Raw genomic sequence first — 144,179 nt, forward strand, 5'->3', positions numbered from 1 at the left:
TTGCTTGGAGCACACAAACATGATATGGAATCTGAGCCAAGCCGCCAAAAAGGATGGAACAGATCTCCAAGTTGTGTTCCTGGACCTTGGGAATGCCTTTTGGTCAGTTACGCACAATCTCCTCAGGACAACATTCCTCTATTTCAGCATCAATCACCTGCCTCGTGAGAACCTTCTTCCAAGACCTACAGCTATGCGTAACAACTGGCAAGTATACCACAGCATGGCAACGACTGGACAAAGGAATAATGGCAGCATGCACAATGCACAAATTCTGAATATTGCCATATTAGGAATAAGGGATAGAATGTCAGAAATAAATCTGATAACATTTTATTGATTTTATTTGACATTCAAAACACCTTATGTATTTTTGACAAGGGTTCCTTCAGTTTGGTTATTAAAGATGAAATCAACACTGCATTGGCTATTTAGAGTTAGTAAATTATGTGAACAAGTCCCTTTATTAGGCCACACTGTTAATCAACCTTAAACTTCAGACTTAAGTGCATACATAAACTGTCATCAGTGTGGACAGTAGGGAGATGACATTTAGAAAAAGCTGTTCTAGTCAAAGAGCACTGATGAGGGACAATTTAAAGTCAGGAGGTGGTTATAAACGAACCTAACTCCCTCCCAGTAAAAGCAGAAGATGTCAAATAACAGTTCAGGATCTTTTTACGTAGAGCATTCAATAGTATTCATCGGATCGCTTAGTTCGTATGTGCTTTTCACGCCCAAACTTCATGCTAGGTTCTGTTTGCTGATCCTGTATTAAATTGACAGGATGTTGGCATTCAATATTCTCCTCCTTCTATTACTCAATGAGTAATACCCACTTGCACTCTGAGTGACAGTTTGCTTCCCCAGCTGCAGCACTGTTGCCAGCATGCTCCCTTGTGGCTGATTGGATTTAAGATGGGATGTTATCTGCGATCAGGAGGCTTTTCTGCATATTTATAGCCTGGCACCTTCTATGATGAAACTGAAGTATGTACACATAAGACATATTTTAATAAAAGCATGAGATTATTGAACAATTACTACAATGAAGGAGACAATATGTTTCAGGACGTTGGGGCTCTGAGCCATGAGAATGTGCTGTCAGGTTGATGTCTTTATGTGGCCCTGTGTCATGCTGAATGTTGCATTTACCATGGTTGCCCCCCCTGAGAAAAGGAAAAAAACAAAAACCTTAATTACATCTCACAAGGCTGCTGAAGTTAATTTCTGTAGTCACATGCTCAACCAATTACTCAGAGTGTAATGAAGTGGAACATGGCTCACCAGAGTTCATAGGATACCCTCCACCTCCCTCTTTTCTCAGCCTAGTTTGGCTATTCCGGAGTGGAAAGCTCATCATCACTAAACATTAAACCAGGTAATACTTCACTCTTGATACATGCATTTATCTGTGTCAATATCCAGTCCGCCTTTAATCATTTCTCCACAGTTATCTCAATATCATGGGCTAGTGAGAGCGGCGGGGGAAGCACATTATCTATGCCAGGGTGTTACAGTATTAGGTATTATCCCTTACAGATATTTTCCCTTCTAGGCACCATTAGCTTGGCCTCATCCCATTTGGTATTTCCAACACCTGCGACCACCATCCACTGGGCACAAGAATTATTACCATTGTATTTTTTCTAGGGTATATAAATTAATCATGGGTATCACAAGCAACTACTTTAAATTTCTGGACTGTGACCAAGAAACACATCCTCCCTAAGGATGCCAAGGGCCTATGCATCATTAAAACAGAGCTGTGCTATCTGATAGAGGAACAGTGCCAGCTTACTCACTTATATACCTTACGGGATTGTGGCCTCTGCATTTCCACACTTTGCATAATAGCTACTGTCTGTGGCTAAACGCAATCAGGGTCCTTGAGTCTGACTTTGAATGCTAAATGAACAAGGGACACGTGATTGTGAGTAGACGAAATAAAGTTGATCAGCTTGAAAGTGAAAGTGGACAGCTGACTACAGTGAACACAAATTAACATCGATCACTGGGCGGAGCACGTACGCTAATGACTCAGGGCTGCAGGGGCTTGTTAGACAACCCCTGCTGTAATGGTTCCCATATCCTCACAATTCACTAAATACCAATGGCTGTAATTCCTCATTGAGCGACCTTGTATTGGCAAATCATCTGTCTCGGATTCACAGGCATGAATGAATTATGTGTGTATAAATGTAGATATTACCTAGAAGTTAAATAGTGCAATTAGGTCCACCTTGTGTTGTGAAGGCGTAAGTTATTATCATTACATGCTTCTAAATCACTCAAATTCAGGCTCAAAATGCAGAGACATGATTATCAAATCAGTCTGATCAATATGAATAACCCCATACTCTTTCATATGTACAGTTAATTGTAGCCTTTATTCAAAACCAGGTTTTGTAGTATTTTCATTTGAGTCTAAGTTGACTTGATCCTCTGCTCACATGGTGCTTGACAAGCATGTCTGAATTTTAAAACATATTGATTTGGAAATACTTACAGACGCTGGTCTATAACAGTATTGAATGCAGATATGAGTTTGACAAAATGTCTGGTAAACATTTTGCATCAATTTAAAGTTTCTCAGAGCCCAAAATAAAAGCTTCACATCAAACTGTACTAATTTACAACTCTGCCATTCACCTATGCATCCAGCACTTTAATCAAACATTTTCTTCTCTTAAGTAGACCGGGAACAGCGAGAGACAGAGCAGTTTATTAAAAGAGCATTTCATAGCTCAAAATCCCAAGTAGGTCAGAAATAATGCAGTCTCTTCTTGTTACATGAATAAAGTTTCTTTATCATTTTTTTCCAGAACAGGCGAATATATCAACCCCATGAGTCTCATAAGGAAAGACAAACCCAACCAAACCCCTCAATATTGATCCATCCCTCCATATTTGATTGAGACTTATGACAAGGATGTGGGCAGAATGACAAACAAAAAGGCAGAAGGTTAAAAAAAGTTGAAACCAAATCAATAATGATGACTGACAAGATGGAGCTTAGATGATCAGTATTGTGCAGCTTTCAAATAAATAATGGAGAACAGAATAAATCTACTTCACTCTGTATAAGGCGAATGCTTTTTCTCATCTCTTCCATTCCATTCTTCCTATTTTGTTGCATCCACCTGTCGGAAACAGTTTACTGCATGCCCAAGACAGAAAAGGACAAAGACAAGCTGTAGGAATTATATTTTGTCAGTACACACTGTGTGTGTTTTTCTTCATGACGGATAATGTTTGCACACAAAACAAGTTGTTCCATTTTTTTTTTCTTTTGAGAGTAGGGGGTATTTGTCTACGGGTCCAAAGTGTCAGAGGTAGAAAACCTTTTGTTTATCTAACAAACAACAACTGCCCCAGTACCATTTTTTTCCACTGTAACTAGCATGTGACCATTGTTAACATGAATTCATATTCTGCACCACATACACTACAGACGACACCCCTTAGTGATTGGCTGCAGTATAGGTCATAAACCCTGCCCACTCCATGTTAATGGGTGGAACAAGCTAAAACATCAAAATCAAATAAATGTGTCCAAAAATATTTTATGTTAGACTGGCAGATGTATATAAGTCTAGGCCCTCTCGATTGATTTTCTATTTCCAGGGGGTGTTATTAACAGTCCAGAGGACACAATGGACACAACTGGATAGACCTACAACTATCACAGCAACAAAATGGCTGAGCTTGGTCAGTGGAAAACAAAAGTGTCACAAAAGTTCAAGTACAGCAAAACAGTACACTAAAATGTTTTTCTAAAAACATTATAAGTGAGAATTAGGCAATAAAGTGGCATAATATCGAGTCATATTTGATTCAGTTCGGCAGTTTGAACTGAGTTTCTTGGGCCACAGTTCTTATTACTGATGATATAAAAATAGGGTGTAATGTTATGATTGATAGCTGTGATTGACTCGCAAATGAGTCCGCTGGATTAACCTCGATACTGTGGCCCCAGCCCCAATCATAAATGCACATATTCTGGCTTTAAATAGCATCACCCGTGCAAGATGGCAGTGCCTGAACCCTGGATAGTTTGAAAGTGGAAAGTGGAGAGGCTTTGTTCATCTATACAGTCTATGTTCTGCACATACTAAGATGTAAACCTAATAGTAGTTTATTTGGTCAATGTAATAAAGTAATAATTTGCTTCACAGGTTGTATCAAACCAAAGAAAATCATGTAACAGAACATCTTGTACTGACAAATTTGGGATGAATACACTTGCAGTCAAAACATATGACATGTTACATGTCGAACCTGTACTTTTTAGCCACTGGGGGGCAACAAAATCAAGCTGTAAATGCAAAAATGACAAAGCATTAACTTTTATGTTGACATGGCTAACTTGTTAGTAAATAGTTCCTCATGTATGCAACCCTCAGACATGAAGCAACATAAGCACTCATTTGAAGTCATGTTAGGGCCGCCCGATGAATACTGTATGTCTGATATTCACTTTCGTCAGAACTGAGGGGAGCTGCAAAGTCAGGTTACAAGTAACATGGCTGTTATTTGTGATGTTACCTGACAAGTGGCCAAATTATAAAAGCTTAATTTTGTTATCTAAATCACGGCAGTAGCTCCTGGCAAAACCATGTCTCTTAAATAATATGTTCACACACAACAAAACTACATTTTCAATTATTTTTCAAGGGAAACATATTTTCTAGAGACTGGTAGACGTTGTGAAATGGTTGGTTTTAAGAAATGATGATGGTTTTGGTTATGATATGTATATATGTTAAGTAAGTTAAGTGCATTACGTAAACAAGTCATTGATCTTTGGTTTCTCATGTGACAAGAACAGCGGTCTCTCCTTGGTGAAAGTCCTGCGTTTGTTGGACCCATCCATCTACCCACCCCGACCAATTTTTTTTATTATTATTTTTATGATACTTCAATGACAATTGTAATCCAGGACAAAATATATAATGGGAACGAAGTATTTGGGTGACAGGGAAGGTGTGCTGATTCAATGTTTTAAAGTGGTTTGAAAGATTTGCCCAAGTATATGTTTTTTTCTCCAGTCCAGTTTCTCCATTCCCTGTGATAATTACAGTATATTGTACATTATAAATCACATATTTTGCTAGAGTAAATATGTTGAACCAACAGTTTTTAGGGAACTTGGCAATACCTTTGGCAGGCTGTACTGCTCATCTGTTGCTGCCAGCATTTTTTTTTTCTTTTTATTTTTTTATGCTTGACTTGCTCCTGGGAGATGGTGTAGCAGGGGTATGTATACACTAAATATAAGCTCCCCAGTATCAGCTGCTAGCTGGCCCTTTGGCATAGGATCTTGGTTTGGCTTATTTAGTTGAATGAATTATTAATGGCTCACTGATTTTCCACAAGTGGCATCATTTTTTTTTTGTTTCCAACAAAGCTCGTTGAATACTGCATCTCCGTCATGCTCATTTGCCTACTTTTTTTTTATAGAGCCAAACAGAGGAGCGTTTGCCCAGGAAATAGTCTCGACTCTCTGGACTGGATGGGAAGAAGGACAATCTTTGACCTTGGAAAATGAAGATGCTGTTGCCATGGGAACTGTTAATCCTTCTGTCATTCAAAGAGTGCCTGTCTGGTGAGACACTAAGTCAAGCCGCCTTTCATGACACACCTGATATGCATACATCTCTCACAGGGAGGGTTTGCCTCTTTCTCATACATGTTTACACTATTATTTCAGTTGAAAGGGAACGATTGCAGTCTCAAAAGGAATCATACTTTGAGCCGCTTTTGTATCTGGGAAGATCTACTTCCAGTTTATGAAAAAAAAGAATGTGTAATGCAATCTTTTTATTTTACTTTAGTCTCTCTTTAGACCTTAGCAAAGCATTTCAGGGCAAATAAGAATCACAAAGGCATACATTTAGTGGTGGAGTTTTTGTTATTAAGGTTTATTTAAGTCGTCACAGAGTAGACTCAACTGCTAATCTCATTCTTAAGAGTGACTGTTATATTTACATTTACAAAAGTTTAAATGTTCTCTTCAGATGACCTCTGATGAACATAACTCACTGTTAGGTATTTGACTACACAAGTATTAACTCTGGTCTTTTTCCGTATCCCTATTTTATTATGCAATCTTCTTGCTTCATGTCCAAATGCTGCCTCTTACATAAAATGTGGTCCTATACTCCACTGCGGGGTGATGCTTAGAGAAAAGCAGAGTAATATTAGCCCTTAGCTCTATAATACCTATATGAGTTCAAATCTTCCTAAGAGCTCTCACTTTATGTTTTGATATGGAAACCTGCGCAATCTAGACTACAGAGTGAGATTTAATGACAGTCACATTGGACGGATAATGTATCCGGTTGTTAAGCCTGATGTAATACCCTTTCAAAATACCTTTTCCGGGTCCAAATGCTCCGTTGAAATGAAACAGAGATAACGGCCAAACATGTGAACAATTACGATCGCCTCTTTCATCAGTTAGACATTTTTTTCATCGATATGAAAGAGGTAAAATGACAGTTACGTTGTTTTTTAAAAAAACCAACTCCTTTCTGTTAACAACGGTGAACACGGGATTGTGGCGTTGTAGAAGTACAACACTTGGACAGGCTTGGACCTGGAAATCATGTTTTGAAAGGGCGTAACGTCACGACTTAACAGCAGGAATCTGAACTGAAGCCAACTGTTTACAAGTCATCAAAAAATACATAAATGCATACAGCATATGGAGTGAGATCTGTTTTATTGTTATTTATGCTCCCATTTCCATTGATGTAGCATCTCATCTCAAGTCAGCCGTTTCACTAGGGTATCTATGCAGCCTGCACACAGAGAAAGAATGAAAGGTTATGCAAATAGCAGCACATACATATATCCACTGTTAAGCTTGCATTTGCATGCATTCCCATGAAAACTAATTAAGTGTAATTGGTATGTGTGTGTGTGTGTGTGTGTGTGTTTATATGTGCTAGTGGTCAGTCCAGTTGATGTGTTTACAGGATAGGCCTGTTCTCAAGCATATACACAAACCACCCGATCATTTCCCAAGTGTAATAGCCCAGCTGTTGAAGGTTCATTAATTTGTTTAATTTAAAGGACATCACAACCAAGGTAAAAGTGAAGCACTTCCTCAGAGGCTGGGGAACTAAGGCCCTTACCTGAAGCAAAGACTCCCACTCTCATTAGGATGATGATGGTAGTGATGATGATGATACGGGAGGGAGCACTCCTTGTCCTAGTCAAGGTTACAGACAAAAAGAATAAACAGGCAATTATTCAAGAGCAACACAGGCGTGCAGCCCGGTGTATGACACACTGTGTAAGAGGAATGGGAGGATGGACACCAGTGTTTGAGTGTGCATTCACTGAAGAAATTTCACAGGAGTAATTAGTGCAACATTTGTTAATAACTCCTGTGTATTGATTGTTTGGCTGCAGCTAACCAAGACAACAAGCTCGCCTGAGCAGACACACATGCACAAAATACATGTATATAGACGACAGCTTTGTGGGCTCTCTAATAATTAGATAATATCCAGAGCAAGGCAATACTATGATATAGCAACTCTCATATAAACATCTTAACTAATCCTACTTATATTAAGATCATAATGGAACAAAGCTTAGCACAATTAGCCAGAGCATGGTTACTTGTCAGTCTTTTTAATTAGTTTTGACATGTAATATAATTTAGTCTTGATTTTTCACAAAGTGAAACAGATGCATAGTGTGAGTTTAAATGAAGAGCGCATTACATTACATTCATTTAGTTGGTAATTTTATCCAAAGTGACTTACAATAAGTGCAGTCAACCATGCAGATACCATCCAAGAATTGCAAGAATCATGCGAGTACATACAATTCATCAAATAAGTTAAACTACTTCAAGTGCTACATTTTAGAAACAAGAGACAGATAAAGTTTGTGTAAGGTGTGTAGGGTTTCTGATGTCCTAGTGTCAGAAGGGAGCTTGTTTTGGAGCCAGGACAGCAAAGCCATTGCTTTGTTGAGCTGGTTTTACTTCATAGTCAGTCAGTAAGTCAGTCTCTCTCTCTCTCTCTCTCTCTCTCTCTCTCTCTCTCTCTCTCTCTCTCTCTCTCTCTCTCTCTCTCTCTCTCTCTCTCTCTCTCTCTCTCTCTCGATGGCACCCACCTGTAAATCAAAGTGGCTAGCTCTTAATTATGCAGAGATATAAGCCTAAATATTTAAACAGGGGAGTTGTATTACAATTCAATCCCTGTACAGTTGGCATAAAAAGAAAAATTGGATATAAAGACTAAAACTGTTTTTACTGCTGTAAAGTTGGGCAGTTTAACAGAGGGGTCAATGGGGATTGACTCACTTTTGGAGCCAGCCTCAAGTGGCCTTTCAAGGGACTGCAGGTTTCTGGCACTTCTGGCTTCACTTTTCAGCAGGTTGTCACTTGGTTATAGTGGGCTGTGAAGGTACGCTTTGCTAAACCCTTTACCCAAACATGAATTATCCAATCATAGCTTAGCCACCATAAATTGATACAACTGTCCTGTCAAGCGTTTGGATATCTCCACATGCCAAAGTGCTTTACATGGGGCTGTTGTAAATCAGAGTTCCGAGGGTGGTGACAAGGAATAGGTTAAACAGTGTGTTTATGTGCTCTAAAATAATATCCAATATTAGCATTTCTGACCAATTAGTTTACTAACTGCAGTGGTAATCTCACTCAGTATTACCTCCAAGGCCTAGGAGGGATCAAATCATTAAATAACTGCAATTATTACTGCATGATATGATGATAATATGCAGTATGGGATACAGTTGTTCATATAGTTTATATATAACTTACTATATATATTTATATACACAGTATATTAACCTTTATGAACTACAAATATCTGTAAATCATAAAGGGACTTTGCATAGGTGCCGACTTGGGTTAAACAGTGTAGATATATGGTCTGATGGAAACATATTGTGAAGAGACACATGGCTACTTAACATTCACGTCCATGGATGAAGTGATCATGATTCCTGTAGGAAGCATAAGCCTACCTAATCTGTATATGATGCATCTAGATGCAAGAAATGCAATAAGTAAAATAAATACAACAACAAATAGCAAGTTAAGTTCACACCTGGACATTATTTGTACATCACAGCTAATGCGTCTGGACATGGCTGTTTCACAGGAGGTCTGTGAGATTTAACTGTAGCAGACTGCTGTTGCTTTCAGGTGATTTAAGAAGATAAACACGAGATATACAGAACCAGCCTAATTAAGCCTCAAAGTTTATCCTATACGTGTGAGATAGTATCTTCTACGTAGATACCAACAATGGTCAACAATGCCTGATTCACCTTGCCTTTCAGGGCTTCTGTAGTGTAATCAGTTTTTCTGCTTTCACTGCTACATTACAACACTTTGCTTTAATAAAAAAGTTGAAAGGCAATGATTTCCAACATTATTTTAAGGAACAAATTGAACCAAACACTAAAGGCACCATTAAAAAACAATGATAGTTCCATTTTAAAGTGCAGTTTTCTACTGATAAATTGTGTCTTGTGACATGTATTGCCTTTTTTGCGCAAGTTGATATTATGGTTGTGTTAAGCAGCCCTAGACCTCAGCAGAAACTTTGTTACATTCACCCTTTCGACATCCCCAGGATGAAACCTGTGTTGATTTTGGTAATTAAGTAAGTAAGCATTTGGTGGTCAGCTCCTGTGAAGGTCTTAGGATGGGGGTCAGTCATTTGGGAGGCCAGTTATTGTATAAACACAGTTCCAGGCATCCCTGGCTTTGCCCTCCTGGAAGAGCTTCCCTACATTATCCTTACACACATTTTTGGTTTTCCTTTGTTTCTTTATTCAACCCTGCTTGAATGAGTTTGGCTTGTTGCCAGCTTTCTTATTCATTCACTCAAACTTTTGGACCTTTCTGCAGCGTTTGACACGGTTAACCACCAGATCCTTGCTTCCACTGTTCAGCAATTAGGTATCTCAGGCTCTGCACTCTCCCTGCTCACATCCTACCTAAAAAAAACACACATACCCGGTAATTTGGAGATGCTCTGTGTCGGAACCCTGTTATTTTACTATTGGGGTCCCTCAAGGTTCAGTACTGGGACCCCTCTTCTTCTCTCTGTACACCAACTCCCTTGGTACTGTTATTCACTCACATGGCTTGTCCTATCACAGCTATGTTGATGACACCCAACTTACTCTCTCTTTTCCTCAGTCTGACACACTCGCAGCAAAACGGATCTCTGCCTGCCTGACTGACATTTCTCAATGGATGTCCGCATAACACCTGAAACTCAACCTAGACAAGACAGAGTTGCTTTTTCTTCCTGGAAAAGACTCTCCCACTCCAGACCTTACTATCACCCTTGACAACTCTGTGGTAGCCCCCACCCAGAATGCAAGGAACCTGGGTGTGACACTTGACAACCAATTCTCCCTTACCACCAACATTGCTGCAACAACCCAATCATGCAGATACATGTTGCACAACATCAGTAGGATACGGTCTCGCCTAACCCAGAAGGCAGCACAGGTTCTCGTCCAGGCTCTTGTCATCTCACGTCTTGACTACTGTAACTCCTTCCTGGCTGGTCTGCCGACCTGTGCCATCCGACCCCTTCAGCTCATCCAGAATGCAGCGGCTCGACTGGTCTTCAACCTACCTATGTTCTTATACATGTACAGAGCTCCTCTGTTCCCTTCACTGGCTTCCTGAAGCTGCTCACACCTGTTTTAAGACACTAGCACTTGCTTATCATGCTACTAACGGATCAGGCCCAGCTTACATCCAGTACACGATTAAACCATATACCCCAGCCGCCTCTTCCGCTCTGCATCAGCATATCAGCTTGTAGCTCCCTCACAGAGAGGAACACTGATCGACATTGGGAAGGCAGAAAATCTACATTTAAAAAAAAAAACGTATATGTAGCACTCTATAGATCGGCTTATTTGAAGCTACCGCACTCACTTAATAACTTGCTCTTCTGGTTTGTACCCTAATTGTTAAATGCACTAATTGGAAGTTGCAATACAATCCGGGGTTTGTATTTGAAAATACTTTTTTAACAGTATTTGTTGGGACGATCATGTCTTCACAGAAAAGGATATAGTTTGTGATGATGACAGTTGCCCTTTAGACTGGCAATGAAAGAAAAGAGAGAAAATAAAAGACAACTTAATAACTTGTGTTGAATGCTGCATGGAATATGTCAGTTAGCCAGTATGATACAGGGTTACCTGTAGTTAATTTCTCTTTTATCGCTGTGCATTATCTTTATCTTTATTGTGACATGTGTGTGTGTGTTTGTGTGTGTGTGTGTGTGTGTGTGTGTGTGTGTTAATAACTTGTGTTGAATGCTGCATGGAATATGTCAGTTAGCCAGTATGATACAGGGTTACCTGTAGTTAATTTCTCTTTTATCGCTGTGCATTATCTTTATCTTTATTGTGACATGTGTGTGTGTGTGTGTGTGTGTGTGTGTGTGTGGGGGGGGGGGGGGGGGCTTATTGAATACAGAATCCACTCAAAGAACCATGTTGGCAGCTAATTATATGGGTGTAGAGTTTATACATAGTTTCTGAGCACTGACTGATTCATTTTTGCATTAATTCAGTGTCACTTGCTCAGCACCGTTGTACAGCTAATGTGTTTTTTTTCCATACAGAAAATACGCGCCATGGTCCTGTCCTCACCCAGGAGCCTAGTGACAGTATTTTCCCCCTGAGCACTGATGATAAGGAGGTGTTTATTAATTGCAAAGCAAAGGGAAATCCACCTCCGCATTATAGGTGAGTGTTTTGTTGCCCTTTGATTGTCTATAAGATGCTCTGCTGAGCAGTTCATGATACCATAATGTTACTGTGTTGGTTACATTTGCATGTCAGTGCAGGTATGCAGCAAAAGTAGAAGGGTAATTACATGTTAACCACGTGTGTCCTTGTGTGATGTTTTCTGGATTTTTGGATGTTTTTTTCCAAATATTCAATCAAAAGATGAAAACAAAGTTTCCATCATATCATTAGCAGACTTGGAAACTTGAGATGGCCCTTCACAAAAAACACTAAGTCTTGAGTTTGATTATGTTTTTTTAGTCTTTTTTCATTTTCTTCTACAGGTGGAAAATGGATGGGAGAGATATAAACACAGAGTCAGATCCAAACTACAGCCTTGTGGAGGGGAACCTGTTGATCAATAATCCTGATGTTATCGATCATGGAGGAGTGTATCAATGCATCACCACCAACACCTTTGGGACCGTTGTCAGCAGAGAGGCAAAAGTCCAGTTTGCATGTAAGTAAAGTCTTGACATGTCACTGACATGAAATTGTGTTTTCATTTGTTATGCCATTATGCACAAATAAGGAGAGCTTGTATTTGTTTTGAAGAAAGGATTAAGTAACAAAACCATTACCCTTAAAGTAACATCCATACCAACAGAGTATTTCAAGCAAAACCATAAAAAATTGTTTTTTTTTTTTCTAGATCTGGGTTGAAAAAAAACATTATTCTCCTATGTTTTATCTAGAATCTCCGATGCAATTATTTTTCCTGTTGGAATAGAATATAATTTTCCACTTCAACTATAATTTTCCCAAACTATGTCCGTTTATGCAGTATGTTGAGCTTACATAGTACGTAAACCGCTAACGGTACAGGATATAAAGAAGTAACCGTTTTGACGTTTAAGTATTATCTTGCAGACATCTTGTTTATGTATTATCTTGCAGCCTCTGGGGACCTGTCCATAACAAAATATTAAAAACATAATTTCAATTTTTGAAGACATTGCAATTTTTATCATGTGTCTATCTGTACACAATCTTGAACAGTGTCACAATCATTCCATTCTTGCATAAAAAGCAAAAAGCGGTCAAAAGCGCCCTCCTAACATTGTTTTTATGCTCCTAACATTGTTTTTATGCTCGCCGGATTACAAATGTAAAGTCTTGTTTGCACTTATTTTAGAAACATTTTCCTAAACAACAGATGTTAGCAGTAGGTAACATTCTAAGGGCTCCATTTTTAAAATGCAGTGTCACACCAACAAACTAGTATTTTCCTTGGGCACACTGAGGTTTGATTGACTGTGCCGGTTTGGTATCTTGGTCCCTCATCCACAAGAATGGGATTCAACTAAAAAGAGTCATCAGCTGCTCTTGGCAGTGTATTTCGACTGCTGTAATGATATCTGAAGCTCTGCAGGTCCCAGACAACAATAAGCTTCCTCTGAGGAAAAACTCTCCACAGGATTCCTAAACTGTCATTGTGAAAATTCTGTGGTTTAAGGGCATGACAGTAGTTTGGCCATGATGGTCACATATCAAAATTGTCATAACATATTATTTCTGATCCCACCTGGAATCCAAGTGTGGATTGAATGCCAATTGCCATGTCTGAAATGACTGTGTTCCCTCTTCTTGCTTGTCTGAAGCACCAGTGAAATACATGAAGAAATGAGGACTGGATGTCTTTATTTGGAGGATTGGAGGAATTTCAGTTGATTTAGGTGTAGTTCTGATTTGACCACTTCTGATATTTGCTTGATCCCTCCTGGCACTTGGTTGGTATTTTCTAAGACTTAAGGATTGATATGTCCTCCCATTATTCATTCTCCCCCATCGCACAGCAGCATTTAATATAAGGTGAAAGTAATCTTGATTGGCAAGGGGCACTTTGGTGCACACTCTGCCAGACCTCCTGTGAATTCTGTGATATTAACAGGGAACAGGCTTAGGCTTGATTCGTAAGCGTGAACAGACAGGAAAGTATTCTGCAGAATGAAATGACCTTCACCTTTATATGAAGTTATTTCAGCTGGCACTGACAAGTTGTCCTTTTATTTACATTTCGTATTCAACAGTTCTGCAGAACTTCAGCAGGAAGTTAAGGAACACAGTGTCGGTGAGAGAGGGTCAGGCCGTGGTCCTGCTCTGTGGCCCTCCGCCCAATTATGGAGGTACAGTGCTCTGTCTTGACTGTTCTGCATTGTATGTTTTAGTCTGACACTCCTGCTTGCCTCAGCAGTCTTTTTTGTTGCTCCCTCTGCTGCTCATCATCTATCTGTAACGCTGCTGGGTCTCTTTTGTTTTTATACCTTCTCACCTTTTCTTTTCGCTGCTCTTTCTTTTCAAACTCCAACACAGTTTCCCACTCACTTCTCCTTATCTGTCAGAAGGGGGGGCATTTTATGATCAGCTACCGCTCTACCCTGCCCAGACCCATGTCTTCACATCTATAGTTCTTAACCTCACACTGCTTAACCTTGAGCTCACTTTTCTCGCCTATATGATCCGTGACCATGCTGTCATCTATAAAGTCTCCGGTGCTCTACTTCCCCAAGTGTCATTTTTTCTCTTGATGTGGGCAGGTTATCTGTGAGTAATAAAGTCTACTTGTAGCTTCTGTAGCCAGAGGAGCGTTTATCCCGTGGCACAGCTGTGAGTCGGCTCATGTGTCTGTATGCTACTGATTAGCAGACCCTCAAAGTGGTCCACACTGTTGCCATTCGGTCCCCACCAGCACAATTTCACGCCAGCGTACCAGCCTTTCTCCGCTCTGTGTTGCCAGCTGAATCCTATGGCCACGTGGGAATCCACACTTTAGCAATTTGGCCTCCAGCCTCCCCTACTTCCGCCTTTAAAAGCCATCTCTCTATTTTTCCTCTTAAACAAAGCATAGTCACATTTGATGGGATTTGCACAAGACGATAATGCCAGCTTGAGGTGTTTTTAAATTGAAAAATTGTGCATGTTTTTGTTGCCACAAGGTTTGAATTATGTCGAAGCTTATTTAATGCTTGTTGATGCACCACTTGAAGAGTACGGTGAATCATCTCAAGCGTCTTTGAACAATCAATAGGTAAGTGGTCTAAAAGGAGCCATGCTGAGAGTTAAACTCTGTCAGAGGACATGATATTATGTGCCTGCAAGTCCTCTGTTGCTGTGGGACTGAAGCTTTTAAACAGACCCAATCTCTGATAGTTCCTAATCATGAAAGGTCTGTCAGTTTTTGCCCTGACTTTTCCCCTGTTATGTTTTGAATTCATCTGTTTTCTCTCAAGGAAGAAAGTGAGAATTTTTAACATCTGCCCAGTCAAAGGGGCTGACTGCAGAATGTCATTTGTCTGATACAGAAGGGCTGCACTAATAACCAAGTTCACTCTGTGGTCCCTGCAGACCTCCCTCTTTTCTCTCTCTCTCTCTCTCTCTCTCTCTCTCTCTCTCTCTCTCTCTCTTTCTCTCTCTCTCTCTCTCTCTCTCTCTCTCTCTCTCTCTCTCTCTCTCTCTCTCTCTCTCTCTCTCTCTCTCTCTCTTGCTGTGTATGTGTTGTACACTGCTACATTGACATTCTCATCATTCCTTTCCATTCTTTATTTTGACATGAATCCTCATCGTTAATCTGTGTCAAAAGTTGGTGATTGACTAGAATAAATATTCCCTGCACAATCTATAATAGAAACTATACTAACGTTTACATCTTATAGGAACTAATAATCACACATGTGACCTTGAGACCTGTTACAATTCCCTCATTGCTTGGTTTTACTGTGATACCGGCTTGGTTTCGAGTCAAAAGATAGGCCAGAGCTATTCTATGTTTTCAAATCCTATAAAGAAACCACCATATCATATCATTTCAAACTGCATTAAGATTGAAAACAGCCCTGTGTTGAAAAAAAAAGTACCAGTGAGACAATGAAATGCAATCCAAGCAGTGTAATAGTTTTTAAGGTTAAATATGGCAAAGCACTGTACAGTAGTGTATTAATTGATTCCATATTTTTATTAATAGTACAAGACAGATTTAAAAACTAAAGTTGTCACAGTAACAATAATTGTATTCTCTGCTGCAATAATTGTGAGGTAAACAGCAGAATTACTTTGTTTGCATGCCAAAGTATTTCTCTACATTTGCACATATTTCATTATGGCATTGAGCCAGTTTCTACTTTTATACAGGATGACCCTGCCTTATTTTTCTGTGTCAACAACCGTGCTGGGCAACACAGCAGTCCAATTCAAAAGAATGAGGGGGCTGTATTATTTCACACAGTCTGTCTGAACTCAACCTTCTGCCTGGCCACAAAGCCCGCATGAGCAGTGTGTGATGGCTACCTTGTTGAAACTACTGCGTCTCGCACGTGTTTGGTTTCCACAGAGACAGCAGTTTATGCTACAGCGCTGCTTTCCTTTCGACATTGAGTTTGCTAATGATAATGGCCATAAATAATAAAATGATTCATTAAATAATAAATGTAATATTTATTTTAGACAGAAAAGGTTGAGATTCTGTCTGTAGAAACTCCAGTAGGTTGTTAATTTGAAACAGAAAGTGTTGAGTTATATATAAAAATAACCTTTTTATGTCTGTGACATATTCCACTTATATACTCATTGAAACTGAAGTGAGACGCTGTTTATCTGTAATATCATCTCTTCCCATTTCTGCACTGCATGTCTTACTGTCATTTTGAGAATGTCACTGGAAGGTGTATTATTTTTGTAAAAGCTATTCCTAAATTACCTTCTTTTTATTTTTATTGTCAGAAATAAAATATTCATGGGCTTTCAATGGACAGCGGAGCTTCCTGCAACAGGACACCCGCCGTTTTATCTCTCAGAGAACGGGCAACTTGTACATAGCCAAAGTTGAAGCCTCAGATGCAGGGAACTACACATGTGTGGTGAGAAACATGATGACCAATGCCACAGTGTTCAGCTCTCCAACCCCCGTGGTGGTGCGGAGAGACGGTAAGCATGCTTGGTTTGCCTCTGCTGCCTGCTGGTTATCTTGCGCACTGAACTGACACATGCTGCCAGTAGGAGGGCGAGCCTGGGAGATAAATCGCTTGTCTTGAGCGTGACACTGTTTTTGCTTTTGCTTACGAGCATGGTTTTTGCACCATCACAAAGCTTATGAACTATACAGGGTTATGTATTCAAGAAACCTTCTCTATTTGCATGAAGGCACATATTTACATAAAAGGCAATGTAGTCTGCTCTGACAAAAATGCATGCAGGCACACTCACAGCAAGGAACCTGCCACACATACTAAACCCCATCAGGACCATTTATGTGTACCACTTCAGATTTGAGCTGAGGCAGATATGTTATCCAAACTCATCCATCCGCTAAACAAAACACTCGCTCTCGCTCTCAGCCAGTGTCATCTACGCCACGGCTCTTACATCCAATATGAATTACATTGTAGTGCACGTACATGTTTTGTGTTTTGACTGATGTGATTTGCTGTTATCCTTCATGCAGTAGTGATGGGTGAATATGAGCCAAAGATTGAGGTGCACTTTCCCGACATCCTTCATGTCTCTAAAGGATCATCAGTAAAGCTGGAATGCTTTGCCTTAGGAAAGTAAGTGACAGAAACATAAGCACAATGCAGCTCCTCCCCTCATATTGCATGAAGTGGCTAGGCATCCCCTCTTACAACAAACAGACCAACATGTCCACAGTCCTTCTGGTCAGTGTGAGCAGGAAAATGTGGCCAGCGTAACCTTTTGTGCGTGACTTCTGCAGCCCTGTGCCTTCCATCTCATGGCGAAGAGCTGATGGAAATCCACTCCCTGGCAAGATTAAAATCAACCACTCCAGTGGGGTTCTGGAAATTCCATATTTTTGCCCGGAGGATGCCGGTGTGTACGAGTGTGTAGCCGAAAACAGCAGAGGACGAAACGCTGCCAGAGGGCAACTCCTGTTCCACAGTAAGAGCCTTCTATTCTATTGCTTCCTGTTTCATGGAGATGACTGCTAATGTTTTCTTTATCTTTAACCAGTACTATGTAATATCCTGCAGTATTGTATTTGTTGGAAAATTACATAGGAATGTTGAAAATGAAAGTGCTTTATTTGTTCTATCTTAAGTAATTGAGATAATGTCTCAGTATAAAATAACCTTAAATATCTGGATAATCTGGACTTAATTTGTGCTCATTGCCCTCTTTTTTTTTGATTGTCACATTAATGAGAAGCAGCTCATTACAACCCACATTTACTTTTTTAGTGGCAGCAAGCAGTAGGGGCAGTAGTAAGACTTATTTTAGCTTATGTACGTAAGTTTGTAACTTGTACGATAAGTTACATTAATAACATATGCGTCACATTCTACCACATGCGTAACTAAGTTAAGTTAGTTAAACAAACTTACTTTTTTTGACACAACCACTTACTTACATAAGCCCGTTGCTCCTCTAGGGAGCACAGGTCATTGACACATGTCCTCCACCTCAGTCAGTTGTTGGAGGTCCTTTCGAGAACGCATTTTTACCTGGACACTTCTTCTTCAGCTTGTTCCTGGGGCGGCCTCTCTTCCTTTTTCCTTAGTGGTTCCATTTCAGGGCTTGTGTTTGTGGCAGGTTTTCTGAGGGTGTGTCAAATCCAACTCCAATTTTCTCCTTTAAATGTATACTTCAATGGGATCCTGGCTTGTTTTTTTTCACAGGTCCATGTTGCATACCCTGCCCCTTCATCAGATGTTTAGCATCGGAGTGGACATTTATGCTTTCTTTATGCAAATGTGTGTTATTATTATTACAACAAAACAAAACAAACTGACAAATACCATCTAGAATATTCTCCAGAATGACCTCAAAGGTACTACTTAATCCAGATATTTGCATGTTATTCGCATCCTGATTTCCTAAAATTCGGGGCAGGCTGAGGGTCAAAATCACAGAACTTGCATGCGTTAATCTTGCGCCAACAAAATTTGTGGTGTTAAGAGGAAATGTTTTGACGCAATATTTTCGCACTAACTTGGACAGCCCTAGTTATCTGTCAAATCTCTGATTCATACAACATCATCTGCTTCACAATGGAGTTAAAATTGGAGCATAAAGATGCACATTTTGGTGGGGATTTAGATGTGTTTTTAGCTAGAGATCTTCCTGAGCATGTTATCTAATTTGTTTTAATCATGTGTTTTCATTGGGTCATATTAAAAGGAAAAATGCCCATGGTATGTGGTTTTTATAATGTTCAGGATCTCCCCTGGTATACTGGACATTTCTTTTAACCAGTGGCTTGAGGTAGAAAATGAGAAATCACTCATATTTCAGGATAGGTCTACCACCACAATAGAATCAAAAGGAACCGCCACCGTCAGGCTGCAAGCTTTGAAATTAGTCACCGTTTACATCAGTGAAAGTTCACAGTACTACTTCTTTTCTCCGCCATCACCAGTGAGTCCAGTTTCATGCCAACCACAGAGCCGGCCTGCCTGACCAGTTCATCCAGTCTGGAGGTGTCCTTCTTGGATACCCCCCCCCCCCCCCCCCAGCACACCCCAGTGTATAAGAGGACACTGGTGACCAGGGACTGGTAAAACATCCACAGCAGTTTGCTGCAGATGTTGAAGGATCGCAGTCTCCTGCAGAAGTAAAACCAGCTTTGTGTCTTTCTGTACAGGTGGCTGGTGTGTGTTGTCCAGTCCAGTTTATTGTCCAGCCACAGCCCAAGGCATTTGTCCACAGCCTCCACCTCAACTCCCTCTAGCAGGACTGGTCGCGGTCTTGGTCTGGATCTCCCAAAATCAATGACCAGCTCCTTCGTCTTGGAGATGTTGAGCTGTTGGTGGTTAGTGTGGCACCAGAGAGCAAAGTCCCCCACCAGACACCGATACTCCTCCTCCACCCCTGATACATCCCACAATGGCTGTGTCATCGGCGTACATCTGTATGTGACACAGCTCAGAGTTGTAGCAGAAGTCCGAGGTGTACAGGGTGAAGAGAAGAGGGGCCAGCACTGTGCCCTGAGGGGCTTCAGTGCTGCTGACCACAGTGTCAGACGTGGTTTCCTTCACCTGACGTACTGTGGCCTATCAGTAAGGTAGTCTTCGACCCATTCCACCAGATAGGGGTCCACTCCCATCCTGTCCTGTTTGTCCTGAAGTATAGGGGGCTGGATGGTATTAAAGGCACTGAAGAAGTCCAAGAAGAGAATCCTTGCTGTGCCGATTCCCTTATACAGATAGGAGTGGACTCGGTGCAGCATGTAGAGGATGGCATCCTCCACACCAACATCTGGCTGGTACACAAACTGCAGGCGTTGAAGAGTTCATTCAGCTCGTTCGCCCTCTCCATTGTCCCCCATGTAGCTCTGGTCTTTGTGTTGTGACCTGTGATGGTCCTCACACCTTCCCTGACCTCCCTCATGTTGTTCTCCCTTAGCTTCTGCTCCACCTTTCTCCTGTAGCTGTCCTTAGCTTCCCTCACATAGTGTTTCACCTCCTGCTGTACTGCCTTCATGGCCTCCCTGTCCCTGCTCCTGTAGTGAAGACACACACACACAAATACACACACACACACACACACACACACACACACACACACACACACACACGCTATTTGCTGTAAGGACTAAGCAGTTGCTCTCTGAATGAACTGAAGTTGTCTGAGAATTGTTCTTTTAGGAGAAGAGACCATGACAATAGTCCCACTGGCAGGAGATAAGATAAGATGGATCCTGCATGAAAATCTTACTATTTTGATTTGTTTTGGCTGTCAAATGTTGTCCATGATTATACCAAGACTGAAGTGTATTTATTTGGATACTCATTAGCTGTTACCAGGCAACAGCTCTTCCTGGGGTCCATACATTACGATGACAATTCCATGAAATTATGTTCATCAAAATAAACTAAAAGTAAATGGCATTAGTAATAGTAATACTTAGTAAAATGACAAACTGTACATAAACTTACACATAAGTCAGTTAATGAAATAAAACAAGATACAGTCGAATATCTATAACTACCCAGTCTACCACCACTTACTCCTATATTATTCTCATAAAATATAAAACCCTGTATCAGTTAGAATATATTTAAATCTCTCTCAGGGTGCACTCACACTGTCCATCCGTACCGTGCCCAAACAGGTTCCACGGGTAAAGCCTAGGTCGTTTGACCAGTGTGAGTGCAACTGCACCGCGCCTAGCTGTGGCCAGCTTGCCGGCCACGGACCGTTTGGGAGAGGTGTGCTTTTGCTTTTCGCGTTACCCACATGTACGAGCATGAGTGTCATGAACGGTTCAGGTATAACACGAAGGTGGACCCAATGCAGACACAGACAAAAATAAAGTTACAAAATAAACGTTTAATATAACAAACGGACAAACGCAAAAACACTACAGGTATACAAACACAAGACTAACTAAACGAACACGGGAATACAGGAACGGGGAGACGACGGGAGATCGGGAGACGGACGGGAAACGGGAACACGGGATCTACGGAGAAAAACAGAAAACAAACACGATTAATAAACTTACTGCGGGGAGCGTGATAATCACAACAAGAAAGGGGATGCCAGTCCAGGGGGAATAGTTTTACCAAGGTTGGGTCGACGACGGTCCGGCGCCGCATGCCTGCCAGCTTCAGGCTTTTAAGGTGGTGGTGTAATCAGCTAACAGGCTGCAGCTTTGGGGAACGCCTACCGGACCTACAGACAGAAGGGGGGAAGCACATGCAGGGAAACGCAGACAGAGGGAGACAAACGCACACAAGACGAAGGAGAGGAGGGCACTGACAGAGCCAGATCTTGACAACGAGTGTGGGCACGTGTACGAGCACGAGGCCTACGGCGGCTCTGACCTAATTTTATGTGTGCCTGTTCGGACATAGATGACGTCAATCAATGCGTGTGACGTGTTACGGCGTGATGACGTATAGACAGGCAAGACGCATTTGCGCGATGCCCAGGCAGTGTGAGTACAAACGGGCTTGACCAGTGGGGGGAGAGGGAAGTACAAGTACCCTAAAGCACGGGGCATGGTACGGACGGACAGTGTGAGTGCGAACTTAGAGTTTTTGTTTGTTTGTTTGTTTTTAACCCCAGTTGTCAAGGTGGGGAGAACACTGCTTTTATAGGGGATAGAAGGATTGGCCTTGATTGTGACTCAGTCATTTTTTTCATTCTTCATAAGCCCAACCTGTTTTGAGCTCCATTTGACTACATTTTTGTGCCCTGTGTCTTTATTTACACAGTAGGAGGCCACAGTGTTGGTACTCTATATCTAGATGATGCATTCATGGTTAGATCATGTGAAGGGCAGAGGGAGTTTAGTTATTTGTTGATTGTGCAATCAGATTGGGAAATTCAGCATTTCTGTAAGACATAAATTAAAGTGGATAACACAAATTCATTAAAATTAGGTTGTTGTGGGAGAGAGAAACTTGAAGACAAAATAATGAGCACACCAAAAAAGAACATATTGAATGCTGCAATAATTTAGTTGGCAAAACAAACAAAATAATAATAATATACATAACTAAAACAGATTCTTAGAAGGTACAGGGCAGTATAAAATGAGGAAATTAGCAATATCTTAAGAACATCCAATAAGAAGGGTAAAGCATTTATGGTTTTGTAATTATTAAACTTGAACTTGACGATCAATTAAGTGTGAAATCCTGGCATACTGCAACTGTGTTTAAAGACCCCTACAGTTTGGCTTCATTTACCTCAGTGTTGTATTAAGACAACAGTATCCACATCATCTCCAACCTCATCCCTTCTGCCTAACTCTGACATTCACTATACAATACCTGCCAACATTAGATTAAGATGTTAAGAAGTACTGGCAAATTGCCTACACTCAACGCCCTGATCCCATGCAACCCTACGATACAAAAAATACAAAGGTGCGAAAGTAAAATTACTTTTAATTGGTCTTAATTTATAGCTCACATTAGAACACCGATGGGCGTACTTTATGGGCCTCCAATAGCCTACATCCTAAACGTTACTAAGTGTTTTGTTGTAACTGTTTAGTTTCATCCAGTGTAGCAGCAGAGGTTAGAGACTGAGTGACTGAAGTCCTTATAACCCCAATTTGGAATGTTGGCAGGAAAACTAAGGTGGATTAGCCTGTAAATCCAGTCCCACATCTATCCAGATGTAGGGTCTGGCAACAAAAAAGAGACCTGCCCAACTCAAGGGGCGGCACCAACGCATTTCAAAATACCGCTGAACGCAATTTGATAGCACTTCGACCGGCTGCTGCTACATGAAACAGACAGAATTTCAATTCTACTCCTGGTCCTGACTAGGCTTAAAGAGCCCCTCTACTCAAAAAAGTGCGTTTCGTCTGTTTGTGTCCTCTAAAATGTCTGACATTGGCTATAGTGACATGTATCTGAGCAAAGTTTGTCACTCGAGGTGTTTTCGCATTCCTCCCCTGAAGGAGGAGATGTCTATGCACTTCTCTGCCCTTTGAAATTAAAAAGTTTCCTGGGCCAGGACAACTTCAACATATTATATAGGGACCTGTAACCTCCAGCTCAGAGCGGACTGTCAGTACAGAGAGAAAACACACGACCATAATAGCTGTGAACCAGTTACAAGCTAACAAACAAACAAACATCTGCTAGTCATCAATTTTTATCCACAAGGTATTTTTCCATGGACATCTGGCTGCAGCCTCCACTCTCAGGCAGTTCCGTTTGCAGCCGCCAGTCTAAGGCAGCACCAATCTCCGGCAGGAAATGCACACAAAAATGCAAAATAAAATCTTACTGACACTTTCGGTGCAGCGATCTTTTTCCGTACACAGACATATATTAAATGAATAAGTCATGCACTATATATATTGATTTCACATTCCTCTATGTAGCACATAATATTGGTATTCCAGTTATTTCAATGTGTGTATTTATTCTGTCAAAATGAAACATGAACCTTCTCCATAGCACCCACTTTGAACGTTATCACTCTATTAAATGGCTGTAATCAGTGGTTATCAGCCTCATCATTATGGGTTAGAAGATTCCTGCTACACCTACCAGCAGCTTCAGAAGGCTGTTATCATCTATTCACGGGATTATATATAATTACATCTTATTTACATATTTTTTCCTTTCCTATTTTTTATGATATTTTGCCTATTTATGATTTATTTTCTACTATTACTGTAAAATGATCAACCTATTCATGTGATTTTATTGATTTATTTTCTATTATTACTGTAAAATGATCAAGGGTCGGTAATGACAGCACAAACATCTAATCAAACTGGCATAAGTAAAGCAGTAGGCTACTGGCTTCAACTCTTCTTCGTGGAGCTGAAGCAGCACAATTCTTAGTCTGTAACTACTGGCGTCTGCAGATACAGGTGTAGGCCTTGTGATGTCATTAAAGGAAAGAACTGGTGCTCTAGTCAGCATTATTTTAATGTCCTCAAAAGCTGACTGCTGCGAGTGTCCCCAGGTCCAGATATTCTTGCTCTTTAGCAGCTCATACAATGGCTGTCCCACCGCTGCAAGGGTTGGGACGAACCTCCCCAGGTAATTTACCATGCTGAGAAACTCCTTTTAGCTGCTGCAGGTCAACGCAGATTTGGGCTGTGCCTGTGTTCTTCTTTAGGTCTGGTACCATGGGAGCGTACCATTCAGTAGGTTGTGTCACCTGCTCGATGACACCATCCTTCTCCATCCTCTGTATTTCTGCTTCCACCTTCTGTAACATGGGAAAGGGCACATGGCGTGCATTGTGCACAGCATATGGTACGCCATCATCTCTTAACTGGATTTTGTCTGGTTCAGTTTTAAGAGTACCATGCTCACTGTGGGTTAGATGGCTGGTGATGCATTTTAGCTCATCTACTCGCCTCACCAGGTTCATTCTTACTGACAGGGCCCGACTGAGGAGACTGCTGACTCTACGTCCATATAGGCTGTGAATGGATACTCTTTTTCTTTGTAACTGACTGTTGCATGAAAGCGACCAGACATAGCAGCTCATTCTCCAGAGCTGTCCAGAGGAATGTCAGGTGGGTCCGAGTGTGTGAAACGTGTCCTCACTGATGACAGTGATATCAGCTGCCGTGTCAATCTTAAATTCTACTGGAGAGGATTCAACTTGTAGTTGCACAGTCAACTGTTCACTTTTCTCAATAGCATCACACACTGAACCCAGGAAACCAGAAAAGGTCTGCTCAGCCCTCACAGTCTCTGTGACCTCATTCACTGACCTGCTGCAACATACTCTGGCCCAGTGTCCCATTCTGTGACAGATGTGGCAGGTAGCTCTTTCTGCAGGGCAATTTTCTGCTTCACTCATACATCTGGGATCACTCCATAAGAAAGTGATTTCAGGAGGCTGTGCCTTATCAAAAATCATCTTTATTGAGGTGCTACTTCAGCCACTCACATCGAAACCAACCCGTGATGCTGATGAGAGCGACGCAGGGTAAAGCCAAACCCGGTCGGGAGAAGGGCGAAAACATTGTTTCCACCAACAAAAGCCTACAGAGCCGTTCTCTGGTATTTGCTAGATTGGACAACATGGATGAAATAGCAGCATCGATGTTGACGCCTGCTCCCTCAATGTGAGCCGCCATTGTTGTCTGGATCACAACAGTCGCTTCTCCGCTAAAACCCCCACCCGGCGTTCCTGAATGGCTCTACCACCTGAAATAACTTTCCTATGGAGTGATCCCAGATGGTTGAGTGGAGCTAGGCGAAGTCAAGGCGGAAGCAAGGCGGAACGAAATTCCTCTTGCGAGAGTCAGGTTATATTCACACAGTGCATTGTATTGTACAAATGTTCCATTATCAGTCTCATTAAACTCATCAGTTCTCACTCTTTACAAGGCAGTGAATGTGATTTTGACCTTTTTGTAAGTAAATATTCATATTCTTTGGTATTTTTTCACAGATGTTGAAAATCTGCACTGGGTCCAGACACTGAAAGATGCTCATATGGCAATTGATTCTTATCTGCAGTGGGAATGTAAAGCCAGCGGTAAGCCTAGGCCTACATACAGATGGTTGAAGAACGGTCAGCTGATAACATCAGAGGTAAGACATCACAAGCAACACAGAGATTTGATATTCATAAGAACATGTTAGAACATCATTATGATTTTACACAGGATAAAATTGTTTTAAACAATACTGCAAAGTTTCCCTTTAAAACAAATGCAGTAACATTTTAGGCAGGCTTAGCTAATGCTGAATTTAAAACATATAAGGCAACGAATGATCCAAAAGCTTTTTTTTTTAAATCAGTGAAAGATGTTGTCAAACATTAATCAGCTGGCCTAATTTGCAGGGGAGGGTCCATGTGGAAGCTGATAGACTGACCATATCTAAGATTAGTCTGCAGGACTCTGGAATGTATCAGTGTGTGGCAGAGAGTGAACATGGAGCTGTCTATGCCAGTGCGGAGCTCAAGGTTGTAGGTAAGATGTTTCTTTGCCTTTTATTATTTACAATGAATTCAACCAGAGACAAGGTAGATGTATACTTTACTGAGTGTACATTGTGTTGTCAGTGCAATCAAAATGATTTGTATCAGAAAGTTAATAAATAAATAATATGATGCTAAATAAGGTCCTCACTGAGCCTCTGCCTCATTCTTTAATTTCCATAATTCTTTCATACCTCATTTCCAAAAGAGTTAAGACGCTGTGTAAAATGTAAATAGAAACAGAAGGTGATGATTTGCAAAACATTGAAACCCCAAATTTAATTGAAAATAGTACAAACACAACATATCAAATAGTGAAACTGAGAAATTGCATTGTTTTTTGAAAATGATGTGCCAATTTTGAATTTGATGCCATCGACACATTTCAAAAATGTTGAGACAGTTGCAACAAAAGTCTTCAAAAGTTGTGAAATGCTTAATGAATACAGCTGGTGGAACATCTCACAATAAATGAGGCTAAGTGGCAACAGTTTAGTAATTACTGGGTATAAAAAGAGCATCCCAGAGAGGCTGAGTCTTTCTGAAGTATTTCTGGAGAATAATGCAACAATTTAACAATCATTGTCCTCAGTGTAAAATTGCATAGAAGGGGGGTGAGGCCAAAAAACAATATTGGATGTTAGTGATCTTCAGGCCCTCAGACGACACTGCATTAAAAACAGACACGATGCTGTAGCGGACATCACTGCATCGGCTCAGGAATATTTCCATATAACATTGTCTGTGAACACAGTTCATCGCTGCATCCACAAATGCAACTTGAAACTCGACCATGCAAAGAGGACACCGTATATAAACCACATCTAGAAACGCCACTTCCTTCTTTGGGCCCGAGCTCATTTAAGATGCCAAGTGGAAAACTGTCTTGTGGTCTGAGTCAAATTTTAAAATTATTTTTGCTTACTTCAGCAAGACATTGCCAAACCGCATTCTGCACATGTTACAGCAGCATGTATCCATAGTAAAAGAGTCCAGGCGCTAAACTGGGCTGCCTGCAGTCTATTGAGAAGTTGTAATCCTTCATCAAGCAAGAATGGGAAAACATTCCACTTTCAAAATGATAGAAATTGGTCTCCTCAGTGTGCCAGTGTCTCCGAGTGTTGTTACAAGAGGAGGTGATGCAACAGAGTTGTAAACATGACCCTGTCCCAACTGTTTTTAAACGTGTTGCCGGCATCAAATTCAAAATGGTCATATCATTTGAAAAAAGTTTTAAAATTTGATGTGTTGTCTTTATGCTATTTCAATTAAATATGGTGTTTCAATGTTTTGCAAATCATCACATTCTGTTTCTAGTTACAGGGTTGTACAACATAAGCGGTTTGGTGATGAAATATAATTTCTGTAATTGCTGGTGATGCACTTGACATTTTTGCTGTTGCACGGCTGTAGCCCCAAAACCAGACAAATAGCCTTAACACGTATCTGTTCCTCAGCCTCCCCCCCAGACTTCACCCGGCAGCCAGTGAAGAAGTCAACAGTGATCCAGAGGGGGGGTGAAGTGGTATTGGAGTGTCGCCCCCATGCTTCCCCCAGGGCTGCAATCTCCTGGTGGAAAGGAGGTGAACTCCAGAAGGACAGCAAGAGGTAGGGTATTGTATGCCCTGCTGCTCATGCTACCGATGTGTTAAAGGGTTTGCTCAGGTGGTGAATTTTATTTCTAGGACTCAATGTGATTTATATGTCTGATCAAGGGGACATTTTTTAAGTCAGTGTTGTATAACACAGCCTTGTTTGGTCCACAAAAGCGTTTTACACTCATTATTTACATTTAAAAAAATAGTGAGTTTTCTGTTGACATATAGTAGTTTAAAAGTTCTGAAACCTTTTTACTGGATGTAAGCACAAGATAAAGAGTGCAATATGATTTAGCTGTTTGTAACTTCAAAATGTCTCACAGTTTCACAGCTCTCCGAGGCAGTCAAAGTGCTGGTTGTAGAACAGAAAAACTCTATTGACGCTCTGTGAAACTCTACCCCAGGCTACATGACTGGCCCATTTGTTTCCCGAGTTTCTTGCACCCACAGCTAATTTAATGGACATTCTGGTCAAGGGTGCGCTCACCTTTGTGGCCTCACGCTGACGCAGGGGAAAACAAGCCGGTCCGCTCGTGCGCACGTACGAGGAAGACGCACGCCACTACCCGGAATATTTCTCTCAAACGTTCGCTCAAAAACGTTCGGGCAATAAAAGGGACAATCTCCAGCTTCTGTTGAGGAGAAATAATAAATTATGTGCTTCACGGAGACATGGCTGTGTGGGAACATCCCAGACTCCACGCTGCAGCTGGATGCATTCCAGCTTAACCGCACTGACCGTGACACGTGGCTCTCCGGCAAAACAAAGGGTGGAGGTATTTGTTTCTACATCAACAATGGCTGGTGCAATGATGTAACTGTTATGAAGCGACACTGTTCTCCCTTCCTGGAAACATTTATTGTTAACTGCAAGCCATTCTAACAGTAGAATTCATTCATTCATTCATTCATCTTCAACCGCTTATTCCGGGGTCGGGGTCGGGGGGGGTGCTAGAGCCGATCCCAGCTGACATCGGGCGTGAGGCAGGGTACACCCTGGACAGGACGCCAGTCAATCGCAGGGCAAGAGGTAGAATGAACCTGTGATTTACACCCTGGGTTTACACCCAGACTCCGGCAGTTGAGGCAGGATGAGGAAAAGGCTTTTAAGGGCGCACTCACACTGTCCTTCCGCACCGCGACCCGGGCTTTAGGGTACTTGTCCCCCCTCCCTCTCCCCCCACGCCCCAGCCCCGTTTGTACTCACACTGCCTGGGCCTCGGCCAATACTTCTTGCTGTCCATACGCCATCACGCCGTAACATGTCACTCGCATTGATCGCGTGTGTGTGGCTTTGTTTACAAATCTTTCCACAGACCTCAGAGTTTTTGTGCGTCTTGTCGACTGTTTTTGAATATTTTCATCCGACCAAATCTGCAGTAAACACTTCACCTCCGCATCATATCAACGTGAACCTTTCACCGCCATTGTCGTTGTTGTTAAATGTCCGCGCATGGTCCGTCCTTCTATTTTCTATGTCCGAACAGGCGCACATAACACTACCGCCGTAGGGCTCGTGCTCGTACACGTGCGCACGCTCGTGCTCGTACATGTGCAAACGGCTCCGCTAAAGCCCACCTCTTTCAAGTTAAATGTACTTCTTCAACACTGTGGCATCTGCTGGCTCAAATTTTTGGTCTTATATGCATGTAGGTTATGCATGCTGCTTATGTCCCAGATTAAGTGTAAAGTGTTTGCTCTCTGGCTGTTTTTTCCTTTTTCATTCTGTTTGGGCTGTGGCTCGGATCAATATGTACAGCCATATTTCCATAGATTATTTGTAACACACCGGAGCTGCCTCTACATGGTGACCATTGGGATTGATTAGTTATCAAGTTTCCCATGGGTTGATCATGAGGAAAGGGAGAAAAATTACCCAGGCATGACCCAGTCAGCACATTTGGACAAGAATAGAAATTCACAGCATAACTGAGTTTGTCTACAAAGTGGATAGTTTTTTACATTTCTATTTGTTTTGCAGCTCATTGCCCCTCAGGTCATGTTCTCAGTGCGCCTCCATCACTCACCGTTTGATATTTTTGTCAATAAATCAGTGCAAAGCACCCTGTGTCGGACATGCTCTCTGGGTCTCAGCTCGGCCCGAATGAATACATATTTATTCCAACGTGGAGCCAATGTGAAATTGTTTGATTTTTGTGCTGGCTGCTCGCAGCCTTTCTGTTTGATTTACTCAATCCAAAGGTCACAACAGGAGAGCATTATCTGCCTCATGTATGGATATGTTTACATGCTGTCCAACTTGTCAGTGTAGAACCAAGGCACCAAAATAATTGTTCCAGCCGAGAATTTTAAGTATTTCATACTTAATATAAGCAAAAATGTAGAGTGAGTGGGTTGGTATTGTGAATTTAACCGTGGCATGGTGATGCAAGCTTATTACACGGGTACTTACTAAAAAAATCAATCTTTTGATTTGATATAGGGGTGTGTGTGTGTGTGTGTGTGTGCATCCTCAGTTTATATCTTTAGGCTACCCACAGGCTGCTCTACTACCAAAGATTGGTGAGGTCGTAAGGAAAAAGAATACTCCCACTACTAACACTTCTCAGGGCAGCAAAAAGTCGTGCCAGAAATATATTTTTATCTATTTACAATTAATATTCTCCTTAAAAAAACATAGAACTGAACATCATTCAAAGACAAGAGAGTAAAGAAAAGGCTTTTTCTCTCAAAGAGTTTTTACCTAGAGAATCATACAACAAATTAATATGTAGATCAAAATTTTCAGGTGCTGTCATTAGACCTCCACTTTACTTCTCCCATGAGACCAGCATGCCCTTTTTCCAAGTGCTTCTATATGTCCCCATGTTGTTACTATTCAGAAATTTCTCATAACATCTTGGTTCCTCTTTTTAATAAGGGGGACCAGAGGGTGTGTGCCAATTACAGGGGTATCACACTACTCAGCCTCCCTGGTAAAGTCTACTCCAAGTTGCTGGAAAAGAGGGTTCGTCCTGAAGTCGAACCTCAGATTGAAGAGGAACAATGTGGATTCCGTCCTGGACGTGGAACAACGGACCAGCTCTTCATTCTTGCAAGGATCCTTGAGGTGGCCTGGGAGTATGCCCATCCAGTCTACATGTGTTTTGTGGATCTGGAGAAGGCATATGACCGGGTCCCTTGAGAGATACTGTGGGAGGTGCTGCGGGAGTATGGGGTGAGGGGGTCACTTCTGTGGGCCATCCAATCTCTGTACACCCAAAGCGAGAGCTGTGTCCGGATCCTCGGCAGTAAGTCAGATTCATTCCCGGTGGGGGCTGGCCAATCCTGTTCGTGATTTTCATGGACAGGATATCGAGCCGTAGTCGTGGTGGGGAGGGGTTGCCGTTCGGTGGGCTGAGGATCTCATCCCTGCTTTTCGCAGATGATGTGGTCCTGATGGCATTGTCGGTCAGTGACCTTCAGCACTCACTGGATCGGTTCGCAGCCGAGTGTGAAACAGCTGGGATGAGTATCAGCACCTCTAAATCTTAGGCCATGGCTCTCAGCAGGAAACCGGTGGATTGCTTACTCCAGGTAGGGAATGAGTCCTTACAGTGAAGGAGTTCAAGTACCTCGGGATCATGTTCACGAGTGAGGGGACGATAGAGCGTGAGTTTGGCCGGAGAATCGGAGCAGCGGGGGCGGTGTTGCAGTCGCTCTACCGCACCGTTGTGACGAAAAGAGAGCTGAGCCGGAAGGTAAAGCTCTTGATCAACCAGTCAATCTTTGTTCTTACCCTCACCTATGGTCATGAAAGCGGGGTCATGACCGAAAGAACGAGGTAGCGGGTAAAAACGGCCGAAATGGGTTTTCTCAGGAGGGTGGCTGGAGTCTCCCTTAGAGATAGGGTGAGAAGTTCAGCATCCATGAGGAACTCGGAGTAGAGCCGCTGCTCCTCTGCGTTGAAAGGAGCCAGTTGAGGTGGTTCGGGCATCTAGTAAGGATGCCCCCTGGGCGCCTCCCTAGGGAGGTGTTCCAGGCATGTCCAGCTGGGAGGAGGCCTCGGGGAAGACCCAGGACTAGGTGGAGAGATTATATCTCCACACTGGCCTGGGAACGCCTCGGGATCCCCCAGTTAGAGCTGGTTAATGTGGCCTGGGAAAGGGAGGTTTAGGGTCCCCTGCCTAAGCTGCTTCCCCCGTGACCTGACCCCGGATAAGCGGATGAAGATGAGATGAGAGATGAGATGAGATCTTGATGCCATTTGCACGTGTTGTCGAGCAATAAGGCTGCAGGTAGAATATCCCATTCAAATTGCCTCTCTCCATTGCAGCTCTTGTTCTCCTATCGCCATCCTACCCTGCCCTGGTAGCCTGTTGTGTATCCAGTTAATATGTGCATTTAAGCTATGGTGCTGTCAATAGTTTGCTGACCCTACAGCAAATCTGTTGTGCTTCAGCTGAGATAATTGTTATCTTTTGAGGTGTGCAAATAGACTTTTGGAACAGATTCTGAAGCCTTCATTGAGAAAAAAACAAACAGTTGAAATGGCTTCAGAAATGACGCCCTATCTCAGCAAGTTGATTATAATTTGATTCTTATCATCACTTTTCATTCCATTAACATCTAAGAAATTGATAACCAAATGAGAAGAGTCATGATGGGTTGTTTCAATTGTATCCCTCTACTCAGACAGACTATCATGGAGGATGGGACTCTACGTATCACCAACATCTCCAAATCTGATGGAGGGAGGTACACGTGTCTGGCCAGAAACCATTTTGGAGCATCCAGCAGCACAGGGACACTGGTGGTGAAAGGTAATTATTTTTCTTTCTACACAGGTTTTCACTACTGTACCTTTTGAGCCAATGGTTTAAACTTTTGTTAAGGGAAAAAAATACTAGCTCAAGCATGAAATTGATAATGAAATATATAGCCATTTCATGCTCCTGCCAGTTTGACAGACGTATAAGTCATCCATGGTTTTGTCAGCTGTGAGTTATTGTTCATGTAGTGGAGTGGGGCAAACCATCACCATCTATAGCTGTGAGTAAGGAAATATTTTGTCACTAACATTAAATTTCAAAAGAACTGCCGTAGCATTTTAAGATTTGGGTTTGTAAATAAGGATGATTATAGAGAGGGAGTTATTTTTCCCTTTTTAGTTGACATTGTGATTGCAATGTGTTTAATTATTCATTACTGAGTTATGAGAGGCATTCACTTCCTAAGTGAAGTTATTTAACGTCTCTTAATTACTTGATAGAGCTGAATCTGTCTCACTATTCTGGGGAAATTAAGCTTTATAACCCTCTTCATTTTGCAGGATTTTATAGAGACACTGCTACATACAGTAACAAAAAATTCAATTTTTTCCTCCTATAATGCTGTAGAGCCTACCAAGATTATAGTCCCACCCTTGAGTTTGGATGCCACCATGGGACAGAGTCTTGTGCTGCCATGTGAGGTGTCCAGTGACTCATCCCTGAGTCCCATCTTCAAGTGGTTTTTCAATGGGAAAGCCATTGATTTCAGCAAGCAGGAGCACTTTGAGATGATTGGAGGGGTATGTATAATACGAGTGAACACTTGTTCTTCAGCACCAAGCATTTGACCTACATCATTTTTTTAAAAGCTAAAGCTGATATCGCAGCTCCTGAGATCTGTGCTTTACTGCAACATTATGTCTATAATATTCGCATCAACTGTCAGTGTACCTTGAACTTTCCTGAATGCTTCTCAGCCATCCAATTCTTCATCAAGACCTAGATTAAAATATATATGTATTTAATGGCAACAGGTTTAGCAATACCAGGAGACCCACTGCAGCTGTTATGACCTTTAGTTATTGTCTAGGCCGGGGGGTCTCCAACAAGTAGTTTGAAAGCTGCTATGAGTTTGACATCCATTTCTGATAAATCCATAAATCACTTGGTAAACCTGTTAATAATAACTCACTGATATCCCGTGCCCTTCTGACACAAAAAAGATTATTTGCCAATCCGCTGTCAATAATGTGACGTTACGCTACTGTGAGATTTTACTACATCAGTCCTGTCGCATATCATTAGGCGATGTTAGCGGGCCAGCCAGCACACATAAGATTTGACTATGATCACGGAAAATAACCAGGCATATAAAAAGCAAAACAATATCCTATTTGCAATTACTGTGTCAATCCAGGATATAAACCTCCAAATTGATGTCAAGGTAAAATCTCATTCACAAAATTTCAAGGATCTGGAGCCTGTCACACTATATAGATGATCTGCTGAATAACTTGAATCAAAAAATTGTAAATTTTATGGATGACATTACTCCAGCAAAAGTTAAGACTGTCACTGACAAGCAGAAAAGCAGAAAGTACTATGGAAATAAAATCCAACTGTCAATCTCCTGAAAACAGTGTAGGACTGAATGAAATTGGCCCAAACACAAACTTCAGATCCCCCTTAAAAACACATAAAGAGATGCTTTGCACATATACAGTAATACTGAATACTACTGCTGCTTGTTTGTTTTGACATACACTCGAGCAAATAACCAACGAAGACTTCCTTTGTGTTTGAAATAATAATCGTTATTTAATTTCTTCATGAAGCCACATAATTATCATTTGTTCACATATTAAACAGACAGAACGCTCAAGCACAGTTAAAAACTGTTTGCTCCTCCATTCATCAGCAACACCCGGGCAACACACTGAGTAAACTCAAGTAACCTGCCTGCCCTCGCATCCATCCGGTTCAGGTCAGCAGCAAAAGGAAATACTTCCCCCTAGCGGTTTGGAGGTATAAGGGGGTTTATAAATAAAACATTGTTCCTACACTTAGGGCCCATCCACACGAGAACTCGTTTTATAAACGCACATTTAATACCGGTTAGGCCACCCATCCACACGCAGACGGCGTTATCGGAGCCTGAAAACTGTCTTTTCTGTAACCAGTTCCCAGAGTGGGACTATTTGAGAATGCCCCCCGTGGCGTTGTCGTCTGGATGACGAAAACTGCATACTTTGTTAACGATGCCGTCATCTCTACACCTCTGATCTCTAACCCCCGCGGCTTCACATAACAACAACAGCACTGCTGCATGGAGAGAGACATGGACCCACAGACTGAACTGTACTCTGAGCCACATGCATGGGAATGAATTAGGCCGACCACATATTTGTCCTTTTTCCCTGATGGTCTAAATAAGACGCTAAATTGGTCGCTAGTAGCTTTTTATAAATAAAGTTTCCAAGAAGGTCGCATAAAGTAGCGACTTTGCCCGTCTGTGAGTGCTTTGGGACGAGGAAGGGCTCACAGCAGCACCCGCTGCTCGTTGAGATCAGTTACTATAGAGTGATACGTGCATTAGAGTCCAAAACGCCACAAAAGTCTCCAATAACACCAGAAACAGTCTACAGATTTCTCTCTAGGATGGATGAGGATTTGGGAAGTCACCAGATTTGGCAACAAACTCTCTGGTGTTTGTATTATGATTCTACACAACAGCGGAGCTCCGTCTCTGTGTTGGTGTATTTCTGCGGCAGTTACAGCTCCACACCCAGGCATGGCATGTGTATTAGAGCGTTTACAGCTGGTTTCACGTGGACGCAGATACTTCTTGGACGGAAAACTTATTAAGAATGTTGGGGGAAAAAAAGGTTGTTTTCGATCGTGTGGACGTACCATTAGTATTACTGGACCTTAATGCGGCCTTTGATACTGTGGATATTAATGTATTACTACATTAGAACATTGGGTTGTACTTTCAGGTATGGTTATCAAGTGGCCCAGGACATATTTACAAAACAGGAGCTTTTATGTTTCCATTAGTAACTATACCTCAACATCAACATCCTTGACCTGTGGTGGCCTTCATTTTTCAACCTTTATAGGCTCCCGCTTGGACAAATCTTGGACTTCGGTCCCCTAGAATCTCATTGTCAGTACATTGATTAAATTAACAGCTGACTGTCTCAAAATTATCCCCAGCTGAATAATGACAAAACTGAAATAATTGTATTTGGGGAAAATGAGGAGAGACTTAATGTCTGTGTAAAGTAAATTTGTTTCAAAACACATTATACATGCCCGGAAATGATTGCCGTCAACATGTGAAAAGACAGTCACTCATATTATACTGAATTATGGACTAAGAGCATTCTTTGGTGGGCCTTAAATCATGGCTCAATGACGCACTGAACCACATAGAAAAAAATCCACACTGGAGGGAAAACAATTCACTGCTCTCCATTGACTTTTTTGTGTGTGCCTCCTTGTAAATTCTGTCTGCTAGCAAAAAAAAACCAAAAAACTGAAATGTTGCTGTGTGGTGGGATGTACAGTACCAAGAGGGTGAACATTTTACAAGCTGCCACGCTAAAAAAACAAGGCTTTTGAAGCCAAAAGTGAATAGAGGTTTTAGCTTAATGCTAACACATAATTGGAATTAGTAAATACATTTGCTTTGCGATTGCAATATCAACCTAAATCTTATAGCTCCTATAGCTAGCAAAACTGCTGCAACCATTAGGCAAATAATTAGTGCATAATTAATAAAATAATAATGACATAATAATTTGTCCATTAGATGTTACTGTCCATTTGTATCCTTGCAATGTTAACTGATTTGCAAAAATGATTAAAAAAAATATGTCTAAGTGCTTATAATACAACATGCTCATAGTGGCATATGCTTACTGTGAAAATGCTTTAGTGCCACTTACAGAACAATAGTAAGCCTAAAACAGTCAGTTTCTCTTCCTTCAGCTAGATGAAGCATCCATTTTTCAGGTTAAAACTGATGGTTAGGGGTTAGTGTTAAGGACACGTAGAAAACAGAGTACTGCTTTGTTTTTATGATCCTGAAACCGTGTTTCTTCTTACTTGAAAAACAACAAAATTTCACCAATTGGGACTTATCTATGCCATCAAATTAAAAAAATGTCGACCCTCCCTCAGCCTCCAAACTGTCCCACTCTGAGCCTCTTACACATTTACACATTTGCATTTTTCAAAATGATGCAGTGGGTGGAGTAAGGCTCAGACCTTGGGGGTGACGTTACACTTCAACAGACACATTTAAATATGGAACTATTTCTTTAGTCAGAGAGCTATAGAAGGTCCTGGTAAGTGCATTTTTGACATGAGATGGGCATCAATCTTCTCATATAATTCTTTGCAAGCAAGTGAATTTGTGTGTTTCTAACATCTCAAACAATTCCTGTAAGTATAGGTCGGACTGAATGAATGATAACATGAAAGCACAAAAGGAAATAGTTGTTTTATGGTGGATTTCACCTTTTAGTCCATGTGTCACAAACAGTGTACACTTAATTCACAGATGTCAGCAGATGTTACTGTGTGTTGTGTCTGAGGGGAAAACCTGTAAACAGAAATCTCCATCCCGGAGGTGATCTCACATATGAGCAATCAAGTTATCCCGAAATAAATAGAGCCTGAATGTCTGTAATTACAAGATTTATGTTCCTTCTGATCAAGCACACCAGGTTGCTTTGCAACCACCGAAGTTGCTGCACGGCACTGACATTTCGACAACAGGTGTTTAACTTGTCTTTGCTTTTAACACAAAGGGACTGAATTTAGATAGTTGTATTTTACTGGAAAAAAGTTTTGAAAAACGTGTGTGTGCTAGTGTGTGTGTGTGCGCATGCGTGCGTGCGTGCATGTGTGTGAGTGCACTCACAAAGCAGTATAAGTGCAAAAAGCTAGACTTACAATTTTTGCTATTGCCATTCATTTGGGCTGTAAGGGTATAAACACAACAAACACTGATCCAAAGGAAAAAGACAGTTTGAACATCATTTTTGTGTAGCCTTCCTTGCAATGTAAAGCGGAATTAATTTGTTTTGCTAGCCTGTCATGTCATCTTTTCTTTTTTCCAGTAGAGCTGTGGTGAATCCAAAATTATTTTATGGAGGATTTACTGCTGTGCGTATGACTGAGAAAGAAATCGAATGTGTTCTGAGGATTTTCCATGCTTCTTTTTCTTTTTACTTTGACTTTGCTGTTTTCCTACCTCTGTAAGACTTTTCTAAGAACATGTCTTTGTCATTAGGGATTTGCTGGTGACCTGATGGTGAGGAACATTCAGCTAAAGCATTCTGGGAAGTATGTGTGTATGGTACACACCGAAGTTGACACTGTCTCAGCAGCAGCAGACTTAATTGTCAGAGGTATGCCTCTTCCTTCTTTCTTACAGTGCTTGTCATTTTGTAGGACTCTATGGAGGTTTTCAATGTCTTGTTTTTTTGTGGAGTGTGTGTTTCTGTTATGACACACACACATCTCACTGCTGTCGGATATGAGCTATATCACCCAGTTGTCAGTTTTCAGATATTTTGAGAAATATAGCTTTGATAGATTTTCAGATTGACAACCATGCATGTTTTTGAAATGACGCTGGTGTGAATGTTTTGAAATTAATTTTTTTTTTTAACCAGATGGACTCAATGATTATCACACTTAACTTAAAGAGATACTTAAATGTATATTTAAAGGTTACTGTGAGTCTAGATGCTTATCTGGAAGTTTCAGTGGAGTGCTGTAATTTTTCAACAAATTCAACACCATATATTCTGTGGAGGATATCTGTTGATGTTGAATCATGAGTCTATAATAGCTTTACATATATTTGAGCTTGATGTGCTAAACATCTGTGATTCATTGAATTCAAGGCTCCCATATGACCTTTGATGCATTATTTTAAATAAACAGTGGAAATACCACAAAGCACACTTACGCTGAGTAGCGATAAAAGCAGCAAACCAAACAGACTTCGTAAAAAAATCCTGACATACAATTATTCCACGCTGCCTCATAAAGTGCATTCAAAATGTTAAGTGGCTACCCTCAAAGTGCACGGCATAAAGTGCATAAGTGCATTCATCATCATCATCATGTCATTGTCATCATTAACATCATCAACAACAACAACAACACCACCACAACCATCGTCAACTTGTTCTCATTCAGATGTCTGATGGCTCCAGGGACAAAACTAGACCTGTGCCTTTTAGTTTTGGTCCTGGGTACGGTGAACCTGTGGCCAGATGGATGGAACAGGAAATCTCTGTACAGGGGGTGAGACCTATCCCCTAAGATGGAACCAGTGAGCCGCTGCAGCTGTCTTATATACAGGGCTTCTTGGCTAGACTGGGTCTCACCGCTAGTCCTGCTAGCCTATTTGACAGCCTAGCTCAGTGAGTTCCTGCTCTTTAAAGACAGGTTGCCAAACCATGCCACCATACAAAAGGAAAGGACAGACTCAATAAAAGCACAGTAGAACAGCTTCATCAGTGATCGGTCAACATAAAAGCGAGACAGTTTCCACAAACAGAAATGACGCTGGTGTCCCTTCTTACACACAGCTTCACAATTTTCTATGTCTATGTGTCATATGTCTATGATTGTACCCAGATACTTGTAATATTGTAAAAGTTCTACTGTCTGACCTTTGATGTATGTGACTTCATGTGGAGGGGCTTGTTTTCTAAAATTGATAATCATGTCCTTGGTCTTTTTCGTGTTTATCTCTAGATAGGACTCCTCACACCACTATTAAATGGTTGACAACCGGACCAAAACCTATCTCACTTGCCTGTAACAGGCTGATGATGATCGTGTTGTCTGCATATTTCATAATGGTTCTCCTATCAAACCCATTCTGACACATACATAAATACATAAAAAATACAAGTGACAAAACACAACCCTGTAGGGAACCTGTGGAGGAGAAGACTTTATCAGATAACGATCCATTAACCTTCACCTTCTGTATTCTATTAGTCAGGAAGTGAAGGGACCAATCCAAAATATTCTTACTAAGGCCAAACTGTTCTAGGAGTCTCTTTGCTAAGATGTGGGGCTGTGTTGAAGGCCGATTGATAAAATCAATAAATAAAAGTCTGGCTAGTGACCGACTTGCTCAACATGTTCGAATATCTGGTTATTTAGGGCAATTGTAGCATCTTCTACCCCTCTCTTTGGTCTGTATGCAAACTGCATTGGATCTGGTGCCTGCCCTGCTACTTTCAGGATCTCGGTCTTGACAAGTCTCTCAAAGGATTTCATAACTACTGATGAGAAGGCCACTGGTCTTAGATAATTTAGAACCTTGGGGCAGCTGACCCTTGAGACAGGGACCGCTACTATATCCTTCTAGATTGCAGGGACATGTTGTGACTGTAAAGACTTGTTGTAAATAAAATGAAAGATAGGGCTCAGTTCTCTGGCACAAGATTTAAGTAAGTGTCCCCATATGTCATCTAGACAATGACTCGTATGTACTTTAACTGAGAAAAGGGCCTTTTCCACATCTCTGAGGTCTATATCAAAATGCTGGTCATCCATCAGTTCATGCCTCAGCTCCTGTACCTCTCTATTAAAATCATGCTTGTCGTCAAAACGATTGTAAAACCAATTTGCAAAGCTCAGTGTCTGAGTTAAAACCATCCATACTAATATGGCTACTCTTTGAGATTTGGAGGCTTGCTATGGTTTTCATACTAGACCAAGCAGAGCCAAGGTTATTTGCAACCATCTTATCCTCTAGCTCAGGATTGTTCTGTTTGGCCGTTGAGATTTCTGTCCTCAGCTCTCTATTAATTGTGTGCAAGTCAGAGGAGGATGCACAATCTTTAAAAGCAGCTCTTTTTTCCTGTAGACTGGCCATCACAGATTTATTTACCCATGGTATATTTTTCGGATAGGTTTTCTCCCGCCTATGAGGAATAACCATGTCTCTACAGAGAACAATGTAAGAGCATACAACATGAACCAAGACATCCAGGTTATCAACACTCGACTGTTTAAACATGTTCCAGTCCATGGAGTCGAAGCACGTTTGCAGGCGTTCCTAAGCTTCCCCTGCCCAGACCCTAATGTCCTTTGTCTGGACCTTCTTTCTTTTTAAAAATAGTTTTATATATGGGCAGCAGGTGCACGCAGTCATGGTCCGTTCTGCCCAGCGAGGGCAAAGGGAGAGATTTGTAGGCGTTCTTAACGGACCCATAGCAAAGGCAGAGTGTCCTGTCCTGCCTGGTTGGGCAGGGCACATATTGAAAAAAGTTCCTAATTGTCTTTTTGAGAGAAATATGGTTATAATAACCCAAAACAAAATTAGGAGCTTCGGGCGAGATTGACAGCCGTTTTTGCACCACATCGAAAATAGAACTACAGGCAGAATCAGCTTTTGCTTTAGGGTGTATATACACCGTTGTGATGAAAAGTTGTGGAAACTTCCAGGGGAAGTGAAAAGGATGATACAGAAAGGATTTAGTACAAATATGTCACAGAGCTGCTGCTGCAGTATTGTTTGTTGACATAAAGACATCTCCCCCCTGACATTTCCCAGTCACCTGAGCGGATGAGCCTGTCTGTCCATCGAGAATGCTGCTCCAAAGCCGTCCAGGGCCAGGTCGTTGTCTCAGTCCTTCTCAGTAAGCCACAATTCAGTAAATGCCAGGACCCCGCAGTCTTTGAAGTCTTTTTTATAGCGCATGTTTCCCTGGAGTTTGTCCAGTTTTCCCTTTAGAGACTGAACGTTCGCCCGCATCATGGAGGGCAGTGAAATCCAGTCGAGCCGTTGTTTCTGTAGCCGGAGCCTGATGCTTCACTCATTTGCTTCCTCAGAATAGTTTCTCTTGTGTTATAATCACAAAGACAAGTCCTGAAAGTGGATGCAAGGAGTCATTCATCAAGGTCCAACACACAACAATATGCATCGAAATGGTCAGTAACACTATTGGCCTGTTCCCATTTTTACCATGAACAGCTGTGCTACAGCTAGTCACCCCTGGTTGAAATGGGTGACCAAATGGAGAGGAAAGTAATGCTGTGTCTGGGAGGTTCAGATTGGCAAAGTGACATCAAATGTCAGTAGCCAAAGTCAGACGGTGCAGCTTTTACAAACATACGTTTAGGGATGTCCGATAATATCGGCCCACCGATATTATCGGCCGATTTTGAGTTAAAAATGTAATATCGGGAATTATCGGTATCGGGTTTTTACAACCGATGTTAGTTCTGTAGGTTTCAGCATTTCTGAGTGTACCTGAATGCAACACGGGCCGTTTACAGGCGCGTGCTTGATGACGTATAACAACAACAACACGCTAGACTCGTAGGTTGCTAACCGTGGCTAACAAGCTTCAGCTCGCCCGGTACATGAGATGTCCGTGGTTTGGAAGTATTTCCAAGTGTCACCTACTAACAGTAAATGTGCGCTTTGCAATGACTGCAAGGCGTCTTTCTTTACTACATCAAATTTGATCACCCACCTCAAGAAGAATCATGCGGAGTTAAACGCTACATCTGTGCAGCAAAGTGATGAGAAGAAGCAACAGCAGACACCGAGAAACAAACTGTTTCTATCGTTCAAGATGCCGGATTCACCAAACTTGTGGAGTTCCTCGAGCCCCGTTATGTCTGTATAACGCCCAGTCGCAAGTATTTCTCAGACCAGTGCTTTCCCGAATTGTACAGCTTTGTTTACAGTCACGTCGAGAAGCTAATTTCTGGCTCTGTATCCATTAGATCCAATACAGGTTAGCATGTTGAGCTTAACTGCTAATTTATTGCTTGTATTATTTGCCAAGTTATGGCTCGGTCGTTACTCAGTCTGGAAAAAGAGAACTATGTTTGTTTACTACTCTGGACTGAAGATATGCATTTTCCTTGTTGTGATGTTGTCTGTAGTGTTGTTTGAGGCAAAATATTCTCTCTAAAAACACAATCAAATAAATGAATGGCACTTTTTTCAATAACTTATTTTGTACAGACTGTGTTTAAATTTGAAAAGCCGTGTTGCATTTATGTATGCATCCAGTGGGGCATCACAATAAAATTAGGCATAATGTGTTAATTCCATAATAGGTGATATGTGATGAATTTTGGTGTAAAAAGGCTGCATATATCGGTATCGGGTGATATCGGTATCGGAAATTAAGGGTTGGACAATATCGGAATATCGGATATCGGCAGAAAAGCCAATATCGAGCATCCCTAGCCAAAACGTGTGCTGAAGTGTCCTCTAGGAGCCAAAACGTGTGCTGAAGTGTCCTCTAGGAGCCAAAACGTGTGCTAAAGTGTCCTCTAGGAGCCAAAACGTGTGCTAAAGTGTCCTCTAGGAGCCAAAACGTGTGCTAAAGTGCCCTCTAGGAGCCAAAACGTGTGCTAAAGTGCCCTCTAGGATCCAAAACATGTGCTAAAGTGGCCTCTAGGATCCAAAACGTGTGCTGAAGTGCCCTCTAGGAGCCAAAACGCATACTAAATTGTCCTCGAGGAACCAAAACGTGTGCTAAAGTGCCCTCTATTAGCTAAAACGTGTGCTAAAATGCCCTCTAGGAGCCAAAACATGTGCTAAAGTGCCCTCTAGGATCCAAAACATGTGCTAAAGTGGCCTCTAGGAGCCAAAACGTATTAATAGACTAAAAATAGACTAATATATATATATTTGGCTGGTAAATCTCAAATTCCTCACAGAAAACACAAAAACACACATCGACTTTGCTTCAGTTTGTATTTATTTGCTTTAACTACAACAATAACTTCAAATCCAAACAAAGACAAACCAGTGAAGGGTTTTTGGCAGATGTGGTGATGATAGTTGTGTTAAGAAACCGCCCTTCTCTTCACGAGTCGACCCTGAAAGAGCAACGCAGATATTAAAGTTATTTCCACGCAGCAGAAGCAGAAATATCTTTGGGTGGACACTTAAACTTAAACGCCAGAACCCTCATTAATAAGCTCAAGAATTATCTCCCCCACTCATGTGAACGGGTCAGATGGGTAGTGATTGGTATAATCATTGGGATGGCTGCTACTTTACATAATTCAAGTGTAATACATACGTACGTACATGCATGCATGTCAGGTCCACACTGCTATTTCACTCCAGTTGATCTGTGAAAACAGGATTTACACCGTGAAACGTGGTGAAATGTGCATAAATTATAACTAATTAATTAATTATGTGGGGTTCATAGAGCACAATTCAAGCACTTTCCAGGTGCATTTCAAGCTTTTTCCAGCACCTTTACAGTTGTGTTAAATTACATATTCTTCTATAAACACATATGTTGAAAATTATTATTTCACCTTATTTTTTCCCCGTTAAAATCTATTTTATGACGCTATAAACACCCAAAACTGTTTAATACCAGAAGGATAACATATTAAATTATATTTCTTTTCTACAGCTGTTTGTTGTGAAGGAAATGCAGACAATATCAAGGATGTTCAAGCACTTTATCATAAAAATAAATACAAATAAGGCCCTTTTAAAAACCTTGAAAACATTAAAATTCAAGCACTTTCAAGGTGCATTTCCAAGCTTTTTCCAGCACCTTTACAGTTTTGTTAAATTACATTTTCTTCTACGAACAAATATATTAAAAATTATTATTTCATACATAGAAAATGATTTTTTCACCTTATTTTTTCCCCATTAAAATCAAGTTAAAAGATATTTTATTACACTATAAACACTAACTACTTAATACCAGAAGGATAACATTAAATTATATTTCTTTTTTATTGCTGTTGGTTTAAGGATGTTCAAGCACTTTATCAAAACAATAAATAAAATAAAGCCTTTTAAAAACCTTGAAAACATTAAAATTCAAACATTTTCAAGGATTTCCAAGCACCTGTGTGATTTTTGGATTATAGAAAAGTAACTTTATCCCCAAGGGGAAATTAGGTCATCGTAGCAATACAATCACAGATACCAAATATAAAATACAATATAAAAACTACAATAAGAGAACAGTATGGTGAATTTAAAACACTATATAACAATAAACTATGTGGATTTTAAGGTGCAAGATAACGAGAGAAAGGTGCATTCAGAGATAAGTCACTTTGAATGCTGCATGCCGAATTAAAGAGGTGCTATTTTGACTTAATAACATGTTTGACATGTGTTAAACTAGCTAATAAATCTAGGTGAATAATGGATTTAATCGGAAATAATGATATTTTTAAATGGAGTTTGGTGAGAGACGGATTCAGCTCTGGGACACGCGGTCCTCTCTCCACCACGTGCTCGAACAAGGACGGTTAGCTACGTCAGACAGCTTATTTGTGCTGTTTACGACACTTAAATACATTAAAACAATAATAATAATTATAATTAGGGATTACATTTAAAACTGACTTACCTCAGTGGTGCAAACTAAACCTGTTTAAAAACCATTGTAAAACTGGTAGCTTGTGCTAGCTAGCTACTCACAAAGATACGTTTATTTAATATTCATTAAAAATTAAATATAACAATTCATATCTCGACTAATAACGTTTTTTAGACGAGGAGCAACGGATCCACAAGACTACGACAACTACTCTTCTTCTTCTTCTTCTTCTTCGTCTTCTTCTTCGTCTTCTTCTTCGTCTTCTTCGTCTTCTTCTTCTGCTGTGTGCGTTACCTCCACCTGCTGGAGACACACTTGCCTTTTAAATTCACACACATTTAAAGGTTGAATATGTAGAATCTTTATTTAAATATATATATATATATATATATATATATATATATATATATATATATTATCTATACATACATATATATAATTTCAGGGGTACAGAATGAAAGTATTCCTTTTCCATAAAGAAATATATTTAGTCTGAATTAATATTTAAAATTGTTTTTGATGGGTTTATTAATGACTTTGATTTTCTGGAGGGGACGGGTTCAAACAGGCTCAAACAGACTCTGGTCTCCTGTAGGCTACTGGGCCGGGTCTGACCAACCTGGCAACCTGACTGCTGGAGTTATTTTTTGTTGTTGCGACTACGATCTTGAGACACTAGATGGCTGTGTTTACACTGCTCATTCTCCGTATTCAACCTTAATATTTTACAGTTTTTTGGACGGGTTTGACACTGACTCAGTTTACCCGTGCTCATCCTCACCACATCACTGCCGGACAGGTGTCTCTGTGCAAACCTCCGTCTCCGCCTTCAGCCTTACTCTCACTGCTGCTCTGCTCACGCTGCACCAGGCTACAGAAACAAGGAATCCTTCTGTGTTGAGAGCGAGCTAATCGATTACACACCACTCAAAGAAAGACTTCCAGTTGAAGAATGGCTAATGTTAAATAGATAGATATACTTTATTGACCCCAAGCTGGGAAATTGAAGCAAGTACTGTTGTAAGTTAATTGATTAATCCAGGCCCTTCTGTGTGGAGTTTGCATGTTCTCCCCATGTCTGCGTGGGTTTTCTCCGGGTTCTCCGGTTTCCTCCCACAGTCCAAAGACGTGCAGGTGTTCGGTTCATTGATGACTCTAAATCACCCGTAGGTGTGAATGGTTGTCCGTCTATGTTTGTCTCTATGTGTCCTGTGATAGACTGGCGTCCTGTCCAGGGTGGACCCCGCCTCACGCCCGATGTCAGCTGGGATCGGCTCCAACCCCCTGCGACCCCAATAGGGACAAGCGGTTGAAGATGGATGAATGGATAGTCCAGTTTAGTTGTTTCCCTGTATGATTCATCACTTAACATGGCGCAGGCTGATCGCTGACACACTCCGCTACAAAACCTGGCAACCCGACTGGAGGAATTTTTTGTTGTTAAGCCTTCGTTAATGTCGCTTCATTATCTGTCGTCTTTATTCTCGTTGACTTTTTGATATCGTGAAGTAGCTTTTCTTTAAACACACTTCTAAGTCCTTTGTTGTTACATTTTCTTTCACCAAATTCATAAATCAGGAGGTTTAACAGAAACATTTGAGTGTTTGAGGATATTTTTAATCCTGTATTTTTTTAAGGGAAGTGGAAAAGCTCTACTGAGTTGGTTAAATTCTCTATAAGAGCATGAATTTCCATTTAAATGCATTAAATCAGTAACTTATAAAACCTTTTTATCAAAGCATTCATTCTGCATATGGGGCCTTAGCAACGGTTGCTATGCTGCTTTTGAATGCCCTGAGTGGGAGGGGCTTATGAAATCTGCCCTTGATGATGTCATAGTCATGATTGCATGCCTTTGATGATGTCATCGTCATGATTCTGTGCCTTTGACGCATCATCTGAAACAGGTATAAATAGCAGAAGCCCATTGAGTCAGAAACACATTTTCCCCGAGCCACCGCCAAGAGAAGTTAGATTTATCGCGCCGTCATTTTAGATTTTTACAATTTCAGGTTCTTCTGTTAAAAACTAAAACGTTTTTCAGTTCAAGAACGAAGATTGGATCGATACATTCGTGTCAAAGACTTGAATTCATCCAGCGAACACGGTATTTTGCTTTTAACCTCGCACTATTTTGTGAAGAACCAAGAAGCAACAACAAACGTCATGTCAAGCGAAGGGATTTCACAGACGGAGGATGTGCCACAGGTTCAAATCTGTACCATCCTCCCGCTAATCCAATCCTTCGTCGAGAGGATTACAACAGCACAGTGGGAACTGCTCAAAGCAGGCACCCCTGATTTCGCCACAAAGGTCATGATGGCCGAACTGCTTTTGAGCATACTGACAGCCGTGTCCGACGCGGTGTTGAAAGGTCTCAAAAACAGACCTGCAGAGGTGTCTGTGGACATGATGAGGGAAAGTCTGGGAGATGCGATTGCGCTGGGCTTCGCCCAGGCTCTTGATGCGAAGGAACATGTAAAATCGGAAAGCTCTGAAAAACTGTCAAATTCTTTCAGTGCAGAGCTTACAGAGAGTATCAACTCTTCTCTCTCACCTGCGTTGCTCAGCGCAGAGCCAACGATGTGTCAGCACATCACTCCTGCAGGCAAGCTCAATGCTATGGTCGGCCACGCCTGCAACATGGTGAAGATCTTAATAGGAAACATGAAGATCTTCTGCAAACCGCGACCACGAAAAGGGAAGACCGCCTCCCCTAAAGAATCAAAGTCCGGAGACATGGAGGCAGAACACAGTGGGACCCCGACAGCGGTCACACCTGTGGAGCCAGAAGCCTCAGAAACCGATGAACCAGAGGACATCGGTTCAACATCATCATTTGAATCGATCAAAGACATCCTCATAAAAGAGTGGGACAACATCAATGGACCTCTCTTGGAGGATGTACCTGAAACAAGCGGGATGCTGCATTCGCAGAACTCCTGGGACACAGAGAGTGCTGCAAAAAGCATTGCCGACCTCGTTGACGAACATTTGGAGGAGTTGGAGGAGACAGGTCCTGAAGAATCGGAAGAGAAGACCAAAGAGTGCAGGAAGAAAGCAGGCAACAAGATCAAGGCCCTTTTTGGAAACCTCTTTGCCAAATCACGGCTTTATGGTCTACTGGAAAAACTGAAGGCCAAATTCCAAAAGACTCCCAAAGAGGAAAGCAGGGAGTCCTTTCACTCCTTCATGCAGAGTTTTCAATCTCTGCTGATGGAGGAGGGGGAAAAACAAATTGAGGGAAAGGAAGTTTGTATTCCTAAGAGGTTTGCAAAGATGTCCCCCGATAGAGTACTGATGATGACACAACTACTCAGCGATCTCATTTACAGCTACGTCACACAGGGGACGAAAACCGACTTCATCGCAGAACCAACCGAAAGGAATCAGACTTGCAGGACAGTGGCCATTCCACAGTCACATGCAGCCATGTATTCGGAAATTCGGATGAATGTGTGGACTTTCATGGAAATGATGAGGTGGTGGGTGAAAACTCAGGCCACGAAACACAGTGAAGGGGTGACAACACTGATAATGGGCGAAGAGTTACCGGAGTATGTGGAAGAGAATGAGCCTTTGCCAACTGCTGCATCGCCTGAGCCGCAGTGTTCGGAGACACCTGCGAAAACCCGTGCAATGACACGTATGAAGACACCCGAGTATACACCAGAGTATACACTTGCGATTACACGAACGGAGACAGCTGCGATAACACGCGCAACGACGCACGCGGAGACACTTGTGACAACCCGTGCAATGACACGTATGAAGACACCCGAGTATACACCAGAGTATACACTTGCGATTACACCTGCGGTAACACGTGCAACGACGCGTGCGGAGAGACCAGCGAAAACACGTAGGGAGACAAATTCGGAGACACATTCAGAGAGAAATTCGGACACACGCGCTCATTTCGAAGCCATTCAGGAAGAGAAAAACAGAATGGCAGTGGAGGTCTTGGCGGAGAAGCTGTACACACGGGTGCTAAAGAAAAACAATGTGACCATGCCCGCCGTGAAACCCGAGGACATCATCAGGCGTCTGTCTGAAAGAACGTGGGCCGAAGTGGAGGGGATCAACTTTTACCACAACACGAAGACCTTCAGAAACCTGGACAAGGCCATTTTCAAGGACCTGTGTAAGAAGTGGGGCGGTGCAGACTTGGTGCTGATCGCAATGAAAACAGGGGAACCAGCACTGGAGAGCCACATCGCCGCCTTCGTCAAAAATGACCTGACGACTCCACCGAACACACGGAACGGCATCAGCAGATTCTTCAGCTCCGCGCGCAAAGCCATCGCCAACGTCTTCAGATGCGGGGCAGGTGTGACATAGGGGACACGTCCACCATTCAGTGCCAGGTGATCCGGTTGACTTCTTCCAGATGAGCTGGTTGACTTCTTCCAGGTGAGCTGGTTGACTTCTTCCAGGTGCGCTGGTTGACTTCTTCCAGGTGCGCTGGTTGACTTCTTCCAGATGAGCTGGTTGACTTCTTCCAGGTGCGCTGGTTGACTTCTTCCAGATGAGCTGGTTGACTTCTTCCAGGTGCGCTGGTTGACTTCTTCCAGGTGCGCTGGTTGACTTCTTCCAGATGAGCTGGTTGACTTCTTCCAGGTGCACTGGTTGTATGTATTCAGTACCGGTTGATCTGGGAAGAATCAAAAACAAACAAGAATAAAAAATAAAAAACAAATAACAGATGATGCCTGTATCTCTCTTATGATTTGCTTTAAGAATAGGGATGTCCGATAATATCGGCCCACCGATATTATCGGCCGATTTTGAGTTAAAAATGTAATATCAGGAATTATCGGTATCGGGTTTTTACAACCGATGTTAGTTCTGTTCAGCATTTCTGAGTGTACCTGAATGCAACACGGGCCGTTTACAGGCGCGTGCTTGATGACGTATAACAACAACAACACGCTTCACTCGTAGGTTGCTAACCGTGGCTAACAAGCTTCAGCTCGCCCGGTGCATGAGATGTCCGTGGTTTGGAAGTATTTCCAAGTGTCACCTACTAACAGTAAATGTGCGCTTTGCAATGACTGCAAGGCGTCTTTCTTTACTACATCAAATTTGATCACCCACCTCAAGAAGAATCATGCGGAGTTAAACGCTACATCTGTGCAGCAAAGTGATGAGAAGAAGCAACAGCCGACACCGAGAAACAAACTTTTTCTATCGTTCAAGATGCCGGATTCACCAAACTTGTGGAGTTCCTTGAGCCCCGTTATGTCTGTATAACGCCCAGTCGCAAGTATTTCTCAGACCAGTGCTGACCCGAATTGTACAGCTTTGTTTACAGTCACGTCGAGAAGCTAATTTCTGGCTCTGTATCCATTAGATCCAATACAGGTTAGCATGTTGAGCTTAACTGCTAATTTATTGCTTGTATTATTTGCCAAGTTATGGCTCGGTCGTTACTCAGTCTGGAAAAAGAGAACTATGTTTGTTTACTACTCTGGACTGAAGCTATGCATCTTCCTTGTTGTGATGTTGTCTGTAGTGTTTTTGAGGCAAAATATTCTCTCTAAAAACACAAACAAATAAATGAATGGCACTTTTTTCAATAACTTATTTTGTACAGACTGTGTTTAAATTTGAAAAGCCGTGTTGCATTTATGTATGCATCCAGTGGGGCATCACAATAAAATTAGGCATAATGTGTTAATTCCATAATAGGTGATATGTGGTGAATTTTGGTGTAAAAAGGCTGCATATATCGGTATCGGGTGATATCGGTATCGGAAATTAAGGGTTGGACAATATCGGAATATCGGATATCGGCAGAAAAGCCAATATCGAGCATCCCTAGCCAAAACGTGTGCTGAAGTGTCCTCTAGGAGCCAAAACGTGTGCTGAATTTTCCTCTAGGAGCCAAAACGTGTGCTGAATTGTCCTCTAGGAGCCAAAACGTGTGCTAAAGTGCCCTCTAGGAGCCAAAACGTGTGCTAAAGTGCCCTCTAGGAGCCAAAACGTGTGCTAAAGTGCCCTCTAGGATCGAAAACATGTGCTAAAGTGCCCTCTAGGAGCCAAAACGTGTGCTGAAGTGCCCTCTAGGAGCCAAAACGCATACTAAATTGTCCTCAAGGAACCAAAACGTGTGCTAAAGTGCCCTCTATTAGCTAAAACGTGTGCTAAAATGCCCTCTAGGAGCCAAAACATGTGCTAAAGTGCCCTCTAGGATCCAAAACATGTGCTAAAGTGGCCTCTAGGAGCCAAAACGTATTAATAGACTAAAAATAGACTAATATATATATATTTGGCTGGTAAATCTCAAATTCCTCACAGAAAACACAAAAACACACATCGACTTTGCTTCAGTTTGTATTTATTTGCTTTAACTACAACAATAACTTCAAATCCAAACAAAGACAAACCAGTGAAGGGTTTTTGGCAGATGTGGTGATGATAGTTGTGTTAAGAAACCGCCCTTCTCTTCACGAGTCGACCCTGAAAGAGCAACGCAGATATTAAAGTTATTTCCACGCAGCAGAAGCAGAAATATCTTTGGGTGGACACTTAAACTTAAACGCCAGAACCCTCATTAATAAGCTCAAGAATTATCTCCCCCACTCATGTGAACGGGTCAGATGGGTAGTGATTGGTATAATCATTGGGATGGCTGCTACTTTACATAATTCAAGTGTAATACATACGTACGTACATGCATGCATGTCAGGTCCACACTGCTATTTCACTCCAGTTGATCTGTGAAAACAGGATTTACACCGTGAAACGTGGTGAAATGTGCATAAATTATAACAAAAAGATAATTAATTATGTGGGGTTCATAGAGCACAATTCAAGCACTTTCCAGGTGCATTTCAAGCTTTTTCCAGCACCTTTACAGTTGTGTTAAATTACATATTCTTCTATAAACACATATGTTGAAAATTATTATTTCACCTTATTTTTTCCCCGTTAAAATCTATTTTATTACGCTATAAACACCCAAAACTGTTTAATACCAGAAGGATAACATATTAAATTATATTTCTTTTCTACAGCTGTTTGTTGTGAAGGAAATGCAGACAATATCAAGGATGTTCAAGCACTTTATCATAAAAATAAATACAAATAAGGCCCTTTTAAAAACCTTGAAAACATTAAAATTCAAGCACTTTCAAGGTGCATTTCCAAGCTTTTTCCAGCACCTTTACAGTTTTGTTAAATTACATTTTCTTCTACGAACAAATATATTAAAAATTATTATTTCATACATAGAAAATGATTTTTTCACCTTATTTTTTCCCCATTAAAATCAAGTTAAAAGATATTTTATTACACTATAAACACTAACTACTTAATACCAGAAGGATAACATTAAATTATATTTCTTTTTTATTGCTGTTGGTTTAAGGATGTTCAAGCACTTTATCAAAACAATAAATAAAATAAAGCCTTTTAAAAACCTTGAAAACATTAAAATTCAAACATTTTCAAGGATTTCCAAGCACCTGTGTGATTTTTGGATTATAGAAAAGTAACTTTATCCCCAAGGGGAAATTAGGTCATCGTAGCAATACAATCACAGATACCAAATATAAAATACAATATAAAAACTACAATAAGAGAACAGTATGGTGAATTTAAAACACTATATAACAATAAACTATGTGGATTTTAAGGTGCAAGATAACGAGAGAAAGGTGCATTTCAGAGATAAGTCACTTTGAATGCTGCATGCCGAATTAAAAAGGTGCTATTTTGACTTAATAACATGTTTGACATGTGTTAAACTAGCTAATAAATCTAGGTGAATAATGGATTTAATCGGAAATAATGATATTTTTAAATGGAGTTTGGTGAGAGACGGATTCAGCTCTGGGACACGCGGTCCTCTCTCCACCACGTGCTCGAACAAGGACGGTTAGCTACGTCAGACAGCTTATTTGTGCTGTTTACGACACTTAAATACATTAAAACAATAATAATAATTATAATTAGGGATTACATTTAAAACTGACTTACCTCAGTGGTGCAAACTAAACCTGTTTAAAAACCATTGTAAAACTGGTAGCTTGTGCTAGCTAGCTACTCACAAAGATACGTTTATTTAATATTCATTAAAAATTAAATATAACAATTCATATCTCGACTAATAACGTTTTTTAGACGAGGAGCAACAGATCCACAAGACTACGGCAACTACTCTTCTTCTTCTTCTTCTTCTTCGTCTTCTTCTTCGTCTTCTTCTTCTGCTGTGTGCGTTACCTCCACCTGCTGGAGACACACTTGCCTTTTAAATTCACACACATTTAAAGGTTGAATATGTAGAATCTTTATTTAAATATATATATATATATATATATATATATATATATATATATATATATATATATATATATATATATATATATATATATATATATATATACATACATATATATAATTTCAGGGGTACAGAATGAAAGTATTCCTTTTCCATAAAGAAATATATTTAGTCTGAATTAATATTTAAAATAGTTTTTGATGGGTTTATTAATGACTTTCTGTCCCGTTCTGTTTCCATGGTAGCAGCCAATAGCGTTGGGCGTTGCTGGTTGCCAGGGCTGTCTGTTGTTTGGTGCAGCTACTGTAGGCTGGCACTGGGTGAAATAGAGTTTGCCAATCCTGCAGCAGCTTCTTTGTCCCAGCAGCTGAGTGAGCGGAGACGGGCAACAACCAGAGTCACTATAGGCCGAGCATTCACTCCATGGACTGAGAGAAAGGAGAGGAACGCCATTCAAACGCACGCCCACATGGCTACGCTTCTCCTTGATGCTAACATCACTTTCATCTGCACTTAGCTGGAACAGCTAACGCTAACGCTAACTGTCAGTCAAACTCCTCTTATCCTTGTTTTTATGGTGTGATTTTCTGGAGGGGACGGGTTCAAACAGGATCAAACAGACTCTTGTCTGCTGTAGGCTACTGGGCCGGGTCTGACCAACCTGGCAACCTGACTGCTGGAGTTATTTTTTGTTGTTGCGACTACGATCTTGAGACACTGGATGGCTGTGTTTACACTGCTCATTCTCCATATTCAACCTTAATATTTTACAGTTTTTTGGACGGGTTTGACAATGACTCAGTTTACCCGTGCTCATCCTCACCACATCACTGCCGGACAGGTGTCTCTGTGCAAACCTCCGTCTCCGCCTTCAGCCTTACTCTCACTGCTGCTCTGCTCACGCTGCACCAGGCTACAGAAACAAGGAATCCTTCTGTGTTGAGAGCGAGCTAATCGATTACACACCACTCAAAGAAAGACTTCCAGTTGAAGAATGGCTAATGTTAAATAGATATACTTTATTGACCCCAAGCGTGGAAATTGAAGCAAGTACTGTTGTAAGTTAATTGATTAATCCAGGCCCTTCTGTGTGGAGTTTGCATGTTCTCCCTGTGTCTGCGTGGGTTTTCTCCGGGTTCTCCGGTTTCCTCCCACAGTCCAAAGACGTGCAGGTGTTCGGTTCATTGATGACTCTAAATCACCCGTAGGTGTGAATGGTTGTCTGTCTATGTTTGTCTCTATGTGTCCTGTGATAGACTGGCGTCCTGTCCAGGGTGGACCCCGCCTCACGCCCGATGTCAGCTGGGATCGGCTCCAACCCCCTGCGACCCCAATAGGGACAAGTGGTTGAAGATGGATGAATGGATAGTCCAATTTAGTTGTTTCCCTGTATGATTCATCACTTAACATGGCGCAGGCTGATCGCTGACACACTCCGCTACAAAACCTGGCAACCCGACTGGAGGAATTTTTTGTTGTTAAGCCTTCGTTAATGTCGCTTCATTATCTGTCGTCTTTATTCTCGTTGACTTTTTGATATCGTGAAGTAGCTTTTCTTTAAACACACTTCTAAGTCCTTTGTTGTTACATTTTCTTTCACCAAATTCATAAATCAGGAGGTTTAACAGAAACATTTGAGTGTTTGAGGATATTTTTAATCCTGTATTTTTTTAAGGGAAGTGGAAAAGCTCTACTGAGTTGGTTAAATTCTCTATAAGAGCATGAATTTCCATTTAAATGCATTAAATCAGTAACTTATAAAACCTTTTTATCAAAGCATTCATTCTGCATATGGGGCCTTAGCAACGGTTGCTATGCTGCTTTTGAATGCCCTGAGTGGGAGGGGCTTATGAAATCTGCCCTTGATGATGTCATAGTCATGATTGCATGCCTTTGATGATGTCATCGTCATGATTCCGTGCCTTTGACGCATCATCTGAAACAGGTATAAATAGCAGAAGCCCATTGAGTCAGAAACACATTTTCCCCGAGCCACCGCCAAGAGAAGTCAGATTTATCGCGCCGTCATTTTAGATTTTTACAATTTCAGGTTCTTCTGTTAAAAACGAAAACGTTTTTCAGTTCAAGAACGAAGATTGGATCGATACATTCGTGTCAAAGACTTGAATTCATCCAGCGAACACGGTATTTTGCTTTTAACCTCGCACTATTTTGTGAAGAACCAAGAAGCAACAACAAACGTCATGTCAAGCGAAGGGATTTCACAGACGGAGGATGTGCCACAGGTTCAAATCTGTACCATCCTCCCGCTAATCCAATCCTTCGTCGAGAGGATTACAACAGCACAGTGGGAACTGCTCAAAGCAGGCACCCCTGATTTCGCCACAAAGGTCATGATGGCCGAACTGCTTTTGAGCATACTGACAGCCGTGTCCGACGCGGTGTTGAAAGGTCTCAAAAACAGACCTGCAGAGGTGTCTGTGGACATGATGAGGGAAAGTCTGGGAGATGCGATTGCGCTGGGCTTCGCCCAGGCTCTTGATGCGAAGGAACATGTAAAATCGGAAAGCTCTGAAAAACTGTCAAATTCTTTCAGTGCAGAGCTTACAGAGAGTATCAACTCTTCTCTCTCACCTGCGTTGCTCAGCGCAGAGCCAACGATGTGTCAGCACATCACTCCTGCAGGCAAGCTCAATGCTATGGTCGGCCACGCCTGCAACATGGTGAAGATCTTAATAGGAAACATGAAGATCTTCTGCAAACCGCGACCACGAAAAGGGAAGACCGCCTCCCCTAAAGAATCAAAGTCCGGAGACATGGAGGCAGAACACAGTGGGACCCCGACAGCGGTCACACCTGTGGAGCCAGAAGCCTCAGAAACCGATGAACCAGAGGACATCGGTTCAACATCATCATTTGAATCGATCAAAGACATCCTCATAAAAGAGTGGGACAACATCAATGGACCTCTCTTGGAGGATGTACCCGAAACAAGCGGGGTGCTGCATTCGCAGAACTCCTGGGAAACAGAGAGTGCTGCAAAAAGCATTGCCGACCTCGTTGACGAACATTTGGAGGAGTTGGAGGAGACAGGTCCTGAAGAATCGGAAGAGAAGACCAAAGAGTGCAGGAAGAAAGCAGGCAACAAGATCAAGGCCCTTTTTGGAAACCTCTTTGCCAAATCACGGCTTTATGGTCTACTGGAAAAACTGAAGGCCAAATTCCAAAAGACTCCCAAAGAGGAAAGCAGGGAGTCCTTTCACTCCTTCATGCAGAGTTTTCAATCTCTGCTGATGGAGGAGGGGGAAAAACAAATTGAGGGAAAGGAAGTTTGTATTCCTAAGAGGTTTGCAAAGATGTCCCCCGATAGAGTACTGATGATGACACAGCTACTCAGCGATCTCATTTACAGCTACGTCACACAGGGGATGAAAACCAACTTCATCGCAGAACCAACCGAAAGGAATCAGACTTGCAGGACAGTGGCCATTCCACAGTCACATGCAGCCATGTATTCGGAAATTCGGATGAATGTGTGGACTTTCATGGAAATGATGAGGTGGTGGCTGAAAACTCAGGCCACGAAACACAGTGAAGGGGTGACAACACGGATAATGGGCGAAGAGTTACCGGAGTATGTGGAAGAGAACGAGCCTTTGCCAACTGCTGCATCGCCTGACCCGCAGTGTTCGGAGACACCTGCGAAAACCCGTGCAATGACACGTATGAAGACACCCGAGTATACACCAGAGTATACACTTGCGATTACACGAACGGAGACAGCTGCGATAACACGCGCAACGACGCACGCGGAGACACTTGTGACAACCCGTGCAATGACACGTATGAAGACACCCGAGTATACACCAGAGTATACACTTGCGATTACACCTGCGGTAATACGTGCAACGACGCGTGCGGAGAGACCAGCGAAAACACGTAGGGAGACAAATTCGGAGACACATTCAGAGAGAAATTCGGACACACGCGCTCATTTCGAAGCCATTCAGGAAGAGAAAAACAGAATGGCAGTGGAGGTCTTGGCGGAGAAGCTGTACACACGGGTGCTAAAGAAAAACAATGTGACCATGCCCGCCGTGAAACCCGAGGACATCATCAGGCGTCTGTCTGAAAGAACGTGGGCCGAAGTGGAGGGGATCAACTTTTACCACAACACGAAGACCTTCAGAAACCTGGACAAGGCCATTTTCAAGGACCTGTGTAAGAAGTGGGGCGGTGCAGACTTGGTGCTGATCGCCATGAAAACAGGGGAACCAGCACTGGAGAGCCACATCGCCGCCTTCGTCAAAAATGACCTGACGACTCCACCGAACACACGGAACGGCATCAGCAGATTCTTCAGCTCCGCGCGCAAAGCCATCGCCAACGTCTTCAGATGCGGGGCAGGTGTGACATAGGGGACACGTCCACCATTCAGTGCCGGGTGATCCGGTTGACTTCTTCCAGATGAGCTGGTTGACTTCTTCCAGGTGAGCTGGTTGACTTCTTCCAGGTGCGCTGGTTGACTTCTTCCAGGTGCGCTGGTTGACTTCTTCCAGATGAGCTGGTTGACTTCTTCCAGGTGCACTGGTTGTATGTATTCAGTACCGGTTGATCTGGGAAGAATCAAAAACAAACAAGAATAAAAAATAAAAAACAAATAACAGATGATGCCTGTATCTCTCTTATGATTTGCTTTAAGAATAGGGATGTCCGATAATATCGGCCCACCGATATTATCGGCCGATTTTGAGTTAAAAATGTAATATCAGGAATTATCGGTATCGGGTTTCTACAACCGATGTTAGTTCTGTAGGTTTCAGCATTTCTGAGTGTACCTGAATGCAACACGGGCCGTTTACAGGCGCGTGCTTGATGACGTATAACAACAACAACACGCTACACTCGTAGGTTGCTAACCGTGGCTAACAAGCTTCAGCTCGCCCGGTGCATGAGATGTCCGTGGTTTGGAAGTATTTCCAAGTGTCACCTACTAACAGTAAATGTGCGCTTTGCAATGACTGCAAGGCGTCTTTCTTTACTACATCAAATTTGATCACCCACCTCAAGAAGAATCATGCGGAGTTAAACGCTACATCTGTGCAGCAAAGTGATGAGAAGAAGCAACAGCCGACACCGAGAAACAAACTTTTTCTATCGTTCAAGATGCCGGATTCACCAAACTTGTGGAGTTCCTCGAGCCCCGTTATGTCTGTATAACGCCCAGTCGCAAGTATTTCTCAGACCAGTGCTGACCTGAATTGTACAGCGTTGTTTACCGTCACGTCGAGAAGCTAATTTCTGGCTCTGTATCCATTAGATCCAATACAGGTTAGCATGTTGAGCTTAACTGCTAATTTATTGCTTGTATTAGTGCCAAGTTATGGCTCGGTCGTTACTCAGTCTGGAAAAAGAGAACTATGTTTGTTTACTACTCTGGACTGAAGCTATGCATCTTCCTTGTTGTGATGTTGTCTGTAGTGTGTTTGAGGCAAAATATTCTCTCTAAAAACACAAACAAATAAATGAATGGCACTTTTTTCAATAACTTATTTTGTACAGACTGTGTTTAAATTTGAAAAGTCGTGTTGCATTTATGTATGCATCCAGTGGGGCATCACAATAAAATTAGGCATAATGTGTTAATTCCATAATAGGTGATATGTGGTGAATTTTGGTGTAAAAAGGCTGCATATATCGGTATCGGGTGATATCGGTATCGGAAATTAAGGGTTGGACAATATCGGAATATCGGATATTGGCAGAAAGGCCAATATCGAGCATCCCTACATACGATTGTATGTTTCTGTGTGTATAATCTGAAGCATTGTTGATACCCAATGATCTTCTTCCAGCAGCAGGTAGTTCCGCTAAGGGCTCAGTGCTACTTTTGCAGATTTGTGAGTTTAGCAGGAAATCTCATGTGAGTTACCCAAGTCCCTGCCTGTTTGTTTGATCTCATTGCTTACCGTAATTTCAATGAGAACCCAGTTTAAAAATCCTGCCTTGTTTTTCAAAATCCCTGGTCATTACTAGTCTGTCATGTTATAGTTATCAGGATTACGCCTGGAGGGGATCATGCTTATGTGTGGTTGTGTGCGTGCATGCATGGTTGTGTGCGTGCATGCATGTGTGTGTCTGCCTGTCTACAGCTAATCTTGCATATTACTCGACCCTTCAGCCTGATATTTTCTGTATACATTTATGACTGTATGCTGAAGGAGTGCTTGCGCTGATTGATAATTTGAATAGAACAGAATAGCACATAATGTCCTTATTGTCATTGCACATTGTACACTTAAATTTCCTGTGCATATCCTGAAACAGTTAATTTAATGCGCGAGCTTGCATGTTCACACACCACATATACATTTATGCGCACCCGCCTTGCAGAAAAACAATAATAAAGAATATAAAAAAATGATAAGTAATATCATTCACTGCTGACTCCTCACTCTTTGTAGCTGCCCACTAGGGACTACAAGTGATCAACAGCTGCCTAAGTAGCAGAGGGCATTTCTGCCAATTAGCTAAGATAAAACAAACCTTATCTCATCTGTTAACAGACTTTAGTCTTTGTCATGGCTCAAAAACTGACATCCATTGAAAGGTTTGGTCTCATTTTGAACAGGAGCATTTGCAGATTAATCCACTAAAGTTACAAGATGAAGATGAAAAATCCCTGTTTTTGTTGGCTTCACTGTCATCTCAACTGTAAGGGAGCTCAGTGGGAGAATTGAGCGAGATACAACTCTCCTTTATTTTGGAGGAGAGGGGGGGAAATAATTATTTCTCTCTTGGCTAGTCAGTCTGGGAGAGAAATCGACCTCTCACTTGAGAAAACTTCTTGATTTGGCTGAAAAAAATTGTTTTCATATGTGTTGACACAAGGATTATTATTATGTTATTCACCAAATACCGACAACGCCACAGACCCATACTAAAGATCAATTACTACCTTCGAAATGAAATGGACACTCAGGTTTGTTACCCAGAGAGGGAAGGAGATGGCGTTCAATGATCACATACAAATTTTATTATTAAATCACAAGGTTTGTATCAAAAAAGGGAGAAGGGATACATTCACAAAGCAGTCTCAATGAGTGGCTGAGAGTCCGACGTGTCACACATAGCAGCAGAAAGCATGCAGATCACCGGCGGCCGACCGGACCAAAACCAGGCCTTCGGAACAGCAACAGCAGCTAAGCCGCAGCGGCAGGACAGCAGCAAAGCATCGGCAGACAGCAGCGAAGCAGCAGTAGCAGTGACATTGGCCAAATAGCCGTGATTGATTGCTGTGCTCGTACTTAGCGTTAGCTTTAGCGCTAGCCGCAGCTATAGCTTTAGGGCTAGTTTACAATGAGACTTAGACCTAGACTTAGACTTCTCTTTATTGATCCTTTGGGATGACTCCCGCAAGGACATTAAGATTCCAGCAGCTTACAAAAACACAAGGGAGGTATAAAAAAATACAGTAAAGGATAACCAATAAACTCTTAGCTAAATACATACAGAAAGTATAAAAAAAACAATAAACAGTAAGCAATAAACTCTTAGTCAAATATATGTGAGGTAGATGTAAGAATACAGGTAAAATAAAATTCCCAGAAAGTTAAATCAGAATCAGATAAGTTAAATGTAGAGGAAATGTATAAGATACAATATGTATGACTGTATATGACAGGAATGAGAAGCAAGATTAAATTATTGCACTTAAGTGCTGGATAAAGTTATTGCACAAAAAAGAAGAAGATAAGTGTCCAGGTATGAAAGAGTATAGATTATTAATTGCACAGAGTGGCTCCCACTCCTTCCCTTCAGTCCTCTTTATTTCCTCTTCCCCCTGAGTGAGGAGTTGTAGAGGATGATGGCCTTGGGGACAAAGGAGTTCTTGAGCCTGTTGGTCCTGCACTTGGGCAGGAGCAGCCTTCTCCTGAACTGGCTTTTCTGGTTGCTGATGACGGTGTGCAGGGGGGGCTGTCATTGTCCATAATGTCCAGCAGTTTGTCCAGTGTCCTCCTTTCTGCCACTGTCACCAGCGAGTCCAGTTTCATACCGACCACTGAGCCGGCCAGCTGATCAGTTTATCCAGTCTGGAGGTGTCCTTCTTGGATATGCTGTGCAGGGGCTCCAGTGCTGCTGACCACAGTTTCAGATGTGGTGTCCTTGAGCCTGACGTACCGTAGCCTGGCAGTGAGGTAGTCTCTGACACAGTCCACCAGATAGGGGTCAACTCCCATCCTGTTCAGTTTGTCTTGAAGTATAGGGGGCTGGATGGTATTAAAGGCACTGGAAAAGTCCAAGAAAAGAATCCCAGATGGGAGTGTAATTGGTGCAACACCAACATCTAGCTGGTATGCAAACTGCAGGGCGTGTTGTACCTGGGGTCTGAGGAGGCTGAGGAAGAGCCGCTCCAACATCTTCATCAGGTGTGAAGTATGTGCCACTGGTCGGAAGTCATTCAGCTCGATGGGCCTGTTCTTCTTGGGAACTGGAACAATGCAGGATGTCTTCCAGAGGATAGGCACTCTCCCTAGCTGCAGGCTAAGGCTGAAGATCCGTTGTAGTGGTTCCCCCAGTTCTGCAGCGCAGTTCTTCAGTAGTCTCGGACACACTTTTTCCGGGCCTGCTGCTTTCCCGGGCCGGACCTTCTTCAGCTGTCCTCTGACCTGGTCTGTGGTGATGTGAGGGATTGTCTTGAGGTGGAGGGGGGTGTTGTGTTGGCAGGGGGAGGTGTGTAGAGGGACAAGGAGATATGGCTGCAGTGAGGGTGGGGATGGTGGGGACAAGGGCTGGTTAAACCGGTTGAAGAAGTCCTTCAGCTCGTTCGCCCTCTCCATCCCCCCCATGTAGCTCTGGTCTTTGTGTTGTGACCTGTGATGGTCCTCACACCTTCCCAGACCTCCCTCATGTTGTTCCCCCTTATCTTCTGCTCCACCTTTCTCCTGTAGCTGTCCTTAGCTTCCCTCACACAGTGTTTCACCTCCTGCTGTGCTGCCTTCATGGCCTCCCGGTCCCTGCTCCTGAAGGCAGCCATCTTCTTGTGGAGGACAGCCTTAACTTCCCGCGTTACCCATGGCTTGTTACTAGGATAACAGTGGACAGTCTTCACAGGGGAGACCACGTCCGCGCAGAAGTTCAGGTACTCCATCAGACAATGTGTCATCCCCTCTATGTCCTCACCGTGCGGGTCGATCAGCACATCTCCGACTGTGGTGTTGTAACAGTTCCTCAGGGCACTTTCCATCACCAGGGACCACCTCCTGATGATGTGAGTTGTCACCGGCTATTTTTGGACCAGGGGGGTATACAGTGGCTGTAGGTGAACCAGGTTGTGATCAGACTTCCCCAGTGGGGGGAGGGGAGTCGCTCTGTATGAAGAAGAAGAATTACTTAATTATCAGTCAAAAAAGTATGCATCCTACATTAGCATACAGGAGATCAATTGTCCTGTTGTTTCTGGTGGGATAGTCTACAACCTGGTGAAAAACAGCCAAAGTAGAATCCAAGGTTGCGTGATTAAAGTCCCCAGAGATGATCATAAATGCCTCAAAGTGCTCTGTCTGCAGCCTTGCAGTGACTGAGTGAATCTTGTCACAGGCAGTGGCTTCGTTTGCTCTTGGAGGGATGTAAAGACAGACGATGATCACGTGACTGAACCCCCCTCGGCAGATAATATAGCCCTAGTCTAACAGCTAGCAGCTCGAGTTCCCGGCAACATGAAACTGTCTTTACTGAGATATGTCCTGGGTTACACCAGAGGTTGTTCACATACATGATGAGTCCTCCACTTTTGCTTTTTCCGCCGTCTGTGTCTCTGTCCGGTCTCGCGGCAGTGAATCCCGGTCCCAGGTCCACGTTAGCATCCTGTACGAGGCGGTTTAGCCATGTCTCCGTAATGATGAACAAGTTGCTCTCACGGTAGATCCACTGGTTGTTCAGCGCGGACAGCTCGTCGATCTTGTTCAGCAGCGAGTTCACATTCCCCATGATTACGAAGGGAATCGGTGGCTTGTAGCGCCTCCGATTCTCCGCTCGCTCGGCCTTTAGCTTAACTCTTTAAGAAGAGTAAAAAAAGTAGAAAGAAAGAGGTCAAAATAGGGTAAAAGAGATTAAAAAAAACAGAGAGCTACTGGAGAGGAAGCTGTCTCCTACAGCGTCAGCGTCTTTTTTTTCAGTAACGATTACAGTTCCAATTATCAGGGTGCATTTTACTCCCTTCCAAAGAGGGAGAGGGGTAAAGAGAAGCACACATAGCGGGGAAGACAGCCACCATAAAGCATATGACCAGCCAACTGTTACAGAAGAGCAGAAGAGGATCTTAGCACCTGGCTACAGCAATTAATGACAGAAGCATGTCATCACTCACCAAGGCTCTGGTCCGGAGCAGTAGACGACCCCAAATGATCGGCTGAACCGCGGTTGAGATGCCAGATCTATTAAAGAGCAACAGTTTTAATTAAATGAAACACAGACAAATATACACAAAACAGCATGGCAATGTGCGCCTACCTGTGCTTGGGCGCCAGTGGCAAACACAACAACCCGGAAGTGGGCGGGCGAGGAGGGAGGAAGCGAGATGTCGGGAGGAGGGACGCTGCCTACTTTTATCTCCTTGGTAAGGGCAGTGATTGGCTAATAAGCCAGAGGGGCTGTGGTGCAGCCAAACTAGGTTTAATATAGCAGTAGTTCCTCATACCTCTAAAAAATAAAGAAATAACCCCACTCTTGAAATGTGTTGTTTCTGGGTGTTGCAGGAACTCCTGGTGCCCCGGAGGGCCTGGTGGTGACTGACATTACTGAAACCACTGTGCAACTGTCCTGGGGATCTGGACCTGACAACCACAGCCCTGTTACCATTTACACAATACAGGCCAGAACCCCCTTCTCTATAGGCTGGCAGACTGTGAGAACAGGTAACAGCTTCTTATTTTCAATTCATGTAAGTCGATACTGAGGAATTATACAGTACTATGTGAGTCTATGGTCATGGGAGACCTTAGGGCGCACTCACACTGTCCATCTGTACCATGCCCCCGTGCTTGAGGGGAACTTATCCCCCCCTCCCTCTCCCCATAACCCAGACCCAGGTTTGTACTCACACTACCTGGGCCTCGGCGGAATGCTTCTTGCCTGCCTATACGTCATCCTCATGCATTGATTGACGTCATCACGATGCGTCGCTTTGTTTACAAATCTTTCCATAGACCTCAGTTTTTGTGTGTCTTGTCCAACTGTTTTTGAATATTTTCATCTGACCAAATCTGCAGTAAAAGTCCACCTCCGCATCACACCAAAGTGATCCTTTCGCCGCCATTGTTTTAAATGTCCACGCATGGTCCCTCCTTCTATTTTCTATGTCCGAACAGGCGCACATAAAGTGAACCGCCGTAGGCCACGTGCCCATACACGTGCGCACGCTCGTGCAAACATGCTTTACAAAAGCCCACTTATCCCAAACGGCCGTGGCCGGCAAGCGTACCGCTCCTAGGCGCGGTACGGTTGCACTCACACTGGTCAAACAAACTAGACTTTAGCCGTGAAAGGTACTTGGGCACGGTACAGATGGACAGTGTGAGTGCGCCCTTACTCTCCTTCTCCGATGCTATACTTTCTGTTTAGTGAGCGGTCAATAGACAAAAACAAGCAAACTAACCAATATTGAATTTTGAGGCAATCCATAAATGTGAGTTTCAAAAAAATCCTACAATGCATCAGGTGATTTATTTATTTTAACAAGAACACATATCATAAGTAAACATTTAGATCACAGGGAACCCCAACATTTTTTAGAGGTAGAGTAGTAGTTTTTGTTACAAGTAAATTGATCTCCATGTGAAAAATTGCTGGCATGCCCTTTTAATTTGATATTTTAAGATATGAGCTGAGCTGAGTGGAACATTTTGTAGTTCAAAAGGCAATTTGCTTGTGCTCCCTGGTGGAAAAACTATGTTATGGAGACACTACAATCCAGCAAACATAATTTGGGCATTTCAGTTATTATCAGCTACTAATCAGCTGATGACAGATATATTTGTTTCAATCAGCTATATGTGCAGTTTGGAGGAAATATGTGCCATTAAGATAACCCTTGAAAATAAACAAAACAAAAAAGTTATATTTGAACATACAAAAATTTAATGTTTAATAGACTCCACATTAACTAAAATAGCAGCAGTTAGGGCCACAAAACGCATATAATTTACACAACAGCTGACAGTTATGGGTAAAAGACTGAATGATAAACACAACCAAGTTCTTGCATCTCTATTATCTGTTGTTAAAGCGTGAAAGGGAAACAGAAGTTAATAGTTGTTGAAGTTGCTCAATTATATAAAGTCATAGGCTGATTGCAGGAAGATGTTTATGTCAGTCACATTAACTTAAGTGACCTCCACTGACAGCCCTATTAATTATATTAATTAATTGCATTTGTGTTTTAAATTGTAAGACATTGCTGTGCAATATACGAGGTAATTGCAGAATGTGTATAGTGCGGAACATGCACTAACAGGAATAGTTTTTGAAGGTTTAATGACATTTAATTTTGATATACTTTCTGAAATGTTTTCATATTTCGTTGAGACAAAATGTGAAATGTGCCTCAGTAAAACATACAAAGAAAAAAAACACTTCTCAATTCTAAATTCTTTAATCCTAGTTCCTGATTCTGTGCCTGGACAGATGATGCATGCAACAGTGAAAGATTTGCACCCCTGGGTGGATTATGAATTCAGGGTGGTGGCAATCAACAGTGTTGGTGTTGGAGAACCCAGCACGCCATCAAAACAGATTCGAACCAAAGCAGCAGGTATCCTCTCAATTTGTTGTTTTTCTTCATAACAACTTAATCAGCCCCACTTGGACTAACTGTATCCTTCAGTGCTCCGTGTGATGTTGCTCATTTCAATTCTGTTGTTCATTTTGTCTTGTCAATACTTTGATTTCTCAGTCACATACAAAACAAGTGGAAATCGAATAACAGCTTTCAAGATTTAAGTATCGACACAAAGCTTCTGTAGGCCAGCACTCTGGAACATGATTAATTAATAGTTGCATCAACAGAAAAATGTGACTTATCTGCACATGAGGCATAGACATAAAAGTGTCTATTTTGAGCTGGTTAGCAGAGTAATTCCATCCTGCTGTTTGAATCACAAGGGAACAACTTTTCCACTGTGCCTCACACAGGGTGCTGACACGCGATTCTGGGCTAATTATGTCACCATACACGGCTGGTAACTCCACTGTCAACAAAAAACGAATTCCTCTGGTGTGTGATTAACCTGTTTTATGTAAATATGAAGCTCTAGTGACTGTTCGCACTTCATTCAAAGCTGCACGGTTTAACAGAATCCTCTGCACCTGCCTGAGACACAACAGTCCAAACTGAGGGATTTTTCCTTTGTGCCTGTTTAGATCCCAAGGTTGCACCAGGTAATGTGAGTGGTGGTGGAGGAGCTCGAGGAGAACTTGTCATCATGTGGGAGGTAAGAGGATCGTTTCTGAGTGGCCATTCATTGTGATAGAGCATTCTTTGATTCTTTGGATGAGAATGGACTTCTGGAAGAGTTATCATCTGCAGAGGCCTGCCTTTTAATTAAAGGCTGATGTGCTGCCTGCTGATGCCGCCTGTTATGTAAATCAAAATGAAGATACAGACCTAGTGCAACTTTCATGTGTAAATCTCAGATTAGATGACAACTTTACATTTTTTGGATGTGGTTCAAAGTGCAGAAATATGCTGTATCGGTACAATAGTTTTTTAGACATAAAACACCATTTCTAATTTACTTTTTTGCAACTTCCTCATTTGATTTTTGCTCACAGTGGTTTGGGTCAAAGGCGTAACTTTTCTGTCCCTGTCACAGCCAGTTCCAGAGGAACAACAGAGCGGAGAGGACTTTGGCTATGTCGTGGCTTTCCGCCCACTTGGCAGCAGCACCTGGATCCAGACAGTGCTGGCATTACCTGATGCGTCAAGATATATTTACAGAAACGACAGCATCACACCCCTGTCTCAGTTTGAAGTAAAAGTGGGAGTCTACAACAGCATGGGAGAGGGGCCGTTCAGCCCCAATGTCACAGTGTTTTCCGCAGAAGAAGGTGAGTGTGTTTAGCTGTAAACACTGCAAACAGAAATTTAATTCAAGAAATGAACTCTTAATTGAAAATATGCATAATTCATGATCTATTTCAATTTAGAGCCATCTGAGGGGCCATCAAGAGTTTTGGCCCGCGCTGTGTCAGCCTCTGATATCGAATTGTACTGGGAACCAATTCCCCCCCGGTCCAACAGCGAGAACATCATTGCATATGAGGTATAAAAAAGAAAAGTTGAAATAATAGTGCCACAAGGAATATTCAGTGAGTCATAAGTCCATAACTTCAGAGTAGACATTAATCCCGGAAAGACTGACGGTACAATAAGCTGGGCTTCATTTAAAATGAACCGCTGGCAGTGACAATATTCTGACATTGAAATACTATAATGTATTGGAGCAGCAGACTTTTCATAGGCTAACCTCGGGGATGAAGAGGTCTGCGGGCAGCTGTTCCAGTCTCCAAAAGACCTGTCTGAGAGCTTCTATACACAATCATAAATAAATAAATAAAAGAAAGTGTGAACATCATACATCACTATCCTGTACAACAAACACTCTCCTGGGATTTGGCTGTGAAAAACCTAGATAAAAATAACATCCTCTCCAAAAGCCCAGACATTTTATATGGTAGGGTATACCCAGGTGGCTTGACCTCTGCTGAGAAGCTTTGAGGTCATCGCCAGTGTTTGGTACACACATTGTTATAAAACAGGGGTTTGTTTGAGGCACCATGATGACATTTTTGGAAGCTAGACAGTGCAGTTTAGCTGAGCGGCTTAAATTGCCTCTCAAGTCCTGTTTCAGTGGATCATTTAAATTGCAGAGACTGGGCACAATTCCAACTGGTGTGCTGCTTCAGTCAGTTATGTCTCACTTTGGTTTTCTAATTGGAGTAATATGGTAACTGCAAAATATAAATATTCAAGTCCCTGTGTGGACCATGAATGGAGTGTGGACTGGTGGCTGGAGAGGTGCCAGGTTATCTCCTGGGCACTGCCGATGTGCTGTCGAGCAAGGCACCGAACCCCCAACTACTCCAATCCATTTGGTAGCCCCCTCGCTCTGACATTTCTCCATTAATTGCATGTATATAGTTCTGTTCCTGTTTGTGCATGTTTGTGTATTTCAAGCCTGTGTGTTTGTAACCTGAATACAATAACAGAGAGAAAAATCTGGTGTAAAATCATCCCAGGGTCTTTTTCGGCAAATTCGGTCATCAAATAAGTCATCGAGACAATTTTGTTTGTGTATGAATGATTAACGGAGAAATCTGGTACGGTTGCTAACAGCCGGGCATGGCTAATACTGATTATCTTGGGGCAGCATGGTGCAGGCAATAAAATGGCTTTCTTTTTTTTAACCACTAATACTGCTCAGAATAACACCAAACCTCTGAAGTAGCATGATAAGAGTCCTTACACATTAACCGAAGCATCAATGGGCTCCTTCCTTTTGGATTGCATTTGCTAATCGACCTGAAAAAAACCCTGGGATGATTTTACGCATTTTTGGATCAGATCAGTACTCCTTGGTGGAGAGAGGTGTGACAACGGTAATATTAATGCTTGCTGATAAATCTGTGGAAACACATTCATGTATTTGGATTGGAACAGCTACAAGGATGTTCCCGCTTGTATTTCTATCTGTGGACTAACCCCAACCCCAACTTGTTGAGATGTAATTAGACAAAATTGCTTTTGTGGTCACCCTACACTATTTACCTTAACCATATGCTTTCGGTGTGACCCTGAAAAGCCAGAGATAACACTGTTCATTAGTGTATTTTCAAGTTTTAAGTGATGTGTCTAATTGAACGCATCATTTATCATGACATTGGCTAGAGTGGCAGGTTGGCTCCTTCCGCCCTGGACAATTAAGCAGGATTAACAATACGCCTCAGTATCAGTAACTTAAACTATAAATAATTGTACAGATTATAGTATAATGTACATATTAATGCCCAGCTCTGAAGGCTACAGCAGTCAGTTTTCACTAACAGAACCATGCCATAGATAGTTTTGTTTTCCTATTGGGCAGGTTCGCCACATATCATAAAGTTGCTCCTGACACTATAGCCTCTTTTACACAGAGATTCAACAAAACTGCCATAAAGATGATCTGCCTTGGTTCTGGCTCTTTTTTTTTTTAAATTTTACAGTAAACCAAACAACACAGGCATTATTTTAGATAGCATGCTAACATTCATTAAGCAAAAGAGGCATGGCGTGTAACCCAACAGCATCGGATTCTAGTATGTTTGTGTGTGTGCAAACTTCTTAGCAAACAGCTGTGCACGCATCCATATTTTGTTAATAACAAATTAAGCAGATACAAAGCAACATTAGCATGAGCCACTTCCTTTGCTGGGCCATTCAAATGTGGCGGATATGTTGAAAATTGTAGTGAATAAAATGTAATAACTACAAACTGTTAAAAGGAGGCAGGTGTTACAGGATGGACAAACTGTGAGATGTTGTTTATGTAGGTAATTCCATGAAAGGTAAAGTGAAGGAACTCCTAGTATCACTGATGCATTAAAACAAATGTGTTGAAGCTTATTGCTGTAAATCAACAGCTTGATTGGAAAATACTCATACTCGGCCAAAACCAGTTTTTCAGCTAAAGTCTAGTACCTTTAAGTAGTGTGAGCGCACCCGCTCCGCGCTCAACTGCGGCCAGCTGGCCCTCCACGGCCCGCTTGAAAGAGGTGGGCTTTAGCGGAGCCGTTTGCACATGTACGAGCACGAGCGTGCGCACGTGTACGAGCACGAGCCCTACGGCAGTAGCGTTATGTCCGCCTGTTCGGACATGTAAATAGAAGGACGGACCATGCGCGGACATTTAACAACAACAACAATGGCGGTGAAAGGTTCACGTTGGTGTGATGGGGAGGTGGAGTGTTTACTGCAGATTTGGTCGGATGAAAATATTCAAAAACAGTCGACAAGACGCACAAAAACTCTGAGGTCTATGGAAAGATTTGTAAACAAAGCCACACACACGCGATCAATGCGTGTGACGTGTTACGGCGTGATGACATATGGACAGCAAGAAGCATTGGCCGAGGCCCAGGTAGTGTGAGTACAAACGGGGCTGGGGCGCGGGGGGGAGAGGGAGGGGGGACAAATACCCTAAAGTCCGGGTCTCGGTCCGGGAGGACAGTGTGAGCAGGCCCTTAGTTGCTCTTGAATGTCTCAGAAAAGGATGCCAAATTGACTCCCTCACCACAGCCAAGGATGGAGGGAGAGCATAGCCCATTTATAATATCCCATCCATACACTCTAACAGAACACATTGCTTTGCCAAAATGTATTTTATCAGAGGCCTTTAGTGTTGGGAATCAAGAAATGACCCTAATTCAAAACCTCTGATGTTTAACACAGGCACTGTGACACATGGTCTCAAAGACACATACTAGCTAATTATGTTTTCATGTCGGCAGGCCCGCCGTCACAGGAGGAACACAGGTACAGTTGTCCTGGGCCTCGAGGGGGGAGGGCGCAAGGAGACTGGAGAAAAAAATAACTTCTCCTTTTCCCTCTCTTCTCTTGTAATACATGCCACAAGTATTGCAAGAAAAGACAAAAAGATGGGGGAAACGCAAAAACAGTCGGTGCCCTGTCACTATAGGTCAAGAGTTAACCGTTGATCAGATTCACCACTTGAAGTAAATATACAATGCAAAGTTTAAAGATAACCTCTGACATCTGGGTTTACTGAATGCCAGGTTAAACCTTAAAACTCCTGTCCGACCTGGTGTGTAACGTGACAGACCGTTGCGGAGGACATTAAAGCGTAGCACCCGTGTGTGTGGGTGTGTCGGTGAACAGAGAAAAGGTGGATGAATGATTGTGTTTAAACTGTGCTTTCCCTCCAGGCTTATCATTGTAGTGACCGTAAATAAAATATTGTCCCGGGCACAGGGAAGACACGTGGCAGGCCTGCATGTAGGATGTGAGCAATGAGAGAAAAGACTATGTTTCATTGTGGTGGTGCAATTCTAAGCTACATCTACAATGGTGATCAAAATTAGAGAACAAATTCTAAACAAATTAATATATATCCGTCAACAAAAACCTTTATTTAAAAATAAAAAACAGTGAGCAAAATTAGAGAGCACTTTCAGATACCCCCCAGTTATTGGTGTTAATCTGGCTCCTGGTGACAATTAACTTAATTGTTGAACACACCCTATTTATCTGGCAGCTCTCCTGGTTATTTTGCAAGATGGCAAACCCCTCTAAGGTGACTGAATCCCTGCGACAGCAGGTTGTCAAGATAAAGGGCAAAGGGATTTTCTTGAAATCAAGTCTGTAGTCTGCAGTGACCCTACCTCTTATCAGTAGAAACGCAAGACTTGCCTTTGCTGAGGAGCATGTTGTGTGGACAGAGGAGAACTGCTCCTGAGTGCACTTCAGTGATGAGAGTCAGTTCAATTTATTTATGTCTGATGGGAAACATTATTTTTGGCGTTGGACTGGCAAAAGACTGAACCCAAAGTGTTTAAGAAGTCAGTTAAATTTGAAGGAGGAAGAGTCATGTTTTGGGGGGTGTTTTATGCAGCAGGAGTTGGGCCTCTTGTACAGGGCAGGGTGAATGCAAATGTTTTTGGCCTCTACACTTCCTATTCATTTTTGAATCCTATAGCCCTAAGAAAACATTGTTTAAATCTTTTATTGTGACACAATGGTTACTGTTCTCTAATTTTGCTCACTGTTTTCTACAAATAAAAGTGTCTTGTTTATTAAAAAAACATGCTAAGACAGCAGTGATATAGCCACAGCCGATAGTCTATCAAATTCTGAACAATAAAAATAATAACATTTTACAATAAAATTAAGAATTAGTATTTTGTTCTCTAATTTTGATTTCCACAGTATATCCCTTCCAGAGTTTATTATTCATTATACAAGCACTGTAAAACCTTTATGTATTTATCCAAAAATGATTGATAAAGGAACAAATAACAAATCAGATCGATCGAAAACTATCTCTCCAGCCAGGAGCAAAGAGCCTGAAGAGCTCTCATATTCCTGTGCTTATCTCTCCCAGCAGGGATCAGTCCCAAAGGGTTCTCCATGTGTGGTGGCCAACAAATACCATTTTGTCATTGGTAGCAGTGCCTTTTGATTTCAGATGACAAGACAAGATGATAAATACACATTCAAGTCAGCCCTGTAGTGTGATTGATTACATAAAAAAACAGTGGTAGATGAGGGAAGTAACTATAACTTAGAAAATACTTTTTTTTAAAAAGTTCTCGGTTTGGCTGCAGATTTGGTCTTAAAACTGCATCATCCTGGCTTTATTTAATAGTTATATTATTATTATTATGAACAATATTATTTTCTTCACTATGACCCTGTCTCTCCTTAGTGGCATTGTCATCATATACCACTTCGATTAGAACGGCTGTTTGAAAGGTATGAGATAAGTAATCACTACACCAAGTAACTATAGTCCAATGCAAGCACTGAACAGATGCATCGAGCAAATCAACAATTGCATGGAGCAGAATTTTCTCCAATTAAAAAAAGAAAAAAATGAAATGATTGTTTTTGGAGCCAAGGAAGAACAATCCAAAGTTAGCACCCAGCTTCAAACGCTAATGCTTAAAACCACAAACCAAGCCAGAAACTTAGGTGTAGTCGTGGACTCTGACCTGAACTTCAACAGCAACATTAAAACAATTATAAAGTCAGCCTACTATCACCTAAAGAATATATCAAGGATTAAAGGACTTATATCTCAGCAGGACTTGGAAAAAAAAAAAAAGTAGATCATATTACTCCAGTCCTCAGATCTTTAGACTGGCTTTCTGTCTGCCAAAGAATTGATTTCAAAATACTTCTGTTGGTTTACAAAGCACTGAATGGTTTAGGACCAAAATACATGATCTTCTGCTCAGCTACGAACCATCCAGACCTCTCAGATCCTCTGGGACAGGTCTGCTCTGTTTCCACAGAGTCAGGACTAAACATGGAGAGGCAGTGTTCAGTTTTTATGATCCACAAATATGTAACAAACCTTCAGAAAACTGCAGGTCTGCTGCAACTCTTAGTTCTTTTAAATCAAGACTGAAGACTTTTCTGTTTGCCGCTGTTTTTCAGTAAACAGCACTGTAACTTCTGTAACTGTAACAATATATTATTTGTTTTAAATTGCCTTTCATGTGTTTTAAATCTTATCTCATATGTTATATGCGTTTATTTTTTCCCAATGCTTTTAATGTTTTATGTAAAGCACTCTGAATTACCTTGTTGTTGAATTGTGCTATACAAATAAGCTTGCTTGCCTTGCCTTGCCTTACACCATTCAGCCCCACTTCACCCAACCTTATGTTCACACTGCTGCTTCGCCTATGTGAATGAAAATAGCAGGAGCCCTCGGATATGACTTAACTGACTAAAATACCTGAATACAGCTCCAAGTGTTAACAGACTGAGAAATATAAAATACTTCAGAAACCTCAACCTCCACCTTTCACCACTTTGAACCACACTCTTTTGAGGCTGCCAGCATTACCATCAAAACACCACTATAGAAGTCTCTGACCATGGCAGGATTAACCTGTTAGAGGGCTCCAGGGCAAAGGTGTCCTGCCCTGCTGCCCTGTTGATGAGATCCATTGCACACATACACCTCACACAGTAGCTTCGATATTTGCCAAGACACCAACCAGCCCTCAAGTGGTGGAAGAAACATGGCCCCAGGTTATATGAACTACAGTTCTATTTTGGGGTATGCACCATGTGATCACAATATTAAAAAAAAAAAAATAGTACAGCTTATAAAACTAGATTTTGACTTAGGGTCCCTCTGCAGGATAGACCCACCGGGGATACTACTATGTACTATAATGTAAGAACTATCTAATAACCTTGCAATTACCAAACACTAAACAATGATTATCTACTAAATCTGAAGGCAAAAACAGCAACATTCTTTCACACACAAATTGATGCGACAACATCACAGCTCATGCTGTAGTCTGTTTACATTGTTGCTCAGTGAGGAGACAACAGAACAGCTGCTTTTTTCAACATTAACCAGCTATCTTACCAACATTTCTAAAATGATCAGCTACCATGTGGATAATTTGGTTAGCTCTGCTGTCAGCAGGTTTATTGCCAGTCCAAGAACTAATCATTTATGTTCTGGTTTATTTATTTCAGTTGTTTTATATTATACACAGCACCAGAAAATGAGGCAATTCATTGAAAATGCTATGGACATTCTCATTTTATACTGTACTGATTGACACTATAGGTTAAGTCACCCATTCTCTGTTCTCCACCAGGTTCAATACAAAAGTTGAAGCTGGCTACAAAAAACTAATATATCAGTGCTTAGTTCTTACAAGCATTGGTATTGTTCAAACACTGCTGGTTTGATGCACTTTCCTTTCCTGCCACCATCTCCACAAGACTTTAAGATGCAGCAAGACAGCTTAAATCTCCTTATACCCCTCTCTTTCATCCTTCTGTGACTGTGTGTGTTTAGATTGATAGCTCATGTGGTGTTAAAAACTCTAAACATCTTCTTATCATGTAATATAGGTATTTCCCTAAGTGTTGGTAAAACTGCTATAATTAATCTGCTGGTGTATAAAAAATCCCACCCTATATGCATCTGTTATCGTCAACTCCAGACCCTGTCACTAATCTACCTTTCCCAAGCAAGATCCCTGAAAACCCGTGTGCAGCCAATTGAATAGGTACCTACTGTCAAACCATCTGTTGCTGTCTGGTTTTCCTGTTTCGTGTTAGGGTCATAAACGATCTCCCTATCAATCCTGACAAGCTACTTATCCTTGTACTTCTCACTCCCTGTGCTGCTTTTGGTATTGCTGATTGTCAGATAGAGTATCACTTGGTAGTTTAAAAATGTGGGTTGGACTGCCTCAGGTCTACAGTAGCTTAGATGATAGTATGAAACCTTTTTTCCCCTTCTCCTTTTATGTTTGGTCCTGTGTAGAATAATGTTTCAGCATATTACAGACTTAAACTTAGGTGACCCACAATTTCTTTAGTTTTAATGAATTACTTACTTACTGTATAACCTTTGCACATACTCCTTTCTTGTCACAATACTTATGCCAGTTTCTGACAACTTTAGATTCATACTCTGCATTACTCTTCTTTCTAAGCACATCTCAGTCGGAACAATAAATAAAATTTGAAAAACTTGGTTGCCACAGCTTTACAGATTTCTACCAGAAATGGATAAAGGTAAAGGTAGACAAAATGGCTGGAGGTCTGCGCTAAATCTCGTATCTTTGGTCTAGGTTCTCTTTTGGGAGGAAGGATCTCTGCAGAGTGAAGCAGATACAGTAAGGGTTATCGACACCACAGCTCTTATAACTGGTTTGAAGGGCAGCACAGTCTATCTGATCTCGGTCAGAGCCCAAAACAGCGCTGGATTTGGTCCCTGCAGCCCTGCTCTTAACATATCCACCAAGAGGCCACGTGAGTCCACACACAAGTGCTTAATTTAATTTTTTACTTTTACCACCACAGTAGGTTCGAGTCTATTTAAATATGCACATACATACACATATGCATACATGTGCTGCTATAGCTACATCTATGAATCTTTTACATAGGAGGCAAATTGATGAGAGTTACCGATATTGAATTGGGATTAATTACTGTACATTCACCTGCTTAATAAAAGAGAAGATTACTTGGGTTACAATGTGGAGAGGCCTGGTTAGCTTATTAGTGTAGCTATACTGTTATTATGAACATTACATTCCCATGCAGTAGGGTAGGATACACTTAGGCTAACTGTGACTATAGCTTTTACTCAACATGACCCTTTAAACTCAGCATAAACAAACACAAGAGTTGAGAGCAATGTCCACCTGATTTAACAACTTGAACACTAATGTGAAAATCCATACAAACAACTTAAAGCTTAATTCAGGAGGAGACCTGAGGAGTTTGCTCTCCTGTGCTTATATGGACTCCTAAAAATCCATAAAGAAGGGGCACCGCTCATTGTCAGCTCCATAAACTCGGTCACTTATAACATTGCCAAGCACATAGCCAATATCTTGGCACCACTGGTGGGCAACACCCCACACCACATCCAAATTTGTTCACCTTGTGAACAAAGTCTGAGACTTAAAAATGGCTCCAGATGAAACCAAGGTATCCTACAATGTGACTTCCTTGTTCACCTGAATTCCAACCATGGAGTAAGTAAGTAAGAGAGCAGCTCCCAAAGGACAACTCCTTACACAACCTAACAAATCTCAAACCAGACCACATTTGTCAACTTCTGGATTTAACAAAAACACAGCTGTGCAATGGGTTCACCATTACCCCCTATTGTGGCAAATCTATACGTGGAGGAGGTAGAGGACAAGGCTTTGAACTCCTTTAATTGAATAACACCGAGCCATTGGTTCAGATATGTGGACAACACATGGGTTAAATGTGTTGTCTCCCTCCTCTCCATCCTGTGGGCTCACCCCTCGCAGGAGGAACCACTTGGGTCGGGTGCGCTGCTGCACGGGTGGCAGTGAAGGTGAGGGGCCTCAACGGACCAGACAAGGGCAGCAGAAGCTGGCTCTGGGGACTTGGAATGTCACCTCTCTGTCGGGGAAGGAGCCGGAGCTTGTGCGGGAGGTGGAGCGCTACCAGTTAGATCTGGTGGGGCTTACCTCCACACACAGTCTCGGTTCTGGAACCATACTCCTGGATAGGGGTTGGACCCTAATCTTTTCTGGAGTTGCCCAGGGTGTGAGGCGCCGAGCGGGTGTGGGGATACTCACAAACCCCCGGCTGAGCGCCGCGGTGTTGGAGTCCCCTCAGGTGGACGAGAGGGAAAACTCTGACTGTTGTTTGTGCATATGCACCGAAAAGCAGTTCAGAGTATTCGGCCTTCTTGGAGGAGGCCTTCCGGGATATGTTATCCCAGAAGACTCCGGAGGCAGTTGCAAGGTACAGACAGGCCAGAAAGGCTGCAGCCTCTGCTGTGTCAGAGGCAAAGCAGCGGGTGTGGGAGGAGTTCGGAGAATTCATGGAGAAGGACTTTCGGGCGGCACCAAGGTGCTTCTGGAAAACCATTCAACACCTCAGGAGGGGGAAACAGGGAACTGTCCAAGCTGTTTACAGTAAGGAGGTAGGGGGATGCTGTTGACCTCAGCTGATGAGGTAGTCGGGCAGTGGAAGGAGCACTTTGAGGAAATCCTTAATCCGACTAACAAGCCATCTTTTGTAGAGGCAGAGCTGTAGGCTGATGGGGAATCATTGTCAATATCCCTGGCGGAAGTCACTGAGGTAGTCAAACAACTCCACAGTGGCAAAGCCCCAGGGATTTATGAGATTCGTCCAGAAATGCTGAAAGCTTTGAGTTTGGAGGGACTGTCTTGGTTGACACGTCTCTTCAACATTGCGTGGAAGTCTGCGACAGTGCCAAGGGAGTAACAGACTGGGGTGGTGGTTCTTCTGTTTAAAAAGGGGGACCAGAGGGTGTGTGCCAATTACAGGGGTATCACACTACTCAGCCTCCCTGGTAAAGTCTACTCCAAGGTGCTGGAAAGGAGGGTTCGTCCTATAGTCGAACCTCAGAATGAAGAGGAACAATGTGGATTCCGTCCTGGACGTGGAACAACGGACCAGCTCTTCACTCTCTTGGGAGTATGCCCATCCAGTCTACATGTGTTTTGTGGATCCGGAGAAGGCATATGACCGGGTCCCTCGGGAGATACTGTGGGAGGTGCTGTGGGAGTATGGGGTGAGGAGGTCATTTCTGTGGGCCATCCAATCTCTGTACACCCAAAACGAGAGCTGTGTCTAGATCCTCGGCAGTAAGTCGGATTTGTTCCCGGTGGGGGTTGGCCTCTGCCAGGGCTGCGCTTTGTCACCAATCCTGTTCGTGATTTTCATGGACAGGATATCGAGGTGTAGTCGTGGTGGGGAGGGGTTGCAGTTCGGTGGGCTGAGGATCTTGTCTCTTTTTTTTGCAGATGATGTGGTCCTGATGCCATCGTAGGTCACTGAACTTCAGCACTCACTGGATCGATTCGCAGCCGAGTGTGAAACTGCTGGGATGAGGATCAGCCGATCAAATCTGAGGCCATGGCTCTCAGCAGGAAACCGGTGGATTGCTTACTTCGGGTAGGGAATGAGTCCTTCCCCCAAGTGAAGGAGTTTAAGTACCTCGGGATCATGTTCATGAGTGAGGGTAGGATGGAGCATGAGTTTGGCCGGAGAATTGGAGCAGCGGGGGCGGTGTTGCAGTGGCTCTACCGCACCGTTTTGACGAAAAGAGAGCTGAGCCGGAAGGTAAAGCTCTCGATCTACCAGTCAATCTTCGTTCTTACCCTCACCTATGGTCATGAAAGCTGGTTCATGACCAAAAGAACGAGGTCACGGGTACAAGCGGCCGGAATGGGTTTTCTCAGGAGGGTGGCTGGAGTCTCCCTTAGAGATAGGGTGAGAAGTTCAGCCATCCGTGAGGAACTCGGAGTAGAGTCGCTGCTCCTTTGTGTTGAAAGGAGCCAGTTGAGGTGGTTTGGGCATCTAGTAAGGATGCCCCCTGGGCGCCTCCCTAGGGAGGTGTTCCAGGCACGTCCAGCTGGGAGGAGGCCTCGGGGAAGACCCAGGACTAGGTGGAGAGATTATATCTCCACACTGGCCTGGGAACGCCTCGGGATCCCCCAGTTAGAGCTGGTTAATGTGGCCCGGGAAAAGGGAAGTTTGGGGTCCCCTGCTAAAGCTGCTTCCCCCGTGACCCGACCCCGGATAAGCGGATGAAGATGAGTTGAGATGAGACATGGGTTAAAATCTAATCCAAGGAGATGCAAACTTTTACCGACCACACTGTAAAATATATGAAATATATATCAGTTTGCCTTTAGTACATCCCAAGGACAGAACACCACACACCCACAAAAGTAATCTGGTTTATGCTGTCCAATGCAATGTGGAGCGCAAAGATCTCTACATTGGAGAAACAAAACAACCACTGCATAAACGCACGGCCCAACAGAGGAGAGCTAACTCCTCAGGCCTGGACTCTGCTGTCTACTTACATCTCAAGGAGAAAGCCCACTCCTTTGATGATAAAAATATGTCTACATCCTGGACAGAGAGGACATATGGTTTGACAGAGGAGTAAAAGAAGCCATCTATGTTAAAGTAGACACCATCCCTAAACAGAGGAGGAGGTCTGAGACCAATATACAATGCTGCCTTGTCACCCCTTCCCAGGAGATTTAACAATCTAACCTCAAAGAGCAGCTGTTCACAAATGGCCTCCTGTGACGCCAACGACTGTCGTTATAACCCAGTAGAGCACCCACGATGTCGAAACCAACAATTTTCACTCCGACGGTTGTTGGCACTTGGAGCACAAAGGGTTCCAATGACATCATCAGCCTTGTGAAAGGTTAAATACCTGGATCTCCACACCAGTTAGTTTGACCAATCCCAGTCTGGTCAGATGCGTACATGAACTGATGAAGCCTCTTGGATGAGAGATGAAATGTATTCCTAGACAAATAACCAAGTCCAGTTGCTTTTGACTGAATTTGAAAACCCAGGTGACCAGATTGATCTTACACAAAGTGACAGCCCATTTCAATCACAAAAATTTCAGTTTATGGGGGGGATCATTTTTCATTGTTGGTGAGAGGCTTCTTCTTACAAACACAATAAGGCGTAAACCCTTTCCTTGGTCTTGGTAGAGGACAGCTCCCAACCCTCCTCTACTTGCATCAACATGCAGGACATAAGGAAGTCTCGAATCTGCAATTTTTCAGGACAGGCGCTTCTGTTTAGACTTCTCTTTAACAGAGTGGGCTTCAGTCCAAAAAATCTTAAACGGCGAGACACTGTGTGACGAGACAAATCCTTACACTGTTCAGCCCTGAACTGGTGAGCAACTCCAACTGCAGTGGTAAACTGATTCCCCATTGAGAGTCTTTGCATAATCCTCTCTTCCATCCTTCTCATGCACTTGATTTACGTAACCAGGTGACCTGCCAGATAAATAGGTTGTGTCCAACAATTTAGTAAATTGTCACCAAGTGCCAGATTAACACCAATAACTGGGAGGTATCTAAAAGTGTTAAGTCTAATTTTGCTCACTGCTTTTTTCACAAAATAAAGGTTTTTGTTTAAGTGCCTTGTTTCTTTTAAAACAAAAAAGATGTTAGTACAGCAGTGTTATAGCCATAGTGCATATTCTAACAAGTTCTGAACATTAATAAAATAACAATATATCAAAATAAATCAAGAATTCTAATTTTGATCTCCACTGTACATTAAAGTAAAATAGTGTTTGAAGGTAACATTTACTTAAAATATACTGTAAATAGTTATATGAATGAATGAAGGGGAAATTTAGTAGTTTGTAGTCATTTGAAATAATCAGAAAAATTAACAATGTTTGGTTGGTGGCTGTTTTTTCTTTCGGTGGATGGGTCTGTTGTAATAATTTTAACCCTAGCATTTCTAAAACCGTGGCTTGTATAAAGCAATCCTTTTCTAATATGACTCTGATGAAACAGACGGTTCAGGAAATCCAGTCCAAAATTTTTACCTTGTTTGCAAAAATGCATTCTTGAAATGAGCCAAAGCTAAAATGAGGCTTCAGTAGTCTGAGTTAGTCAGATGCAGTGCATATCTTCTTATGTTACCCTTTTTAGTGTTTCCCAGAACAGTGTTTACTTATTCTACATTGGAGGAATGCTAGGGTGTCACAATTCTACAAATCTACCACTCCTCCATTCACTGAAATATTGTATGACTCAGTAAAGACTTCTGTGCTTTTCATTTCATCATTTTATTAGTTGTGTTTTAACATACATCAATAAAGAGCATGCATTTTACATTGTGTTCCAGGAGGTTTAAGAGTTTGAAGTACATTCTGCTGCAAAACCAGATGGTTACATCAAGCCTGACTGCAAAGTTAGTTTAGAGAATACTATTGATGATACTTGCAGATGTGTTCATTTGTGAACCTTGTGTCTATATAATTACATATCTTGCAGCACCAAGTAGGCGTCCGGGGAATATTGAGTGGAACCTGACCAATTCTAAGATCTTTCTCAACTGGGAACATGTCAAGGCGATGGAAAATGAGTCTGAGGTGACAGGATACAAGGTGAGTTTGTCAGAGTAAAAGCAGATACTCCTAAAGTGGAGAACAAATAGAGCCTTAGCAGCTGTCATCCAAATAAATGGCTTTCACATTGCAGTGGAAAGATAGACTTCAGCACTCCAGTGTTACATTATGGATTGGCCCTGTCTGGCCTCTCAAAATTAAAAGATCTGTTGCAGGTGATAAAACGAAGGGCATCATGACACAGAGGGAATTCAGATTCATCCAACCAGTACAACAATGAAACATATTTGAGCCACATTGCATACTTGTGTTTTTTGATAATGCTTTCCACAAATATATACTGTATATATCTATATATCTATATATATATATATATATATATATATATATATATATACATATTTTTATATATATATATATATATATATATATATATATATATATATATATATAGAGAGAGAGAGAGAGAGAGAGAGAGAGAGAGAGATTGATAGATATTGATATATTATATATTCATATAACAAATACATCACATAAAGTAATTAAGTCAAATCTTTACTGATGTACATTGCATAATGTGCCTAGGACAAAATTATGTAACAATGGTAAATGAAAACCAAAATCCTCAAGCAACTGAGGGCTGTAATCATACTCACACTGAAAATCAAAGTGAAAAAATTGAAATCACAGGCTTATCTGACTTCCATAAATTTTATCATGGCAACTAATAATGTGACTCAGTAGTGTGTATGGCCCCAGGGTGCCTGTATGCACTCCTGAAAACGTCTGGTCATTCTCCTGATGAGTCGGCAGATGGTGTCCTTGAGGTCTCCTCCCAGACATGGATCAGGGCATCAGTGAGCCCCTGGACAGTCTGTGGCTGTACTTGGTAGCGTTGACCCACCGCCAAACCTGTCATGCTCGATTATATTACAGGCAGCATAATATTCACTACTGCTTCTCCAGACTCTTTCATGCCTGTCGCATGTGCTCAGTTTTAACCTGCTCTTATCTGTGAAGAGAACAGGGCACCAGTAGCATACCTGCCAATTCCAGTATTCTCTCTTATTGCCAATCAAGCTGCACGGTGCTGGGCTTTGAGCACAGGTCCCACTAAAGGACATCAGGCACTCTGTCTCAGTCCCGGTGGCATGGGAGGGAATGGCCGGGCCGTGCCCGCCCACAGAGTCAGCCATGCACGCCTTGGACTTGAAGCTGTTTATCTTATTTGGGTTTTGTTTTTTTACATCGGAGTGGCCATCTCATCTCATCTCATCTCATCTTCAACCTTTTATCCAGGGTCTGGTCGCGGGGGCCGCAGCTTTAGCAGGGGACCCCAAACTTCCCTTTCCCGAGCCACATTAACCAGCTCTAACTAGGGGGTCCCGAGGCGTTGCCAGGCCAGTGTGGAGATATAATCTCTCCACCTAGTCCTGGGTCTTCCCCAATGCCTCCTCCCAGATGGAACACCTCCATAGGGAGACGCCACCTCAACTGGCTCCTTTCAACGCAAAGGAGCAGCGGCTCTACTCCGAGTTCCTCACAGATGGCTGAACTTCTCACCCTATCTCTAAGGGAGACTCCAGCCACCCTCCTGAGAAAACCCATTTCGGCTGCTTGTCCCACGACCTCGTTCTTTTGGTCATGACCCAGCTTTCATGACCATAGATGAGGGTAGGAACAAAGATTGACCGGTAGATCGAGAGCTTTGCAATCCGGCTCAGCTCTCTTTTCGTCACAACGGTGCGGTAGAGTGACTGCAACACCGCCCCCGCTGCTCTGATTCTCAAACTCACACTCCATCGTCCCCTCACTTGCGAACATGATCCCAAGGTACTTGAACTCCTTTACTTGGAGTAAGGACTCATTCCCTACCTGGAGTAAGCAATCCACCGGTTTTCTGCTGAGAGCCATGGCCTCAGATTTAGAGTCCAGTGAGTGCTGAAGGTCACTGACCGACGATGGCATCAGGACCATATCATTTGCAAAAAGCAGAGACGTGATCCTCAGCCTGTCCAACTGCAACCCCTCCCCACCACGACTACTCCTCGATATCCTGTCCGTGAAAATCACGAACAGGATTGGTGACAAAGCGCACCCCTGGCGGAGGCAAACCCCCACCGGGAACAAATCCGACTCACTGCTGCAGATCTGGACACAGCTCTCGCTTTGTGCGTACAGAGATTGGATGGCCCACAGAAGTGACCCCCTTACCCCATACTCCCGCAGCACCTCCCACAGTATCTCCCAAGGCACCCGGTCATATGCCTTCTCCAGATCCACAAAGAACATGTAGACTGGATGGGCATACATCCAGGCCCCCTCCAGGATCTTTGCGAGAGTGAAGAGCTGGTCCGTTGTTCCATGTCCAGGACGGAATCCGCATTGTTCCTCTTCAATCTGAGGTTTGACTATAGGACGAACCCTCCTTTCCAGCACCTTGGAGTAGACTTTACTAGGGAGGCTGAGTAGTGTGACACCCCTGTAATTGACACACACCCTCTGGGCCCCACTTTTAAATAGGGGAGCGACCACCCCGGTCTGCCACTCCCTTGGCACTGTCCCAGACTTCCACGCAATGTTGAAGAGACGTGTCAACCAAGACAGCCCCTCCAAACCCAAAGCTTTCAGCATTTCTGGACGAATCTCATCAATCCCTGGGGATTTGCCACTGTGGAGTTGTTTGACTACCTCAGTGACTTCCGCCAGAGATATTAACAATGATTCCCAGTCAGCCTCCAGCTCTGCCTCTACAAAAGAGGGCGTGTTAGTCGGATTAAGGAGTTCCTAAAAGTGCTCAGAGTGGCCAGCGCTCTATTTTTCCTACTTTGGTTTGTCAATCATACAATCCAACCAATCCAATTCACTGAGGGTACGCTGTTAGTACTTGACATTCATGGTCTCAGTACATTGTTGCTAGTTAACTGTGGTGTTCGGTATGGATATCCGTAATTTTTTCCCAAAAAATACACGGACAAGCAGTGACAATGTGAACAGGAGCAAGCAGGTAGCAGCGCCATTCACTTCTGCTGGAAACATAACCACTGAAGTCAAAAGTGACACTGGAGTAAACATTCATGCTAGGAGAGGTAGCTACAGCAGCCAGGGAGCACAAGGAGCAGCACCTAGCAGTGTAACTCAACTGCATGGTAGAAATGTGCCACTCTACTAAAAGTGGTCAAACCTTTTTGTGTGTCTCTCTCCCCCTCACAAAGACACACACACACACACACACACACACACACACACACACACACACACACACACACACACACACACACACACACACACACACACACTTAGGTTACTTGTAGGCAGATGAGTTCCACTGCTTTGTACTGCTCCTTGTGCTCCCTAGCTGCTGTAGCTACCTCTCCTAGTATGAATGTTTACTTCAGTGTTCAGGTTGACATCAGTGCTTCTGTTTCCAGTAGAAGTGAAGCTGTATGGTGCTATCTGCATGCCACAATCCTTGTTGCTGGTCTTCTTTAATACATGATTGAGTTGAATAAATGGACACAGCACTACACTATTTTGTTTGTTTGTTTTTACAATTTTGGGATGAACTGCTCCTTTTTAGTATGACGATTAGTTGTCTCCACACTGTAGGAGTGGTCACAGAGCCATTGTTCAGCATGAAGCAAAAAAATTGTATGTTGAAAAAGTTTGCCCCCCTGAAAAAATGTAATGTTTTTCTGCAGCCGGGTCTGCCCTGTCTGACAGTTTGGTCCGAAACATGCACACCAGTAACTTGCTGGAGGTCATGTTGTAGGGCTCTGACAGTGTTCCTCAGAATCAGAATCAGAAATACTTTAACAATACCAGGGGAAAATTGTTTTTGTTACAAACAACAAATATTATACAGACTAAACATATATTAGAAAAAAATCTAATTTAAATTTAAAGTTCCTCCTTGCACAAAGTAGCAGATACGTATCCTGCTGTTGGGTTGATGCCTTTATAGGCCATTGTCCAGCTCTCCTTGTGTAACGTCTGGTCTCCTAATCTTTCCTCCATGCTCTTGAGACTGTGCTCGGAGACACGTTGCGACTGCACGTATGGATGCAACTCCTCCTGGAGGAGCTGGACTACCTGTGCAACCCGATTGGGCTGCAGGTACCTCCTCACGCTGCCAGTAGTGACAAGGACACTAGCAGAACAAGTAACTAGAAAGGAATCAGTCAGGAAGGATGAAAAGAGTGCAGTTGTCTGTGGCCACCACATGCAAAACCATTCCCTTTTGGGGGGTTGTCTTGCTTTTGCCTCTCCATTGCACCTGTTGTCACCATAATTTGCATCACATCAGATTGATTCACAATCACCTGTGCTGCCTAAATGGACAGAGGGATATCCCTGAAGTTTAACTGACTTGGTGTTAAACTGTGACGATTAAGTGTTCCCATAATTTTTTTGAGCAGTATATAATGTATTCTCCAATGATATGCAGCCCTGCTCATTTAATGATAAACCTTTTGTGAAGCTCTGTCATAAGGGAGCATGCAGTGACTGCAGACACAAATGTTTTTCATAATTTGGCAAAGGCATGACTGTGAATCACAAGTAAAATTTCTTATATATTTTTCACGTTTTTAAATCAATTCACAGTTTGGCTCTCTACAGATTTTCTTTTGAAGTACAAAATGAATGTTGCATTTTGATAAAGATGATAATAAATGTGTAAATTTGTAAAATGGATGTCTGAGGTCGAGTTTTGAAAATATGTTCCTCCAGTTTGAGGGCGCACTCACACTGTCTATCCCTACCATGCCCCGAGCTTAAGGGTACTTTCCCCCCCCCCCGCCCCAGGCCCGTTTGTAGTCACACTACCTGTGCCTTGGCGGAATGCCTCTTGCCTGCCTGTACGTCATCACGCCATAACACGTCACACGCATTGATTGATGTCATCGCGATGCGTCGCTTTGTTTACAAATCTGTCCATGGACCTCTGAGTTTTTTTGCGTCTTGTCGACTGTTTTTGAATATTTTCATCAATTATCATTACAAAAGCCCACCTCTCCCAAACAGGCCATGGTCGGCAAGCGTACCGCTCCTAGGCGTGGTACAGCTGCACTCACACTGGTCAAACGAACTAGACTTTAGCCGTGAAACGTGCTTGGGCATCGTACGGATGGACAGTGTGAGTGCGCCCTGAGTCATTGGGCTAAGCTAGTACCTTGGCAGGCATTTTAAATTAATTACTTCCTTAGAGAGGGACTATATAGCCAAGCAAATACTTATACTTATTCCTAATTTGATTTGGTATTCCACACACATTTAATATGTGTAATACAATCATACATTCCTTAACTTGAGAATGAAATGTTAACCCCAGGAACCACACTCTCCTCCAGGTTGTGTATCGTCAGAACTGGCATGGAAAAACTACTGTACTGGAAACCAATAAGACCAGTGTGGAGCTGCAAATCCCCCCTGGAGAGGACTACCTCATTGAGATCAAAGCTCTTACAGAAGGGGGCGATGGCACCAGCAGTGGCCCCATCCTCATACCAAAGATGTCCAGTAAGTTTCAAATACTCTGCAGCATTCAAATGACTGTAGTTGGAATTAAGCAGAGAAGCAGTGGGACGGGTGCACTCTGTGTAACTAATCCCCTATGTGACTGATACTGTTTATCACCTTTACCGTAGCTTGAACAAGGTCTTCAGAATACACATATGAATTGCAATGAGACTGCAACGTATGAAAAGGAAGAAGAGACACAAATTATACAGTCATCTCCGTCCAGAAGGTTGTGTTTTCAGTCCTCTTTGTCATTTTTGGGTGTTGGTTGGATATCTCAAAAAACCTAAACATGACGATTGCAGTGTTAAACACTGTAATCTATTTACTGTTAACTTTGTGAAACAGTCACAGTTTAGTTGGGTTTTGGAAAAGATTGTGAAAATAATTGTATGTTATGTAACTTCAGTTGCAAACTGTATGCAGCTTAGCGTAATTACGTATGTACCTAACTTAACTTTCAAGTTAATGTATGTAAATAATTTCATGTAAATAAGTCAACGGCAACTTCACACGGCACGAACAGCCTTCACCAGAGCAGACTTTGTCGCTGTTTGAACTATTTCAGCTGACTTCTGCCTTCGCACCCATCATAATAGCTACAGCCATTAGAGTGCACTGCCCCTAGAGGGCCTCAAAAACATGTAAATATGGGTCGAAATAAGCAACTTGTACGACTTACCTGTAGGGTCATTTTCTAGTGAGTTTTCCAAACTTTTATCCACTTTACACTCAACTTACAATAGACCTGTGAATATTCTCATTTGTCCAGGTCATTGTTATCCCCAAAGAATTTAGGTCAAAATCAACTGGACTGTTTGTCTTTGAAGACATTTCACCTCTTATCCAAGAGGCTTCATCAGTTCATTTAGGCATCTGACCAGGCTGGGACTGGTCCAAATGTCTGTTGTGGAGATCCAGTTATTTAACCTCTAGTGTGGGCGTTAACAAGAGAGATGGTGTCACGCTTGGTTTCGACTTTGTTAGTGCTTTACTGGGTTATAATGACAGTCGCTCGAGTCACTGGAGGCGTTTGTGAACAGTTGCTCTTTGAGGTTAGATTGCTGAATCTCCTGCGAAGGAATGAAAGGGCAGCATTGGAAATTGGTGATAGGTGGTGTGTCAGACCTCCTCCTCTGTTTGGGGATGGTTTCTCTACTTTTACATAGATGGCTTATTTTACTCCATTTTCAAACCATCTGTCCTCTCTGTCCAGAGTGTGGACATTGATGTCCTCAAAGGAATGGGTTTTGGGGACAGCAGAGTCCAGGCGTGAGGAGTTAGCTCTAGGCCATGCATTTATGCAGTGGTTGTTTTGTTTCTCCAAAGTAGAGATCTTTGCATTCCTCATTGCATTGGACAGCATAAACCAGATTGTTTTTGTGGGTGTGTGGTGTTCTGTCCTTCAGATGTACTAGTCTCTGTCTGAGTTTGTTAATGGGTTTGAAATACACAGGGATGCAGTATTCGTTGAAGATCCTCCTGACTCAGAAAATTGCAGGTCAAGTACCAGTTATGGCGGTTTGCTGAGTAGACGTGTCTAAGACTGCTCTGATACTAAACAGTTTAAATCCTTGCTAAAATAGACCAATTGTGCGTCATTCAGCCCAACTACAGCACGAGGGTTTAAAAAAGATACCGATGACACCAAGAAAGTCAAATCGGAACAAGACAAAACAAACTAAAGTAACTCACTTTTCAAATCCGACTGCCAAAGCCAAGCTAACCACTAACAAGGATGCCATGGAAGCTAGCACCGGCCTTAGCCCTATGGCTAGCCCTGAGAAACAGTCAGAGGGAAACACTACTAACGCCAGGGAAGAGCCCGGCACCTATTTGACAACAATACTGGCAGTTATTAACACCATGAAGACTGAGATCTCATCCAAATTTGACGGAATCCTCTCTGCAGTTGAAAATGTAAGGAGAGACATTACAGACTGCTCAGAAAGAGTTACGGGGGCAGAGACGAGATTATCAACAACAGAAGATGATGTGACTATGCTCTAGAAGAAGGTAAGAAACCTAGAGGGGAAAAATAAAGATCTGGAATAAAAAGTATTGGACCTGGAAGCTTGTTCACGTCGCTCCAATGTACGGCTTGTAAATCCTCGGAAGGTGAAGACACCTGTGTATTCCTGGAGAGTTGGATACCGGAGACGCTGGAGCTTCAGCCGCTCCAGGGGAAAATTGGTGGTAAGAGCACAAAGGCTTGGACCAAGAAGACAACATAAGACTGACTCCGCATTTAGAACCCTCATAATGAAGTTTCTTAACTACCAATACAATGAAGCGGTGATGAGAGTGGCCAGGGCAAAAAAACAAGTCCTTTGCAAAAATCAACCGGTGAGATTCTACCAAGACACAACCGCAGAGACGCACAAGAAAAGAAAAGAGTTTGAGGAAGCGAGGCGACAACTCTGTTCACTGGGGCTCCAGTATGGTATGATCCCTCCTGCCCAGCTTATTGTTACCTACAAAGAGCGCTCACACATCTTTAACAGCGCAGTCAAAGCCGATCGCTTCATATAGAAGATCTAGTCAGATAATCATCCAGATTGACGTACCGAAGAACACATGACACCATAGGAAATGTAATCCAAAATTGCGGATGGAATATGATTCTGATATTTTGATGCAGTATAGAGACACAGAAGTGGAAGGGAGGGTGAAAGTTAAGTTGCGATCTCTCTCCCCGATCTATTGATAAAAGACAATTTTTGATATGCACTGTTACTAAGCAAATATGGATACGATACAAGAAAAAGATATAACAATAATGGAACTATCTATGGCCATTGACAGTATCAAAGGAGGGTAAACCCCTGGGCTAGATGGAATACCCATTGAGGTTTATAAAATGTTCAAGCTAACTGATGCCTGCATTACTGGAAATGTTTAAGGAATCCTTTCACAACGGAGGCCAATCAGTCTTTTAAATGTGGATTTAAAAAATTCGAGTAAAAAAATAGCCAGGAGACTGAAGAAATTAATTCTGAATATTATTGACAAAGACCAAAATGGTTTCGTACAAGGTAGGCAAGGCTTTCATAATGTTAGGAGAATTCGAAATATATTATTTGAGGAGAAAGGAGCAGCAGATACAGCATTACTGTCATTGGATGCTGAAAAAGCCTTTGACAGAGCAGAATGGCTTTATTTATTTGAAATCCTCAGTCGTTTTAGTTTTGGAGAAAACTTTAATAAATGGATCAAACTACTATATACGGAACCATACGCGGAAATCATGACTAACTGTAATACATCCAAAACCAGTAGACAAGGAGATCCCGTAACCCCTCTCTTTTTCATTATGGCTATAGAACCATTGGCAATAGCAGTAAGAACACACCAAAATATAACAGGCATATCAATTGGACAACAGGAGCATCGTCTGGCTTCATTTGCAGATGACGTAATCATATTCCTTAAAGAGACGGAAAAATCCATCCCTGAACTATTAGAACTGCTTAATGTAATTGGAAAAATATTAGGATATAAATAAAACAAATCAAAATCATCAATATTGTACTAAAATCAGTTAGAAAATAAAAAGTCTTCCTAAAGCAGCCACTCAAGTCAAAATTTGGCATTGACAGAAGACCTACAGGAGGACATCCCAATAGAAAAGTGGGGAGAGGCATGCTCTCAAGCAAAATCAAGAACTACTAATACTCGCCTGAAAGTACAACAATACAACTGGTTGACGCATACATCTATCACTCCAAAAAACGTATATATAATATAGCGGTGCTATACCTGATATTTGCGTTAAATGTGAGAAGGAAAAAGGTACATTGTATCTGGCAATGTACGAAAATACAAAAATTCTGGCAACAAATAAAACAATGTATTCAAAATATTTTGCAGACTCAAATCCCCCTAGTCCCATGTTTGTTTATATCTGGTCTATATCAAGATAATTTGAAGTTAAAAAAACATCAACAGGTACTTGTAGTCTTAAGTGTACTAATTGCAGAGAGTGATAGCCCACTCATGGAAAAACACCAGTAGTCCAAGTGTAAAGAGGTGGCTGTCTGAACTGTCTTCAACTCTCCCTTTAGAGAAAATTACATATACAATGAAACACCAACAACATAATTTCCACCAGATCTGGGACGCCTTTATCTGCTATGTATCGACGACAGATTTGTCTGTCTGTCTGTCTACAGAAATATGTTTGTTGTAAAATTATTTACTTTTTCTTATGAACTCACTAACCTGATTCCCAACCAAGAAATTGAAAACTTGTAAGGGCCGGGGTGGGGGGTTGACATGTTCGTTCAAAACATGTAATTGTATTTTTGTATTTCTTTGTTGTATTATGAAAACAATAAAAAAGAGTGTTGGCAAAAAAAAAAGAAAATTGCAGGTTTTGGTTTACTTAATGCACAACTGAAGTTTAGCTAACTGATGAGTTTCTTCTGGTTTGATCGATAAATATACCTGTAATTGGGTATCATCAGCATAACAATGAAAATGTATGGAGTGCTTCCTTAAAATATTTCCTAAGGGAAGCATATATAAGGTGAATAGAATCGATCTGATGAATAAGACTTAAGCCAGCTTAATGCGGTTCCTTTAATGCCAATTAGATTCTCCAGTCTCTGTAACAGGATGTTATGGTCAATAGTGTCAAAGGGCACTCTAAGATCTAGTAAAACCAGTACATAGACAAGTCTTATGTCTAAAGCTATTTGAAGGTCGTTAGTAATTTTTACCAGTGCTGTTTCAGTGCTATGATTCATTCTAAATCCTGACTGGAAGTCCTCAAATAACTCATTATTATGTAAAAAGTCACACCGCTGATTTGCGACAAATTTCTTGAGGATCTTAGAGAGACAAGATAGGTTAGATATAGGTCTACAATTGGCAAGTACCTCTGGATCAAGATTGGGCTTTTTAAGAAGAGGTTTAATTACAGCTACTTTAAAAGACTGTGGTAAATAACCTGCTTGTCACGTGGGGTGGCGGAGAATACATGGGGGATGGGACCCAAATGCAGACACGGAAGTCAGGAAACGGTATTAACAAATTTAATAAACTTATTTACCAAAAGGTGCACTAAAGACAAAGGAAAAACACGAAGAGAACTGATACAAACTAAACACGAGGAATGGACACAAGAGGACAGGTACGCAGGGAGACATCTGGGTATGTAGAGGGTATGATCAGGCACCGAATGAGGCTCAGGACCGGCTTAATATACAGAGTGGCAGGTGATCAATGCTAACACCGATCACCTGCCAGGAAAACAAACTCAAAACCAGAGAAACAGAAAGGGGAGCACATACAGAAAAACACCGACAGAGGGAGACAAAAACAACGGCTAAAAAGGAGAGGGAGACTGTCCTGATCCAATCACGACAGTAGCGATGTTTATAGGAACAATAATAATAAGTTCGAATGACACTGCATGACCTTAAAGTAATCCGTAGTTGTGGAGGAAGAAAGTGGGCAGGGAGGGTAAAAAATAAAAAAATTAAATAATTTAAAAAAGGCCCAAACTTACATAAAGCAGAACAAAAACATAAACAAGACAGTAACAGTGTGCCCAATCTGAGGGCTACTCCCATAGAAAAAACACATTCTGAGCTCTCTAGCTCGAACTAACAACTAAACTGAACTTCAGGGGTCTCCTCCCTAAACAAACAGTGTTTGACCCCTTAAAATCACATGAGAATAATAGTAAAGATAAAACATAAAAAATGTATTAAAATCATTTCAGAACAGACATTAAATTAGTCAGCAGAGGGCACCAAGATGCCATTGGGCAGGCCGGCCACGAGGGTATTTTTCCACCTCAGCTCAGACGAATAGAAAGCATTTATAAAACCCTCCACCCTGCGTAAGAATGCACGCTGTATTAATACAGGTCACCTCTGCACATCACACTATAAAAAGTGTCAGGCTTCAGTAAAGCCCTGTGACCAAACAGAGAACAAGAATACTGTGGTGGTGGGTGATAAAATGTTTAAATAGAATAAAATAAAGCTGTGAAAGAAATAAATAATAACAAACTGAAATCCACATGCAGACGAGCTTCCAGTGCTTGGCACGAAGGCCGACCAAAGACAAACTGAATTCACATAAAAGTGTGAGCAGGCACATAAACAGGATGAAGAAACGGGAATTTAAAAAGCATCAGAAAACACCGGACCTCCAATCAACATGTTCACAGTGTGTTAAAATGACCACTTAGTGAGTCCTGTCCAGTCTGGACCTTAACTGTTAACAGGGCGGTCTAAAAGAAATATAAAATATATAAACTCTGGTCAGTCCGGTGCTGTTATAGCACAGCTGCACAGTCAAAACCACACCAACTCACGGTTATCCAGACAACATGAGAGGTTCATCAACATGGTTCGTCTGCAGTGAAATCAACAGCTCTCCCATGGTCATCAGGGCACCTCTGTGCGGGTGGATGTTATGAAGGCTTTCGCCACTGTGACCTTGGAGAGCCTTTATCGTGATGACCAGCCTTGCGGGGAACCGCGGCGCAGGTCTGAAGCCCAGGTCTGAAGCCCAGGTTGTAAAGCTCCCACATCACCTCTCTGTATTTCTGGTGCTTCTTCACCATCTCCGGAGCGTAGTCCTTGTAGATGGCGATGAAAGACCCTCTGTATTGTAGCTGGCCTCTCCTTTGCCCGGGCTTTGCTTATGATTTTCTCCTTCACCTGGTACCTGTGCAGCCTGATGATGACTGCCCATCATTGTGGGCTTCGGTTTCTCAGCTAGTGTGCGGTGAACCCTGTCACACTCTGGCGGTGATTCCAGGAAGCCTTCCCCGAAAACCTCCATGAGCAGCTCTGTGAAGAAGGCCACGGACATTTAACAGATTCTGGTAATCCAATAACTCTGATGTTATTGCGCCAGCTCCGAGACTCCTGGTCGCTGACTTTAGCAAACAGCTTAGAGTTGCTTGCTGTTAGCACAGCACAGGCGGCCTCCAGTGTAAGCAGACGCTCGTCCTGTAAATTTGTGTTTACCTCGAGGGAGCCTATCTTCTGAGGGTGGTCGGACACTGTGGCGTGGATGTGGTCCAGCTTTGCTTCGAGCGTTGAAATGGAGGCTTTTAGGGATTTGATCTCAGAAGACGGACTCACATCCCTGTGCTTTTCAGGATTGATTTTAAGGTTATTTTATTTGTTTTTTTAAGTTTCTTAATGGGCATGGGATCTTCTGCTGCCAGAAGTCCTGTTTTAACCGTATCGCGGACCCTTGGGTCCTCCGGTACTGGTCTTCTATCTGTTCCCAGAACCAAAACCTATGGTGAAGCCTCATTTTATCATTATGGCCCTCGTCTGTGTAACATCCTGATGGAGGGCCTCAGGGCCACTTAATCTGTTGATGCTTTTAAAAGCAGGCTCAAGACTCACCTTTTTAATTTAGCTTTTAAGTACCCTTTTACTCTTTTAGTATCATTTAGTTTTTTCGTTTTCTCTTAAAGGTATTATTATTAATTTACTTACTTTTAAGTAAGTATTAACTTTTTGCTCAGGGGAGAATTTACAGGAGCTTCTGGGGTGTATCACTGGAGAAATATGTAAATTAAAAAGGTGATTTGATAGAAATAAATTATCTAAAACAAAATTCCAAATTCATGTTATTTGGGAACTTTAAAATGAACACTCAAGCAATAATACAGATAGACGGGGTAGACATTGCAAGGGTACATGAAAATACATTTCTGGGTGTAATTATAAAAGAAAAACTAACATGGAAACCACACAAAGCATGTCTGAAGCAAACTGTCACGGAACATCAGTGTTAAGTAAGGCTAAACACTTTCTGGACCACAAATCACTCCACATTCTTTACAACTCACTGATATTACCGTATTTGAGTTACTGCGAGATTTGGGGCAATACTTATAAATCTACACTACAACCACTGTCGATTCTGCAAAAAAGAGCAATCAGGATAATTCATAACACTGGGTACAGAGAACACACTAACCCCTTATTCTCAAAATCAGAAATACTGAAACTCACTGATCTGGTCAGTTTCCAAACAGCGCAAATCATGTATAGAGCAACAAACAACATGTTACCAGTAAATATTCAAGCATGTTTTTTTCCGAGAGAAGGGGGGGTTATAATCTGGGGGGGAACACTAAAACATCTGTATGCACGCTGAAATTTAAAAACCTTTTGCATTTCAATATGTGGAGTGAAACTGTGGAACAGACGAGCGGAGGAGCTCAGACAATGTCCAACCATGAGCAAATTCAAACAGTAGTACAAACGTATGGTGTTTACAAGGTACAGGGAGGAAGAGCGGTAAGACAAACACTAGGGTTCTCACATTTTGCCATACTTGTCATTTCTTTTATTTTTACACAAGTGGTCATTGTGTTGTTTGTTGGTTATTGTTTGTTTTGTTGAGCGTATTAAAAAAACAAAAACAAAACAGGATACACAGGAAGTAAGAAATCCTATAGTACTACTAAGTACTACTAAGTACTAATACTAAGTGGAGAAGGGGTAGGAGCTAATAAGCTAATGCCTCTTCCTGCTCCTTTTCAAACATACAAAGGGTTTTAATGACTAGTGCTTCAAGTCTAATTTATTTTTTAACATGTTTGAAATAAAGCATTCATTCATTCATTTGTTTATTTTTAATGCTTCTTTTACGGGTTAAAATTATGTTTTGCTCTCAGTAATTTACATTTACATTCCTTTATGTTGTTTTAGGAGGTTTTTGATTTTCTTTCCTGTTTTATTCATTGTCTCTTAGTTTTCCATATCCATACATATCGGTGTAGCGTGTGTGTGTCTGTGTGTCTGTGTGTGTTGAATGAATGAGGGCGCAGGGAGTGAGGATGTTAAGGGGGTTTGTTTTATTTTATTTTATTTTATTTTAATGTAAACCTCTTTGGGCTGCATTTTTACATGTAAGAAAGGAGCTATATAAATAAAGCTGATTTGATTTGATTTGACTAGATGATTGTTTTAAAATAAAAAGGCTCATGAAGGTGTGCTCTAAATCCTTTGAACAATATGTTGTTGGCAATTTGCATGACTTTTGCACAATGCATCCTGATTCATTCAGGTGTTCTGCCATACTAACTTGCACATGAACATCTACATCCAGATTCAAACTTTTAAACCTTTTTTACTCTTAAAATAACAAATTTAGATTGTTATGCAACCCTTGCAGAGGTATGTGCTATCTTGCTGCTGCTTTATTGAAATTATTTCAAAAAGGTCAATACGCTTTCCATGGTTAATATATTTCTATGTTTTTTCTTTTCTTTCTAGGTCTGAACTCAAAAGGGTGTGTGTGTGCAGTTCCGATGAAGATTTTTTCTTCTATGATGATTTTTGTATTTTTTTATGTTTAATTTGTAGCTTCAAACGCCTCTATATTCAGCTCAAAGAATGACTATAGAATGAATTAGAATGGATATTGTTTATGATATCAGATTTCTGGATTAAGAAGCTAAATAGAGATTTTCTTCAACCACTAGTTTGCAAACTAAAACGGACAGATGGAGCATTCCGACAGGTTGTCAAATGACCACAATATTACAGGATGATGCCCAATTCACAGTCTGTTTCCACCTATTTTGCCTCAACTTCCAAGTTATTTCCTGACTTGCTGTGACAGCTATGAATGTTTCAGCTACATCACATACGTATGCAATTTGAAAACTAAGAGTTCTGTACTTTGTTTTCATCATCTGGACCTAAAGTGACGTTCAATGTAGCGATACCCTATTTTCCATTGTCAGTGTTGGAGTCAAAATTAAAGGAATAACACTTCTTTGATTCCTAGCTGTTTACCCCAAGCCTCAACCTCAGCGACTTCCTGGTTGATCCAATAAGGAAATGCCAAAAATTGCAGTTCACCGAGTGGCCACTAGGTGCAGGTTTGATAATAGAGCAATTTCTCATTGACCCCCATGTTAAATGGGCACTTTTTTTCACAGCATCATTTTTTAACAGTTTTTTCTTTGAACCAGGCTAGTTTTTATTTTATTGCTGCTCACTTCGCCTCAGAGGAATAAGTTGGCCAGTCCCCCCAACATCACATGAATGCCCTTTTTTGGTAAGAGGAAATTAGGTGGAGTTAATAGAATAATAAATTCAACCTTTTTGTGTTCCGCAGTTAACAATGCTATCCATGTTTATATATTTTATAGATTTAGATGAATGTCTGTCTCCTTAGTTGACATTCCATATTTCATCTTGCATGAAAAAATGTAGTGTACATAGGTCCATTAAACACAATCTTCACTATACTTTAATACAAGTCTCTGTTCACCCACATAGTTAGGACAGCTCTGAATGTTTTGCACAATGATTTAATGCAAGGATATTATGCTTTTTCCGAAATCAAGAAAGACTTGGAGTTGCTGCTTAAAAGGGTTGTATAAAACAGTTTTGCCTTATAAAGTTTATTGTATGTAATTATTTTAACAAAAGGGCAGTCTTATCAAATATAGAATATGTAGTCAACTTTATTATTGTATTTGAAAAATTGTGTTTTATGTCATTTTGTGTACTTTAGAAGGGAGAAATGGTGTAAAATGGGAAAACAAAAACAACTCCCATATAGATTTATTTTACATATAAACCTGAAAGAGAATAGTTATAAAAGCATTGTTTTGTGCATTTACTCTATCAATAACATTAGTATCCACCACAGTATAACCAAGTGAATACATCTCATCTAGTTGCCCAAGCATAATTTGAGCAAAGACACTTGGCTTTAAACAAATTCCTTCTGACATGAACTATTCAACATACCATAACAGGATATCAGATCATAACGCTGAATAATTTGTAGATAATTCACATTCAGCACTGTCTGATATGATGATGAACATAATCTACATTACAAAATGATTACATTTAATCCAAGACATAGTTACCTGATGCAACATAATTTGATTTCAGTTAGTTGTCACCCTTGCGCAGTCCCCACTGATTAATGAGCGAAGGTGTTGTTAATGTGATGATGAAATGTGAAGACTCGCAACTGTAATATTTGACATTTCAGATTTGTTTGCTCAGTGCATATTTTGTATGCCTTTTTAATATGCTGTACATAAATGCAAAGGATTTGTTATTGTCATGTTGGCTTACCATTTTTGGGACTATGGACTTTCCTATTCATTTTAAACATACGTTGAAAATTAAACATGTCAATCCCATCATCTGTTGTTATTAATATGTGTATATTTAGTTAAAAAGTAGCTCAGATATATGTTGTCCTAAAGAAGAGACGCAGGTATTGAAAGCATATAATTCAGAGTGTTGAATAGTATGTCTGTCAATTTTATTTGTATGCAGTAGTCTTTATCTTTATAGCTAAAGTTCTATAAAATGTTTATTATATTTTGATTCATTACAATTAAACATTTTTTGAAATCCTACATTTCATATAAAATCTGCATCAAACCAGGTTGCTTTGAAGGATTTACTTTGTTCTGTTCTATTCCCTAAAAAAATGATATGCCTTTACATTTTTGTAGTGTGTAATGCTATTATTTCTTTCTATGTATTTTTGCTGGAATATCTTGTTATGATGTCTGAACTCGTATGTATAGGGTTTTGTTCTGATTAATCTGCTTCTTTAACTGAACTTGCAATTTGTTACTTCAGTAATGTAATACCATTGTATTACTGTAATAAGATATCTCTGTGAGATGACAAGAAGACTCAATAAATTGTTCACATTGAAACCATTTAATCAGTGGATGTGTTTTAGCTTGTGTGATTCATCAACTCGACAACACACCATTGACCACTGATATCTGATTAAAGAGATGATCTTTTGTGCAAAGTTAATGATCTAGACAACAATTCAGACATTCATCAAGATCTTTTTTTCCTCCTTTCTTCTTCACCCAAAAAAATAAAGATTTGCACCCAAACTCAGAAAATACAAAAATATTTTAAATAATAAAAAATAGATATATCCATGTCATTCTGGACCACAACAGCCATATACCATATTTCTACGTCCATAAGTGGTCTATACTTTTTTAAACAGAGAAATGCTAAGTATGGTAAATAAAATAAACTCAAGAGCAACCAAAGGAAGCTTATGGGTAGAAATATCCAACAAACAAATAAAGAGTTGAAGTACTTTGAACTTCCCCCTTTCAAAATATGATTTCTGGGCCTAATCCAATCCAAGCCTCATATTTAAACAATGCCACAGTGCAGTGTTCCCCATTGTATGCACAGATCTGGGTAAAAAACAGCAACAATTGTCATTTAACCTCTTTTCTATCAATCTAAAGAAATAAGTGAATGTAATTGTTCACAGCTTCGGCCGTTGTTCACCTGCTTTGTTAAGACAGAGCGTTTGGACCGGAAATGGTATTTTTGAAAGGGTTACTGTATATTAGACTTAACAGACCCATAGCGTTTCTTTCCATGAGCTCTATGTGAACTGTTTTGATTAAGGGTGTGAAAAATATGTGACACAATAATGAAAAAGTATAAGAGTAAAAGTTCTGCTGTGCTAAGAAGGTGATGATGTAAATCAAGCATCCCAGTTTCATTAAGAGTGTCTCATCAATTGAGAAAAACTCTAATCAGGTGCCGTGACCATCCTCTGAACTGAAATTCAAAACAGCAGTTTATCTGATTGAAATCTTACACAATTTGGCAGCTAATTCAAGGTTAAATCAGTGTGATGCACACAGAGTCTGTAGATGGTTCCAGGACACTATGATACAGGACTTGGAGCATTCTCAATTGCACCAATAGTTTGTATATTCAGCCTGTGTTGCAGCAGGATTGATCATCATGACAAGAAAACCATAATATCAAACAGGTATTTCTAAAGACTGCCTGACTTTCAGACTCATAATATCAGAAGAGAGGCAGAATATTCAATCAAAGTTATGTACATGTACTCATAAAGTTGATATCAGTTGCAAAGATCCTGGTCTAGGCAATTAAATGTGTGATGGATTAGGCAGTTTATCTCCGGCATTAGTCTTTAGAAGATAAAATCAGCAGCGATATGACTTTCCTCTGAGCTCACCTGAAGCTTTCTGATCTCAGCTCATCATCTCTGGGCCATTAAAAAATTGATTTACTGTAAATGTGTTTAAAACGGTTTGATATATTTGGCTTTTTTAAGACTACAACTAAACATTCTCATTTACAAATTTACAAGGGGGGAAGACGAAGATAAACTCTGATAAACCTCATAATGCATGTACTCTGACAAGAATTTCAGGAACTTACATCTATATTCTCTTCCAAGACTCATTCCTACTTTACAAAAGTGCCGCACAATCTCCTTTGACTTTAAGCCGCCTGTTCTGGTGGTGCAAATTCAGCCTTAAATATGTAAAGCAACTGGAAGAACCAGAGCTTGACTCACAGCTTGGAGTTAATCCTTTATTCATGGAAATCTCCTGAGAATGTCAACATATGAAGGGTGGCTTCTTTACCTTTGCTGGGCTGTGAATATTGTGCTGCTTAGAATCCACCTCCGCTCATTATTATCAACATGAGGGACAACCCAAAGAAACCACTTGGGTCACCTGATAAGCCTGTCTGTATGTGTGTGTGTGTTGTGTTGTGCTGTGTGTGTGTGTGTGTGTGTGTGTGTGTGTGTGTGTGTGTGTGTGTGTGTGTACACATATATCATCCCTATCACACACCACACAGCTAAGAAAAGTCAAATATGTAGTGGATTGGTGTGGGGAGGTAGGCATGAGTCTCTGTTCCTACATTCAGTTTGAAAATATGATTTGATGTTCATATTGAAAGTGAGTTGGGGGCTGGGAGGAACTGACAATATTTTCTGGTATTGTTGAGGTGTAGGCTGCTAGATATGTCAGAAAGTGACAGTGTGTGGACCTGAGCTGAGCTCTAAAGTAGGGATAAAATGGTGTGATGGACAGAAGATTGGCTGGGAATTAAAAAGACCATGAGCCCTCTCCAAGCACCATGGGACAGCTGACAGGCAGCCTGTAGAGCTCTCCTCCCAGGTTCAGAGAGAAGGCTTTGTGTGGAAGACCACTGCTGGAGGCTGGGACTGACAAACTCTGCACCCATCACTTTTATTCTTCGCTGTGGTCTGTGGATGCCAACATTTCTTTTTAGAATCCTGCTTTTACGCTGGATAATATGTTGTGGCTACTTATATAAAATAATCACAAGTCCTAGAAAAATAATTTCCATACTCCCCGATCTAACAAACAAGGCTTTTTAGGGATCTGGCAATAGTCTATTCATGTCTGACGAGTGCAGCGCCCATTCAAAACATGCATGTTCAAAATATGCCTGTTCAGAATGTGCCTGGACACTTCCCTTCCTTAGGTCCTGATCAACCTGTTCTCATGCCAACTCATCACATATGGACGCTGTTTCAGGACCCCTTGGCATCAAATGTCAACGCACTGGGTAGCCCTGCGCATCAAACGTGAAGCTATACTACAGTCGCTATTATAAACACCGGGAACACGTGGTTAAAGTTGTGAATCAAAACAAAACTACATGGTTAGGTTTATGCAACAAAACAAATTGGTTGGGGTCAGGAGACTGTGGGCATGAGGTTTCCTGTGCCTATCTGTGAGAGAAGCTCGACCAGACACTGACGGTTGCTCGTGAGTGTAAGGTTGTTGTTAGCTTGTGACCTAGCTAACGTAAATGCAGTTGTCACCAAAACAAAACCCTACGGCAGCGCTTCAAGGCATAGTATTTGACACCCTGGGCATGTGAATAGGTTGGCAATAAACCTGTTGTTGGAACAAAAGCGTTCATTCCGAAAGTTACATCATTGATGCTTTAAATGTTTGACAGCAAGGTGTATCCAGCACGCCGTTCAGCAGAGTGAACATTGGTAGCTGTCCCCTGTCAGTACTCTACATAGTGTGTTCATAATACACTGCTAATAAATGTGTCACGTAGATCTCAAGAGCTCACACTAGAGGCTGCACTTCCTTGGGTCCTCAGCGATACATCCACCAAGAGTGAAGTCGACCAGATGAAAAAATCGAAGGACAGACAGAAAGAAACCCCTCCCATTTTAGTTAGATTTACCTAGTCTTGGCCATAATTTATTACATTAAAGGTTGAGTATGTATAATCTTTAAAATTTTAAAATTAAAAGCATTAATTAAAAAATAATAATAATACACCCACAGGGCGTTTTGAGGGGTACAGAATAAAAGTATTGCTTTTTAAAATGTTTTTGAAATTTGAATGTTTGTTTCAATTCAATTTTATTTACAGTGCCAAATCATAACAACAGTTATCTCATGACACTTTACAGTGTAGGTATAGACCACACTCTATGACTTATTTATGATTTACATAGAACCAACAATTTCCACAGTGGCAAAGAAAACCTTCCCTTTAACAGGCAGGAATAATGGAAAGACGCAGCTCAATGGAGGAGGGACATCTGTCTTGACCGGTTGGGGAGGAAGAATGGAAGAGAGAAAGAGAGGCAAAGACAGACACAAAGACAGACAGAGAGACACCTCCAGAGATAGGCCTGTAGCAGCACAATTAAGCATAACAAAATCAGCTTAGGCCCCGTACACGCAGGCTCTAAGAGAAATGTTCTGTTTACATTGTACCAGCCAATAGCGGCCAGCATTGCGGGTTGTCTGTTGTTAGTTTACAGGAACAACAAATCATTTTGAGTTGAGAGCTAGGTAGCTAATCGATTACCACTCAAAGAAAGACTTCCAGTTGAATACTGACTAATGTTAAATACTGTTAATTGATTAGCCAAAATTAGTCGTTAACTTGTATGACTCATCACTTGACATGGCGCAGGCTGATCGCTCCTTCCTCTGCAAGGAACGTGGTAACCCGACTGCTCAAATTATTTTTTGTTGTTGCGACTACGATCTTGAGACACTAGATGGTGGTGTTCTGCTCATTCAACCTTTAATATTTGTATTATGTTAGCTTGGTTAGGCCAGGATTTTCTCTGTCCTGATGGAAGGACAATAGAAGTTGATTGAAATTTGGGGAGAAGCCTCGATTTAAGTCAAAAATAGAGGGCATGCATCAACACCAGAATGTGTTCTCAACAAGCTGCAGAGATGTTACATATTTTGTTACTGTCTTTCTTCACACAGTCTTTTCAACATGACTGTCAGTTCATATTGGTGTCAGGTATTGGTTACATCCTAGAATAGACAATGAAGAAAACATCCTAAAAAGTTGTATATGAGCAGCAATTCAGAGCTGAGGATAAAGGTATGTGGCCTTGTGAATGTGGCCTATTTTACACATCTGCGACAGTATGAACCACAAAACAACACTGCTGCAACACCAGTACGGTTCTGTAGCTATATATCCATGCATGTGTAATCTGCTGTCATATTAGCAGCAAGACTTCTGTGCATTGCAGTATATTCACTAACGAATGTATCAGTCTTCCATTATTTCTTACCTGCTGTAGGGAAGCAAACAATACGTCATGATTCCACCATCAAATATCCATTTTTTACTTAAGACAAAGTTGACATGTTAAGCACTTGTGAGTGATTGGTCTTTTCATTAGACATCACACTGCCTTCTCTGCGATTCAGTACAGAACATTGATGTATTTTTATCTGTTATACCCTGCCAAGGGACCTTTAACCTTTCAGCCCATTAATACATGTATGCCATTAACCTTAGAAATCCCCGGGGACTTGGACATCATTGTGTCTATCACTCCTTTGTAAATTATTGATCAGAAAAAAAATGAATTTATAGTATGCCATTAGTTGTTCTCTGCATGTCATCTTACTCGCATCGGAGCTTCTAATGCAAAATATACATTTAAAAAGATTGGCACTGTTCATGCAGGATTCTCCATTAGACATTGATTCATAATGCTTCTAGACTACCTGGGATTCTGCTTATCTGAGTCCATTCTGGATTCCACAGTCTGAAAAACACAAAATCCAATAGATGTTAACATACTCTTTGTTTTTGTGCGATTCTAGGCCTATATCTTATAAAAGTGTAAATTGTTTGATTCTATGTTCTATGGACTTTTTTTTCCACTGATAAACATAAACACATATTCCCTAAATAGGTTGACACACTATAGAATGGGAAATAAACATAGGTATATGTCTACTGCATTGATATAAGGCTTCCTACACAGCCAAACTGGAAGTGTTAACTATATTTGCGGGGGCTGTAATGTGTGCGTGTGTGAAAACTTTTCATCTATCATTGTGTTTCAGTTCACATAGCATTTATTTTTTTCCGAGCAGCACCAGTGTCTTCAATTGTGAGCCGCCCAGAGTAAAAGCGCTGCACCCAGCGTCTTTTTTCACTTTTATTGTGTTTCTGCTACCAAAACCTCTGGTCCTCATTCACAGTTCATGCATATAGCTTTTGTAATTTTTATGTAATCCACACATTTATTAATGCAGAAATCAGGTCAAGAAGGAAAGGAAAAGGAAAGTGACGTAGGACAAGAGTAACAAAATCCAACAAGATCCCGAAACACAAGCACAGAACTTTCACCCGGCCCGGTGTTCCTGTCCCAGAAGTACTTTACCAAACAAAAACATTTTTCTAATCCTAAATTATCCAAAACATAACCTTTACCTACTGTTGCCTAAATTTAACTGTCATGGTCACATACTGTTTCACAATATCAAATCGAATGGTGTATTTCCTAAGACATCATATAAATTGTTGAGCATAAATTTTCACAAGATATCACACAACCAGTTGATGAGCCTGTAGTTAGCTACCTAGCTAACTCTTAACTTATTAATATAATTTTATTATTGTTTTCTTATAAAATGGACAGGCTGCGCTTTGAATCACTTGGATGAGATTTGTTGCACAGAACCATCTGAGAAGTCCTCATTGAAAACTGTTTGAGAAAGGGCAAGTACTTTCAAAACATACCAGGCAGATGATTATCTTATATTCTTTCAATGAATAAAAACTCTTTAGTTCTGATAAAAAAAAAACTGATGATAATGCAAAATCTAAGCTGAACCTGGTTAAGAGCCGCCATTCTCACAGGAGGCTGATAACTTCTAGCCGAAACTCAGACTTAAAAAAAAACTACAAAACTACATGATTAGGTTTAGCAAAAAATAGTGGTTAAACTAAAGAACGGAAAGTAAAAACATTAACTCAGGTTACCCGTTTGAAAGTCCTGTGTATGTCTGAACCATCCACCGCCCCAACCTTCCTCTATATGTGTACTGGTTAATCTTCTCCTTATTCCTACTCTAATACTTCCTACTGTCATACTACTACAGTTAAGCTGTTTAGAGCAACATTTATGGGTGATCCAGATAACCATTAAAATAGATGATAACAACAAACTCTGAGGTACACTAGGGCCACACTGCCTCATATCTATGGTACTTATACGCAACTAATAATTCCCTTTCAATCACCTAACAACACTTGAATCGGCTGCTAATGTTCACCCTGGCATACTGACAAAAGCACATAAGCACAAATAAAAGCACACAAGCATAGACCATGCAATAAAGCAAGGACTTGCACGAAACGACCCATTTCGGGTCTTCTGCAGCTTTGCAAATATACACAAGATTTTACATGAATCACACTTGTCCTTTGACACTTTATTAAGTAAAAAAAACAAAAAAACTTTAACAGGGAAATGGAAGGATCCCTCTCCTAGGAGAGACATACATGATAAATATGGTGCATGCACAGAATCAACATACTAAAATGCCAGTTTAGACAATCCAAATAACCAAACGTATAGATAGTAAACATATGAGTATATAGATCTGGGAGTATGTCAAGCAACTTCAGATGTGTGAGGCTGTCACGGCTGTAATACTGTCTTCTAAGGAAACTCATGCAGTGGTGAACTATTCCTTGAAACACAAGGATCTAAATCAAACGGGATGAGAGTAAGGAGAGTGAATACTAGACTTAAGTTTGTCAGGTTGACACACAACACCAAGTGGACGCTTTTGTTGTTCTGTGTCTTCCGAATGTGTAAATAATCAACTGTTTGTTAGCCATATCAATTTAGGGCCATGATATCTGGAAGGTGTGTGTACTGCATGTGGATGAACAACATGACTACACTGACAACGCCTGTGCGCTGTTATCAATACAATTTTCTGTCTGTCATCTGTCTGTAGACATTGTACTGCCTTAATCATACCATCCCAGCTTCGACTGCACACACTTTAATTACCATCTGAGGATTTACATTTGTGCTCTCTGTGAAACAGAAGTTTTCACAGATGCAATTACTGAGACAGACAATTGCTTCGACATCAATAAGATGCATAGATGTTACAGAAACAGCTAAGCTTGTCAGCTATATCACCACACTCTTTGTTAATGATTAAGAAAAAACGTAATTTAAAATGTTGGAACAAGCACAACTAACCAAAATTTGAAATAAACAAATCAAGTAAACCCAGCACCTAAAAAGAGACATTCTGCAGTTTAGCTGGCATCAATGGTGGAAGAAGTGATCAGAGCTTTCATTGGGGTTAAAGTAGTAATACCACACTGTAGAAATACTCTTACAAGTAGACGTCTTGAATTCAGAATGTTACTTACATAAAAGTACAAAAGTATTAGCATCAAAATGTACTCAAAGGACAAGTATTCATTACGAAGAATGGCCCATTTCAAAATATTATATTATCAAATTAGAATTATTGCTAGATTAATGTAAATATCACTTTAATGTTGCAGCTGAAAAAGTTGGGGGTAATTTTATATATTGTTTTGTAGCTTAATCTATAAAAAAAAAGTTATTTCATCTACTAATAACTAAAGTTGTGTAGTAGAGTAATAAGTACAATATGTCCTCTGAAATATAGAAGTTAAGTAGCAGGGAATGGAATTACTCAATGGAATTAGAAAATAAAGTACCTCAAAATTGTATTTAAGTGTAGTACTTGAGTAAATGTACTTGCCTGACATGGACTGTCTTTCTTCACTAGTTGTCCTTTCTTATGTCCTTCAACGCTGATCTGATCTGGATTTTCCTTTGGTGAGCATTTATTTTCATTGCTCACTTTGTCTCAGGTAATCAGTCTAAGTACTGTGTAGACATCTGGACAGCGTCAGCACTATCCGACACTAACTGCAGATGTAAGGCAGACCACGGGCTGTATGTGACTTTGCTGTATATGTGTTTGGATGGAAAAGCCACTGAGACTGGCTTTATATCACTGATTATTTCCACTATAGCCCATTTCCTCACTGGAGCAGTTGTAACTTGTGATTAGTTGACTAAAATAAATAACACAACATCGTATATACTGGAATCGAAATGTACAAAATTCCAGTAAAACCTGCATTAATGAATGTAAACAACACATATTTCTATTTCTAGGATAAGAAGAGAGAACTACACTTATTATAATAAATTAATTGATCACCTTATTAAGTATTAATTGGGCTAATTCATTATTCCTCGTTAAAGAGGGCACCACCACCGTATAGACAGGTAATGTGGACTAAGCCTGATGGAAACCTAGTCACCTGCAATAATTGAAAGAATACTTTTCTATCAGTTTCTCTTATCAATTAATTGTATCAATTAATTTCTATCAATCTCAATCAGAAAACGTTTGTTCTCGTAAAACAGTGAACCCAAAACTTTGCAAAACAGAATGAAAGCTCACAGACAACAGCTGGGGTTTGGGGGTTTGACTACAAAAATATGAATATATTTATATAAATAATATATATGATAGATTATAACATGAAATGACACAAATGAGAATAACACAGAAAATGAATGGGCATGGTAAAGCTATGATATTGAAGTGCAATTTCTAATCATACCTTATAGAAAGTAAAGTTTAATATCAAATGGCCAGTGGTCACCAGATCTGCTCGATAAAGTACCAACAACGTCATCTCACCAAACTCTGTGTAGAGGGAAGTCCAGAGGAAGGAGGTGTATTTCACACATGCAGAGCAGTCGTCCAGACGTGCAGAACACTGGGTCACTCCCGAGGTGCAAGGCTGGCAGAACCAGGTCGTCAGAGGGATTTGTCAGACGCCACAGAGTGGATGGGCTGTCCAGAGTGGCATGCAACAGTCTCTTGATAGAGGACACTTTACTGTGGCAACGAATATTCAGCGTCGAGGGTCACTTTCAGTGTGAACTCTAAATCTGCAGCTTCAAGCCAAAAAGAGGATTTCTGGATTATTCAGCTTCAAGAGCTTTGAGTTAGGTGGATGAGTCAGTTGGTCACTTTCAAGCTCCTGGTGAATACTGGATAAACTTTAACGGGTAACTTTGCGCTGTTGACTAAAGCTTGATTTCTCCAGCCAAGATTAAATAAGCTAGTTCTCAAAAACATGAGCACTAACTCAAAACGTTTGACTGATTAATAAAATGTTATTAATCAAATAAAACACTGAGTTTCGTTGAAACAAAGTCAGGCAGAAAGTTACTTATAAAAAATAAAGAAAAAAAATAAATTAGATAGATGTTAAAAAATAAAAGACTGTACACTAGTATAGTAAAAAACTAAAAAAAAAACTATGACAAGACTAGGACAAAAGAAGACAAAAGACTAAGTGGAAGAGAAGTGAGAAATGTGAAGAAATCTTCAGAGGCAATCTTCTAGAAATCTGAGGAGACAGCTTGGGTTTGCTATCTTTAAGTCCAAAGGTTGGGCCTGGATAATGAGATGCATTCTTTTTCCCGCCCAAAGTGGGAGAAACTTCCTCTTTCGATTGTCTCCATAGACAAGGGATCAGTTTTCATATAAATATACAATACACACAATTTTAGCTTGCTCTTAATTAATAATCCTGTGGGAAATGTTGTCAGTGACCCAATAACATCCAATACTAACATATTCATATGTTAAAATAATCATTCTGTGATAGTAGTCTAAATATATTTTGATTATGTGTTAAAAAAAAAAAATCCTCCTCCGCGTGAGTCTGTGGCCTTATCAGATCAGATGGTCTGTGGGTTGCTCAGAGTCATAAAAGTGTCACAGGTTTTCTGTGAGGAGCTGTCAAAAGAATGTTGGAGGGCAATAAAACGTATCTTGAGTGAGGGTGGGGGTGGAACTGAAGTCTTTCTCTATTAGTTAACAGATAAATTTCACTTTTTGACAGTGTTTGTTTAACATAAATTAGTCTTACATGGTTCTTCATTTAATGACCTTGACGTCATTTTGTTCACTCTTCATTGCATTTCAGCTTCACCTAAAAGGACAAAGGATTCTGAGAGTATCGAAGCAGGGAGGGAAAGAAATTAGATGTCTGATAAGGCATCAGGGATTTCTGAACAGACTGGCATCTACGGGCGACAAAATGTACTAAACTGGATTGGGTCTTATCTGTCAAACGTTTTCAGTGTGTTAGGATAAAAGAGAAGACATCATCTTTAAAAGCGTGTTCCATGGGGGTGCCACAAGGTTCCATCTTGGGACCACTTCTATTCAACACATCAATGATCTTCCATATGTATGCAACGGTGTGGATATCTTGATGTATGCTGATGATACAGTTCTATTTACACATGGCAAAGACCCAAAACAGGTCGCTACCAAATTGACACTAGCAATGCAGAATGTCAATTACAGTAATTCTTGTCTCACACTGAATACTGAAAAAAACGTCACGATGTTCTTCCGAAATAAATACAAAGTGATATTCCCAACATATATGTGGATGGTAAAAAGCTAAAAAATGTTGATGAGTTCACCCGTTACTGAAAAATAGGCGTTAATAACGCTGCTATACTTAAACGCCATTACTCGAAACACTGTCTATGACTTATGTAAATGCTATGATTATGTCACATCTGCATTTCTGTATGTCAGGCTGGTCCCAGGCTAACAAGACTGCCTTAAAATCCATTAGATCACTTCACAAACAAGCTATTAAAGTTTTAGACAAAAGATCAATGCAATACCTCAACTGCGCCATACTGGGTAAGTATAATATGCTTAGCCTCGACAGTCTCATATTGTATTCTGGTATGCGCCTTATACACAAAATAATTCATAATGCTGCTGCCCCAGCTTTGAAAGAATTTCTCCATCTCTGCTCTGAATGAATGAGTAGAGCTACTAGATCCATCACAAGGGGATATTGTGGCCTACCAAATCGGAGCACTGCATTTGCGCAATCAGCCTTCTCCTTTAGAGCTACTAAGGCATGGAACGCTCTCCCAAGCATTCAAAATAATGTTACAGATTTCTGTGCTTTCTCACGTGAGGTAAAAAACTGGATATTAAGAAATCAGTCTTGTCAGCACTAATTCAGCACTATGGCTATAACTTCCATAATATTCATTTACTTTTTGTGTGTGTGTGTGTGTGTGTGTGTGTGTGTGTGTGTGTGTGTGTGTGTGTGTGTTCTTAATCTTGTTTTTACCTGCCCAGGGACTGCAGATGGAAATTAGCTTTTTAGCTAGAATCTAATACAAATCATCTTTTTACACTATGTAACCATTGAACTTTGTACATGGTCCCTGAAACAAATAAACACACAACTAAAAAAATCCTTTGATGACGACATACAGTATAAGGGCAATGTTTTCTACATATTTGTTGTTATATTGTTCATTAAGGGGTCGTCTTGTGTGTTCCCATGGTCATTAGAAAAGACTAAGTGTGGGTAAGGGTTATATTCACAGTTCAAATTGCAAAAGAATGAAGGGTGATGCAGTTTCAACTGTAAACCCATCTGTAGTGATATCTGAGGCTTAGAGCAAGTCGTCCAGGATTATGAGCCCCAAACTCTGGAATTTCAACCAGGAGACTGCAGTTTGTGTCTTCATGTCCAATGGTTACATACGTTGAACATTATAGTAAAAAATAATCATTGCCGGGAACATAGACCCTTTGAAAAGTCTCCACAATGTGTCATACTGAGAAGATATTGAGCCTGGAACGGCGACACATTTCCTTCATTAATAGTATTTTAGCGTTAGGGTTAGTAGGTTGATAGTATGATAGTAGGTTGCTCTCCTCACTTTTCCCAACATGTATTTATTTTGGTTTTAATTTAATCAGAATTGCATTTCTTTCTCATGTTTCAGTTAATCGGTTGTTCTTGCTTATATTGTGGTGGTTTATGAAACCATAAACAATAAGTTTACAATCGATTTAATGGGTCACCCTAACTGTGGTGTTATTTGATGTCATCTGTTGTTGCAGATAATTTGCCCAATAAGGGCTAGTAAAAACAGGTGTGCATCTATAGTGCCTCTAAACAATGAGCAGTGTTGTGGTAAAGGGTAAAAACGACAATTTACATTTTCTGTATTAAGTGATTTGTCATTGCCTTTAAAACACGAGCAACCTTGTCAGTAAACAACATAGTAGGGTCACAAGATGTCCTGAGGACTGTCCCTATTTTTGATGGCAACAGCTCTGCTCTCTGCTACATTTATAGAAAGTTATTAACATTTTTCTTAATGTTGTATTATTTTATGAACACGGAGCCCATCTGCTGTTAATCAGAATGTAATTTTTTTCATGTATATTTGATCCCTTTAATTTTAAATTATTATTTTAGTTAATTGTCTGTAAAGAGAATGACAATATCAGTGAATGTAACAGAGGTGATCTGAGATCAATCACATAATTTCGAATTTGTCATAGAAAGCATTTCAAAAAGTGTATAAGCATAAGTCAATTCACAAAACTCATCTTTCAAGGGATTCTGGTACTTATCAATACTGATGAATTGAGGTTGAGATTAAGCCCAAACACATCAAATAAACAACAGTAATACTGATTTGATACGATGTTCTCTGTCAGGACATTAAGTAATTTATTTTGCTAAAATTTCAACTAACTTATAATACTTTATTAGTAATAATAATAATTATTATTATTATTATAATAATTATAATTATTATTATTTTTATCATCCACTTTTTTTATATAGTGAATGGAATCACTCATTTTAATGGCCATTATCAGTGGTTACCAGCCACATAAATATGTTATAAGGGCCTGCTAGACTTACAATTAAGTGCAGAAGCTAACCAAGCGCTAACCAAATACCATTCCCATGTGAATACATACTGTCACCTTAATCCGGACCCCTTGACATTGCTTTTTAATGCTCTTGTAGACCCGTTGTGAATTTGGCAACAAAACAACACATTTACGTTTAGGAGACGATTATTGTTTATGCAAAACAGGATAGAGGATTTCAATAAAATATACCCAGTCCTCATAAAGCTGCACTAGACAGTCTTCATGTGTGAAAACACAATTTGAATCACAAATTGAAGCTGTAACATTCAAAAAATGTGTCTTCCCTACTAATTGAAACCCTGTTCAACTCTGGTGCAGACTGACAGAAAATGTTCTCACCACAGTGATATGAAAGTGTTTCTTCACACCCCACATCTGAAAGCTAGAGTGGAAGCACATATCCCAAGAAGCACCAGTAAGTGAGTGAAAATGTATCATTCCAATAATGTTAACATAAACCAATATAACTGTTTTCCAATAAATGTTAATGATAGCAGTTGCGAAGTATTCAGTTTCTACTCGATAGTCTACTAATACTAATTACTAACAGCTACTAATATTTTAACATGATTCATTTGAGGTAAATTCAAGATTTGTACTTTGAATGTAGCCTATTTTGTTACTAAAAAATAAATATTCCAGGGGGTGACTTCCCCAGACCCCCGCTTAAGTCCTGGAAACGCCCCTGGCAAATAGTTGCTTATTAAAAACATCCAGCAGTTATGGAGCAACTTTATCATGCATTGAGAGTTGTGTTTCTAGCCACCTGATGAACGTCAATACATTAAAGAATGTCCATCCAATATTCACTTTCTTTTAGCTCTGTTTTTGGTACCAACTCCTGAGGGAAATATCAGTCTCTCTATTTGTTAAATGTTCCATTATGTTTACCAGATAGTATCTAACTGTATCTGTCTGCAATTAAGTTCTGAGCAGGTAGTGTGGAGTGAGTTTTCAGAGTTTTTTACCTTCTACTATTCTCGTGAGACCTTTCTGATCTTGCAAGCTCCATTGTATTTTACCTGCAGATCAGTCTGGTAATGTGTTGCGGAGAAAATTTAGAGAGGTTTGCCTAAGCGACCGAACCAATCAGTGTTGGTTTTGAGGCGGATTTTAGTGTGATGAAACGAGAAGCGACTGTAAACAACATGGCGGCTTCTGCGGATGAGATGAGCGCAGCTAATGTATATATATGCTGAGCAAATGCAAATCAATCCATCTGGCAGAATCCGGTTAACCTTCTGCGGGCATAAGGTAAAAAATTATGAAAGCAGTGAGAGTGTACCCAACAGTAAAGTTGTGAGCCTGAGAGCCACACAATGAGCTTTTAAGTTGTGCCAACCATCATCTGCTATATATAATCATCTCATCTTCAACCGCTTATCCGGGGTTGGGTCGCCAGGGCAGCAGCTTTAGCAGGCGACCCCAAATGTCCCTTTCCCGGGCCACATTAACCAGCTCTAACTGGGGGATCCCGAGGCGTTCCCAGGCCAGTATGGAGATATAATCTCTCCACCTAGTCCTGGGTCTTCCCCGAGGCCTCCTCCCAGCTGGACGTGCCTGGAACACCTCCCTAGGGAGGCGCCCAGGGGGAATCCTTACTAGATTCCCGAACCACCTCAACTGGCTCCTTTCAACGCAAAGGAGCAGTAGCTCTACTCCGAGTTCCTCAGGGATGGCTGAACTTCTCACCCTATCTCCAAGGGAGACTCCAGCCACCCTCCTGAGAAAACCCATTTCGGTCGCTTGTACCCACGACCTTGTTCTTTCATTCATCACCCAGTTTCATGACCATAGGTGAGGGTAGGAACAAACATTGAGCGATAGATCGAGAGTTTTGTCTTCCGGCTCAGCTCTCTTTTCGTCACACAGTGCGGCACAGCGACTGCAACACCGCCCCCGCTGCTCCTATTCTCCAGCCAAACTCATGCTCCATTGACCCCTCACTTGTGAACATGATCCTGAGGTACTTCAACTCCTTCACTTGGGGTAAGGACTCATTCCCTTCCTGGAGTAAGCAATCCACCGGTTTCCTGCTGAGAGCCATGACCTCAGATTTAGAGGTGTTGATCCTCATCCCAGTTGTTTCACACTCGGCTGCGAACCGATCCAGTGAGTGCTGAAGGTCACTGACTGACAATGCCATCAGGACCACATCATTTGCAAAAAGCAGAGATGAGATCCTCAGCCCACCGAACTGCAACCCCTCCCCACCACGACCAAGCCTAGATATCCAGTCCATGAAAATCACGAGCAGATTGGTGACAAAGCGCACCCCTGGTGGAGGCAAACCCCCACCGGGAACGAATCGGACTTATTGACGAGGATCCGGACACAGCTCTCGCTTTGGGTGTACAGAGATTGGATGGCCCAAAGGAGTGACCCCCTCACCCTATATTCCCACAGCACCTCCCACAGTATCTCCCGGTGGACCCGGTCATATGCCTTCTCCAGATCCACAAAGCACATGTAGACTGGATGGGCATACTCCCAGGCCCCCTCCAGGATTCTTGCAAGAGTGAAGAGCTGGTCCGTTGTTCCACGTCCAGGACAGAATCCGCATTGTTCCTCTTCAATCTGAGGTTTGACTATAGGACGAACCCTCCTTTCCAGCACCTTGGAGTAGACTTTACCAGGGAGGCTGAGTAGTGTGATACCCCTGTAATTGACACAACCCCTCTGGTCCCCCTTTTTAAATAGGGGAACCACCACCCCGGTCTGCCACTCCCTTGGCACTGTCCCAGACTTCCACGCAATGTTGAAGAGACGTGTCAACCAAGACAGCCCCTCCAAACCCAAAGCTTTCAGCATTTCTGGAAGAATCTCATCAATCCCTGGGGCTTTGCCACCGTGGAGTTCTGCCAGAGATATTGACAATGATTCCCCATCAGCCTCCAGCTTTGCCTCTAAAAAAGTTGGCTTGTTAGTCGGATTAAGGAGTTCCTCAAAGTGCTCCTTCCACCGCCCGATTACCTCACCAGTGTCCCGTCCTTACTGTAAACAACTTGGACGGTTCCCCGTTTCCCCCTCTTGAGATGTCGAATTGGTTTTACAGAAGCACCTTGGTGCTGCCCAAAAGTCCTTCTCCATGACTTCTCCGAACTCCTCCCACACCCGCTGCTTTGCCTCTGACACAGCAGAGGCTGCAGCCCTTCTGGCCCGTCGGTACCTTGCAACTGCCTCCAGAGTCTTCTGAGATAACATATCCCGGAAGGCCTCCTTCTTCAGTCGCACAGCTTCCCTGATCACCGGTGTCCACCACGATGTTTGAGGGTTACCGCCCCTTGAGGCACCTAAGACCTTGAGGCCACAGCTCACTGCTGCAGCTTCAGCAATGGAAGATTTGAACATTGCCCACTCCGGTTTAATGCCCCCAACCTCCACAGGGATGCCAGAAAAGCTCAGCTGGAGGTGTGAGTTGAAGTCATTTGGGCTTACCTGGTATGTCCAGAATCTTCCCCCATCCTCTGACCCAACTCATCAACAGATGGTGATCAGTTGCACAGAAGTCTAATAACTGACGATCGCTCAGATTTAGATCAGGGAGGGCGTTCCTCCCAATCACGCCTCCCCAGGTGTCTCCATCACTGCCCACATGGGCGTTGAAGTCTCCCAGCAGAACTATGGAGTCCCCTACTGGAGCCCCATGCAGGACTCCTTTCAGGGTCTCCAAAAAGGCTGAATACTCTGAATTGTTGTTCGGTGCATATGCACAAACAGAGTTTCCCCCCCAATTATTCAAAAAAGTACCTAGGCATTTTTTGTTTCTTTAAAAGACAGTGCCCTCAAAGTGACCTAAACAAACATTGTAAAAATAGCAGGTTCTGCACATCTAACACACAAGCAAACAAGAAACAGGACATGTTTTGTACAGAGACCCCATTTGAAGGTAACCCTTATTCCCTCGTCTCCATTGAAAAGTTGCACCCACCATATGGCGACCGTAAACAAGTGAAATATCTTCCTAATCCATGGGGGAGCATGTAGCTCTTATGAGCTGTGTTCATTAGCCCAATGAACTTTGAAGGTGAGCAGGAACAGTGAGAAAGACATCGTATATGTATCCAGGGAGTGGTTTGTGAATTACACAGTGTTGTAACCATGATTATCATTGAATTGAATAATTGTTTTTCTATTTATAGACATATACACAGGGCCACAGTCTGTTTCTCACTCTTTAGAGAAAATGGAGTAATTGAGTGTAGCATACAACAGATAAATGACATGGTTTGCAAGTTGGCAACTACTATTTATTATTAATGGCAAAGGAGGAATTCTACATGTTGTGTCTAAACACTGAAATGATTTGATGAAATGATCCAAGTTTTCCCAAGTCCCTGATGAAAAAATGGCTTATTTGTACCAGTTTAATTTCAAATCCTGTGGACAAATCATACACCACAGAATATAGCACTGAAAGGAGAGGATGTCCCAGAGGTGTGACCCCAATTAACATAGTCATCTTATGTGGCTGAATAGTGCTCAACCTTTGGTGACTACCAGTGGCGTAACCATGATTTTAGAAGTGAGGGGGACACATTTTTCCAAGTTCTATTGAGTGATTTATCATCCTCTCACATTAAATTGCACCTCTCCTTAGCAGCTAAATAACCACACAAACACAACCAGCACCAGGAAACCAACTTTGGCTCTTTATAAATGATATACTATCAAAGTCAAAATCTAAACTCTAAAGCTGCCAAACTCTGGTTTAGTTGGCGTAGAATGACCCTGGCTCATCTACAGTCTGAGATGAGTAGCCATATAATTAAGGGCCAAATGAAAACACTGAACACCAAAAGTTCTGTAAAACACAGTTCCGGTTTAAAATCCTTAGCACCAATATGAAATGGGAGTGAAAGGTATTAATTGAATGCGTATTGATGTTAGGTATTAGATATGTAACAAAGCAATTGGTTGGAGTCACATAGCCACTCCTATTTAAAGGTGTTTAGAAATGGCCGTTGGTCCTGTTTGTAGCGCCTCCTTCTACAAGTTTTCACGAGTTGCCGTACGAGTTTACCCGAGTAAGGTAAACGAATTTGATTGGTCTTTATCAAGCGGACGGGATATTCAGTGTTTGGGGTGAGACCGAGTTAGATGTGTGTGACGGATAACGGATTCAATATCACTGGCTGATGAATCTTGTGCAGCGTGACGTGTAATTCATGTGAAAAAAACTACCCCACTTCCATCCATGGTTTACTCGAAAATAGAATTTTGCATGTATGATAGATGAGTTATTGCACTAATTTTATGACCCAGAGTGGAATCCAATTCATTTTTTCTTTTCAGTACAGCTTTAAGAATAATAGTGGTGACATAGCTGTTGAAATTAATCACAAAGTCAGTTTTATGTTAATGATATTTTTTCTCAGCAAGTAATATTTTTTTCTCACCTGTGACCGTGCATAATCATCCCTGTTGGCCACTAGTCTATTGTCTCCCCTCTCACCGTGCTCTTTCTAAAGTGGCAATAAACATTAAAAGTGTAAAGCAACATTTTGAAATAGAATTAGGAATACAGTAGATACAGTAGTATTAGTATCTAACCAAATATATCACTTTTATGCTATCAATATTTTCTCTTAGGCAGTGTTAACAGAGACATGATAAGGACTTAAATTATTTTCTCCTCACCTGCTGTGAAGATCCTCGATGACTGCTGCTGGCCTCTGGCCCATTTTCTCCTCCCTCACCCTGCTATTGTATAAAGATTTAAAAAAAAATGTGCAAAAACTAGTGACGACATGTTCTGTGCAGAAGTTAAGGAGGAGTGGGTTTATAACTAGCTAGCTTAGCTAACTAAATTAACATCTATTTGTCATCGTTTAGCTCTAGACCTAGGCAATAATATACAGAATGTCTCTGTTTTAGTTAAACATTATCTACTTGTAAAAGCATTGCTCCACTTACACGGTTTGTTTAGAAAAGCTATCTTAAGTTTTATGCCTCTTGGCTGGTTGCGGGACATGTTAACTCTGATGACACACGTCAGCGGCATTTAGAGGCGGCTCGAAAAAATGCATTCCAACATGTTAAAAATGAATTAAGTGGTTGTAATGGCTGTAAAAAGTGCAGGGGACGAAGGGCACAGATATGGGAAGTACAGGGGACATGTCACCTGTGTACCCCACATCTGCTGCGCCCATAGTGACCACAAACATCCAAAAATGTGTTGCCTGTCCTGTCCTTCCTTTCTTCAGAGGGCTGTTTTAGTCGCTGATTTTCCCTGCGACAGTCTTTCTGTCAGCACTTCATCAGCAGTTGTTCAATGCATTGATATTTCAAGGACTCAGTCAGTCCATCTAGGTGATCAGCACTGGCATGTGTGGATAGTTTCTGCTAACTAGACAGCTTAAATCAGAGGTCTTTGTAGTTAGATGTTGGGGGCCATTGATCAGCCTTCAAAGCCGCTCAAAAATGATTCTCAAGTGACAGAATGAACTGCTGCTCTTGCACCTCCAAAGGCTTGACTAAGACTTGTTTTGCATTCATCTTACAAATCTTATGAATGCAGATTGATCGAGGATGTTTAGGGTACACACAGGTGCCAGCACTAACCAGAATGAATACACTCCTGGCTTTAAAAGGATAGTTCAGATATTTTGAGGTAGACTTGTATGAGGTACTAATCACTATCCATAGTACATCCATAGTAGGTAATGTACTATCCATAGTACATTACCTACAGTAGATAGTGGTCAACCCCAGTTTGGAGAAGCAGACAGGATTGCCAACACGTCTGACAGGGAAATGAAGTTGAACCATTGTATGGGTTAGGCATGCCTTCAAAGCCACCAGACTCCTTTGACAAAAAGCATAATTTCACTTTCACTCCGATTGGTTAGTTTGTGTTATTGTGTGACTGTGGAATTTTTAGTTTGGATTCACCAAAATCACACAATAACACAAACCAACCAATCAAACTATCCCTTTAAAACAAGAGGCTCCCAGTCTTGGCTGAAAGCCGTACTTTCAACAAAGCTGACACAGAAACCATATCTGTGACAAAGGGAGCCTGAGTATGTGCAGAATTTGTGTGAGCATGCATGTTGCATATATGCACCCAATCAATTAATGAATTTCTTTGTGGTTGGTTGATGATGGAAATGCAGTAAAGCCTCCATGAGTCTTTGATTGACAGATGTTCCTCTGAGGCATCCGTCTCCCGAGAGCGACTGCTCAGTAGTATGGATAGCCCAGTGGCTCGACTTGATGATGATAGATGATGCCAATGGGACAAGCCTACCCCATAGATCAAACATAAAGAAATGTGACATTGAAAAATAGCTTGACTGAAAAGTTTCATTTGATCGAATGGTCCTGGATTAATCTCATCATCTGTCTCATGGGAAAAAGCAAGAGTTGCTACATGACTGAGCTTCTTGACTTCACTAGAAATATTGAAAATAACAGATCATGCCTTACTAACCCAATGAGAGCACTCACAGGCGAAACGAACATGTGTTCACTTAAAATTTCAAGGGTTCAGAACCCTCTCTTGTTCATATCCAATGGTCCAGGAATATATATACTCATCTCCCCAAGTTATTTGTAATACCAACACAACTGAAGCCAACTTACTGGGTTGCAGTTAAAAGCAGCTCAGACTTGACTATGTTCCTTCAGGCTATAGGAAAGCAGCCATCTGCGAGGGTAGTAAATGCTATTGAAGCATCACTGAGCAAATACATCCGAGTGAGGGCTATTTATTCAAGGATATGCAATCCACGCATTGCCTCCAAACCAACAATATGCATGGTGGATCTGTGAAAAGCATGCAAAAAAAAAAACAATGAAGTGTGCTCTGTCCGTGCTGTTCTGGCTGTATGCACAGAAATTGAAGCCATTTGTATTTCTGTGAAATTTCTGTTTGTGTATGTGCACCAAATGACTGAAGAGATAGTTTTCTGAATATACTTAATCATGGAAAGAATCCAATCACTTGATAACTTGGTCAATTTTGAATGTTACCCTCTTTGTAACTCTACTGAGGCTTTTCCATTACACCCTTGCTGCGCAGTCTGCATAGCAAAAGCAGCACGTTCTTCGTGGTACCATGACTACCATCACTTGATGAATTTGGTATAATGCGGTGAATGGTTAATGTTTAGAGTTTTCCAATTCTCTTTGGATAATTGTTTTTTTTTAACTTGTGCTATCCCAAATGGAATAATTAAATCTATGAAAAGCTACTTATCGCAAAATAATATAACACAGTCTTTACTGATTTTGGATGGAATTGAAGATATAGAAAACGTAATTATAAGCATATATACTGAAGATAGAATAATGCTGTATGTTGAGAACATAATCTCGGGAAGGGCTAGACTTTTACCTTACTGTACTATACTGTACTGTAAGTACTGTATTTATAACAAAGCTAAGGAAATGCATTTCAATAAGTTAGATAAAATATACCCTGCTTATTATGATAAATAATAAAAATTAAAATAAAAAAGACATTTACATTTTGTGTACATTTTGTTAAGAGAATATGGAAACATTTTCTCACCTATTTTTGATCGTGAAATATATGTTTTATTTACTGCCCCCAATACAGGGGGTACTATCATCTTGTACAATAGTGCGCTGAGTGCACTGAAAAATACACCTAATTATTTATTATAGTCTACTTATCAAGCATTCACTAGTATCACTCTTTCATCCCCCTGTATACGTTTTTGATCACAAATAAAGTGCAAACACATCATTTCAACAACACAATCATTTTAATAACATTACATTTTTCTCTATATGTTGTTTTTATGTGGGAGACTTTGAAACAAACATCTTTCCACTAAAACACTTTTGATACCAGCTGCGCACTTTGGCGGAAGATGGTTAAGCAGTATGTGCACTACCTTGCTCGTTGTTTGTCAAGTAAAATGCTGCACGTAAGGTTCAGACACAATTCAGAAATAGTTTAGAACAAGTTATATGCAATGTTTATTGGGCGAAATGTGTTGCTTCTGGTAATTTCATGTTAACAGGTGTGTTGTCTTGCTGAAAGTGCACATTTTTCAGAGACTTTGGGTGGCCGGTGGCTGAGTTGTTAGAGCAGCCGCCCCATGTAAAGAGGCTGAAGGACCTCGAGCCAGCGGATACGGGTTCAACTCCGAACTGCGGCCTTCGCTGCACCCCCCCCCCCCCCCCCTTCCTGTCCGTCCTATATAATAAAGGCTTGAAAAACTCAGGGAACGACATAAAATATACACAATAAAATGAATAATAATTTATTAATATTTCCTTCTGTCATACATCATCATACAGCGCCACAGTTAAGTTGCAGTACAGCTAAGTTGATGGCTGATCCGGATTACAATATATGGTAACGGCCTACTAAGGCAACTAGTGGGTAGAGAAGGGAACCGTCTCTAATGTAGTGATAACAACTTATAATGCCCATTCAGTCGTCTGACAATGGGGGGAGTTATGCATATTTAACTATGGGCTGGGGGAATTTGCGCATACAGACATAATATGTGAAGTTGGCAAGTACAATTTTATTTTGCGCCTGAGAGTGCCAGCTGCTGCCAGACCACTGAAGCTTAATTTTGCCAGTAGGCCTATTAGAAATACCCAAAAGATTTTGGACAAATTTGGGGTCTACCTTTTTTTTAACCTATTAACTGTATTTACTCTTTTTACCTTGGATATAATATTGTTTTTTAACAGAATTATTTGTTCAAATCACCCAGTTTAGCAAATTATTAAGCTTTTCGAAAATTCTAGAGCTTTTTCCGGAGAGTGACAGGAAAGGAACTCACCTTAGAGTAATACATGAAAGTGTTTCTGTACACCCAACAACTAGAACATAAGATGATGATTTTTTTACCTCTGAGGACTTTTATGTAAATGCAAAGTACACAGTGAAAATCTATCTTCATGCTCACCCTATAAAGCTACCCTTCTCTAGTTCAGTGGTTCTAGACTGCAGCTCCTTTCCTCCTTTATCCCCAAATATATCAGTGCACTGTGTGCTGACAAGAGGTTTACTGCCTTTCGGCGTCTAAATATTTTTAGCATAAGATTAGTGTAAGCCCCACAGCTAAACAAGTAGGCGTTTGTGCTATGAAATGGTGAAATGAACATGGCACTGTCGATAGGACTGAAGCAGAGCGAAGGAGATCGATAGACAAACAGACAGACAGAACACGTCACAGTTTTCTAAGCCTGATTGCTTTTTCATGGTTGTAATTAGAACCAAAAGGAGATGATACAAATGTGTCTGAAGGTACAGTATGAGGAAAGGTAAAGAATTGGCTTGGTGACTATTTTGGCTTAGTCTGGCACATGGCTGTATGTCAAGCATTCTGCTATCTCCACTATTGGACTTAGCACCGTGTCCCAATAATGATAGGCAGTGTGGCCAGTTCCTTTTTCACAGTGCTGTGGAGATAGGTCTGGCTGTGTGAGGCTACTGTTGAATTAACCTGCCATTATACTGTCTTGCTCGTGACCTAGTTGGGGCTGATGTTGTCTTTTTCGCTTTGCACTGGGAAGTTTGCCCGTCAATGCCGGTCTGTCAGTCAGTCTATCAACCACATTGGTGTGCATGGCAAACAAATTATTTGTATTTCTATTGACTTTAGTTTTAATTCAATATTTTAAAGATTACAAGATAATATATTCAGCTTATTTAATGCTGCATATAAATGAAATGTTTGACTGGGTTACAGTAAAAGTAAGGAGATGTCCAACATGTCGAATGGTTCTGGCCTCACTGTTGCCTATTCATTTCATAATTTTGCATACGGTTGACAAACTGCAAATATAATTTGACAGTGTTTAACAACAACACAAGCTAGCTTTCCAGCCATGTCATTGTTTCCAAATCAATATCAAGATTTTTCGTGAACAAATAATATATATGTCGTGTACAGTTCATTGCAGCGTGAGGTAGATAGTTGAACAGTGTAAAGGGATGTGGTATAATAATTCATATGATACTACATAAGTTCAGAGGGGCAGTGTAAACTTACTTCTTACAGCTTGTGTTTTACAGGATGAGACAGTAAAGGACTACAATCAGTTTTGTAAATAAGATGTTAGCTTATGTACAACGCCGTAAACTGAGGCACATTCATTTCCAACTGTAAACAGATCGTTTCTCTGGAACTACTTAGAAGGTGTCCATTAACATGTTTTCAGAATAAAGTTTACCCTCAGACCTGGTATAATGTCCAATGAAGACTATGAAATATTTCATGGTTAGCAACACATGTTGTCAACTTCTTCTACTAATGGGTGAATTATTATAAATTTGCCATTTTGAAATGATGATATAATGATATATAGTATATGCTAACACTGGTGCAGCTGCTGGCAGACCAGCACCTATATAGGCTAGATGTCCTTAAAGTCAAATACACATGCCAGATATCAGTTCAACTAGCAGGGGAAAAAACTTGAACCGACTCAAATATACATCTTTCTGGATTTTATTATTTATGTAATGTATAATGTAATGATCTTCAAACATGGGCTGGTGCACTATAACTGTACACACTATAATTTAATAATTGTAGACCCATTTATCAAACTCGAGAAAGAACATATGGAGGATCCTCCACCCAGCCAGTATTCACCTAGGGCATGGTAACATTTTAGATGAGTCTTCTGACACTGAAGGAATGAGAGCAAAACAACACTAGTTGCTCAGGTGTATAAAAAAAAGGTACAACTGGGAATAGTAGAGTTTGAAACTTTGCAACAACAATGCAAATTAGTCTAACAAGATACTCTGTGATGGCGATGTTTTTACCTTAAACTCACATACTTACATGGTTACTTTTATTCTTCTTGCATAAAGTGAAACTGCAAATTAATAGGAAATGCATGCAACTGCACTCATTATGTCATTAAAATCTCACAGTTTGAGTGTTCCTTTGGCATTCTCCAGGGCATCTATCTGTTTTATTGTGGCTTCTCTATTACATTACTACACAGGGAACCATCACTTTTTTATGTGAGTATCACGGCCAATTGTCAGACATACAACGAGGGAGTCATCACCCCCTCACAGCCTAACTGTCTGCTGCACGAGATGCGCATACTGGGCAGAGGAAACAGGGGGTAATTTGTGGGATGTGGCTCTCAGAAGAAATCTGCACTTCTTAAGCCATGGGATGTAGTGAGGCATTTTTATTCACCCAATACATCTCAGGGTGTAGTAGCTTGATGTTGCTGAGGCATGTGTTTCTTTGGCCAGTGATTGCATTAAGTGTTGTTGTGAACCATGTTTACCCTTTGCCTTTGAGGATGCCTTGTAGGTGGTGTCTGGATCCCTCCTGGCAATATACAAGAGGCGGATGGAGGGGTGGTGGAATGCCTGTCTGAATGAAAGAACAGGCCAGGGCGGTTTATAAATAAAATTGACAACAGGCTCCTTACTGAACCATGACTTGAATGTTTAAAAGGTGGCAGCATTTTTGCGAGAGGCTAGGGAAATCTCTTGCTCAGAAGTGCAGCGAAGTACACCATCTCCTCTCTAGGTATAAATATGAAATAGGCCATTCCCTTTGGAGGGGACTCTGTGGAATTACATGGTGTTGTTGTAGTATGTGTTAAAGGTATGGTGGATGTTGAGGTGGGAGGGGCATTTGTATTTGTGGGCACAATTGTTAAGGATATGCTGATTTTTAGGATTAATTTCCATAGGTCAAACCAGAACTCAACTTCAGCAGAAATGCTCTTCAGAGGATAGTGACAATAGATAAACTTGATTGCTGAGACTGGAAGGGGGAGGAAATTATATAGGAAACAAAGCGTAATGAATCTTCAGCTCCAGAGGTATACACTTTGTTTTTGTCAACTCTTTTCAGCTTTCATTTTTGAGTTTCTCAGGATGGATAGCCTTATCTCAAACAAATAATGGCAATGTCAAAGACTTTTGATGTACAGTATGTAGGAGGGTCTCATATTACTTGCGTAAATCAATACTTATCAAATCCTGTTATCACCTTGAGACCCTGTATGAAGTGTTTGTGTGTGTGTTTCATTAAATGCACAGTGAATCTGCTGCTGGGGCACATTTCAACACAGGAATTCTATTTAGAAGACAAATCAGGATGCTTCTTTTCATCCATAACAATGCCTGGGGTCACCAGGATAGTGTAAACAGGGAATATGTTCGTAGGGAATACAGCTATTTAACGTAGCAGTGAGAATTTACACTGTATTTATAATTTGGACATGTTTTTTCCTGCCTTGCTTTGACATAAAAGCTGAAATCTCTTTCCTCAGGGATGTTGGTCTCCTGTGACTGCTCAGAATTAGATTCTGCATTTGCAATTGTATGTTTAGTACATAATGGATAGTAACATTATTCATGTTCTTCTTATAAATCACAATCACAGTAAAGTTAGTTGTAGTAAACAAGTATGATGCAGTGATGAAAAATGTATTCATATCCTTTACTTAAGCCTACCTGTTCTTTTGGCCACTCGGGGACAGCAAAAACAGCTGGTCAACAGAATACTGACATATTAACTCGTTAAAATGGATTGGATTGAACATAATTTGATAGAATATCCATTGTGGCTATACCCCTCCTGATCTAGCATGTTGTTGTTTTTTAAATAACCAGGACACTTTATTTTGTGAAAAAACAGCGAGTAAAATTGGAGAACAGTAACCATTTTGCCAGAAGCGAAGATCTAAACAATGTTTTCTTAGAGCTAAAGGATTCAAAACTGAATAGGAAGTGTAGAGGGCCTTGCTTTGAATGACTTCAGCACATCTGCACCCACAGGCCATCACTTATTTCTCACACTGCTCTGGTTTGATCTTGGTCCATTCTTCTTGCAGTCTCTTCCACAGTTTGGTAACTGTAATGAGTTTCTTAGACACTACTTTGTTGCCAGGGATTTTCCAGAAATCTTCAACAGAGTTAAGATCTGGACTCTGACACTTCCTTCCTCCAAATTTAACTGTCTTTAGAGACTTTGGGTTCAGTCTTTCCCCAGTCCGACACTGAACATAATGTTTCCGACTCAAGTAAATTGAACTTTAGCAATGTTATGTCATGGTTTGGGGGTTTGTTTTCTGCAGCAAGAGTTGGGCCTCTTGTACAGCTGTATGGCAGGGTGAATGCAAATGTTTATGTGAACCTATTTGGCAACAAGCAATACCTCCACTGCAATTGTCTCCTGAACAGCCTGCAATTTTCATGCAAGACAATGCCCCCTGTCACACTGCAAAATGGGATATAGCTGTTCCTTGAAGCAAAGACTATCGAATCAATTAAATGGCCAGCCCAGAGTCCAGATCTAAAACCCCATAGTGAATCTTTGAATAATCCTTAGCAACAAAGTAATGTCTAAGAAACCCACTACATTAACTGAACTGTGGAAGAGACTGCAGGAAGAATGGACCAAGCTCAACCCAGAGCAGAGTGAGAAACTAGTGATGTCCTATAGGCGCAGATGTGCTGAAGTCATTCAAAGCAGAGGCCTCTACACTTCCTATTCATTTTCCTATAGCCTTAAGAGAACATTGTTTAAATCTTCTCTTCTGACAAAATGGTTATTGTTCTAAGACACCAAAACCCATTTATTACACTAGCAGCCCGAGGGATATGCTCCAATAATTCCTCAGTAGGAATTGGGTGAATATTATGCATTCTAACCACCTCTGCTTTTCTTGTTAGTGTGCCTTTCTGTGTTCAAAAAAGGACACGCTAATTTGAAAATATGAGCTGAGTGCATCCACTTTGGGATTCTGCTTCGAGGCAACTGAAAACCTAAAAGTGGATCCACACCCTTAGGTCATTCATTTGATTGACACAATGCAGTGACATACAAAGTGTACTCTTTCAACAAAGATGATATTTCATCCATGTTTGCAAGTTTGAGGAATATAGTTTTAGGGGACATAAGCAGCGGAAGAACGCACTTCTGTTAAACCGAGTCAATAACTCGCACAACTGCTATGGCACCTTAGGGTAATATCACACCACCTGAAAAACATAAGTGGATATTTATTGAATAGCTGTCATAGCCTCAATTCTATTGAAAGTATAATGGAAAGATCATAAAAAAAACATCAAAATACCCTTAAGATATGTATCCGTCCAAAGCTGGCTATCAGGAGCTAAAGCATTAGAGTCAGAACTTTGTTTTTAACATATTTGACATTAATGACTGAATATAATAAAATCTGAATGTCATCCTCACAACAGCATCAGAAATCGGATCTCTCTGGGGATCTGATTAGGTGAGAGTTGAGAGAAGAGTTGCTCACCTGGTTCCCAGTTGGAGAAACACTTACACTGGCCATAATGAATATAGCTGGATAGGATATTTGAATGTCATATGTACCTCATGAGACACTTCCAATTTGGCACTGTGTTCTAATAATGTCAGAGAAGAGCCATGCATTTGGGGTGTGTTATCACACGGAAGGCAGCACAGGGCTATTATACATCTCTGGGGCAAAAAGAAAAGAATGAGTGAGAAGACTAAAGACTTATTTTTACTGCCAAGAAAGTCGTGGCAAGTACTGCCCTTTCAAGAAATAGTCAAAACGCTTTGCCTTCAACGTTATCGGCTTAGCAGAGCTTTAAAGTATATGTATTAAGGATCCTGGTTTTATAATTATTAAAAACCTTAGATTTACATTATTTTCCAGGAAGAAGGCAGTTTGTGCATCTCCATGGTATCTTATTTGGGTCTGCTTCTCTGACAGGCAGGGGCTCATTGGCATTCAGGCAGGCTATTGTCAAAGACATCATTATGAATCTTCTTTTGAGCCCTGGCAAGTCCTCCATTATAGATTTCAGCCCCCTGCTGCTGGGAAAAATGTGGCCTTGTCACCTGAGGCCAATCTCCCAGCCAGACGACTTTTTAGTCCATGTCACAGTGCAGCATTGACCTGTTAATGGCTTTTCTACACATATACAGAATGTGGGAATGCCTGTTAACAATATGACAACTTGATGCCCTGAACTTTTTTTTCACAGCCTGGTACAGTTACACAATTGTATGTGGCTGCTTCCTGATTCTGAGCCTGGTGATTATAGTGAGTTTAAAAATAAACTCAGTTGCAGGGATGTGTTATTTGGGAAATACATATATCACATGTGCTTAAACCATGGCAAAAATGAACTCAGAGTGTGTTATGGATGAAGCTATACATTTCAAAAGCTAGAAAAAAAGTCCAACATGTGACTGGCTGAGTCTCTTACTTCACATTTCTCACCCATGGATGGCAGGTCAGGGCAGCATGATGTATAGCCTCACTATCTCAAGGAAAACCCTGCTAGGACCACAAGAGTGTTACTGCCTTGAATCCTGTAAAAGAGAAAAGTAAAAAAAAGGTATATTTTATTTGGTGAGAATAATGTTCTGCATACAACATCTGTCTTGTAATTGTTAGCTGGTAATTGACAATGGTTAAAGGGATAATTTATTTGATCAAAGTGTATACATTGTGCTCTATTGATGTACAGACCACTGCTACTCAAGTGTTCAATAATATTAAATTGTGTAAATGATTATTTATTTAGCTTAACAAGTCTGCACAAGCCACCTTCATAGATGGCTCACTAGCTAGGTTGGGTTGTGAGCTTGATTGTTACTCAGCACCAGAGACAGTGTTGATGGCCGCAGCTAGCTGGTGATTTAAAGTAAGTTTTGCCACATTTAGAATCTAAAGAATGTCATCAGAGATAGACTCAAAAAAGACTTGCTCTAACCAACATGGCTGCCAACTTAGGTAGAAAACATTATGAGAGTTTAAACACGAGGACATGTTCTATTAACTTAATGACGTGGCTATGTTCAAGAAGAGATTTTTTGTTACTTGGTTAGGTTTAGGCAACAAAACAATGTGGTTAGAATTAAGACAATGTTGAGGTTTGGGTTTAAATAGTTTGTGGTGTTTGTTAAGAGTGTTATGTATTGAAAGTTAAGTAACTTTTAGCCCCTGTAATTTTTAAAAATAGTCATTGTTGACTTTTGATTTCACACGGGACATGAACACCACTTTCCCAGGTGTTGCGGTGGAGCAGTTGATGATGAACACTGATGGGTGATGCAGCTTACCAATGGATGATTAATAAGTGCAGCTTAATATCTTTGTCACCCTAATGCATAATATAGTTAAATTCAACAATGACATTCCTTTAAATTCTACAGCATTTATTTAGCCCATTCTATCAGCACTTTCATCTTGAGCCTGGTCAGAGGCAAAATCAGTTAGTTATGTTCAGCAGTGAGGAAAACATTACTGCTTACAAGACTGAGCAGGAGTTGAACTGGAGCAACTATAGCAAACACAGCATGAGGAACTGTCAATGATGCAGAGAGCCATTGCTTTCAAGATATGCCATCCCATCTGATCCACCTCACAAACCATGCTTCTTCCTGTCAACTTATTCAATATAAGATAAGAGCCTATCTTCACACCGCAGATACACAGGTAATTTAGGCTACAAGAAAGGAGGTAAAAAAAGATTTCTTGTCTACTGGATACTGAGGTAGAAAATGTGCATTTGGTGTTTGTTTCTCTAGTGTCAAAGGTTTCATTGTGGGAACATTGCCTCTGCATGACCTTAAGATCGGCATTAACTCTGACTCATTGCTTTTTGCACAACACAGGGTGGTCTCATGCAGTTTTCGTACATATCACATCAAAAAGTAATGCCCAGTAATTTGTGTGTTCCACATATGTATTGCGTGTGTATCCCACGTATTGAAAGTATGTGACATAATATAAGATAACGAACGGCTGTGTAAGGAGACAGGTGGGGGTGTTGGATGAATCAGATTTCACTGTATTTCCCGCCAATTCGGCTCCGGAAAATAATGATTTTAACATAATTTATCGTTTTTATATTTGGAATCACTCGTGCCCAGCTTTTATTGTATTTATTTCTTCAAACCATGGACCGAAGCTTTTAACCATTGGGCCTGTGGTTGCCACTGATTACACCGGAGACTTTAAACACGGAAGTCGTGACGATAAATCGCACTAGCAAGGCGCCAATTTTTAAAGAAATTTTTTGACTCAGTGGGCTCTAAAAGCAACACCTTTGGTTGTTCTGTGTCTGTGGTGATGGATCCCCAGCACAGGCTGCGACATGATGGCCGTGTGCGAGTCCTGTCTCCCCACCCTCTCAAACCTGAGGGAGAACGTCTCTGGCCTGAAGGCTGACCACAGGGAGAGGGACAAAATCCTCCTGGATCTCTTCACTACCCAGGTGAAGCTCGTCGCCCATCTAAGGGCTTCTGCCGCTGGTTACCGGACCATAACAGCCGCCGACAACACCACCGTGCCGTGTACTGGCTTCCTCGCCACCGGATCTCCGGCACCAGCACTCACCAAGTCCCACTGGCACCACCAGTGAGCCAAGCCCAAGTCGGCACCCCTCACCTCCTGCCTTCGCCCTGTGGAGTGGCAGTGCTCCATCAGGGAGGACGGAGTGGTGGCTCCAGTTCTGTTGAGCTCAACTCCACTCAAGCCGATTGAACCCTGGTCAGTGGTGAACAGGGGCACTGGGGCTCACTCACTCTCCCTCCTCCGCCTCTGGATCTACCACTGGATTAGAGGTATGACGTCCGAAGCCTGCAGGATTTCCCTTCGCTGGGTGTGTGCTCCAGCTCATCCCCGGGATCCGCTGTTACTTTTGTGGTTGCTTGCATCTCAAGCAAGTGTGTCTGTCTGTCTGTCTTTGTGTCCGTCTTTGTCTCTCTTTGTACATCTTACCGTCTTTTCTCTCTTTCTCTCTTCTTTTCTTCCACCCCAACCGGTCAAGACAGATGGCCGTCCTCCATAGAGCTGGGTCTATCTAACGTTCCTGCCTGTTATAGGGAAGGTTTTCGTTGCCCCTGTACTCTGTGGGGGAATTGCTGGGTCTATGTACATCATGAATAAGTCATAGAGTGTGGTCTATACCTACTCTGTAAAATGTCCTGAGATAACTTTAGTTATGAGTTGGCACTATAAATAAAATTGAATTGAATCATAACACATGGAGATTTCAGCAGGGGGAGACCGGTTCAGTTCCTGAGTGGTGGCCATTCATGTCTGAGTGCCATCCGTAAAAAAGCAAACCACAGCATTTTTTCTAATGCCCTAACTAACTACCCAAACTAATATAGTTAGGGTTAGTTATGCCTAACCCTAACATCACCTTTGTCTAAAATTGGTCCAAAAATGTTATTCTTAGAGCGTTGTTGTCGTGGGGCCACCTCCGGTACGGCAGCGTGTAGCGGTCAACTTCATGTCCATCAGCATCTGTTTTCAGTCTTCCAGCGTCCAATCTTATGATTTTCTGTGCATAACTTTTTGTAGGAAGTCCTACTAACCTATTCATGAGAATATGTTGCACAGCATTACTGAGATAGTAGATGCAGAGTTAAATTCTGATCCATTCAGTAGCTTCATATCCACACATTCTGTTTTGGTTCTACTGAATCCAAATTCTGTATACTGCATTTTGAACAGACAAGATTTCAGCCTTGTGAAATGCAATTGTATGGATACATTAGTGTAGCATTTTAGTTTTTACCTTTGACAACACAATCTCAAAACAATACAAAGCAACAAAACGTCACAGTGAAGAAAGACTGATTAAGTTAAGTTTTACAAACATTAAATTGTAAATGAACTCAGTCTTCTACAATCACACACCCATGTGCAGGACACGTGGCAATTTGGGGTTCAGTGTTTGCATGTTTTTCTTTAAACCATGGGCCGGCTCACCAAGCTCGGGTAGAAGCTACAAGTAGTAAAAAAGAGTCTCAAGCTTTCGTAAGTATGTAAGTGTATGTGACAGTGAAGTCGGAGTCGAGGGATGTACTCATACATCGCATACAGCTGTAGTTTGTGATCACAGCAGTGAAGAAATTAGCAGTAAAGTTGTGAAGTGGTCATATATACAGAGTGTAGAGTTTCATATTTCCTGTCGCTGGTTTGTTTCTGTAAACACGGCGCCTACATGAATAGAATGTAGTTTTCAGTAACCGGGTTGCTGGTATATATCATGTATATGGGGAATATGAATAACCTGATTTATTTGTGCTCATACACCATCCAAAATATGATCATAACCAGGATAAGCCTCATAAACGAGATATTCATGTCCATGTAGATGCAATCAATGGGGGAGAAAGAGTAGATATGCTTCCAGCTCCATTTCTGAGGTTTTTAATTTATATATGAGAAATTCATGGGAAACAAAATATGTATCAAAGCAGAGTAGTTTTTACATACTTTAACACGTGTCTGGAGTGGGACTTTAGATTTACACCAAGTCTTAGTGAGAAGAAGGCTTAAGCCTAGATGGTGCAACTAGCATAACTATTTTGACGTACTCAAGGCTCCTACACATGATACATGGTAAAAATGATTTGCGCCGGCTGTTCCATTTATTTACTACGGAAGAGGCCGAGGCCACTCAGATTTGCCTCTCTGCCGCTGCGCTCAAAGTTCAAATCAGTTGAACTATAGCTTTAAGATACTCCTGTCTTCAATCAGCTAAATTGCTGGCATCAGTGTGGCTCCAAAGGTATATAATTAGGCAGCATTAGCAGCTGTGGATTTTAATGCAAAACTGTAAGGTATTCAGGTATTTACCTTGTTGTTTCCTTAACCACCAAGTTGAATCTTTAATAAAAATTACCAGTTAATATGATCATGAACATTGAGTAGTCATATTAAGCCCTAACAGTGACTGAATAACTCTACTCAAAAACGTGTTAATTAGCAACAGATCCGGGAATATATATTGGCCCTTTGAGTAGAAGCCTCTGTGAAAAACGAATTCATGACCACTGTCCTCTTTCGTATCTATCTCAGAGCTACTGTCTCAGAGCTACTGTCAGTGCGTCAAATACCGGCGCGCTGGGAGACCTGCTCCATGCGCTCTCTGTAGGTGTGCAGCCACAATGCTCTGCATGCTCCCGCTACAGTACGCTCTTCTTCGTGGGTTTCTGAATCCTCTTGGCAACAGCTGTCCAAGCTCCGCTCTGTTGATTTTCTTGCACTAATTTCTATTTAAATCCGTGGTTAAATCACCACTGCAATGTCTCTACTGTGAAAAAGAAAGGTTGACAAAAAAGTTTTTGTTTGGAACTGTCACTGTGAAGCCTGTGTTTACTCTGTAGCCATATTGGTGTGTAAAGAGTATAAGTTGATAAGGCATTTTAATAAAAATCATGCTAACTTCAACAGGACTGAACTGTAAAAAATACTCTGCATTTACGTTAATTTTTTTTGTTTATGATTGATAAACTGTTTCATTTGTACTTGTAAGCCTGGTAAAGTAACTAGTAACTTAAGTAATCAGCTAAATGTAGTGGAGTTAAAGGTAGAATATTTCCACTGATCTGTAGTGGAGTAAAAGTATGAAGTAGCATGCAAAGAAAATACTCAAGTATAGGACAAGAGCCTCTGGTTAAACAGGTTGCACTTTGAGTTGACCTGTGACTATGATTAACATTGATAAAATAAAGACAATATTTGCACTCTTATGTCGCTGTAGTGTTTTACAATATACAACAATATACAACCCTGATGTAGTGTGTGTGTGTCTTTTTTCTGTCAGAAAGTTGCACGGAGGAAGCATTCCTCAGCACCATTCTTCCAGGAAAAAAAATATGCCTGAAACGCTGCCCATAGGTAACGGAAAGTTTCTGCAACAACAACATGTATGTTAGCTAGGTGGCTACACAGCTTATAAGAACTTACAGTGTGTACAATGAAAAAAGCACAACACTTAATGGTGAGGTTGGACGGGGGGACCTTAGCTGGGGACAACGCTGCTGACACTTTTAACCTTAGCTGTTCAGCCTCAGTTCCAGTAAGGTTGTTTTTCTTCCAGCAACTTCTGGAGAGCTAACTCCTCAGGCCTAGACTCTGCTGTCCACTTACATCTCAAGGAGAAAGCCCACTCATTTGATGACAACAATGTCCACATCCTGGACAGAGAGGACAGATGGTTTGAATGAGGAGTAAAATAATCCATCTCTGAAAAAGTAGAGAAACCATCGGCCTCCTGTGACTCCACGGCTGTTGTTAAGACTCAATAGAGCACTAACAAAGTCGAAACCTACTTCCCACCAACGACTGTCACTCTAACAACGTTGTTGGCACTTGGAGCACAAAAGGTTCCAGTGACATCATCGGCCTTGTGACAGGTTAGATACCTGGATCTCCACACCAGTTAGTTGGACCAGTCCCAGTTCCGTACATGAACTGATGAAGCCTCTTGGATGACAGATGAAATGTCTTCCTAGACAAATAACCAAGTCCAGTTGCTTTTAACTGAAATTGCTTTGGGGAAGGCAGTTGTTGACAGTTATCGGCACGGACGAACATCCCAGTGAACTGCTAAAAACTGTCAAGAATCAGGGAGGTTTGTAGGAATAATTGTGCATTCACAGGCCCGATAATCTTGGTTTTCATGCAAATGCAAATTATGAAGATAGTTGATAGATGAGACAGTTAGTGAATCTTTGTATTTTCTCTAATATTGCTACTGTCACATTATGTTACCATTTACCTACAATCCTACAACAGTCACAAAGTTTCACTTTAAACTAAGCTGCCGATTTCAAATTGGAAATACAGTGAAATCAGGAGTGCTTTACAGAATATCATGTTAAACAATTACTGATTTTATGTTCTTGTTATCTACGTCTGAGTGCTGTTTGTTAAAAAAAAGCACATACCCTATTTAAATTTTCCTTGTAATGTGTTTTATGATGACATTAATAAAGGCAACAAGCAGAAAAAAAAATTTGCTGGTGTTTTTGGTTTTACAACACAACACAAAGAGGAGGGCCCATCAACCTTTACAGCAAAACTGAACAATGTACCACACTGTTCACTGTAAACTTTGTTGGACTCGTGTTGGAATAAATGTAGTGTGAGTGGATCACTGGATGTGATTCTTATGTACCCATAGCTTCCTGCAGAGGAGCTTTATAAGGATCACTTAATAGAATAAATTGAAGAAGTCGATCTACAAAGGGACCATGCAGTATGAAGCTGCAGATAACAAAGGCCGAACGAAAAATACAACTACTGCAACATGAGTTTAAGGTGAGTGTGTACTACAAGGTGGATGATTGTTGGACAATTTTATGATAATGATAATACTGTTTTACATTACATTTGTTTTGCTGGCACTTTTATCCAAAGTCACTTACAATTGCAGTACAATCAACAATGCTGATACAACAACAAAATTAAAGGAATTGGAAGTATCCACAGCTACATTTTTATTTTATGTTTTTAATGCCACAAGATGCAGTTTGAACATGTGTTTTCATGTTTCAAAGTTTCAGCGCACGCCCTCTCAAATGGCCATTCACTTGCCATGTTTTCATTACAAAAAAAGCCCGGAGAGGGATTTAAAAGACTCCGGAGGTGACCTATCACTCTAAACGTGTTTGGACAGCCAGTGATCAGCTAATCAGCTTATCAGTGACGCAGTGATGCAGTGACGCAGCGCTTCCTCTAAGTGAGAATAACTGTAATTTGATTTAAGGTGGCCAAAATGATTCACAATGTCGACTTACAGTATGTACAAGTTACAAGAAAGAAAAGAAAAAAAACGCGCTGTAAAAGTGTTTGTTGACAGACAGGCTGTCACCCCGCTGCAGTACGGCTTGTGTGTGTGTGTGTGTGTGTGTGTGTGTGTGTCTGTGTGTGTGTGTGTGTGTGCGTGTGTGTGTGTGTGTGTGTGTGTGTGTGTGTGTGTGTGTGTGTGTGTGTGTGTGTGTGTGTGTGTGTGTGTGTGTGTGTGTAAATGGGGGAGAGAGAGAGAGAGGTATGGAGCATGATGGAAGGACCACAGGTCGGAAATTCAATCTAGAAACACCACTGGATAAAAGCGTCTACTCTACTTTGCCTCGTTGTTGTGGTGTCTGTACTACCACACGTCACATCCCGCTGAGAGCTACATCCAATCAGCAATTGGATAAATCTCAGGGGGTAAAAGAGGCCCTGCTCTCCAAAAGGGCCATTTTCTACTCAGTCAGGCGGCCTCCTGAGCAACTCACATGCAAATTAGGGGCGTTTTTGGCGAGATAGACCTGCCTCATTCAGGGTAGTTGACCATAGTGGAAACGCACCTACTGTTTGGTTTCAAAAGGAACTCTGGGAGGTTAGGTCCCAGAGGTGCGCCTGCAGTTACATCTTACTGCCAAAGTGGCTGCTAGAAACAAACTATCTCTATTTGTACCGATTACAACTTTAATAAACTCATCTTCCCCTATGTAGTTAATGTGTTCAAATATTAATAGCTGATGATTTGCCCCTAGAGGCCCATCTAATGTCCCTCTCTTTCTCTGTATTTTAAACATATTGCAGTGCTGCCACTTCTGTCTAGTCTCTATTTTTCAACATCAACTGCATTGTCTTTTCACCCTAATGATAGGAACCCACGCTCTCTGGCTCTCCTTAAGGGTTCTCCCTTTAAAAATACTGCTCTAAATTCTTTATTTCATTTTTTTTCTTATCCATATCAGAGGTCTAGGATAGAGGGTACTGTATGTTCAACTCAGAAGAATAGAATGATGATTCAAAAAACAAACCTGGCATATCTTCATTGATTCCCTCACTTTGCACATGGCAGCTGGTATGGTTCAGTTAAGGGAAGATCACAGTTATAAAAAATTAAAATGCTTCATATCCAGGAAAGATTGTGGTTGTGGATAATAAGCCTGACATTGCCATTAGGGGATAAATAGTCAATACAGTAACAGAGTCTTGATTCATATTTGATCAGTGCTGCCTAGTTTGACAGTTCGATCTGAGTTTTGGGAGCTAGGTAAACTGGGTCGGGCGGAAAACACCAGTGACCTTCAGCAACTATATTCAGTAACTACATTCAAGCATGACACCCATGGCATGTCATGGTCTGCTGAGGGCCAGATCAGCTGGAAATATGTCTGAATGAAAGATCTGCCAGAGGAAATTAGCTCAGGAGATTTGTCTGGAACCAAGGCCAGCAAATGTTCCTGAGGCCAAGCCCGAAAGAGGTATACATCTCAAATAACATTGACGCCATATTGACTGATCTCCACCCTTCATGTGTTTGGTCATTTCCACTGCTTTTTCATTTGCGGTCTACAATGAACACATGTCTACACTTGTGTCTATTAAAAGCCACTCACTGGTCTTGTCTGTTTTTAGACATCAAATTCATTGATGCATCATCAATTCTTGTTGTTGTTCTACTTGGATTTTGCACAAATGTCAAAGAAAAACATTGTTTTGTCACATTTGTATTCTGTTCTCTGATGCACTTACTGTAGTGAACTTGAATTGAAGTTTGAATTACAGCCTTGTGTGTTTCTCACAGTATTTATATTGTGGTATCACTGGATTTAAAATATCCATTCTAAACTTGTTTATGGCTCCATCTTGTACAAATTCCAGGACAACAATTGCTATTATGTGTGGAATGATTTTATTGCATCTGACCAAGGTGTGCTTGCCTCTCGTCCAGTGTCAGCTGGGATAAGCTGGTATAGTGAATAGATGGATGGAAGGATTTTATTGCACACAAACTCCCTTTAGAGATTTCCCCATGCTGTATCCCATAGGTGGTTATGTTGAGTTTGTTTTTATACTGGTGAGTGTTCCCTATTGGTTTTTTTTTTGGCACATGATGATGTTTAAGCATTTGACTCATGGTTCCTATGGGCTTTGTTGCATTATTTAGTGAAACAGAATGCAATGTTGGAAATGTTAATTTCGTTCAGTCAGTGTGATTGTGTCCCAAATGTAATTTGATTGGGAGAAGACTATTTGTCTTTTGCAAAACATCCTTTAGAAACACAGGTGTCATTGAAGAGATATCCAACTGCAATGTGTGAATCTTGTCTGGAACCTTTGTGTCTTGTTACCTCCCCTCTCTCTACCGCATGTCACTTTTCACTGTAAATTGTCTTATAAATAGAATAAAAATAACGTTGCAAAATACTTTCTCTGAATGCTAGGGGCATTCCTGGGGCATGAAGCTTCTCTGGGAGGAAATTTGGCTTTTCTTATCAGATTTGAAGAAAGACATCTACAAGATACAGGATAGAAATAGAATAACTGCCTTTTTTATATGAAAATAAACTCTTTTTTGGGAAGACTGTATACACTGTCCATAAAATGCTATACAAATCATGAACCAAGGTATATATAGTTCTATAATATATAACAAATGCATCTTTTTTGGTAAGTTGTACTCTTCTATCAGTGTGTTTTTTTAAGATGGTACCCAGAAATTACTACTTGCTTAGATTACAATTTGTGGAAGAACTGAAATAAATGATCAGATTTACCATGTGTAAGTCCAAGTTGGCTGTCTCTTGAATTGTCCTCATAACAAAAACAAAAGCATTGTTATATACTCCAAATGTTTTTCACGAGGGGTGTCAGGAATAGATGACCCCACCCACAGCCAATCGGGTCAAGTAGCAGCAGCTCACAAGGTGATGATACAATTTTATAAAACTGATGAAACCACTGAGTGGTTAAAACCTACAGGGTCAGGAAACCAAGAAAGTTAAATACAGAAATGCAACTTACATCCTCAATTTAAAGTTTGCTTTGACTATTATGTTATATGCCCTATTCTCCTGATATGGTCATCTCATTTCCCTGCATTTGCCTGAGCTCTTGAGCACACATTTAATTGGTGTCTAGCATTGGTTGTTTTGTTCAAATGCTATGCATGTTTTCATTAAAGGTAATGAAAATATTTGCATTTTTTACTTCCTTGGGGCAGTAAACACAACAATCATTGATTTATTATTTGTTTTACAGAAACCACAGTTTGTTTTTTAAATATAGGCCTCCTCCAAATGATTGCAATGTCTGTTCATAGTATATGTAAAAATAAAAATTACAAACCATATACTGTAATTATAGTTGTAGGTGTAATCGGCATTCCACAGATGATGACTGTTCATCTCTGGATTAATTTGAACTTTAATGTTTGGTTCAGACAAGGCATCAGCCTGATCAAACAAAGAAAAAGACTAGACCAGAAAACCTGGTAGCCTTTGATCCTGAGCGCATGGTCACAGACAAAGAACTGCCATGTAACCCCTCCCCTAACAGGTCACACCCAGGTGTGAACTCTCCAAGTGACCCTAAACTGTTAGTCCAATGGCTGACCTGACCTCTGGCTGACGACACCATCATGCCCATAAACTGAAGGACACCATCTTGCTCTCTGTCTGCTTGGATTCTTTCTTCCTCAAATCTCCTCACTCGACTCCACTCTTCACCTCTTGGACTGACCACCGGCCTTCCTGAATCGCAAAACCCTGGAGGGACCTGCCTGGAGCAGAATCCTGGAGTGCCTGCATTTCCCCCTACATTTGCTGGTCACAAGGACCACCTCTGCACAACATAGTGACCTTGTTTTCTCCTGTGTTTGAAGGCAACACAGGAAAGACTTTCTGACAAACTTGTCTTAAGAGCAACCACAACGCAACTTTGTCTTTCAATGGACTGGTAACTAATCACCAGCTGGGAATTATTACATGTTATGAGACTATATGAACGGCTAAGCATAGAACTGTAACTGTGTTTTACGACTGATGTTCAACGATGATTATGTGTGACTGTGTTGATTCAGTTAAGTTGAAGTTGTTTTGTTAGCAATGCTCCAGACAGTTATTGCACGCACTAACACTCTATTAACTTTAACTGTATTTGAACAGACCACACACACATAACCTGAATTAGACCCGCTTTTAGATCTCTCCAGCTGTTGATTTTAATTGATTGAAACATTCCCACCTTTTCTGCAGGGGTCCAAGCCCCCACACTCCTGCTCTTTGTTCCTTTGTAACACACAAACACACACACACGCACACAGACTTTTGTTGACTAAGCTTTAGTTGTTTTATTGTGTTTGTTTGTGCGTTTATTAATGTATTAATAAATGTTTGTGTTTGCCTGTGCATGTTCTCATTTGCCCAGGTCATCTTTATCCCCAAAGCAATTTCAGTCAAAAGCAGCTGGACTTGGTTATTTGTCTAGGAACACGTTCTTGGATGAGTTCATCAGTTCATGTACACATCTGACCAGGCTGGGACTGGTCCAACTTACTACAACGTCTTCCTAGACAAATAACCAAGTCCAGTTGCTTTTGACTGAAATTGCTTGTGGAGTTTGCATGTTCTCCCTGTGTCTGCGTGGGTTTTCTCCGGGTACTCCGGTTTCCTCCCACCATCCAAAAACATGCACGTGTTAGGTTAATTGATAACTCTAAAATCGCCCGTAGGTGTGAATGGTTGTCTGTCTCTGTTCGTCTCTATGTGCCCTGCGATAGACTGGCGTCCTGTCCAGGGTGTACCCCGCCTCACGCCCGATGTCAGCTGGGATCGGCTCCAGCCCCCCACGACCCCGACAGGGACAAGCGGTTGAAGATGAATGAATAATATGTCTGTTTATTTCATATTACAAAAAGATTAATGTGCCAGCCTCTTCTAAGAAAATAACTTTAAAATCCTTCAACTGAGTAAACTATTACATTAATCAGTGTTTAACCCTTAATTAGTTGTTTAATATATTTAATGAGACTTGTATATTAGTTATCACTTCTTTCATTACTTGAAGGTGGTGCTCCCAGAGGAACTCTGGTTCAACTAGAGTCATTTTTATTATTATATTTGATAATTATTGGTGATAGCTAATATTTACTTGATTAACGATATGTTTATTGAGAATACTCAATCTCATAATCTGAATGTGAGTCAGGCCTGACATTTAATTGGTTCTGTGTGAGGTTCCTAATCAATTAAAGTTATTTATTTTTTATTAATGTTTCTTCAATAATTTTCTCTATCAAATATTTAATTTTATAGTACAGTATAGTATACTTTTGATCCAATTAATCTAGAGTACCTACATAATGATATGTCAGTATACCATCAAAAATCAACATGGAATTAGTAATATTACCAGTATTAGTATTATATACATGTATTTATTCTAAATATTAACTGTTATAGTATTTTGAAAACATGAAAGAAATGGTGCAAAATACTCCTATTTCTTTTTATAAAATATAGCACATCACATATATGATTAACAATGAATAGAATTTTTTTCTTATTTCATAAAAAATGTAATTTAATTATCTTAGAATCACTACTTTCTACAGTATATATATAGTAACAATGTATATTGTGAAGTTGTTCTACTGCAGTAATAAAGGACAAACAAATGATGTGTCATTAGACTTTTTTGTCATACATTTTGAAAATTCCACCTCAGGGCCCTCATGTCTGGAGGGGCTTTTTTGTTACTAACTTCCTGTAGGAGGTGAACTGAAAAGGCATACTATTTAAAGACACAGCAGCATCTGGTTGGTTGTTTTTTGTTTGTATAACACACCTAAACCAACGAGATGTTTCAATCAGGTTGAGTTAAGGTTAAGACATTTTTTCAATGATATAGCGCCTCAAAATGTGCTCTACCAAACAAATGAACAGAGCTAAAGTTCTAGGGGGGTACTGTCATCGGGTGCTGGGAACGTGAGATGTTTTTTTACTTTCTTTTTTTACATTTTAAACTTTCATAGTTTTCAAATCGTTTTGGTGCAAAAATAGGCTACCTGAAATAAATACCCTTTTTACATTTCTGGGTTTCTAACCCCTCTAGTGTCTCAGCTACATTTTACTGTCTATATACGCTGTGTTACAGTGGTCATACAACGCAGTACGGTCCTGCACGCGCCCGGACTCACGCAGCATCAGCTATCGTCGTGATCTCCATAGTAACGCCGATAAACATCTCATCAGAAATAAAAGCTTTTAACTGGACAAACGTGAGTTGGCTTTTATTTTAAAGCAGACCTGGACTTACGCTGCAAGTCTATGGTCATGGTCAGCTTGTCTTCTAGTGTGGGATTTCTACACCATAAAAGAAGAAGACAGAAAGTTTGCAAAACTTGCAAAGCAGAAATAAACTGCTGAGAAACAATACCAAAAACACACAATACACACGGTAGCGGGAAGCTTGAGTATAACGTTAGCTAACCATAAGCCAGAATCAGCGTGTTTCCACATACCATGGCCACTGGCCTATTCAAAGAGAATAAAAAAACAACATAACTTTGAAATCCTCCTACTTCCCTAAAGTCACCGGTGTGGAAACATGTTTGCCTTTTCCATGAGTTATGTAAACAAACAACAAAGGTGCACCCTTTGACCTGAGACAAGCGGATTCCGCAACAACAATAAACAGAAACAGGTAAATGAGGAACAGAGCCGCCCGTCAGGTGACAGAAATGCTTCTCTTTGTAAAGAAAAATCTACCATTAATGTTGAAGTGACAACATTTAGCTTCTGACAACAACAATCTAAATGTGCCTTCTAGTCCTTCAGTTGCTGCTTATACCTGTTGCACTGTACTGTAGGCTAGTACAGATAATTTGTGTAACCAGGGGGGGTTTTGGGCTCCCTAAAGTGTTATGTCGTTTGCTTGTGGGATTAGTAAAGTAGTAGCAGTCTTTTTCTCTCAAGGGGGCAGTGTTATGCTGCGAGTAGCGCACTAGGCAAATCACGTGAGTACACAGTTTTGCAGAGACAAGTTGCTGTAACAGGAGGTAACTGACTGCATGGTGTGTATTTTTGTTCACGTACACAATAAATAGCCCTACAAATTTCAGTAAAATATGACATGGCTAAAAGTGTCAGCAGATGAGATAAGGATTAAGTTAGAAGGCTTAAGGTCAACTCTTGATGGTTTCGCATTCCTGACGATTTCCGTAGATCTGTAAATGAGTTTGTGTGTGTATTTCTGCCACGCTGAGAGCAACACGGAACAGCGGGGTTTAGCGTGAGTAATGCTAAAGCATATGTATAAACAGAATTATCTCATTTCAATGCATGCTGACTATTCAACTAAGGTATGTCCATTTCTATGTTTTCTTAATTTAGAGGTGAGATATATGCGTGTTAAAATCCAGGTGTGTGTATGTCTTGGAGCACAGGCTGCACGCTGGAGTGAATGTCAGTTAATTGTATCTTTCCAAAAATTGTAAAAATGTTTGTAAGAAAATTTCCTTAAGAACGTATTTTTTTTATTTCTCATTGAATTCAAGTATTTTATTTTGAGTTGTGTGGCCTTACACATGTACTTAATAAATGTTTCTATTTTCTTTGTGGTGCGTCTAATGTTGTCTAGAGATAGCTAATGAAGCTCTGAAATTCAGTTCAAGGAAGTTGAAAGAAAGTATGAGTTTGAGCTTGCTTACCTGTCCTGTATCCTCAAAAGAAAAATATAGTGTTAACGCTGTTCTTTATTAAGCTCAGTCGGGGAATAAAAACCCCCACAAAAAATTAAAATTTTATTGTGTTTGGTCTCATCATTCTTGACCAGGCCACATATTTTGGTGTCAGACATGGGATCCCCTGTTAGATTTGGAGGTTTTAGTTTGGATAGGGACAGTGAGCATCTAGACAACAGTAGATGTGAAGAACAGTCCAGATCGGGTACCAGAGGTTGTGACGTCGGCCGTGTGGTGTTCCTGGAGTGGCTTTCTGCGAGCTGTGCTAGTGGGCCAGGGCAAGCGGTGTCTGCAGGCTGCTGGAGGAGAGGAATGCCTGATGCCACATTCTGTGACAGTGCGGGACAGAGGAACATTGAAGTGGTTATGACTATTTTTCTGGAATAAAGACTGTGAAGGAGACACTTCAGAATGTTGGATGAAGACGAGGAGGCAGCTGCTTCTAGGCCAGGATCAAGCCGGGATGAGGATGACCCAGCTGCTCCTTCACATGCTGATGGAGGTTATCCCTTGGCGCAACTGCAGTCGAATATTTTGGAACTTTGTAAAAAACATGATGCATTAATGGCAATTATTACTAATTTGGGTTATGTTCAAACAAGGTCTTTTGTTTACATTCCAAGAGAAAAAGACATTGTAACTTTTAGTGGTAACCAGGGAAAGATGTTTACACTGTAGACGAGGTTATAGAGGAGGTGGAGCGGGTGATGAGAGCACGGAATCTGCATGGAGAGGAACAAGTAGACTTTATTCTCTCGTTGCTTAAAGGTTCAGCCCTAGAGGAGGTGAAACTATGAACCCAGTGATTAATTAATTGTTATCATAGGTGATTCATCCAGCAGTTAAAGTGGTTTGTATGTTTGCCTCAAACTAATTCTGACCATTGTGTTCTCAGAATCAGAATCAGAAATACTTTAATAATCCCGGGGGGAAATCATTTTTATTACAAAACTCCAGAAATCTTAATATATATTATAAAAGACTCAAATTTGAATTTACAGAAAGTAATATTTACAGTACTGAAATATACTGATCAAAGATTATCTTCAGTTGAGTCTGAATTACAGAGAGGAGGTGACAGGCTCTCCAAGGGATGCATGATATAGTTTAATGACCACAGGCAGGAAAGATTTCCTGTGGCGCTCTGTGGTGCATCTG

General features: G+C 41.1%; 1 protein-coding gene across 1 annotated transcript; it reads left to right on the forward strand.

Moving 5' to 3' along the window:
- Positions 1–5,547: 5,547 nt before the first annotated feature.
- On the forward strand, positions 5,548–86,933 carry cntn6 (contactin 6; the record flags this gene model as incomplete). The annotated part of the gene is made up of 21 exons (XM_083939770.1): positions 5,548–5,608; positions 11,652–11,775; positions 12,102–12,277; positions 13,848–13,943; positions 16,534–16,737; positions 17,255–17,357; positions 17,522–17,706; positions 25,657–25,799; positions 26,053–26,182; positions 27,648–27,798; positions 32,424–32,551; positions 33,128–33,300; positions 37,803–37,920; positions 63,880–64,038; positions 65,784–65,933; positions 66,542–66,612; positions 66,994–67,228; positions 67,328–67,443; positions 75,515–75,695; positions 81,236–81,348; positions 86,661–86,933. 21 exons carry the CDS (start codon positions 5,548–5,550, stop codon positions 86,931–86,933), a joined length of 3,090 nt encoding a protein of 1,029 aa, XP_083795896.1.
- Positions 86,934–144,179: the final 57,246 nt, after the last annotated feature.

The sequence above is a fragment of the Echiichthys vipera genome (assembly GCF_963691815.1).
Source record: "Echiichthys vipera genome assembly, chromosome: X".
Taxonomy (NCBI): domain Eukaryota; kingdom Metazoa; phylum Chordata; class Actinopteri; order Perciformes; family Trachinidae; genus Echiichthys; species Echiichthys vipera.